Source organism: Scatophagus argus, chromosome 7, assembly GCF_020382885.2.
Source record: "Scatophagus argus isolate fScaArg1 chromosome 7, fScaArg1.pri, whole genome shotgun sequence".
Lineage (NCBI taxonomy): Eukaryota > Metazoa > Chordata > Actinopteri > Scatophagidae > Scatophagus > Scatophagus argus.
The window spans coordinates 12,160,191-12,265,482 of NC_058499.1; the positions used below are offsets into that span (position 1 = coordinate 12,160,191).

The following is a 105,292-nucleotide window of genomic DNA, read 5'->3' on the forward strand; positions in this document are numbered from 1 at the left end:
TGCACCTTCTCCGTGTTTAGTCTCGACCCTGGGGGACAGTCAGCAAACCTGTCTCGGACTTGTCCGAAAGGTCTGAAGTAGCACATCATTAATGTACTGCGTCCTTAAACCGTTCACTGCTTTATAAACCAAGAGCAGAATTTTAAAAGCAACTGGTTGACACACAGGAAGCCAGTGTAGAGATCTGAGAACTGGACTGATGTGATCCACTCTTGTGGTCTGAGGCAGCTACAGCCGTGTGACCTTTCGGAGAGACCTGTAACAACACCATGACAGCAGCTGAGCCTGGCCTGAAGATCAACACGTGGACAGGTGTTCCTCGGTCCTGATGAGATGATAATCATTTTTTTAAAAAAAAACCAATCATAATAACTCTTGATATATTTTTAGATGATAGTTGGCTGATTTTGCAATTGTCACCGATGCCAAAAGTGTTTTGGACCAATTTATATTCAACACTGAAGCAGTATATCAACATAATAACATCTGACAAATATACTTGTTACCATTTTTTATGTGTGATGACAATATCAATAAAAACCACAACATGCTGACTGAAACCAAATTACGTTTTATTATTATTTTCAGGTAAAAATGTCCAAACATTGCGACTGTGCTCACTAATTAACCGTTTTGGGAGCCTCTATGCAGCGTGTGGCCGCTCTTGAGACAAATTTTGCCTGTTTGCATTCAGGCCTGACGTCACTGTTGGAGGTGCACACACACACATCTTATCACCCACTTTGACACACAGTGACATTTTGACCATTCTGTGTGCGAAAAAAAATACTTTTTAAATTTAAGTGAACAGCATGAAATAAGAGATGACTTTTCTTTGTAGAACAACAATCTGACAGAATATATCGAAAGGTCGCCCTCTACGTTTCATAAAAAAAGAAACTGTCACACCTGCACGCAGCCAATTAATGTGTGACTGACTCGATGTCCGTCACGGCAGCAGAGAGTCGAGGAGCTTTGCTTTAGTATGTGTGGACACGTCGCTTTCACGCAGTGCATATTGTATGTGCTGTGAATTTGAAGACTTATCAGAGAAGTTTGCTTTGAAAGGTTTAAACGAGTCAATAATGACTTTGTACCAAAGCTTGAGTCCCTCTGCAGTTCTGAATAAGCCAAATCTGAGCTTTTTTCTTTTCAAAACTCCCACAAAGGGAGACATTTATCAAGACACCATTTCCTTGTTATCAGATACAACAAAACACAGTCTGCTTGACTGGAAGGAATCACACCGTTTCTTAAAACTATGTCTCTCAGTGGGATGAAATAAAAAATGAATTCCTTTTAAACAATACATAATAAATGCTAACTTTATTCAAAATTGTACAATTTGGCCTGTGCACTGAAGCAGCCATAGAAATTGTCGCTCACGAAAACAATATGTGATAGCTGAAATAACATGCTTTGGAAAATGAGCAAACGTGTGTGTTTGTCTCTTTCTGTCTCTGTCTGTCTGTCTCTGTGTGTGGTTGTCAGGTGGTTGTAAAGTCTAATAATAGCACAAAGGCACTCTTCAACAAGACAAAAAAAAAGCCCATGTATGACAACAGCAAAAGTATCAGCAGCATCTGCCTCGGTTACTCTCTGATAAGCACCCCACTCCTGATCCTCGTCACACCAAAGGCTCACAGAATGCAACTGCGACTGTCTGAGAACGTGTTTCTTCATTGAAAGTCAAGACACAGAAAAAAAAAAAAGCTAACAACCAGCCTCGAAATAGAAGCTGCTATGTACCAGGAGTTTTCTCTTTCAGTCAAGAGGCGTCAATTAGCCTAATGGGTGCTTTAGTAGGACGAACCGTTACTCAAAAACTGTGGCAGAAAAAAAAAATAGAGCAATAATTCCTCAGGAGAGAGTTATGCCTTCTTCATGTTGTTGAGGGAAATGCTGCCAGTGAATATTAATATTCAACCTGCAGACAATTCGATTTGAATGCTTGGTTTTTCGACAATACGATCACAAACTGCTGCAGATGAGAAGAGAGATATGAGATTTTACAATATAAGTTAAGTAAGCGTGACGTCACATCAGTTTATATTTACACAGAATATGCAGTTTTAATAATCTAATCTAATTCAATAATAATCTGTCTTGTCATTATGCACACTCTCAAGGCTGCAGCTGCACTTTTCACTTTATGTTAATTAACCGCTCATCTGTGTCTGTGAAACACAATTGTGTAGCTAATGTATGCATGAAATTTGAAAACAGACACTTTACATTTGCTTTGACTAGTAAATGCTTGAACAAACCACGTGATGACCCAGTCGTCTGTTGCCCTGTAGTTATCAAATAGATAATAATAAACTATGTGGGTTTATAGGCAGCTGTAAAATCAGACAAGCAAGGGCTTCTTTGCAGAGCTAACATAAAACAAAGTCCTCACAGATAATGATGATGATGATGATGACGATGAACAAATGTGCAATCTGTACTTGCTTTAATGACGGCATACTGTTAAAAAAAACAAACAGATTTTATATGCATTCATTTTTCTTTTAGTTATTTAAGAATTCAACCATGTGACTTCAATGTTCTCACACACTGTAGTTAATTACAGCGTCCAGTGCAGCTAATGTAGCTGTTATAATTAAAAAAAGGCCACTGGGCACAAACACTTTGTAACCTGCAGATAATGAAAATGTTAACATGTGTTTACACAGTGCTTAATCACTAGTTAATTAAGCAGCACTTTGCGAACTTTAATCCAAATCGTTGCTCTCAGTGAATTTGGTCTTTGCTGCATTTAGGTGCTAGAGGAGTGGCAAACATTTTAGCAGGAAATTGCAATACGCCCCGCTAACTTTTTTAGGATAAACACAGGCTCTCAAAATTAAAGAATCAAAGACACAACACAGCTGGTGGTAGGAAGAGCAATTCAAAGACATATGGTCTGATGCGTTTATTTTTCCAATGTCAGCAGTCCTTCCATTTTGCATAAGAAAATAAAAGTGGAATTTCCCTGAGCAATGCAAAAAAATAAATAAATAAATAAATAAAAGGAATTGGAAATGTAAGCTTCAAACATTTTTTTTTGTAAATGAGAGCAGCGTCCAAAATCTATTACTTAGAGGGAATGTCTCACCCCAAAATGAAAAAAAACCAAATCACTTTACTTTATACCTTTACTTTCATGACAGCCTTCCTTCCAACTACTGAAGTTAACTGCTCCAAAAGCATTAAGCCTCTCAAAACTTCAATATTTCATTGAAGTGGTTTTAGCTGCAGGGTGTAGGAAGTATTTAGATCCTTGATGTAAGTAAAAATATGTTTATATGTTAGTATTTTAATAAATATTCTATGATAAGGTAAAATCCAGCATTCGAAATCCTAGGCCCACAAAATACGTACTTATAGTCCAGTAAAACGTAACTCTGTGACGAAATCTCAGGGTTCATGAGATGATCATTTCATTGTATTTGATGTTTTGGCTTTTCCCTAATCGTTGCTGTTTGCTGAAATATTTGATAGCTTCGCCTCTCCGGATCTTGAAGTTGTCTGTTAAGTTTAGATGTGTAACACAGTAGGGACAGGTGAGAGGGCGGAGTCAACAGGTGAGTGACATCAAGGAACCGGGAAACACACGAGGACCGGAACTGCTAAGACATAAAAGGTAAGTAAACACAATAAAACAGGAAACAGACAAAGTAAAATGACAGAATGTTTTAAGATTTAGGAACAATCTTTGCACCTACACATAAACGTGATGCTATAAAAAGTACTCTCAAATGTAGAGGAATAGAAGCAAAAAAAACTACCCCAAAATACAAATACTCTAATGAAGTACAAGCACCATAAAAACTGATGATCCGGACTATTAAAAGATGCCCCCATTAGTTTCAGCGGGTGTCTGATCATTCGCTGACGGAGCTTCACTGCAGCTTTGACCTGTATTTTATTTATGTGGGCTACCTCACAGAGGCAAATCTGCACCCCCCAACCCCTCCCCGTGTTGGGTCGGGAGTGGCGCTGGACTGCCTCATCCACCTGTCTAACGCCGCCGTCTTAATGAGCCAACAACACCTGAGTGAGAGCGAGTGGCTGCCGCTGCTGCTGCTGCTGCCGCCGGTGAACACGGAGAGCTGTGTCCCTGCGCCTTTAAGGCTGCATGTGGTCTACAGCTCAGTGCTCCCATGGCAGGCTCTGTAGGTGCACGCTTTCAAAGTTTGACTGGGGAATAGAGGTAACAGTGGAGACGGCAGCAAGCCAGCGTCGCCCCGCCGGGAAACAAGAAGACACAAGGCAATCAGCATCATCTGAGGGCGCCGGAGGAGAGGAGGGGACGCAGGGGGGGGAGAAGAGCGGCAGCGGCGGAGAAGGACAGCAGCTTGTGTCCGGCGTTAAGAACAATGGGGAGAAATGACTGAGCGGATTTTCGATTTGTAGAGATGGAAAACACAAGAAGGTTAATGTAACACTGTGTTTGGTGGAAGCAGCGAGTCCGGGCTGCTCACCCTCTCAACCATGCCGCTTGTGTTCCGCACGCTGTTGTTCGCCTTTGTAACGCTGCTGGTTGTGGTTTTGATCATAGATGATATTGCAGAAGTGGAGGAAGAAACTGCGTAAGTAGCCCACTGTCATCTATCAATGCATGGTGTGTGTGTGTGTGTGTGTGTGTGGTAGCCCCACATTGTTTTCTTGTCCAGCAGGTTTGTTTATTTATTTATTTATTTATTTATTTGTGTATTGTCCATACAGGATTGAATCTAATGAGTGTTGGCAGTGAAGGGAAAGAATACACGAGTGAAATTTGAAAATGAATTGAAGTTTGTTGAGTTAAACGCGGAGTGTGTGTGTGGCTTGTTTCTACGTTTGTAACACTTGGGTGCAGCAGTAGCAGCTGTTCCGACAGCAGCCTGCCTGGGTCTCCAAGGATTAGGCTATTTGTCTTGCAGCAGTCTGCATGCGGGATAGGATACGTTTACACTATAAGAGAGAGTGGAGTGTGTGTGTGTGTGTGTGTGGAAGTGAAAGAGAGGAAGAGAGACAGACAGATAGGAGTGGAGGAGAGGAGGGGGCAACAGATTGGAAACAAAAGAGGCCCTCCTCTTTTTTTTTTTCTTTGCTTTTTCATTTTTACACTTTGAAATGTTGAACAGTGCAGCAGCAGCAGCAATCCTCCGAGTCATACACACACACATGCCCTACTTGCATTTGGAAAAAAAACCAAAATATACATTCTTAATTTGGGACATGAAAAATACTTCTGTCACATGTAAAACCAACCAGACCCCAGCAGTGCAACATCCTCCTCACCTCTCACCATTATCATCACGGCTATAAAGATGCCGTGTTACCTGAAGCAAAAAATTACTTTTATTTATTTATTTATTTTGGTTTTCTGCGAAGCATTTGGATTCTCACATTTCCCTTTCAGCAAGAACATTTTGTTTTTGAATGCAATTACCCAGCTGTGTCTCACATCATAACGAGGTCATATTGGTTTGTGATTCGCCATGGGAGAAGAACCAGAACCAACTGCACTTATGCATAAATACAGCTTAATACAATTATATAATTAAAGCCACCAGCATTGTAAAATGAGTGCAAATGGCCCACCTGTCTGTCAGAGCAGCACTCTGCTGTTTCAGTGTCTAACTCCTTCATTTACACAGCTGCCGCCAGCTTATCACGATTTTATCAGATGTGACCAAGGTCACAATTGTAAAACAGACTGATTCTCAAAAATCTGAATACATATGCAGTGTGTTTACTGTAAATGCATCTTAGCTGGCGTCCCACGAAAAAAAAAAGCCCTCTTTTGAGTATAATGGGGCTCCATTAAGACTACATTTCTCCTCATTACATCAGCAAATGGGCCCACTGTGGACTGCTCTAAAAATACCACGACGTGCCTCTCACCTTCACTCTGTCTTAAAAGACAGATGTACAGTATGCCTGGTATTCAATACTCTGGGTGCATTATATGTTATATGATTGCAGGCAGGATTCAAAATGTCCATCCATTACCACCCAAGATATCAGGCTGCAGTATGTGATTCGTAATTCAATCAAAATCTTTCTTTCCTAGAAATAATGGACATTCAAAGAAGATGAACTTGCACCGACTCATCCCTAAACCGCACAGGTTTGAAATCCAATTATCTACACACACACACACACACACGTACTACATATGCATATAGTTCGGTCTTTCTATATTTTCAGTTGGCATTGGTCAATTCAGTTCTTTTGCAGCCTTGAACGCAGTGAGTCATTCGCAGTGAGTGTCTCATTACTTTTTGCAGCAAGAAGGCAGCTGCTATAAATACCCATCAAACTGGTGGTGTCTCTGTCATAAAAAAAACATCTGCCATAAGAATAAAGCTGAAATTAAATTTAGAATCGAATGCTGTATCTCAAATAACATCACTTTATTGCATTCAAATGATTCCAAGCCTCATTAAAGCCATAAATCAAGGGGAGACTGTTTTGTTTATATCCACAGTGGAGGAGGAAATATTCAGATCCTCTACTAAAGAAAAAGTAGCAGTGCCTCTGTGTAAAATAAATAAATAAATAAAAATCCTCCATTTAGAGTATATGTCCAACATTATAGGTGCTAAAAAGTATTTGAAGTATCAGAGGTGCCAATTATGCAGAAAATGGCCTAGTATCTAGCTTTCATAGCTGGTTGAGGTGGAACTAATTTTAATTATAATACCAATACATTAATTGCTAACAATGCCTTATATTTTATGCTTAGGTCGATATTGACTTTACCTTTATGTATAAAATCTTCCTGTAAAATGTAATTAGAGTAAAAGTATGAAGTATAAGTAAACAGTAAAACTTTTGTTACTTGAAGAACTTGAAGAACTACCCAATGTTTGTATTTGAATCAATGTAATTAATTCTCAAATCTCCACAAGTTCACACAATACACGGACCACACAACCACATTTCTCTTTGTTATTAATCAGCACTTTAAAGATCAAGATAGTGTCTGAGTCAGTAACATGATTTCAAATTTTCCATCTAGAGAAGCACATGTGGACCCGACTGTTTCGGCAAGATCGAGCAAAGACTTAAGTCTTCCCAGTCCGAGCTATAATAACACCAAGCTCTCGTCAAACAGATGGACCTTCAACAAGACCCTCTCCAACCTCATCAGGCACGCTTTTCCCTGTACACACTTATCTCATCCTTTTCACACCCGTCCAGCAGAGTCTTTCATAACTAATGTACATTTTCCTTTTTTTTTTATTTTTGCAGGAAAAATATTCTAAGATTTCTTGATCCAGAGAGAGACATCTCTATTCTGAAGGGCACACTGAAACCAGGAGATATCATCCATTATGTTTTTGATCGCCACAGCACCACAAACATCTCAGAGAATCTCTACCGTCTTCTGCCAACCGTGTCCCCCATGAAAAACCAACATCACAGGCGCTGTGCCATTGTGGGAAATTCTGGGATCCTGCTCAATAGCAGCTGTGGACCCGAGATTGACTCTCACGACTTTGTTATCAGGTATTTTTTTTTTCTTCCCACAGAGACGACACAACTGATTTCAGTGCTGTAAGTTTCCCACTTAAAATAAATCATAAAACATGCAAGTTAAAGTGGACCATTATTTAAATGGCTTAGCACATTAGTTTCAGTTTTTGGGTTTATCTCACTTTACTGACAGTGTAATTCATTCACTTTCTTGAGTTCTCAGTTTTAATTTTGGTTCAGAGTCGGTGCTCACACAGCTGGAAATATATTAATTGCACTTTTGAAAAAGCTGTCAAGGCTTTTTTTTTAATAGTTTGAGGCTAGAAACGAGCTGGCAGACTGAGAGCAATTAAATGCATGATTATACATTAAATTGACATTTCGAAAAGGTTTTGCATCCAGCAGAAACATATTGTGTTTGTCACAGAAATGCCGACACTCTCAGGGGTTCTCGCTCTCATTTACCGCAGACTTTTGTTTGTGAAGAAATCAGCCGGCTCTGGTTTGTGTTTGGGTGTAAGCAAAGGAGTCGCTGAGTGGGTTATTTATCACTATTCATACCTGTCATTGGGGAGGGAAATAAATCTGTCTAGGGTTATATTGGAAAAGTATTCTGGTTGTTGATTCTTTTTTGCAGCTAGGAACAACCTAACAAAACATGCACCAAATGGGAAGATTTCTAACTGTGGGAAACATCCTGTCATAAATCAGTGATTGTAATGTTGCCATATAATTGGAGCAGGAAGTAGCTGTCTCTGCCAGCACCTCATTGAGCTAACTGATCAATAGCTGAATGGGCCTCAAAATCTGTGCATGTCCCCTTTTTATTCCACAATTGATTATGTTGTTGTTGTTGTTTTTTTTTTTTTAAATGCAGCAATGTTGTGCCGATGAGGAAGAGGTCATGATTTCTAAACTCTGGCAGCATGATAATGCCAGAGCATGGCCGTAATGGTCGGCTGAAGGCAGACAACAGGGAATGTGGCATTTGGAGAGGCTGAGGAATTTGCTCTGACGTTCACATATCGGATAGGGAGATAATGTCTCTGCTAAATATAGTTCCCTGCCCTGCACTTTCTGCAAAATAGGTTGACAGTGTTTGAGGTACTCGTTACAGATGATTTCAGCTCAGTGTTGAGATAATATAATGGTTTCCTAAAGCGTGTACATTAGGTGTGATAGTATATCAACAGCAGCCATTCAGATGTAAAAGAACACGCAGTCCCCGTCCAGTGAAAACCATGCCCTGGCAAACTGTGAGTCACTATTTTTCAGATAAATTGAAGAATGATTTTTTTTTTTTTTTTGCTTGTTTGATTTACTTCAGACTGAATGAACCTCTAAAGAAGATTGACCAGATTATTTGAAAAATGAATTGTCACCAAACAAAAGTTTTGGAGATGCAAAGTCTTTTGTTGCGTCTGTCCCTTCTTATTTGAAATGAGTTGCAGGCAACACATTCAGAATAAGCATATATTTACAAGATCAAATGAAGATGGGGATGTAAAACATTAAATATGTTGTCCTTGTACTGTTTTCAGTTTAGTATATAGCAAAGGGAGATTAGCAAATTATCACGTTCAGTTTCATTTTGGTTTTCAAAACGAGCACTATTTCTTTTAAAGAAAAGATGTGCTTTACCATGAAAATAATTACCAGCTTTGGTGTTTTCTGGCATTTATTTAGAGGCCAGCGTTAAGATTAATTAACAAAATGCAATACTCTGCTTTTCTGCTGGATTTCACTTGTACTTCTGCTCTATTTAACTCCTGGTAAAAATCTCTGCAGGGAAATGGTTTGAGTAGCTTGAGGACATAGACAGATGGGTGATAAATTGAAGGAAAAGTGTCTTAGCCAAATGTCCATGACCTGGCAGAACGGTTTCAATGTTCGTATGCGTGCTGTATAGTCCAGTTCACACTTTGCCGTAATTAGGCAGTCAAACGTCTTCATTAAATTTTGTTAAAAGGACTGGTTTAACTTTTTTATGTCTTTAGTTTGAGCTCACTTGTGAGTCTGGTGACTGAAGACCACAGCATGTGAAGTGCATATGATTCTCATCATTTCATATTCATCAAACAGTTTGATGTCCTCTCATGTCCTACACAGAAGCGTTTGCATTGATGTTTCTCCACTGATTTATTCATATTTTTCCTTTAATTGTCACAGACTTAACAAAACAAATGAAGGAAGAGGCTCCTCTCCTTGGTGTGCTCCCAGCTGGGAAAAAAATGTCTTTTGCAGTCACATAAAGGCACAGATTTTCTTCTTACACAAGATTAAATCATAAGGAAAATCCACTACATATGGAAACATTTCAGGCTCTGCCTTCCTCAGATGTGTGTGTGCATTTGTGTTTGTGTTTAAAAAGGAAATGGAAGAAGAAAGAATGAGAAGAATGAGATGTCATTGCATAATAAATCACATAATCTGAAGAGGGAGGAAACAATTTGTTTTAGAATCAGGAGTGTTCACAACATGATGGACCTGTGACTTCCGAAGAGCTCCCTTTTTCTTGTGAAACTTTTAAGAAATCTGATTTCAGTGACATACTCAACATTTGCTTTTTTTTTTTGGAGTAAAATCTGTGTTATATTAGAGCTTTGCAGTCTGTACAGCACGCCAACATCCTCTTTTCAGATCCCCCCCAAAAAAACCCTCAACCGGCAAAGAATTCAGAACAAAAGACAAAGAAATCAGATGATGAAAACAGAACAAATACAAAACAAAATATTTCCCTATAGGACAAAAACATTCACACTTGAAACTGAGTGAAAATGTTCCTGTTCTGTGCCCATCCTCAGGTGTAATCTGGCACCAGTGGAGGAATACCATCAGGACGTAGGCCAGCGTACCAACTTGGTGACTATGAACCCTTCAGTGGTGCAGCGGGCTTTCCAAGACCTGGTCAGCGAAGAGTGGAGGAATCGCTTCTTGCACCGGCTCCAAAGCCTCAGCGGCAGCGTTCTGTGGATCCCGGCCTTCATGGCCAAGGGGGGAGAGGAGCGGGTGGAGTGGGCCCTTCGTCTCATCCTGCTGCACACTGTGGATGTGCGCACCGCCTTTCCCTCACTGCGGCTACTACACGCCGTCAGAGGGTAAGATGCAGCTCAGGCTTGCAGCTGCTGCTCTGGGTGCGCTGCATCTCATAAGAACACCTGTGAGCGGGATAATCGAGGGGTTGTTAAACTCTAATCTGCAGCCCAGGTGGCTATTTTTAAAAGTTAAAGCTGATCACCAGTGGCTGTCAGTGTGAGAATGCTACTCTAGTCTCTCTCCAGTCGGGGTGCACCTTCAGTGGTCTCAACCAAACTGTGGGAGTGGGAAAATTGTCTTTGTGTGTTAGTCTGTCCATTTAATTATTATCCCTTTTTTTTATTTGTCTATATCTGGTTGATATAGGATCAATTGTTGTCTCTCTAAGGTGTTCCATAAGTGGGAAATCAATATGGAGAGCATCAGAACTAACTGAATTGCTTTTCCCAGATCTAATGATTGTACTTGTTCCCCAGTGTTTTGTTTGTTTATTTATCTTCCCCAGCTTTCATACATGTGCGCATGTGTGTGTACATGCATATATGTACACATATATACATACAATAATAGTGGTCCAAAATCATGCAAACTGCCCCACCAAATAGGAAGCATAAGTCTTTCACAAACTCAAAAACACTGCAAGTAGGAAGCAGGAGCCAGGAGTTAATTAGTTCAACACAGACTGAAAACACTCTAACACCTCTAATCACAGTGTATCTTTGTTTAATCTACTCACAAGCAGAGGTGTAACAATATCGAGAGTCTCCAGCCATGTTAGCAGCTTGTTGAGGTTGCACTCATGCACAGCTGTCCTTTGAGCTAAATGCTAACGTCAGCATGCTAACATGCTCACGGTGACTATGGCATCCTTATGTTCAGCAGCTGTGCACACATACACATGCTCGTCATTTCAGTTCGGTGTGTTAGCATGAAAACATTTGCGAGTCAGTGCTGACAGCAAAGTGCAGCTGAGGTTGATGGAAATAACATTATTATGAGGAATATGAATGTCTGCCAGAACTACCATTACAACCCATCCAAAAGTTGTTGAGACATTTCATTCAAATGCACAAGTGTCAACCTTACAAACAGAGGAAAGGTCTCACCAAACAGTTGTATGACCAAAATGGTGATTTTTAGAGGAATGCTGTTTGTCAGATACAGCTTCAGGCATTTATAAAATCCGTCCCTGCAATAATTTTTTGCTGCCCTTGCCTCTCCCTCTCATCACAGCAGACTCTGCTCCAGATTTTTCCTGCATTGTTAGAAGCCTAACAGCCACCACTGGTCAGTGACCAAATTATGGCATTTTGTATGCTCCAACTAACACTGGGTATTGTGAAGCGATAGAACTGGACCATTTTGTTAACAGTCTTGAAGATCAGTATTTGACAAGAGAAAATAATTAGTCTGATATTTTCTTGAAGATGAAATGCATGCCTTTATCCTCTTTGTAGTGGTGTCTGATAAACAATCCTGCTGAACTTGTCCTTTTCTCTAAATCTTTAATCCCCATCAGATGCAGTAAAGGACAAAGGGTCTGCTCATATTCCCTGCAACCAAATGCCACATCAGAACATTTCACTGATAATTAGACCACCTTCTTTGCTTGTTAAAATGCTTATCACCTACTGTAGTGTTGGCTCGGGCTCTGCCCGCTGTTTGCCCTTCATGGCAGATGAACTGCTTTAAATAGTACAACCTCTGCATCTCAACACGACCTTCCACACTAACCACAGAGTGCACAGCCAAAGGAGGCACCAGTAGCCTTGAGGCTGGAGAAATGGGCTAGTGACTGGGAAGGAAAATGAAGTTTGGGCAAGTGAACATCTGACCACCTGGCACTGAACCTTCTCCTGAGGGCAGCATGGTATATCACTGTCAAAGGAGCTCCTGGTCAGCTAGAAAAGAAGAAAACTGCAGCTGTGCAGAGACGCACAGTTCGTGCTGTGTGTTGTTAAGTCTGCCACTGTTAAAAGGAAGAAAGAAAACCACGTAGATGCTCAGTAAACACAGGACTATTAATATAATTTAGCACTGAGCCTTTCAGAGTTAAGAAAGATACACCAAATATGCAGCAAATGCTCTGCGTGTTGAGTTAAATCCATTTTTCATTATTCAGTTTTCATTATTTCAAGAGTTTCTTTGTCTTGAACTAGACCAATAACAATTGTTCCCTTTGCAGACGGCAGCACCGGTATAAGGAAAATGGCACAAGCCAGTTTGTTTTGAATTGGAAATGTGTGGAAATTGGTTTGGTGTGTTAAGAATAGGGCTGCAAGTGTCAGAAAATAGAGAAAAATACAGTCTCCTAGAGCTGAAATGGCATCTTCAGATTGCATATTTTTGCCATTGAGTAGTACAAAACCTGAAAATGTTCATTTTTGCAATGATAAAAAACAGAGAAAAGCACCAAATCCTCACATTTAAGAAAGTACGAGCAGAGAATATTTGGTGTCTTTCATCAATTCAGCAACCAGCTGCTTCAAAATGAGTTTCAGGCTGTTAGACTACTAGTTTGTTAAAGAAGGCGAGTTTTTGCAGTTCGTTCACGGAGAAAATGGGAAAGGGGAAAAGGGTCACTATCTGATTATCTGCGAGCAAACAGTTCTTGATGACGTAATTTAGGCGTCTACAACAGAGTAAATATAATCTGTGGAGCTCATTTTTACTTGTGTGACTTTATGATTCATCTCCACTCTGTGTGCTCCAGCATGCTGTTTATCCAACTTAATATCAAAACCCAGAGAGAGAGAGAGAAAGGTCTCACTGAAGGAGATTAGAAAAGAACTAGAGCTTTAACATATTTTTCTTTTGCTGTATTTCTAGGCTTTGGAAGCAGCTAACCACACATATGTATGTCTTTGTCAACAGGTATTGGCTAACCAACAATGTCCACATCAAGCGTCCGACCACCGGTCTCCTCATGTATACGATGGCCACTCGCTTCTGTGAGGAGATCCATCTTTATGGGTTTTGGCCCTTCCCGCTCAACCCGCATGGCCAACCGGTCAAGTACCACTATTATGATACTCTAAAGTATGAGTACACATCCAGCTCAAGCCCTCACACCATGCCTTTGGAGTTCAGGACCTTGAGTGCATTGCACAGACAGGGGGCGCTCCGGCTCCACACTGGGATCTGTGATGCAGAGAGGAGACCACAGAAGGAGCTCCAGCGCAAATAATCTTCCTGGAAAGCACTTTTTTGACCAAGGAGACATTGTACAAAAGGTTTACTGGTTATCTTACTTTTATGAAACTAGAATGAACTTATTTTCACTAATTGGAATGACCTTTTTTCTATTTCAAGCTCTTTTAGTGACTTGTTTCACTGGTTTCCTTTACCTTTTAATGAGATTTCTACAGAAACCTTTAAAATAATGAGACCCTTTTTGTTCAGCTGGTGTAACCCAACTGTTAATGGAAATCATGTCATGTCCAGCTGCTGGCCCCTTATTTTCCTTAAACAGCCAACTTTAAGCTGTCAAGGTCAGGTTTCCAGTAAGTTATGGATTAAGGGTACAGAACGCATGTTTATGTTTTTTAAATTAATCATGGGATGGCATAAATGAATGCTCCCGGTTCATTGTATGATAGGGCTCATTTAATAGTGAGTAGCTTAGCCAGCATGTCAACAGCGCAAAGAGCTGTTGAATTAATGGCTGTTGTGAGTCACTGGTTGGGCCACAAGATGGAAGCACTTAATAATCAGGGAGAGTGATGTTAAAAGAAACAACTACTGTTCAAACATTAGATTTTAATATGATGAACCCTTTTGATTGTTAGACATTAAGGTAATACTCAAACTTGTGGTTAGATAGACAAGATTGTATGCTTTTGTAGCTTCTTATAAAGCACATCAGCTGGTGTTCATAGTCAAACAGGTAGAAATTCAAGTAGTCCAGGCAGACCAGAACTGCCATGTGCTAACATTCGGTTACCTTGAGAGCCAAATGAAGGAGTGGAAGCATGTTGAAATGTATTCATCTTCAGGGAGGTTAATAAAGGAGTGTACCAGCTGTTCACATAAGAATGTTTACACAGACTCTGCAGACAGTAAACTCACTTTGTTAACTTTTCTCAAGGAGCACCAGCCCTGTTTCTGCACTGCAAATGTTGGTGGTGGGAGGTCAGGGAGTAGTTGTGTTGTGGTAGTAAGAAAAGCTTTGCTTTGTATTTTTAATGAATGTATTGGTGATATTCTCAGAAACGTGAGGAATAGGCCCCATAATGTGCTTTAAATGAATCCAGTTAGCAATAGTTTAGATGAAGCTGATCATTTGAATGCCTTTATTCACTTGAGAGAATGTACTCGCATAGTGTGTTTGGGTTTGTGTTCAGCCAGTATAGGCAGATACAGATATTTGTGGATTTGATTGAAGCTGCCAGTATTTTGTGCCTATAATCAATAAATTTGATTATTTAAACTGGACTATTTGCATACCCAGAAATAAAAAGGGCTTTATCCAGGTTATACTTAGCAGGATGAGAATAATGAAGATGATTGTTTCATAGGGTCGCTTCTGAAACCCATTGGAGACTGGTTAAGCCATGGAAGAAACTCAATATTAGTTAAGACCAACACTAGATTTATTTGTTAAACAAACATGTTTGATTCTAGTTTGAACTATATTTGTGCAGCTCGGTAAAAGACTTGAAGTTCAATTCAAAACTTTTGTTTTGTTTTGACTCTGGGCTTTGTGACAAACATTTTGGGTATTTCTCAACAAAATGCCACTTTCAATAAAAATTGACCAAAGTATTTGAAATATTCAAAGAGCTCTGCAGCTAAACAAGTAGCTTCTCATGGGCTTCCAGGCATTTTGTCCATAAAAGTGTTGTTTTGACAGGATGCGCCTGTTGACTTACATCTAGGCCTAAGCTGCCAGTTAAGAGTAAACAGGAGAATTGTACCAGAGACGTCAGCAGTCCAAAGCAATGAAAGGTTTATTTGTGAAAGCTTGTCTGAGCTTGGCAAAAATAGAAACATTCTGTGACCAAAACAATTAAGTTTATTAACCCAGAATCTGCGCTTTGCTCCAATTAGAAAACGTTCGACTGACATGTAGTTTCTCTTCTGCTGTGAAACTGAGTGGGATTGTGCTGTATAGTTTTACCATACATTTTTATCATTATACTGTATGTAAACATGTTTAACAGCAAACAAATGTTAGCTTTTGCATGTTTGTCTTCTTGTCACACACAACCTGAGTATATTTACATTTTTTTTGTATTTAAAATATTCAGTAGCCTTTGACTCAAGGACACTTAAATTGTGAAGTTGACAAAGTGAATGTACTTTTCTGTGGTATAAAATACACACACACACACACACACACACACAAAAGACCAGAATGGAAAAAAACACTTCAAGCCTGTCCCTTAAAATGATTTAACACTTCAAAGGAAGGAATTTTATTTCAGTACTGTATTTATACAAATGGAAACTGAGGAAACAGCAGTGGGTACACATAACATGTCTGTCAGAAACCCAGCAGGGGCTCATTTTCAATAAATCTCTCAAACAGTTTGAACATGAAACTTTTTTTTTTTTTGGTTTAAATGTGGGATTTGGCTGATTAACTAGCGTTCAAATAGCTACCACAGTGTCTTTGATTCATTTTACAAGAGGAACTTTTTGCAGCAGATGATTCAGTTCTATTAAAAGGCCAGAATTAGCATCTTTAAACAAGTAGGCTTTTTCCACAATCTGGCACGCAACTAAAGATAAAAGAAGAGGGGAAGGGGACAACTGTGCTCGGGTGACGTACCCACCTGAGACCAACTGAGCAGACGCACACAAGTGGATCTGCTCAAATGAAGAGTGAAAACACACAAAACAGCAGTCTGCTTCAGAAACAAACACACGGTTGAAAGTTTGATTCACATAGGATTAAATATACAATTCAGAAACATCATCAGACATTAACACACACACTCTTGCAGACTAATAACAAATGTATCCAGTCTTCTACCAATGTTAACTTTTTAAACAAAGGGATACATGGTGTTCTTTCTCCTGGAAAGAAAAGATTGACCATTGCACACTTTTTTTCCTTCTATTAACTAGAGATGGAGGTCATTTGGAAATAGCTGCATCTGTAGACCATGTTGTACTACCAAATGACAGTTCAGATTAAAAGAGAAGGTCACTGACAACATCTACACTGACTCTTTTTTCACTACAGTGTGATGTATTTAAATGAAAGATATTTTTAAAAAAACTAACAAAGCAGTTATGATTTTCATTGTTTTTAATAGTAATTTAATATGTATCGAAGGGGCCAAAGGAATTTGTCAGTGTTTAATAAAACAATGCATGTTAAACTCAAGTGTCAAAACATTTCCATCAACAGTGAGAACCAGCGTTGACTTTACCGAGGCAAGAAAACACTGGGCCATTGTTTGGTACTGGTTTGTCTCTCTGCAAGCACCGCATTTAAAACACTGCATTGAATACATGTTCGATGAAAATGGCTTACATGATTGTTTTATGAAACTGTTTCACGAAACATTGCTCGATTTTTTTTTTTTTAATCAAATTCTAACTGGCACAGAGAAGCGGCTCTTCAGGGGGAAAAAAGCCTTTCCAGGTTAGACATTACAAGAGTCAGTGAGCCATTAATGGAAATAACTGTGGGAGCTGAACGAGCTGTTCATCTGTTATCTCAAACGAGATGCCGGAGTTGAAGATTTTTTTTTTTAGTGGAGTAATTAAGTCTTTCAAAGGTGACATTATTTAGAAAATAAGATGTTAGGTGTATGAAACGCAATCTCAAAACCTATTTTAGACATCGTTTAGTGGTTACTTAAATAAATGCAGTCATCACAATTAAACACACCTGATCACAGCAGATTGCAGTATTCACATTCATAGCAAATGCGTGTATCCCACGAACACTTCATAAATACATCCTAACGATAGTTGAGCTTTTGGTCAAATTTGAGCCTTGAAAACTCTAAACTTAGCTGAGATAGCGGCAAAATAGGAATGTCTGAAAGAACACATGGTAAAAAAATATACGCTCACTCCATATACAATGGCAGAAAACCTTCAGTATATATGCACAATAATGCAGTTAGTAGATAGAAATATATTTGTTATGAAAGTTAAAAAATATTACCTACTGTCACCAGAGTCTTCAGAGTGTGCAAATTTTAGATTTTTGGATAAAGTATTCTCTGCACAATATTTGTTGTATATTAACATTTTTATGTATTAATTATGGTCAACTGTAACCAGAAAATATTTATTTAAAGATTACATATTTACTCAAATTGCAAAATATGGTTAATCCTGTATTTTAGTATGGGTATTATCCATCATATTATATTTCAAAGCAGGTGTTGGTTCTTACTAGAAACTACTCAATCCAATATCAAGTATAAAGATTTTGTAAATGACAAAAATAGCCATAAAATGTGAATTAAAAAAAAAAAAAAAACGTGTTACGAAGATGACTCAACTTTAAGTCAGTACAGCTTGATTTCTGCATGACTTTAAAGGAGATGCCACAACATGAATCATCCTGATCCTTAATAAGAAAGAACTAAGTTATTTGGACCACATTATAGAAGTTTCCAGGAAAGCAGCAAGCAGTGGTATCTACGCAGCTCCAGTCGGTCAAACACAGATAAGAGTCATGCACAAGCAGCATACGAAGTTGCTGATTCGGTAAGACTTGGAAACACAAACATACAAAAAAAAAACAAAAAAAAAAACAATCACTTGAGTTGTCTTGGGCAAAACAGGAGTCATCAAATATCGATATCCATGCTGGGATTCACCTGCAAAAAAGTGAGAACGAGGAAATATGCTCAGAGTCCCGTCTGACTTGGAAGTCAAGAATGTCAGGTAAACAGGACATCATATCTTCCTTTGAGGAAGCAGTTGTGTGTTAAAGAACAATAGAAAGGACGGAAGGGTGAAACCTAAAGTTAACATCCCATGAACAAAATGGTGCTTTTCTTCAAGAGGAGCAAGCAGTAGTCCAGATCAATGCCTGTTTTAAAGGCCGTTATTGGACACAATTGTTAGTATTCTGTGTGTGGTTTTATACTGCATCTCACTGCTACAAAATAAATGTCACAATGAGCTTCACTTTGGCACATCAGGGTTAAAACATTTCCTGACCGTAAAGGTGACAAGTCAGATAAGCATAGGCATCGAGAAAAAGCTAAAATCAGTAAGACCAAGAACACTACGTTGGATTAAGCGTTTCCTTTTAAATTTGTTTGATAGCCCTTACAAAAAACACATTTCTTTAGTAACGTATAGATACATTTCTGTGAAAATAAAGGCCGTAGTGTACAGTCTAGATTAAAATGCCCTCATCATGCTTCACAATGGACAATTTCTCCACTGTTACAGCATCCTAACTGTATTAAATATGGAATCAGAGGCCTAATGTCTCTCATATGCGCAGAAATATGTTATTAGGCCTGCAGTCTTATTTTGGCGTGGATGGAAGAAAAAGAAACATTTTTTTCTGGTTTTAAAACAACAGAGACAACTGTTCCAAGAAGTTCTCACTGATCAAGTAATTTAAAACAGCACAAACCTGTACTTGACATCAAAGAGAGTTGAGTCATCGTCATCATCGTTCTCCTCATTAAGCGGGGCCATCTCCACGCGCTCTGCAGGTGTTGTTATAATGTCATATTTCCGTGTTTTTTTTTCTGATTCGCCTCCCAGATCTGTGCGAATGAGAAGAGTACAAGAAATAAAATCACACCAGTTAGGCTGACTGACTAGGCAGCCATAAACCTATCTTGCTTTATTTTCTGATGGTAAAAATTTGAGTTCTCACAATTATATAAATGCTCAAACTTGCTGTTAGTACAGTCCATCAGTCTAATGTTTTCCCTCAGAATACTGCTGAGTGCTAATCATTTGACCAAATGCCATCAACCAATATGTCAAACATTCTCCGGCTACAACTTTGAAATGTTAAGATTTGGCTGTTTTTCTGCTTCAAATCATTGTAAAGCCACCACATTGGCATCTGGCAACACGTGATAGGTCTTCCTCACTGTTTCCTGATGTTTTATAGTGAAAATGATCCATTGTCTCAGTGGATCTTAACGCTTAACAGCTGTATAAACATGAAAAATAACCTTAACTGCAAATGAAATAAATTCAGCGTGATGAATGCAAAGATGCAGGTAATGATCCGAAGTTTAAAAGTAATTTTGATTCACCGGTTACAGGCACATTAGATAGACTAGGCCTACATAAAACAGGTTGCTTTCTCAAGTGTCTCCACACTTCAACTCCCTGCAGGAACGTTTTCAATAGGCCCAGTCCTTTCCTCTGAGCCTAACACAACCACATGATCCTAATAAACTCATTCACCAGGAAAAACTCCTGGGATTCACATCTATCATAATATGATTTCATTGTACGGCAGGTTATTATAGGCCTTACAACCTGTAAAGACAAAGAGTTGGATCAACCTGCCTACCTGACCACTTTGATGACCAGGCATGTGATGAGAGCAGCTGTTAACACGCAGATGAAAATAACAATGTTTTTCAGAGTTGGGAGATGCGTCATTAGAGATGAAATGCGGGATCCAACGGCAGCATCTGTCACATTATTTCTCAGTTCATCTTCGCTGGTGATGGATGATGATGTTGAATTCAGCTGCGTCGTGGCTGAAGAAAGAGTTTGTGGCATGCAGCTCACCCGCCAAAGTGCCGCAATAATAAAAGTTAATGCCAGATTGTATGTCACCATGGTGCTGAAATGCCGGGTGAATGCAAACAGGATTGTTTTTTTTCCGTAGTTTCTCCAAAGTAGATGAAATGCGACAGCAGCTGTCACATTATACAGGAGCAGATCGGCTTATCAATGTCAGATTTTGCTATTAACACAATACAAAAAAATGTGAGACGCAATTATCCATCTCTCTGTCCGTCCAAGATTTTCCTAATTGTGGACTACTTGGTCGTTACTTGCGATTTGCTTCCAAAACGTGTTTCCCTTCAGGTCAGTAATAGCAATTCCTTCCTGATTGCATTAGTACTTCGTGTAGAGATGAGGATTATCCGCCTCCGGAAGGGCTCTGCATGCTAGCCCGCTGTTCCTGCAGCTGAAGAGCAGTATTATGTGGACTCGTGCTGCCTTCAAGGCACCCTCGTACTTCCTGCAACTTACAGATTTGCTGTCACCAAAAAAGGGAGTTTAGCAACCGCAGTTCAAAGAAATGATAAGCAAAGCTATCTCTTTTAGTGGCCTTTGTTTGCTGACTCTTTGAATAATAACTCTTCAGTTACTATACAGTCCATAAGCCCCGTCTTCTCAAGTTCTCACAGGACTTTTAAAAATAAAATATATGTATTAATGTAGAATTAAAAGTATCCTTTTCCATTTATTCATGGAAATGTATTGATTCTATTCATCTACTTACACATTTATTTCTTAGTATATTTATTTTAATGCATTTTTTCTTTGTTTACTTGTTTTTCTGATTAATTATATTAATCAGGAGGAAACATGTTTTAAGTGTTCATAATTTAAATTAAAACGAAAAATTTCTCATCACAAAATGTTAAAAAATTAATATATAATGCTGATGATGCCATGCAGTCTAACTGGAATTCTACACTAAATAGTAACATCTTTTTCCACTTCGCTTTACAAGTTGCTGGCAGTTAGGAATTTCCGACAGGCATTTAAGGCAGCATTTCTTTGTTTACCAATGGGACACAGTTAACACAATTTTACAAGGACATCAGACTCCTGTGACGACGGCAGGTTCCACAATAAGTCAGAGGAGAAGGTGATACGCAGTCAGTTGATTGTTGCAATTAAAAATCTATAGAATAAAGCAAACACAAAGTCAATCTCTGTCTTGGTCTCAGTCACATATTTTTGTTAAACTTTGGATTTGCAGCCTGCACAGTCCTAATGAAAAATTGGAGCAACACTTATATTTACCACCAAAAAAAAAACCCTCTGAGGGCTTGTAATTAAAAACTACTTTAGACTTATCAGATTCTGAGAGTGTGCAAACGTGCAGGGGATTTGTTTAGCTTAAAACAAAGGCAAGACAGCCTGTTTAGATTCTTATTTCTGTATGCCTGCTACTGGGAGTGATGGCCATCCATACTGCACTCCAGCATGCCAGAGCCATCTGATTTAATCAGAGACCACCAGATGGCAGCACAAAATAACAACGGAGCCTGCATTTTTTTTTCAATGTTTAGGTCAAAATTAAAAAGAGACTGGTTTGATCCACAGCATTACTCAATTAACAAAACATAGCTGACACTTATTTCTATTTAAATAGGTCAGCTATAGTGAGATTTCATATTAGATTCTAAGTGAGGAACACCAACACACACACACACACAAAATCATGTACGGTAGTCAAAGTTGACCATAAATTGATTCAGCACTTCATGATCTTGCATGGAGATTTGTTGCTCATTGAGAAGATTTTCTTTTCTTTTCTTTTTTTTTATATCTGTGAAGCATGATTTGGTTAGTACAAGAAGAGATAAGCTGAAGGGGGTTGTCGCATTCTGAGAGGCTGGCCTGAACTTTGCACAGAGAAAACAGTTCAGTGTGACCACAGTGATCGAGTTACATTCTTTTAAACCGGTCTAAAAAGCAGTTTGGTTTCTATGCTCCTGCTTCAGTTCAGTGACTAATAACCACGTGAGAAAAACTGAGTTTAATATAGCCTGAAAATACAGCCGTGAGGTTAATTTTAAAGCTTGGCTCTAACAGAATGTTTGTTGAACAACATGATTAGCATTTAAAATTATTTGTCTTGCGAACTGAAAAACAAACACAAGAACATAGCGTACCGGTTCTTATTTGCCTGATATCAGACTAATTTGTCAGCTTGTTACACTCTGTGGAGAGACTGGATTCAAACATCTGGACCCATAATACAGCACTGAATGCATTCCTGTTTATTGTTTTTGCATTGTGTGTCGGCACAACAGTTTGAGTACTTTTCTCAAATGGTTTCATTTCCGCCTTCCCACTCGTGACAGACATGTTTTATGTTAAATCCCTGCTGCAGGTTGCTGTGAGTGCACCGTGTGCTTACATCACAGCATGTGGTACCGACTATTGTAAACATGAAGCCCACATACAAACTCACCCTGACGAGGCCTACTAACTGAAGCCTGCACTTTTATACAAAGCAGCAGTCTGTATGTGATATTAATGTGTATATCTTTAAACTACAAAAAAAAATACTCCAATTGTTACATTTGATAGTTACCACATAGAAAAAACAGGTTTAACTACACCATATTTTCTCTCTTTTTTTTTACTTGCACAAATAGCAATAATTTGCTCATCTTATTTAACAACCTACCTTAACTGAAATGTTTGTTCTGCACCATCACCGTTAATGAAGGTACATTTCTAATTCTCAATCTCCAATGTCACAATTTTCAATTGCAACACTAAAGTGATTTATAAACATACCAATAAAAGCAAAAACTGCTTCATGATCTTAATAGATTTGGTGGGTAAACACTCTCCTATGCAAACCCATCCAACCAGTCAGTCAGTATAAAATCTGCTTTTGCTTCACTTAGAGAGTGGAGATACAATGCACTTGCAGGGCACTCCTGTTGCTAGGCTGAAGATCTTTTTAAAGAAATCTTCCACTGCAGAGAGCATGCGCTGTCATGTCAAGCATCTCATTGGTCCGTGATGGGGGTGGAGTGCATACCACAGACTCCATATACTGTCCAACAAAGGTTGCACTGACTCTGAAGCAAAGTTTGCCAAGTTTGGTTATTTCCATTGGACTTCTAAATTTATTTGTTCAAACTGTTTGGTTAAAACAAATAAAATGGTTATTCTAATTTATTTTTTCCATTTTGCCACAGGCAGAGCACACTTCTGTCAAACATCAGAAATGTGATTCATGGTCAGTTACACTTACTCAGAAGAGCGTTAATGAAGCCACAGTCCAGACACTTTCAGAAGATTTAGTATGTTTGTATTATAAAAACTACTAAGGTAGTCAACATCGAAGCAAGGAACTAAGCCTGATGTCCAAACTATGTTATACATAAACCAGGGAATAAGCATGTTATTGATCATTTACTACAAAATGCACTACCTTTCAAGGTTCTCCTGAAGAACCAGGTTCAAGGAAGGCCTGTCTGGCCCAGAGAAGCTGCCAAACAGCAAACACTATGTTCCAACATGGCTGATGAGCATGGCAGCAGGCAAAATGGACCAGAAGTGTGCATATATATCTATCTCTATTTATATATATGTTTTATATATATATACATATGTGTAGAGATAGATAGATATAGATAGATATAGACATACATGTCAGATTCTAGCTTCACCGCTTTACTTGATTGGTTTACTGCTGTCGTGGCTATATGTAGCTATTCCTGTATACAAAGAAAAAAAAAACATAAAATTTGGTTCTTTAATGCTACCTTACATCAAAACGTTTAAACTGTACTACTGTGAGGTTCCGGTCAGGTAAAAAGTGTATGGCGGTTTTCAGGTTCAGGGTGCTAAACGCTAGCTAGATGGGGCTGGAGAGGAAGTGGAGTTTGGCTTACGTTGAGAGGAAAGTGGGCAGAGCCGTTGAAGGATATCAGCTCAGGCAGAGGCAGAGAGGAGGACACACACAACAGAGGAGCAAGCCGTCGAGGACAGAGGAGAGGAAGGACGGAACGATGCGGCCGAAAGATCCACCAAAACGACGAAAATCGCCTGAAAATGCGACACTGGCCTGGGCAGATGCCGGCGGATAGACACGGCTTGGAAAATGGGTAAGAACTTACGAGTAATCCAACATTAATAGCAGTAAAATTCGAATCAGAGGTGTAAGGCAATATGGTGGAAAGAACGACAGTTAGACGCAGTGTTGCAAAAATGGCCATGGTGGGTTGCGAGCGAAGAAAAAAGATAACGACTGTAAGAGTGTAAATTGTATATATTTGTGCTTTAGTTGATGGAATTTGAATGTTTGCTAGCTCTGTATCGAGTTAACTTAGTTAATATTTGGACAAGTACATTTGTTGTCGCCCTGTTAGGACTTAATTCAACCTACGCATTTAAAATTTGCTTTGTCCTTGAAAGGGCAAATGCCCTTGTGTGAATTTGCTCGACAAAACTCAAAATTTAGCTAATGTTTCGTTTTTTAAATGTTGTATTGAGAATGATTGACATCAACTCAACAAGCCCAAGCAGTTTTTTTCGTTTATTTTCAGCATAGTTGTATTTTTGAGGTTTTTCACCGAATCTTAAATCAAAAATATATTTAAAAATCTAGAATTTTTCACATTATCTTCCCACAGACTGTTCAGATATGGTTTATAACAAGATTTAAGTAACTGTGAGATGCTTAATACTTGGTATTTAAAAATAGTTTAATTAAATTGTGACAAGTTGTCAAAATACTCTAAATATGACAGTTTAACGTAATTTGTACATTACAGACACTACACACTAACTATACTTGATTTGTTTGTCAAATTAAGGTTCTATATGATATTAAGGCTTAGATATACTTCGAAATACAAAATAGGGTGTTGGCTTTTAACCCTTTGAGTTACTGAATGGATAAGTAATTTAAATGTGTACATTCATTTTGTTTTTCCATCTTGAATTACACCTGCAAAACACGTAAAAGGTTTTTACATTAGAAACCTTCACTTCAAGTATGTGAATTTAAGAAAACTCAAAAATCCTGTATTAAAATTAAATAAAGAAATAAATTAAGCTTAATATCATGGTCTTATAGACAATGTTGTGGATTTATTCACATAAGAAGCCAAATACTCCACATTGTAAAACATAAGATATACTATCTTTATGATGAGTATTTTTGTATCTGAGGCTATATATATAAAATCCAGAGGATTAGTACCACCCTGCACATAACAAAATGTCCTCTCAAAGCTATTCTCAATGGGACGTCAGTCTTGAAGACAAATTTAGTTGTATTTTGAGCCTCCAATGTGCGGAAATAAGAAACGTTTTCCCTGACTAAATTGGAAGAAACTTATTTATGATTTTCGTAATATGGTAATGAGATCTCAAACTTAATCGAAAATAACCTTAAAAATATCTTAAAACACAAATAGCCTCGTTATGCCTGTTGTTTATGCCAGTGTTCCTTGCAATTTAAAATAACTAGTATGTTTTGTATTTTACAGGGATTCCCTTGATGTTTGATAAATTGCGTAAAAGAAGAAAGGACGTCATGTGACCCATGCAAAATGGTATGTTTTTAACCCCTCGAGGCTTTTAAGTGTCTATTACAGCCGTGCTAGCATCTTTGTCTTTACCGCTACATACATGTAACCAGTAGGGTGTGCTGTTGTCACATTTCCTCTCTGAATCTTTATTTTTCTTCTTTAAGGCTTGACATGTAGCTGCCACGGAGTCATGAATTGAAGAATTTGAGTGATCCACAGAGCAAAGCGGATTTGTAAGTATAATTTTTAAGGCAGATTAAATATCTATAGAGAATTCCTTGCATCTTATCAATGCATTGAACTCTTCAAATATGTCACATTTTATTGACTGTTTTTACTGACCACAAACATAAAAATGAAACGAATAAATGGCAAAATTAGATTTTCTTTTAAAAAAAAATTATGTAACCGTTAATGTTAGGAAATGTCATATTATAGTATACGTCATGACAGTTTCGATCGAAAGTGTTCATGTCAGTCAGTCATTCAGTCGTGTCTGACAATATGTCAGTTCCACCATCTAGTGTATGATGTGTTGTGGACGTATGTGTGCATACGCCAGTTCAAAGATATGTGAATAAATACCAGACTCTCAAAACTAATTATCTAAATAATTTTAATTCCTATACATTTTGGAGTGTTTTGAGTATTCTGATATATCATTGATAGTTAAACATACTGCTGAAATGTAATTAAAATATTGGGATTTAAATAAAAATTTGTTGATGTGTTTTCATAGCAGTGTACATTTATTTAAAAATAACTTTCAGATTTTTACTATGTTTGTGATGGTCTTTCAACTAGCTAGCTAACCTTTGAAGCACTTACAATTGTCACTAATTGTTCTGTTCTATCAGAATGTCTCATATAATAAAAGCACCTGACAATTCGCAAATCATCACATCACATTCTTTAACAGCCATATTTTAAACACTGACATTTCACAACAGTAACTCGTGCTTAGGTGAGGAGCGAGTTTGGTGTTTTCACCATCCCAAAACGTACATCAGATCATGCTCCAGTTCCCGCAATTTGAAAAGTGATGATTCCAGCTTGTTCGAGTAGATATACGCCATTATTCGTTGTGGCTTTTAGCAGTGCGCCATTTGAAAGGCTTTGGTGAATCAGAGTACGACTCGTTCTGCGACAGAAAATATTAAGCACGTAATACAAACATATAGACACTGGGTTGCATTGAACATGGTTTTTTGCTCTGAAATTGTAGACACACTGAATCTGTTGACCAGCGTCAGCTCAACTTTCACTCCTCTTTAGAAAAAGTTAATGACTTGGCTGCCATGTTGAAAATGGACGACCCATAATGAAGCACTGTCCAACTTGCACATCGCCCATCAGTCGCGTTTCCTGGTGGTTCTGTGCGGTCCGATACTTTCTTGCCAGATTCTGTGCGTCTGTGCCACGTCCGCTAGTAGATTGCCAATCTGTGGAAACATTCCCAAATTTGATTACATTATTGGATTAGATTTTGCCAAGTTTACAAGTTAGCAAATTTAGTGACATTTTGCAATGTCAATAGTACAAGAACTGTTGACTAATTTGGCTATGCATTTGCATTTTAAGAAAGCAGTTATAAACATGGTCTGTAGGGGGCATGAGGACAATCAAATTAATTTGATGAACATTTATGTTTTCTCTTGTAGTTAAGTATTAGGTGCCTTGTGGTGTATTTGGTTTGCATTGATCATTATTTCTGAATGGCACTACCACTCGCCACTTTGTGACACCTTGAAGAAACTGTCAGACAATCCCAAAATATTGGACAATTGAAAGTCAGTGTGTGATCAGTGCTTGCCATTGTTGGCAACTGTTACTCTATTTGCAGCTAAAAGAATGAAATGACATGAAAAATAATTTTGTAACAGAATATGAATAAACAACGGAAATGTGAGGAAATGTCAGAACAGACGCTGGTACATGTCATCAAAATCAACAAACATTTTAGTTTATTTATGCTATGACATGGAATTTCTGGAACAGTAACAGTAAACATTAACTACCACTACTTGTAAACAATATGTATAACTAACAATGTGACCATTTTGTATTTTCAGAATATTTATACTAATTCACAGTTCATGGTTAATGGATAAGAAAAATTCTAGGATTGTCAATTAAAGACGAATCATTGGGCACAGACACTTAGATCAGATAAAACCAATAAAGCATCTGAGTCTGAACAGAGAGAAGAACATTTTGACTACCCCCTTCTAATGAATCAGCTATCAAACAAACCAAAGTCCTTAACACCAAAAAGTATGAGACTTGAAATCGTCAAACATCAATGCAAAACCGTACAGTTAACAATATGAGCTGTTTCGCTGGATGATACAAATTTGGTAGATTTTTAAAGTAGTGTTAAAAATAGTTTCACCTAATTGATGACTCTGAAAACCCTGAAATGCAAGAATTCCTCGATTGAACACATGAGTGCACTACACACCAGAAAAACTATAAACCCTAAACAGTGATGTTTGTTGGTTCACCTCCACACAGTGTTTTTTCCTCCATTGAAAAAAAGACATGAGGATAAGTTGTAATTGTTGTGATTAAAAACATTTAATCAGCTGGAATTTGTCAGGTTCCACTAGTGGAAACAATGGTTTCTTTGCAGTATTTGGCCTCCTATACACTATAAAATCCTTATTGAACGTTTTGGGGCACACAGTCTTAAATTAACACGCACAGTAGTTGGCTGAAAATAAGAGTTGTTAGTAACAGTTGCAGTATTGAAAGTCAAAATGTAGTCAAACATGAAGAAATACATGTAGTTTAGGCTTAAGGGTTCTGTTAAAATAGGGTTTTGAAAGAACAGCTAGCTTAGGCTTTACATTGGCTTGTCCTTAAATCAACTTCCAGCAAAAGCATTTGCTTCATAGAACATAAGCACTTGTTTGTTATTTCTGAAACTTGGAGAACTTTCTTGCAGAAAGAGTGTATTGTTAAAATAGTTTTTGTCAGTCACAAATTAAAATCTTGACAACCCAAATGCTTCAAACTAGTTAAAGCCAGCCAAATTGAGTGGTCTGTTGCTTAACTGATTCTGTGTGGATCTGATGTATGTTATTATGGGTATCATTCATATTTCCTTCTCTCATTCGCAGGGGAGACCTGCACTGGTGTGAAGATTTCCTGCACTTGAGGAGAAAGAAGACAACTCTGTAAGTTTATCTTGTTGGAGTGTTTATTCACGTTTACCGAGCTCATTACCACAATAAATAGGAAATTGTATTTTGTAGACATTACATGTTATGTATATGATATCCACCTCAGAGAGGTTGAGGATACTATTTTAAGCAGACCCTATCCCACATTTAGCTGGGATATTTATTGCTGCCATTCATTGTTAATTCTAAAGGCTAGCAAAAGACCTAGATATTAGCACATAGAATGGATAAATAAAGCACACCTGTTGTGAAGGTAGTACATGCATTTTTATCATGTGGCTATTTTCATTATTGATAATAATTCTAGCAATTTATACTGTGGCTTTATGTGGGTACTGTTTGTCGCCTTTGGTTGGTACGTTACAAAAAAGGCCACATTTCTCCAAGAGTTGCTATATTGTCCATTTTTGCTAGACTCTTATTGGTTTTTGGCTTTCAAGTTGAAAATATGTTAAAGCATGACCAATATCATGTCACACTTAGTTTTATTTTAGTGTCGTATTTCAATATTTTAAGAGCTTTCTGATTTTGAACAAAACTTGTATGAAAATTGTCATTGTTAGAAGGGTTGCTTTAAAATTTTTTGGATGCTATTACGTTGTCAATCTGTTGGCCAGTCTTGCCTTTGCTTTGATGACTGGTAATCATTTTGTCAGTTTAGTCGAGGGATCTTAATTTGCATACAGCATTGTTTGCTGTCATGCCAATGTTATGTTGGTTTGATTGTAATTTGTTTTAACATCACTGTCGTTCCGTAAAAAAGTTAATGCAGAACGCGTTTTAGGCTAACAGTGCGCTCATTGTACCCCTGGTGGTCAGTTGATGAATTTATTTGCAAATCATTGGAGCCTTAACTCAACTTCATTTTACTGATTACTTCATGTTCACCAAACAAAATATCAATTCAGAGCCATGTAAAAATTTAACAGAACTTACATTATCAATACAGCTTATTGCACTTATTGACAATACACTCAATACTAAGAATTTCCATGCGGGAACTTCAGCTAGATTTCTGAATTTATTTTTTGTGACACATAAAACGTATTGAATGTCTTACTGGAATTAAATATCCCAAACTTTCGTTGTAAAACAGCCTTCTAACAGCTTTGGTCCTAAATTGAATAACGGTTAAGGTGCTGGACTGTGGATCTTCAATTTGTAACTTGCGTATTATGCATTATGTCGGTGTGACTTTCAGATACAGTTTATGAGCGAAGCAACTGGATAAAATATTTAACGGTTGTGTATTCTTAAAACCGCTTACATGTAGATTAACACATCCACTTGCACAGACATTGCTAGCAAATGCAACTGAAAGCTAGCAATATATGTGACTAAACTGTTTTAGTCTAGTTTCGCATGCCGTCTTTAACTACTGGAGAGTGAATCATTACTTATTTCAGTTGCACTGTGGGCTTACAACTTTTCCTTCTTTTTTTATCCTATCAAGACCCCATTCAACTGGATTTTGCTGAAGTGGAGACAGCGTTGTTTAACGTGAAGATTGCAAGTGATTTGGCAGTTAGCCAAATTTTGACAAGATGAAACTGTTTTCTGACTGGACTTTGACGTTTGGATTTTTATTTTTATTTTTTACGTCAACATGGACACTGGAACATCGTTGCTGGCTGTATAGCGGACTTGTTGAAAAATGACATTGTTATTTTGGGGAAACAAAATCCGTCTTTGTACATTTGACATTCAAATGCTGTTTTTAAATAAAGTGTATGTCTTCGTATTTTTCCTGCCTTTGTTTTATTAGCTTACTAAATTAGAAAATCACAAGAGCACATTTGCCGCTTAAAATCATTAGCTTGGCAGTTGTTTTTAAGCTAATCCATACTATTAATGAAATTCGGTTTGCAGTGACTTTGTGTGACTTACCAAGGTTTGCCCACTTAATTTAAAAGTTAGCTTAGTACTTAAGCTTTGTACTGTGTTGCTAAATTTCCTGAAGTAATGCTCTGTTTTGGGTGTTGCTATACAGGGCAAGACATCAGTCCCTTGGTGAGATAAAGGGAAAATGGTTGATGAAATGCACACTTGTGCATTATTAAATCGTAGTTTAATTTCACACACTATACACACTATAACACTCCTTGTTGTCAGACACATTGAAAATAGTTGAGGTTCTGGTCTGAACAGAAATGGTTTCCAAAGGCTCTCTAAAATGGCTCCTGGTTGTCCTTCTTCCTGTCTGAGCAGGAAGTGATGCAATTGGTGCAAAAGTATTAAACACTTTTACAGCCTCATAGTATTCTAACATTTTATGAAGTGGGAAGAAAGGTTTCAACCTAAAGCTTGTGTGCAGGGGCTGAAAATATATGTAAGTTTTTGCAAAAACAAATTTTAAACATAATAAAAGGGGTGGGACTTAAACATCACCTGAGTGTGGTGTAAATGGAAATAACGTCAATCAAAGGCAAAGCTTTCAGAGCTAGGAAGGAGCTCTAGATGGCGGCTGAGCCTTGGGAAGGGTGCCATGGGCTTTCGTTTGACCGTTTCTCTTGCCTGTATTTCGACCGAAACCGCTTGATTTAGATTACAAATCAAGGCATTCGATTATATTAGCGATGTTTAAACGGGAATTTAAGCGTTTTGTGTAGTTTTTGTGCTGATTTTTCGAACCGAGCGAGCCGTCTGTGCTGGGGAGTGCTTGTCGTTGTTTTCCATACTGGGCTCAGGCAGCCATGGCGCGCCTCCATTTTTAGTGTGCTGCTCGCGTCTGTCGCTCTGAGTCTGACAGTAGATGAAGACCTGTAAGGCCTACAAGCTTTTTGAAACAAGACTCTTTCTTGTAATTTATTGTTAAGTTATTATTTTTTTTACAGTATTGTTGTTTTTATTCGAGTCAGATAAAATGCTGTAATAGAGCGAACGTGAATCTAAATTTCATTTACAGGGTTACTACCTTTCTTCACGTTGAATTGGTCTGTTTACATTGTCTAGTGCCTAATTTACTGATTTTTCTCATCCTTAAATCTTCTTTTTTTAATCCTTCATCTGATGACGCAGTTACAATTAATTGCATGCGGCTAGATCCGTGGACTATATTGAAAGACATAAGTTGGACATTTAACCTAATGTATTGGCACCTGTCATTTTTTGAGTCTATATTTACATTAGCGATGTATAAAATTATCCTCAAATCTGTCGATTTAATGCCTTTTCCTTGACTCGTGTCGCACCGCCTGGATTTTAACTGCCACCTGAGCAAAAGCAGTCTTGTGGGACTTCTATCATAGTTCATGCTTCCTCCAACTTTTTGACAGTAAATACCAGGACAAAAGAACACCAAATCAAAGACTTTAAGGATTCTACGATGATGAAGAATAAAAGTAAAAAACAAGAGGATGAAGGATCGACTCAAAGCAATGCATCAAGGTATGATCATTCTACTTTTTCACCTTTTCATGTCTGCCTTGATTGTTTACCTTGTCAAGCATGGTTGATCACCTGTGTATACATTTGCGACGTGATTTTGGAGAAATGCACCGCTGTCACGAATGACCTTGCTATTGTTTAATAGCCACACCCTGATTTTCCTACCAATTCTTGCACTCAATACTGAGGTTGCAGGCCTGTGTTAAGAGTTCATTGCCCACAAGATGTATGTGGTAGATCACAAGAAAAGTTATTTGTCCTGTATTATGCTGCACATGATTTGATAACAAATGTTTGATGTCCCATCGCTATAAAGTAATATGACCTTGTCTAAGTAGTTGGTACTGCATTGCACCATTTTATCACCGTTGTTGTTTGGCTTTTATTTATTTCAGAAACAGTGTGTTGCTTGGGTGTTCCTTGAGGTCAGTAATATGTCCAGTTTTTTTTTTTTTTTAAAGGAAGGTTATGTATATAACATTTTGTCGTTCGTTCTTTGACCTGAATATAATTAGCATGTAGCTACAACTTTCATTTTTATATCATTCTGTAATCTTTTATCTCGACCTGTCCAAACAGTTTTGACCACTTTAAAGAGTTTCTGGAAATTCAACATTTCTCATGCTTACTTATTTATGTTCATTAAAGCCCTACATCCCATAAAGATCTTAGTATATTATAAATATTTTTGTTTTCAGATGGATAGTAAAACCTAAACAACTTCACTTCTTTCTAATTATTATGACAGTTATGTCAGTTTTCACCTGATTATGTCACATACTCCTTTAACCTTCAATATTATATTTGCTTTCAGGAGAAAGTTGCTCTTACTTTCTATTTGAGGCCTTATTGCAATGGACACTTTCGGTTCAAATATTTATTGGACTCAGAGTTATTGAATGATTGCTTTTACTTGCCAAGGTATTTTATCAATTGCTAGCCTGTCATGCATTCATACATTTATTGTTATTTTTAGCTGTTCATTTTTAACAAGTTTAAAACACCCTTCTTGTATTGGTTAATATCTGCTATATGGAGTATATGCACTGAAGCATCTGTTTTGAACATGTCAGATGATTGTGAATGCTCTAACAAAACAATGTTCTTGTCTATTTAAATGTATCTTTGTGTGTTACTTGTCGGGTAGATTTTATTTAAAGGTTTGTGGTCAAGAGTTTTGACCCTAATGATATATTTTTACATTACTGTCTGCTTTTCTTTACTTTAAAGACATATATATGGTGAATGGGTAAGTGTGTATCATTGTCAGGTGTCTAAACCTTCCAATATCACAATAAGTGCAAATTTGCACCATTCTATTTTGATCAATAAAGATGGTTTCAAAAACTAATATCAGGTCATTTGCATGGTGTCAGAACAATGCAGAAATTCAGTAACAACACAAGTGGCTTGCTATTATTTTAAACCAAGATGTTTGTATTTATTGTTCAAATACTATGGCCTAACATGCATTCTTAGTTTTAGAACAGTTGTTATGTTTTCACAACAAACCTGATCTCCATAGGCTGTTGTATTTTTAGATTGAGACAGACAAATTTGGATGCTATATGCATGTTATCACCCTCAGCATTTTACTGACTGTACACTGCAGCAGGTTACATCACACTTGTAGTTTTTCTGTGTGATCTTGTGGCAGCCATTTTAGTATTTTCAGCTGTGAGTGAAATATCTTCCCTGCTACTGATGATAGCCTAACTTTTTAATACAGATGGATGAGCACTGTGGACACGCAGAGCAGCAGAATAGACAACATAAAATCTGGTGATTTTGTTTAACATTCTGTCTCAATAAAGTAGTGTTTACATGGTCTGCCAAGTCACAAAATGGCCCTTGCTTTGTGTGCCCAGCTTGCTCACTTAGCTGTATTAAAACTCAGCTCAGAACTACATGGAGGAGGAACAGGAAGAGTTCAGACCTTGGAAAGCCTGCACACTGTGCTTCTATAGGCTAGACTTCTGCTTAGCAACACGCAAGCCAATAACAATTCGAGATTATTTTTGTCCCACCTACTTTTGACCTCGCTTAAAGCGGAAGGAGCCATGCACATCCGTGTTTAGTCATTGGACCTGCTCCGTATACACAGTGTGAAAACTGACGTGTTTATATGGTTTCATATGCTTTCATTTAGATTGTAATAATTCATTTCCAGATAATGGGAAACAATGGAACAGTATTCATCTTATTGTCATAGTTTTATAATAGTTTTATAATTTTTTAAAATAGTTTTATATTTAACTCAGAGACAGTAGTAAAATAATACAGATCATTTTAAAATTCAAAATAGGAGTGTTGTTCTTAAAACGCCCCATATATAAAATAATAATTTATCCCTTAATGCTGATTTTAATGCTGATTTCTTAAAAATGCCAAACCTTTGTGTCGGAAAGCAATCCATGTAAGGCAGTGATTCCTAGAGATTTTCTCTGAATGGGTGTGGAGCCACCGTGTGCCCAGACCAGGTAGTGCATGTAGAGAAAGATCACTATTCCAGCCTAGATACTTGGTATATTAATACATTTGGAGCAATTTTAAATTTAATTGCATCAGGTTATAGCCCTTCATACACCCCATCTTGTTTTCAGAGGGGTCCCCAAAATATCAAAAGCTCCTTGTGTGCAGTGCTTGTGAATTATGTGGCATTTTTTCCTAAATACATTTTTCTAGGACTTGTACCGGGAGACTTGAACACATTGATTTCTTGTGAAATATGTAATATGCTCACCTCTTCACGCATTTAAATCCTTCAAGTGAAACGACTAAAATTTTATAAAAACTACATACGAAGAAGAGATACATGTACATCTATACGATTGTGTTCAATGTCATATTCCCTTATTATATTGTTGTATATGTCATAAATCATTACAGGTTAGCTGGGAGGAAAGATTTAAGTATTTACTTAGTTACAGCTCTCTTTTTTTTTTTTTTTTTTTTTTTTAGTGTTGAAAGCTGATCTTTGGCTTTTCAAAATTCCCGTAAGAGGATTTGAATGCCCCAGAGAGAACGAGATTATCATAAGACTGTTAGCTGAGTAAGGAACATGCTGCATGATGTAATGAGGTTTCTGTTTCCACTCGACTGACACAACTTGCTGATGCTATCAAGCTCCCTCAGTTTCACCATGTCCTAGTGCGAGTGTGTGCACTTTTGAGTTTAACTTTTAAGCTGCTGCCACTGTCGTCTCACATTTTTGCCATGTTGTTGGGTGTACAGCATTATCTTAGCAAAAATGTTTCTAATGCAAATTCAAAAGAATGAACATGTTCTTGTTCCTGTAGCAATTCAGCTTCAGAAGAATCCAACCGCTCTGCTTCGGAGTCGGGAAGTCAGTCAGAGAGCGAGCGTGGCAGTGAGAGGAGGAGATCGCACAACTCCGAGTCAAACAGCTCCTCAGAGTCAGAGAGTCACTCAGAGTCAGAGAGCGAGTCTGCTGAGTCCAAATCACAGCAAACCACAGCAGAAGTCAAAGACAAGCCAGTTAGAAAGAAGGAGCGTCTGGCAGATGTCAAGAAGGTAAAGGTCACTGAGCTTTAAAGAGGAACTCATGTCTTCTGTGACTACTCACTCTTTCTAAAGCAGATTAAGGTTTCTGTTCTCTTACAATGAAGATTGAGTTAACTTAGTTTCTGTAATCAGGCACTTCATGTGATTATGTAGGTTTGACATGCAACACAATTGTAGTTACAGCTGAAGCAAGTTTTACTTTAGCCATATTGTTTCTTTACCCATCTAAGACTAGTCCGTTCACATTGAAAAAAGTAAAAAAAAATGTAGTATTACACACAGTTTTTCACTTTTAAATGTGTGATATGCATGGAAATGGAGGCACTTCTCAGCTAGCAAATTGCAGGGGTCTCGATAAAAATGCTCTTAGATTTAGATTTCATTATAAATTATATACTTTTATGCTTTGTCCTTTGTTTATTTCTGATGGTGTATTTACACCGATTCAATAATAATAATATAAGTGGTTATAAGTGGTTATCTGCTTTAGTGATCAATCAAAATTGATTGTAAGTCCCTGTTATAAATGAGGGCCCAGGTGGTGGTAAGAGGCACAGAAACATCAACGAAAACAAAAAATAAACAATAAATCTTTAAAAAAAAAACATGCGTTGGCTTTCCAAAGTTTTTGTTTAACCTTCAGTGGAACATATACTCCATAATTTGTTGTTAAATCCAAAATGTTAGGGTATGTTCATTCTAACAACAAAAGAGTGAAATCGAGCATATGAAACCTGAAAACAGCATTCTGCCGGGACGGAGAGGAGCCGCTGCACGTGCATGCGCCAGCATATACAGTAGCCCATTAGAGTAAAAGCAGTTAGTAGAATAATCAAAGGGGACAGAAAACATGTCTTGAATTCCTATTTATAATTTCTCAACTGTGAATATCCTTTTCTGTGTTATAGCTGTAAACTGAATATCTTTGGGTGTGGGACAAAGATATGTCTTATGATGAAGTTTACCTTGGAAAGCAGATGAAGATACGTTGAAAATAGTTGTTCGATGCAGCCTAATGGAGCATACTTTTGAAATTAGAATGTGTTATAAAATTGATACAGAAAACAGTGATACAGAAAATGAGTGGCTCACTGATGGCAGTTGGTCTTTGTTTACAGATGTGGGACGAACATCCAGATGTGTATGGGGTCAGGAGGTCAAATCGCAGTAGGCAGGAGCCAGCTCGTTTAAACATTGGAGCTGGGGTAAGCAGATGTGAATGAAAGCTCGAAGACAGACTAATAAACACTCAAGACTAATGCTTACAAGCATAGCCTGGCTTTGCACAAATAGTGTATCTTCATTGGCATCAGCTCATCAAAACAAGCTGCTTGTGCCATCTAGTGGATGTTTTAAAGAAGTGCTGCCACATTTGTCTGCTTTGCTTTACAGGGTAGCAGCGACTCTGAGAGTGAAAGTCCCAAGAGGAAAACATCACGAGCAAAGAAAAAGGAGTAAGTATGAAGACTGTGAACAAATTGTTATTGTTTTATTACTGTTATGACATTTATTCATAATTAATTTAAGAGCACAGCACCATATTCTTTTGAGTCTGCCTTGTTGAGACATTATGCTGACCTCTTTTGTTACTGAGATTTTTGTTGTTTGTGGATCCATGCAGTAGTTTTGCACAGTTCATGTCTGTTTTTGTCACTGTGTTGTCGGTCTGTGTTCATACTGTGATTTTTATCATTTTAAGCTTGTTTATAACTGGGTATCTGTTTGCTCCAAATGGGCTCAGTTTAGTTTCAGTCAGCCAGGTGATGTTAAACATTTACATCAAATTTGATTGGTCAGATCAGTGACTTATCCATGATCAAATTGGGTTGTGGTGAACACCCTGTGGCCAGCATTTCATGAAATTTAAATTGGTCATCGCAGTGGTGGGCCTTGAGGGTGAACTTGTGGCATTTCTTTGTTGTAAGAAATATCTGGAAAGATGATGACTCAAATGATGACGAGGAGGAAGAGGAGGAGGCTTCCGACATTACAGACAGTGAGCAGGAAGAGAAAAAAGTTAGATCCAGACGACTTGCTGCTAGAAGGTAAGAGCGTAGTGAAGCTTGGCCATCAGACAGCTACCCACTGGTCAAATCATTCCATATTGTGTGAGCAGTTGTTTGATTACTCTTTTTTCTTTTACTTTTGGTGTGAAGTATATGTAGACCGGATAAACAGTCTGCAGTTCTAAAAATCCAGCATAAAATAGATCTAAAACATCCACAGTATAAAATTTAATTTATGACATATATTTTTCCGTAGTAAAAAAAAAAAAAAATATGGCTAACACGGCCATTTGCTGCAGTTTGTCAATCGGCCAGAGGATCACTCTTGACAATAATTACAGAGGCTGGTTCCTTAAAGCTAAGTTGTTTGTGCGTTTCTGTGCTTAACTCTGCATTTTACAGACCTCAGACCAAATCAACAGCCAAAAAGCAGCTCTCTCAAAAAGGAAGGAAATCCAGGAAACAGGACTCCTCTGCCGAAGAAGATGAAGACGAGGACGATGAAGATGAGGACGATGATGATGAGGAAGACACTCCTAAGAGACAGACTCGAAGAAGGGGTGCAACAAAAGTCAAAAGGTGCATTTCTGCACCCAGAGATTTTGAATTCTTGTTGTTAGATTCATTTAGACTCCAGTATGTCTAACACTACAAGAGGTGTTAAAATGTTGCTTTGCTGAGGCTGTAATACTGATACATCGCCTGTGTCCACTTCATCCTTACACCCTGTTCTGGTGCGTTACAGTTATAAAGAGGACCAACATGACTTTGAAACCGACTCTGATGACCTGATTGAAATGACAGGGGACGCAGGCGAGGAGCAGCAGGATGATGACAGTGAAACCATTGAGAGGGTTGTGGACACCAGGACAGGCAAAAAAGGAGGTGATGCATTTTCACTTGTGTCACTTCTTATGAAGATATTTGCCACGTGTATAGAGTTTAAAAGTCTTTAATTCTCCTGCACTTCTAGCCACTGGGGCTTCCACTACTGTGTATGCCGTGGAGGAAAATGGGGACCCGAGTGAAGGGTTTGACCCTGAGACTGATGAAGGGGAGGTTCAGTATCTGATTAAGTGGAAGGGCTGGTCCTACATCCACAACACGTGGGAGAGCATGGACTCTCTGACGCAGCAAAAGGTCAAGGGACTAAAGAAACTGGACAACTATAAAAAGAAGCAAGAAGAGCTAAATTCATGGTGAAAGTCTTTGTCTTTACATTAACTTTTTCCAAATTGACACATTTCCAGCATTTTCATGGTTTATTGTGTTATTATTTGTAGGTTGAGAAAGGCATCCCCTGAGGATGTAGAATTTCACAACTGCCAACAAGAGCTCACTGCTGACTTGAGCAAGCAGTTTCAGTTTGTGGAGCGCGTTATTGGTACGAATTCATTATCAAATGTAGTTGCTATCGTATGGTAGTGCCGCAGGTGATTTATTTATACATACAACTCCATGTTGCACTTGTACTAAAAGGAATTTTGTTATTATCAGCAACAAGAACAGGAAAGACCCCAGGATCCTCTGACTTTCCCAGTAAGTTTCTTTTCAGTGTCTTTGCCAGTGGTTTCATGTGCAGTACGTTTCCATCCGTTATTTAGTTCCCTGATAATATGCCTGCTTTTTAAACAGCTCATAGTCATAAGACACCGTGCTCCAACGAGCCAGAGTACCTGTGCAAGTGGATGGGCTTGCCCTATTCAGAGTGCAGCTGGGAAGATGGAGCCTTGGTTAGAAAGAAGTTTCAGCACTGCATTGACAGCTTCATGAGCCGAAACTCCAGTAAAACTGTCCCTTCTAAAGACTGCAAGGTACGAGTTAAGTCAAAATGGATTTTTGAATCAGTTCTCCTTGGTATTATTGGATAAACATTTAAAATGCTTTCCTCCTCGTAATCATAGAAATTTGTTCTGAACTGTCATTTCAGGTGTTAAAGCAAAGACCAAGGTTTGTTGCTCTGAAGAAACAACCATCATATATTGGAGATGAGAACCTTCAGCTGAGAGATTACCAGCTGGATGGGTTGAACTGGTTGGCTCATTCCTGGTGCAGGTACTGTCTAAATAAATATAGTAATTTGTCATGGATTTGATGGCTACAATGAATGAATGACAAAAAATTATGGAAAATGTGTGAAACTTTTTCTTATTCTCCATCCCCAGGTGCAACAGTGTTATCCTAGCCGACGAGATGGGGCTTGGAAAAACCATCCAGACAATCTCTTTCCTGTCTTGCCTGTTTCACCAGCATCAGCTGTACGGACCCTTCCTCCTGGTGGTGCCTCTGTCCACGCTCACCTCCTGGCAGAGGGAGTTTGACACCTGGGCCCCGGACATGAACGTGGTTGTCTACCTGGGTGATGTTATGAGCAGGAAAACGGTAGGTTGAATCTGCAGAAGTTTTCCCTCTTTGAGTGGCGGCATCTCCAGACTGGTTACTTAAACATATGTTGTTGCTTCTGTTTGGTGTAGATCCGTGACTATGAGTGGGTGAACCATCAAACCAAAAGAATCCGTTTCAATGCACTGTTAACCACTTACGAAATTCTACTTAAAGACAAGGTATGTACAGTGATCAGTGCTTCTTTATGAGAAGTTATATTTTTATTTCATTGTGTGGGTGTGCATGAAGAGATTCAATCACTTTGGTTTACAAGGACTTGACCCTTGTCTCCAGGGGGTGCTTGGGAACATCAACTGGGCCTTCCTGGGTGTGGATGAGGCTCACAGGCTGAAGAATGACGACTCCCTGCTGTATAAAACATTAATGGAGTTCAGGTCCAACCACAGGCTCCTCATTACTGGCACTCCACTGCAGAACTCCCTCAAAGAACTCTGGTCACTGCTGCACTTCCTCATGCCTGACAAGTACGTCCTGGTTTAGACGTTAAATGTGATGTGATGCAGAAGTAGGGACAATACCATCAGCTGAAATCCCAGCCAGAGAGGAGTGACATTTGTTATCTCTGTTGTACACTGCAGGTTTGATTCCTGGGAGGATTTTGAGGATGAACATGGGAAAGGAAGGGATAATGGTTATCAGAGTCTTCACAAAGTCCTAGAGCCCTTCCTGCTGCGGCGTGTCAAGAAAGACGTGGAAAAATCTCTCCCTGCCAAAGTGGAACAGATCCTCCGAGTTGACATGACTGCACAGCAGAAACAGTTTTACAAGTACGGTTTTATTTCTGTCTTCTGTCTGGTAGCCTTTTGTTACATTGTGCCTTTCACGCAAATCTCTTGTCCCGGTAGCTGTGTTCTTGCTTTCCATTACCATAATTTGTTCCTCAATTTTTCCAGGTGGATTTTAACAAGGAATTACAAAGCCCTTGCCAAAGGCACCCGAGGCAGCTCTTCTGGCTTCTTGAACATTGTTATGGAGCTCAAAAAATGCTGCAACCACAGTTTCCTTATTAAACAGCCTGAAGATGGAGAAACTGAAACGCAAGAGGAACAACTGCAGGTATGTCTGCGCATCAACCACCTTTAGCTCCCAGCAACACCTGAGGATATCTGTGCTCCACAAAGGAGACTAGTTGTGACATAACAAAGGTGAAAACATGATCGGTGGTGCTTATTTTTTTCCTGAATTCTGGTGTTCACAACTTAGCCATTATACATTTTAGGGTGTAGTGAGGGGCAGTGGGAAGCTGGTGCTGCTGGACAAGCTGCTGACCAGGCTCAGAGAAAGAGGCAACCGAGTCCTGATCTTCTCCCAGATGGTCAGGATGTTGGATATCCTGGCTGAGTACCTCACTAAAAGACGCTACCCATTCCAGGTAAGATTTGCACCTTTTCACAGCCACTCTCTGCCTTTCATTACAGCACTGGACCCCAGTTCACATACAAATTCATTTGAGTTTGTAGTCACTCAAAGATAGACAAGGCTGTACAGTATGATTTGGAGAAACATCATGCACACAATTTTCTGCTTGTTAAGCTTCCATGGATATAAGGGACGCTTGTCTTTTAGCTTTCCGCTTAAAGAAGTGTTTGTTGGAAGGTAAAGGATTTTGAGCACCTTTTAAAAGTTATTTGCAGAAAAATGTTCATTTTTTTTTTTTTACATAAAACCAAATGCATATCCTGCTGTCATTCTGTCAGTGTTCATGATAATTGCACTTCCATCTGGGTCCATTGACATTTTCTATGCTGCATTTTCAGTATCTTCAGAAATCATCTAGACAGAGAGTTTATGGAGGCACCCTTAAGTTTTTCTGCGTTGTTTTCATTGGTGTATACAGCGCCATCGCAGTATCGGGTGGCTTTTGGGGGGTGGTTGCACTGGGTGGGTTTAACACTAAATGTGGATCGAATGTCAGTTTGTGTTGCACACATAGTCCGCCAGGCTGAGAGTTCATGTGGTTATTTATATCAAGTTATTTTCTGCTGAACACCAACCTAACTCCTGCAGGTCACTTGACTCGGGTTGTTTTTGCTGACTTACTCTTTGGTGTGGACTGTTGTGATCAGTCTGAGCATATAGACTAAGGGGTGCTACGGCATGTAAAGCAAAGTGATGCCAAGGTTATAGCGGATAGCTGCCCAGGAAATCTTCAAAGGTTAAAATCTGTTTGCTTGTCTCCTCTTCAGCGACTGGATGGTTCCATAAAGGGAGAAATCCGAAAGCAGGCACTTGACCACTTCAATGCAGATGGCTCAGAGGTCTGTGTACTAATGACTTAATGCTACTAAACTACAAGTTAAAATACACATTTTGGGATAATATGTGTTTTGTTTGACAGCAGTAGCAGTAAAAGATATATTTGATAAATGATGCAAAATGGATCAAATATATATAATTACTTATACTACGTACTTAGAAATTCTGAGATTGTTTTAAATTGGAGTCACTTCCCTTTTATATTCTTATTCTCTTTAATGCAATACATATTTAGAAGGGTTGTTGTGTGTATTGTTCTGTGAGATCTGTACTAACAACATTGCGTGTTTTCTAGGACTTCTGCTTCCTGTTGTCCACCCGAGCAGGAGGTTTAGGAATCAACTTGGCCTCAGCAGACACTGTAGTCATCTTCGACTCTGATTGGAACCCTCAAAACGACCTGCAGGCACAAGCCAGAGCTCACCGAATCGGCCAGAAGAAACAGGTAATCCAGAGTAAAACTGATGACTTCATCTCCCGAAGAATTGACAAGACAATTGTATAATAATTAAGAGTTCTCCATCCCATCATAGGTGAATATTTATCGACTGGTCACCAAAGGAACAGTGGAGGAGGACATCATTGAGAGGGCAAAGAAGAAGATGGTTTTGGACCATCTCGTCATTCAGAGAATGGACACCACTGGTCGAACTGTATTGGACAGCAACTCAAGAAACACTAAGTAAGATGTCAGAAATGAGCAATGGATTTCTTATTATTTATTTAATATTGACATACTGTAGATTTTTGTGTGTTTAACATTGCTGCTTTTTCTTTTTTTTTTTTGTTCCAGTTCAAACCCATTCAATAAAGAAGAACTAACTGCCATCCTCAAGTTTGGTGCAGAGGAGCTTTTCAAAGAGGCAGAAGGAGAAGAATCTGAACCGCAGGTATTACAACAATTACCTGATCTGCATTAAAAATACTTGTCTCACATATTTATCAAAAATTAAACCAGCATTTCCTGGTTTCTGTAGGAGATGGATATAGATGAGATCTTGAGGTTGGCTGAAACGAGAGAAAGTGACCTGGGTTCAAGTGCTACAGATGAACTTCTATCTCAGTTTAAGGTACCTGCAAGTTGTTACTGGTTTCTTTTGTCATGGTATTGTACTGATCTTAAACTGTGTCATGTCAGTATTAAGCCTGCATCTCTTTCAACTCCTAATTCTTTCTTTCTTCTGTCTGCATGTTGCTGCAGGTGGCCAATTTCTCCAGCATGGAAGAGAGTACTCCAGAGTTTGATGGGAAGCCCGTGCGAGAATGGGATGACATCATCCCTGAAGAGCAGCGACGTAAAATTGAGGAGGAGGAGAAGCAACGGGAGATGGAGGACATCTTCATGCTGCCCAGAAGCAGGAGCTCTAACAAGAGGGTAAGAATAGAGGAGGGGAAAAAGTGGTTTGCCCATCTTCATCTCCATTTGAATCAGATCATAAGCTGTTGCTTTGGTTCTTTCAGGCGCAGGCCAACGACAGTGACAGTGACGTGGGCTCCAAGCTGAAGCACCGCTCCTCAGGCTCTGAAAGCGAGACTGATGACAGTGATGACGACAAGAAGCCAAAGAAGAGAGGCAGACCGAGAGCCCGCAAAAACAACGTGGAGGGTTTCACTGATACAGAGATACGCAGGTATTTGGTCATCGTGTGTTTTGTGTTTTTAGCTGTCAAAATGAAAATGTATTAATATATGTTGTCATTAACAGATTCATTAAGGCATACAAGAAATTTGGATCACCACTTGAAAGGTAAGTCATTATTAATTGATTTTAATAATGAATATATGCTTCCATGATGTGGTAGAATAAGTATGAGCGTTTAAATTCTCTGACAAACCATGCAGTCAAATGCTCTTTTCTGTATCCAGGCTGGAGGCCATCGCCCGAGACTCTGAGCTGGTTGACAAATCCATAGCAGATCTGAAGAGACTTGGTGAATTGATTCACACTAGTTGTGTGACTGCAGTGCAGGAGCACGAGGAACAGCTTAAAGAGAACCCAGTTGAAGGTATTTTTGTTTTTTATATGTATTGACTTCTTTGAAATTAAAGCATTTTCCAGGGTCCAAAAATGATTCATGTCACTCTTCCAGCCAAAGGTCCTGGGAAACGGCGAGGAATTAACATCAAGATCTCAGGAGTGCAGGTCAACGCCAAGTCAATCATCCAGCACGAGGAAGAGTTTGAGCCTCTGCACAAAGCAGTGCCTGCTAACCCTGCAGAGCGAAATAAGTACGATACCACTGCAGACATTAGAAGGCGCACGGACCTTGTGGGTCACTGTTGCAGGTTCAATAAGACTGTTCTCTTTGTGTCACAGGTTCAAGCTGACATGCAGGGTCAAGATAGCCCACTTTGATGTAGAGTGGGATCTGCAGGATGACGTTCAACTCTTGCTTGGTATTTACGAACACGGCTTTGGCAACTGGGATCTTATCAAGACAGATCCTGACCTGAAGCTTGCTGATAAGGCAAATATCTGATTTCAATACATTTATTTAATGAACCTGGACTAAAACCAGGCTGTTCAGATCTTGTAAAAGCTTTGAAGGCTGTAAGTAAGTAAGTAAAGTACTTTAAAGCCAGGAGTCTAACATTTACTTGCCTCCGCACAGATTCTCCCAGACGATCCAAGCAAGAAGCCTCAGGCCAAGCAGTTGCAGGCAAGAGCGGAGTATCTCCTTAAGCTGCTGAAAAAAGAACAAGACAGCGCAGACCTGTCTAAAACGGGGGAGGAGGTATGCTGCTATTAATCACTGAGTAACTCTTTCATTCTGTTTTCACCACATGAAGTTTGCCTTTGATCTGCACAAAGCAACTTACCGCCCGCACAGCTCACCCGTCTCTTCCTGTTAAGGTCAAAGTGAAGAAAAGGAAGCCTCGGGTGAAAAAGGAGAACAAAATTCTCAAGGATGAGCAAGGCAATGACATCTCCTCCCCTCGCCTGTCGGACAACCCATCGGAGGAGGGTGAGGTCAAGGTCAGTCAGAAGATCACCTCTGTAGGGTATAAGTTATCCTGCTGTGTTGAGGTTTTTTGCTGCCCACAGTACACGTGATGTATGTATTTTCATGTGGGGTCTTGTAGGTTCTCCTCCTTAAAGTCACTACAATTAGGAACTGTGGTTTTTATTTTCTTCATGTGCAAGTGTTAGTTGACAAATTTAATTTTGTGAGCCTGCAAACACGACTGCAAACCTTGTCCTCAACGCTGCTCTGGTTGATAAAGTTAAAGAGGAGAATATAGACACAGTTATTGAAAGTGTATTACATGCACACATCACTTGTTAGTGTGGTTTATTTCCATCTCATATTGCAGTGGTGCTACAACAGTCTTTGGATGATTTAAAAAACAGACTATGAATCAAGCCCCGCAAAGTAGGAGGCTACAGAGTAAACACTGCAAAGCCTGAACAAAGAGTTGTGATTCAGTTTTAGGTTTTAGATAAATAAACAGAGTACAGAATTGTAGTAATGGCATAATTTGATTGGTGCACGTTACAGTGTCCTCTCTTGCTGTATAATCTCTGCTATATTGTTTAACACACATTGTCTTGTGTTTGAGCAGGATGATGGAGCTGAGAAATCCCCTGCCAAGAAGAGACAAAAGAAAAAGGATAACAAAGAGAACAAAGAAAAACAGGGAACTCCTAAAAAGGAGAAGGAAGGGGACAAAGACAAAAAGGGTACCAAGCCCAGAAAAGAAAAGGTATTTCAGCAAAGTATTAATGGTGTGATTTTATTATTAGTATTACTATTATTAACTAAAAAAGCATAAAAAAATCATTGTAGCATTAAAATGCAACATGCAGCTGAAAGAACATAGCTAGACTGTCACAGCTTTTGTCTGTCAGTTGGCATCCTGTGAATAATCTCTTCAATGTGTGAATAGTGGGTGTGGATTAATTGCATTGGTGTCTGTTTTTTTTTTGTCTTTTCAGGCTAAAGGAGCCAAAGGAAAGAAGACTCAAGGTCCAGTCCACATCACCGCTGGGTCAGAGCCCGTCCCCATTGAAGGAAAGGAGGACGATGAGCTCGACCAGGAGACTTTCAGTATTGTGAGTTGCTTGCTTAATTCTTGTGCAAAGATAAAGCCAGTCGAATTTAATAAATAACATGTCAGAGTTGTCTGCAGGCAGTTTATTACAATGATTTGTGGATTTGTGTGTAGTGTAAGGAGCGCATGAGGCCAGTGAAAAAGGCCCTGAAGCAGCTGGATAAACCAGATGAGGGTCTTTCTGACCAGGAGCAACTCCAGCACACTCGCACATGCCTACTGAAGATTGGAGACCGAATCACAGAGTGCCTTAAAGCCTACAGTGACCCTGAGCATGTCAAAATATGGCGAAGGTAAGAGGACCGTTATCACCGTTGTGAAATGTATCATGATTCTCACCCATTCAGCTCCACTAATGAATATTTTGTGCTTTCTTTGGCAGAAATCTCTGGATATTTGTGTCCAAGTTTACAGAGTTTGGAGCAAGGAAGCTTCACAAGCTTTACAAAATGGCACAGAAGAAGCGATCACATGAGGAAGAGGCAAGTTTTTCCTGTTGCTTATTGCTAATACTCTGGTTTGTCAAGTGTAAGGAAGTGAACACGATCAAACATGAAAAAAATGTCCTGTCATATTTCCAGAAGGAGCAGAAGAAGAAGGAGGATCCTGCAGGGAGGGTCAAGCCTTTCAGACCAGAGCCATCTGGTTCCAGTCGAGACTCCACGGGTACTCAGCCATCGTCCAAATCTGCATCTCACTCGACTCAGCCAGGCTCCCACGGACACCACAGAGAACCGTACAACTCGGCAAATAAGCGGCACTTTAGCAACGATGGTACGTGCAGATAGGTATTTTAGTTTAATGTGCAGGAAACGCTGTTCAAAGTGACCATTAATGAGCTTTAGGTCTTGTTGACAAGACATTCAAGCTGCTTGTAGGCAGATCTTTTATTCCCAGAGGACAGTGCCAGACTTGCCGTTTCACCTTTTTCAGTCTTTGTGCTAACTTAACCGTGTCCTGGCTGTAGCTTCATATTTACCAATACAGACATACAAGTGATATCAATTTAAATCTCATCAGCAAAAATGTTTTTCTGAAATACTTAAGTATTCCTTTAATTGAACTGACTTATTAAAATAAAGCAGAGCTGTGATTATGCTTCTGTAAGTAATGCAACATTTGGTTAATATGGACTTTGATATGTTTCTTTGCAGACAGGGGAGACTGGCAGAGGGACCGTAAATACATGTATGCAGGTAACAGCAACCAGTCATGGCAGGGAGACCGGCATCATGCCTATGACGCACATCGTTACAAGGATCACTATGCTGATCGACGTTCACATGGAGACCCGTACCGCAGCTCAGGCAGTTACCATAACAACAGCTCCCCTCGCAAAAGGTCGTATGACCAGTACAGCAATGACCGGGACCACAGGGGTCACAGACCCTATTACGACAGGTGAGTTACTCAAATCTGATTGTTTGTTTTAGCTCTTTGTTTGTTATATCTGAGGTCATAAGACTGGTTTAAAAAATGCTTTAAATTATATTTCAGGCACCCAGACCCCAAAAGAAGACGTGGTGATGAATTCCACTCCAGCTACCACCAGGGGAGAGAAGGCCCTCTTCAGGACTTCAGGAGGATGCCAGAGCATAGGCCAGCAGGTCCACCTGGGTCAGATCACTATAGCAGGCCCTTCCATGCTGACAAACCACCTCCACTGCTGGACCCTCGCTCCCCACAGGCTCAGAAGTCTCCCCAGGACTCCCGCTCTCCGCTCGAGCGGCCCATAGAGCAGAATGCCATGGCAGATCCGAACTGGAACAATAGGTAAACATAAAGTACGCCAGTGCTGGCTAAGAAACCGATCTGGGTGTTTTGTCCAGGGTCAAAGCCACATGCTGCTGATGGACAATTCTGGACTTGCCAATCATAAGCTCGCAGTTGGAAAGGGAATCAACCTGTACCCTCTTTACCAGCAAAACTGTTTTGCTCTTTTTCCCAAGTGACTGTGGCCGTGAACAATTTGTGCCCTGAAGAAATGAAGTTTGTTTCCTCCTGTCACCCTAACGGTGACAAAAAACTAAACAAACTTCTGTATTTAAATGAATTGACTCGATCAGTCAACCATGACTAAGACTGAGTGGAACACTGATGGATGCTTAGTCCCATGGACTATTACCTAAGGAGAATTTAGGATACATGAATTGATGACTGATCTCAATCCTAAAAGTGCCTGAAGGTTTTGGCCTTTTTGAACGATAAATGTATGGGATTATTCCCAGAGAACGCATGACATGGACATTATGTTTTTGTGTTTAGCTTTAAATCTTGCAAATGATGTCATTTAGAAGATTTCAGTGCAAAAGAATGTGTAATGTGTTTTCATCTGCACCTTTCAAAATGTTTAACTCGTAGCTGAGCTGAATCATGGAGTATCACCATGTGGGCTGAATGGTACCGTGATGGGGAAGGCCTAAGTCTTTTGAAATTTGAATGACCAATGAAATCAGGATGTTTCCTCTAAGCACTCAACAACAACAACAACAAAATAAGTTAGAAAAGGTTTTAGCAAACTCATATTTCTCACATGTATAAATAATCATTCTTTCTATAATTGTGTAACTCTATAAATCATTGCAATCCTCTCGCTTTGTTCACTTTAACCACTTTCCTTTTAGTAGGCCCAATGAAAATGAAGCTTTCTAAGCAGTATTTATTGCAACAACTTGTGCAAAGTTCATAACACTATGACTTAAGAACTATCCTTTATTTTTGCCTTTCAGTATTATGCTGGTTAAGAATGGTACTTCAATGTAGTTTCAGTAATTCACCCGTCTTTCCACCTACTGTATGTAAGTACTCAAATATGTCTGAAAATACTATGTGATTAGGAAAATATTTTCTGTTTTAAATGTGTGGGTTGGCAGTGTATCTGATTCACAGACATTGTGCTGGTAGGTTGTTCAAGGCTTATCATGAAGTTGCTGACAACATTTCATTGTGTTTATTACCGTTGGTCACTCTCTTTCTGTGCCAAATCTGGTCCTGCTCTTGCCATCAGTTGTATTGTTTTGTTTTTGTTTCCGTTTTAACGATTCTCCATTTGTGCCTTATTTATGTATGTATTATCATACTGTATATTGGTATGTGGACAGAGCGGGGTCTAACACAGGCAAGATGGGTAGTATTAGTCACATTTTAAGGAAATTGCTCATAATTACTAAACATTAATTGGGTGAGAACAGGTGAAGGGACCATGCATTCTGGTAATCATCATGTGGTTTCCAAAAGAAAACACTGAAATACCGAAATCACGTCTTTCATCCAGGGCACTTACCCAACCTGTTGCAGTGAGCAGCCAGCACATCTTTTCTTCCACTTAAGAAAGCTACAGTTCCTGTATCATATGTTCTTTAAGAAAGTCTAAATAATTTATATTTGTGACAAAACCACTCTTGAAAGAAATGTGCTGTACATATGTTTGGACATATGTAATAAACTTTGTTACACAATCAGAGTTTGTATTTTTTCATTTTCTTCATGATAAATCTATGTCATAATCCTGTCATCTTATGATACTCCACGGCATACATATGAATTTTAATTTGTTAAATTATTATTATTATTATTTTTTTTCTCTGCTTGACTTGACAGCAAAGAGAGACAGGAAAGGCAGGGGGCGCTATGCAGCAAAGGGCTGGATCCAGATTCAAACCTGTGGTAAGGATCCTTCCTTGATATGTGGTACACACTGAACCAGGTGGTCTTCTGAGTCAGTAGTGACCAGAAGGGGCAGCATTTCATTGTTGACTCCTGTACAACAATCAAATGCTCACATTAGTGTGATTCTTCCTGGTGTTCACATTTCCTAATCCATATTGAATATCAAAAAAAGTTGAATGTCAAATACAAGAATCCAGGTAAGTTTTTGAAAAATTACATACATAGAATACAAACATAGAATTTAGGAGATTATAAAATAAGTTTGCCAACAAGCCCTGAGTTTTCCACTATAGAAAAACAAAAACATGTTAAAGGGCCTCCACAGATGTTTCTCACAAAATTTATAATTTTTATATTTTCAACCACTTTATACAAAACTTATGTGTAGACAAATAGCTTACAAAAAGCTTTCAAGTTTTAATTTTTATCAATTTTTTGAGGGGCTTTTTCTTACTTTTAAGTCCAAGATTATGATCATTCTTGAGATGTTTTACCAAAAAACATCTGCGCCCCTTCATTTTACTGTCTCCTCTTTACAGTAGGGGGCAGTCAAACACCATAAACTGTGTAGAAAACACACATGGCAATTTCAAAAACTGAGACAAGGGAACACGTCATTAACAAGACATTTTCTTTTATTCAATAAATAATTTACATTATAAACAGCTGGCATGTGTCACAACATTTGCTTTTACATACAAACACGGTTTGATTTTTCTGGTATTTTCCATTCAGCTATTGTTTTTCTTTTCTTTTTAATCTTTTGAACCGGTACAAGTCTGACAGAATTTCAAACCAAGTAAGAGCTAAATGAAAAAGAAAACATAAAGTGCTTTAAACTCAAAAACATGAACACCCAAGAACATGTTCCTACATTCGTTTCTAGATAAATTGGACTGAATTTAGAGTATTTATTTGATCTCGGACAGAGAACAATTTCCACAAAGATTATGAGTATAATGTCAAGAAGATTTTGTTCTCTGGTGTTCATGTTTTTGCAAAAATCCCTTTTCAAAAAAAAAAAAAAAAAAAAAAATCACATTCACCAAAACATCAGATGTACAAATATGAGTGATAAGTTCAAAACACAACTGGTATTATATAAATTTAAACTCACACAACGTATGTACAATCTCACATTAAACGTGTAGAACCATATACTGGAAAATCTGCAAATACAAATTACATCTATCAACACAAGATTCAACATTACAATCATTTGTTTCTAAGATTTTTTTTTTTGTTGTTGCACCAATACATGTTCCAAATAGCAGTAGTAAGGCCTGCCAAATACTTCAGTGTAAAGGATAAATGACTGTAAAACTGTGCCCAAGTAGTAACAGTATCTACAAGGAGGACTTGCACATTATCAGATACTGCAGCTGAGAGACAAAGTTCAAATGGAAACCTCTTGTAGTGAGGAGTGTGATCATGAAACGCAAGAAAAGCAAAAGTGAGGCTGCAAAAGCAAGAGACACATGCTGCTTTTATAGTGTGTCAATGTAATTTTTCTGCAAACCGCAAATTCACCAAACACAAGTTACAATTAAGAATCCCCCTATCGTGAACCGTTTAAGGCTGAAGGATGAAAATTCAGTTGTTGGGGAAATGTTGGCACAAGGGCTTGTTCTTTGGCAATGACTTAAGCCATGAAATCACGTCTACAGACATATGCTTATCATTTACACACTAAGCCACAGTCAGGTCAGCACACTGGTAGTCTATAAAATGCCACACTGACTTGCGGTGACGTCTTTACAGCTAGTACTAACAGTATCTACACCACTGCTGGCGACGACTGAGGCTTGAAATGGAGAGTTAAATTCACAAAATGCTATCGAAGAGGTTTCGCATTTTGATTGGTCGTGATCTAAATTCTGTAAACGCTCTTGAGTGCCCTTAACTAAGGTTGTTCTCTTGCTTTCTTGTCAGCTACATTCACATTACAGACTTAAAATACAAACACTGTCTGATCAAACAATGGCATGAAAGGCTGGTTGACACTGAAAACGACATACATGAAAAGAGATTATTTTTCTATAGCTTCCCATTTGGGATTTGCTACTTGGCTGATGGAGTCCATTATAACTGTAGACTGTAGAGCGCCTCGTCTTTTTTTTATTTCTGAGATTTTGGGTGCAACATGTAGACATGGGAAAGATTTTTCCCACTGGAGGTTTGTTATCTCATTTCTGGGAACTCCTGCACCCACAAACACACAAAATTAACCACAGACGTTGAATTCTGCACACATATTGTACTAATGCACACAAACGCACACACACACACACAGACACACGCAAAACCTAACAATATGACCCATTAATCTCCACAGCAGACAACTGGAGACGCTGCTCTGACATCCTTTTGGCTGAGTGCTTCCTCCAAAAAGGCTCAGGCTTTTCCAAAGCTGGAAACTAATCAAACATAGAGCTGCTTCTGGCCTTAGGTTAACAAAAGCCCCTGTCAGGTCCCCTCACTTCACCACATGAGCCACAGAGAGCTTCACTGACTTGGCACCAATGAGGGGATCAGGGGAGGGAGGATCAGCAAACTCCTCTTTCTGCAAAAGATCATCTTGTCCGGCTTCCCATAGGCATGCAGCCCTGGTGAGAATGTGGGATTTAATCCCAGGTGGATATCCTGAGCTCTGGAGTAGCTGGGCTCTCTCACCGCTGCTCTCTTCAAAGACCAGTCCTATGAACCAACTAAATACATGTGATGATAGGTAGGAGCACGGTGAAACTCGCCTTGTCGTTAGACTGAAGTCAAGACATGACAATGACTAAAATGAGACTCAGAACTGGGAAGACCCCACAGGCGAGTCGCCGTTCACATCACGGAACCAGAGCAAAGACGGCAGCCAACGACACAGCGACAATACTCACTCACTGACAGATACACTATGAGGATACTGTTGTAAAGGGCCTATAGATGAACTGTGCAGCACTCCATCCACAATAAGACAGCAAGCAGGTTGAGGAGAAAGAGTTCAAAAACATCTTTGCCCCTCTGCGCAGCACTGCTCATAAAAGCATCCTTTTCAAAGATGTGGTATCTCTTGCTGTTTGAGTGGAGCATTTTTACATCCTCAAAGGCGTAGTAGGCTGCCATGGTGAAGTTTATGTCTCCAGAGGAGAGGAGATCAAACACACAGGACTGAAAGTACAGGTCCTCCACCGGGAGTCGCTCTTTGCACTTGGCCTTGGCAGACTGATAGGTAAAGCCATGCGCCCCGGTGCCACTCCTGGTCCTGCCTGCACTGTGGGCCTCGGCTGCTTGAGCCCTGAAGTTCCTGAAGTCGATGCGCTGGTTGGCAGGACAGCCGTGAAGACACAGGTACAAGTCCTGGTTATCACCTTCCTCCACGGAGTTCACAACTTCCTCTGGCATCCGCACAGCAAAGGTCAGGTAGCGGCCTACCTGCCGGACCACTATGGTTGTTCCAATGTACCTGGCCTGAATCTCCACATGTTGCCCAGGAACCTTCTCCACCACGCGCAGAGTGTTCGCTCCATGTCGGTCCCCTCCATTCTTGGAGCCATCTGCAAATGCAGCTGGCAACTCGTCTGTCTCTGCATGGTACATCTTCTGGTCCACACATTCCTGGAAATTCTTAAAGATGATTGTCAGCTGCAATAAGAGAGAGAGAGAGAAAAAAAGAGAAATCTTATGAATGTTCAGCCTGAGTGAGTCACATACGTTTGCCTTTAAGGTTCTCACAAATGCAAGTCTGCTGTCGTGAGTTGTAGTGTTTATCTGGTCATGTGCAGAATCCTCTGAAACTTCATATTTAAAAAGGGAAGCGCTTATGCTTTTGCATTAAGAGCAAGTTTGCGCACCAAGTGCCATCTACCCCACCGCCCCACCTAAGTGTCACATTTCAGCACAAGCTCAACATAGGGGAGGCCAAGGTAAATGCCCTCAAAAAACACGAGTCTCGGCCATGTAAAATCAGGCCTCAGTTTGCAGACACAAAGACAATCCATTCATAGCGCTGAAAAACCTGCCTGTGAACCCCAGAACTATGCTCCAGGGAGTGGCGTTGGGCCAGGACAGAGCGATATACTCTGCAGCTAATTAAGTGAGACTGGTCAGGACTCTGCAAGCTTGGTTTCATCAGGACACCAATGAGCCATTGTCAGAGAGGCGATACCAGGACAGCCCAGGGACTCTTGATGTCTGCTTGCTCGAGACACAGGACACAAGGGACACTACAGAACACTCTGTTAGTTTGACAATCCATCTGTGGCTCTAGTTCTGTCTCCTCCTCCCCTTGGCCAACGTTTCCCACCTAAATTAACTTCTGTTTTTGTCCTGGTTGATTTCTTAAGCTTTTAATGAAAACAAACAAAAGAAAAATACCTCCATTATCCCTCCCTCAGAATGAAGATGGAAATAACCAGACAGTTTTATTTGCTCTAGCAAGAGCAATGTACCAAAGACAGAGCTCAGCTAATGCAGATCTTTTACCAGAGGAGCCTTGTTTACACAGGTGGAATTGGCTGCTGCCTTGTTTTCCCTTTGTCCAGAATAAAGATCTTAAAAAAGCTGTCTCATTTGCTTCCAAGAACAGCAACATAAAAATGTCATTACTTTAAAAGCTAAGAAACACTCACAAATACTTAATAGAGCATCATTAAGAAATCTTGATAGCAGAAAATTACACTTTCTACCAATGTGATTAAGGACAAAGTCCTCTTATACCCCAGCCTAGACAGTTCAGTTATGATGCTCTGCAAAGGGCCGAGGTTCACAATCACTGCTGTCAAAACTTTGCTGGACCAGCTCTAAGTGAATTTGCCAACTACAAATATTCCTGTTTTTTGACCTCAAGCTGTACTGAAAACCAATTCAAGGACAGCTATCCGAAGTATGCTATGCACCACTGAGCAAAACAAGAATGCTCTGCTGTTACAGCTGTGAAAGGAAACAGCTCATAATGTAGAGACAGTATCAGACGATGAATAGAAATGAATTAGAAGTGTTAAGTGTGGACTATGCTCGAAGTAGGTCAAACATCAGCCTGAGCTCTCCACTGTGAAAAGTGAATATGGAGCCTCATGTTACATCTGACACAACACTGCTGTTATCACACTAACATATTTATAAAGCTTCTCAAGGTCTTTTCTGGACTTGAGCTGGGTTTGGCTTCTTCATATGGCATTATGGAATTCATCCAAACACTAACCAGAGTCCACGGTCTGACAGAAAATCATCCCACAGCAACACTCACAATCAGGCCACATGAAAGAAGAGAAGTGCACAGAAAAATATGAACAGCAAAATGATGCCGCACTTATCTTAATTACAGATTCATCCGTTGATTATAGTTTTAATTATTTAGCCTGGAAATGCAGTCTTGCAGTAGCTTTTGTTTTCTGATCAATGATTAATTAATTATTGCAAGCATTGCTGAATAATTTTATGTCAATTGTAGAGATGAAACTGTTAATCAGTTAATTAATTGGTTGACCGGCAGAAAATTATGTCAAGTTGTTTTCAAAATTGATTAATGGTTTATGTCATATTTCCTTGTTTGGCTTCTTAAATGTGTGAATTTCCTGTTTTTTTTTTATTTTAATTTGATATTAACCTTGATTTTTCTGGGCTTAGGACTATTGGTCGACCAAAACAAGACACATGAAGATGGCATCATGGACTAAAAAGTAACTAATTTATCAATGGAGAAAATAATCAGCAGATTATTAGTTGCAACCCTAGTTGACTAACTATATGACTAATAGAGTTATTATTGTAAGTAAAGCATATTAACATGCACAGAGAAAGGATGCTCACCTTGCTTGTAGCGGTGGCCAAAGAACCTGGCACGACAGGAGTGTTGGTCACCTGGACAGACAGGTATTTATTGTGGATGAGTGGCCAGGCTCCTTCCACCTTACACGTCTGGAAGTCGTCACCAAAGGTCCGGAGATGCGGGTCTCCAAAGAAGCCACAGTGGGTGTAGTTAGGCGGTGCTGTGTTACGTGGAAGACTGCGCTCATAGTGGCACACTTCTGGGCCATCGGACCGTTCCTGGCTGTCAGGAGGGAGCGGAGGGGGTGGAGGAGGAAGTGGGGTACGTGCACGTGGTTGGGATGTTGGCCCTTCTTTAGAGCAGTTGTGCTGGCTCATTAGATCTTCTATGCCATGCTGGGCGGAGTGGTACGCCAAGTCACCTCTGCAGGTACGCGCGGTCCGACGTACACAGCTGTTGTATGCTCGTAGCGCCGTGCAAAACTCCTCCTCCGGTCCAGAGTTTGAGGTGGAGGCCCAAAATTCGGAGTTACACCTGAGGATCTTGCACTGCAGACTCACTGTCATGGAGGAACAAGATATGGTTTGAACAAAAGAAGCAAACCAGTGGCCACCACGTCATGTAGAAACCTGATACAGACTCAGCAAATGCTGTAAAAATACTTTGGCTGTTATTGATGATAATTCAAACTGCAGATGTACAAAATACTGAATCAAAAAACATGAATAGTCAAAATATGTTACGACTAATCCGAAATGCTACAGCTAAGACAGCCACTGATGATAGGCTACAGTGCCCCATTTTCCCTGCATACTATGCACAGTATAATAATAACAAAATAAGAATTCATATAATTTTCCCCATACCTCGTTTTATCTACTATCTAGTTGGGGTCTGCTCTGCCTAACGCTAGAGCAATGGAATAGAAAGGGAAAACAATGTTGTGTGGTGCTGCTGTGTTTTGTTTCAGCAGCATGGGGAAAAAAAATAAAAAGACAAATAACATCTATACATGTCTTTGGCATGAAACCCTGTATTTCTGAGCTAACCTCTTTAGGAAAAGTAAAAAAGAAGGTCTGAACCTCCCTCAGGTAAACCTGGATATAAGATAACTTTGCTATTGTAAAAAAGTGTAGGCCTACTTCCATTTCACACCCAGTGGCTGTTGGTTTATGTTCAAGTAAAAATGCCTTTTGGGATCCTAATCTACACCTTTGATGATAATAAATGCTGCTTGGCCACAGACTGTTGTCTCCAGCTTTATTGCCACATCCGGCAAACTCTTAACACAAATGCTCTTCAAACATTTCTCAGGATGCCCTGTTGCGACACCATGTTTGACTAGTATTACCCTTGACTAATAAAGCATTTATCTGAAAAGGCTGTGAGAAGTTTCACCTAGTGTCTTGAGGGGAGGAAACCATATCAACACTTTGAAGTCACACTTAAAACAATATCCCTCCTGAAAGCTTCGCCACAGCTCTCTCCAACCCCCATATCACCTCTCCATTTACCACCCAACTGATAGATGGCAATAAACTAATCTTGATCTCAACTATCAGTGCATTATCACCCTGTTGTTGGATGGTAAGTTACTTAAGAGGGGAAACTGATAAGGGTTTGCCAAACGTGCAAGGTGAGCTGAATGAGGTGCCCCACTGCAAAAAGTGATCCACTGCAATCCTCCTACAGCCAAATGGCAATAGTACTAAGTCAATTTAAGGATATCACTGCAATTCAAATGCAAAGTCTGGGTATTTATTATAACATTAGGTCGCTATTATACTTACATATATTTATGGGAAATCCTGTTGACTGGAACTTTTGAAAAATCTTAAAAAGCAGTTATGATGGGCTTTAAAATATTTACAACAGTCACATTCAAACCATAATATAACTACCATAATCTAATATTTCAGGGGCAGCAATTAAATGGCTTCCAATGCAATTCCTTGCTTGACCAACAACTAAATATAAAGCTGAAAAAAACAAACAAACAAACAAACAAAAACTATTGGGAACTTAAGTGTAATAAAGGCAAGCCCCATCCCCCAAACAAAACAAGGGTTGAGGGCTGCAGTAGCTCGCAAGAACTCATCTCACTTTGTCTTTTTCAAATACGGTAAAGTCATATAAAGACAGTAGTTAAGCTAGTCAAATTTTGCGATGTAACGGCAAGGCTGTCCATTTTCATGCTTGCTGCTGTAATATTTTCCAAATCTTTCAACCTTTCCCAGACGTCTGCACAAACACTCCGCCTTAAATCTGTATAAATCTACCAGATTATATTCGTTTTTGTATTGAGTTCGATGAGATTCCAACTCACTTGCTACGGCAAATTATAAAGATTTATGTATTTTCAACACAATTTGTAGATTTAAACAAAAACTGCGTTTCTTTTAGAGGCGGGGAGTAATTCTAATTTAATTATAATATCATTAAAATATTTCGGCTGATAAATAGAGACCGAAACTGGCAACTTTGCAGCCCAAGATGATATAAGAGTTCAGTTGACGCTAAATACTGATGAGGCAACTACGTTATGAGATACTAAGTTCAACATCGGGGTATCGCTTACCACCGTATCGGTGTACAACATAACAAAGGGTAGCTGCTTTAAAACTGATTTAAAAAAGTAAATTAGAAGCATCTTACCGGCGGGGAAGAGCGACAGAAACACGGCGAGGACTCTGCACACGTCAAGCGCCGACGGTCTTCCTCTTTTCCCCATAACCATCCATCCAGCTCGGGCTCGCACTTCACTCCTCTCCCTGGTCAAACCGGATTAAGGCAGGATAAAGAAGAGTTAGAGCCACCGAGTCCTCGTTGACAAAACACAGAAAGTCCATAAAAGAGGCCTGGAGTGGGTCGCGTCTTCTCATCACTGTGTTATCTGGTAAGGAAATGTTATTTTTTTTACCCTCCTCGGTACGAGAGTTAACTCCACGGATACAGCCGAGTTAGCTAGCTAACAGTGCGGGACAAACGGGCTTAAAGCAGCCCGACAACCTCTCTTCCTTTTAGGGAGTGTCGAGAAGGTGCAGCCTCTGAGGGGCCAGCGGCAACACTGAACCAATCACGGCTGCCTGTCCTGCCCTTAAAACCCCCTCTCAGAGTTTCAAATTACATCTCAATGTGCAGATTTGTTCGACGGCGACCGAGTCTTAACGACCCACAAAAGTGCTAGTTGGTCCACGACGCCAGAAAAGAAAGTTCACACAATAACCTCACTGTGGAGGGAAAATCTCAAAAGGAAAACAGTGTCATACCTCCGCGGAGCGTGTGTTAATACAGAGGAAAGAGGAGAAAGACCAGCAACATAAACAAACACCACAGAATTGTAAATTATCTTTTCTTCTTCTTCATATCATCACTCACTGCATTTTGTAAACCTGCTGTGTCATATCTTGGCCTACATCTCCTACAATGGCCTTGTTTACAGGCCATGTGAAGCCCTACAACCCCACACACCCACTGATAGCACATTTAGTACAAATTCACTCTGTGCAGTTAGATAAATATGTATAACTTTATTTTATATGCTAGTGGAGATGGCAATGTGATGGATTAATGTGTACAAAAAGATGCACAAGACACCAAGAATGTACCCATTTGATGAAATGGTGGAGCCATAAAATCGTGGAGCACTGGGTCTGAATATTTCAACCTGTGTAAATATATACAAACGGAACAAGCCTTTACACAATATATATAAATAGAACTGCAACTAACAATTATTTTCATTATCACTTAATCCCCTCATTACTTTCTTGATTACTTATTTTTTTTTCTGTAAAATATCAGAGCATGGTGATAATTGTTCATCACAGGTTCTGCAAGCTGACACAACCACACTGTTTGTTTATCCAGCCAGCTGTCAAAAGATATTTCATAGATCCATTTGCTACATGGCAGAGAAAGCATCAAATCCTGCCATTCATCAATGTGGAACTAGTGAATATTTGACGTTTGTTTTTTGAAAAACACCTGTTAAAAAAACAGCTATCAAAGTCATTTTATGTTGACTGACAAATCGATTGATCCCCTAATCAGCTCCATGTATGATCCTGTCAGACATGCTGTCAGCTCTTTAAGGGGGGATATATTTTTTAAAAAAATGGGGAAACTGGATTTTAAATGGTTAAAAGTGTCAGTGCCTAACTTATTAAATCAAAATGAACATCACAGGGTGGAGGCAAAGAAAACACACAAATACAATGCAGAATCAGTGTTTTGAAAACCCACTTTGTGTAATATACACGAGATTATATAACATAATCTCATCCTCGGGTTGTTAATTGACCCAAATTCCGATAAGAAACACTGAAAACCTGAGCTGTGTGTTATCTTAATGACACCTACAGCGCTGGACACAAATATTGATCAGCAAACAACGGGCTCGTTAAACGTGAGGGCTCGCTCTAGTTTAAACCAACCAACGGTCCACGAGGTAATAAAAATCAAAAGTTAAGTACATGCTCATAGATTAACACACCAGCAATGAGATATGGAGCACAAGGGGCGCTTTGGCTTTTGGTTGATAAGTACATGTTCCTGGTAATACTTCTGTACTTAAGCAGAACTATGCAGGACTTAAACTTGTAATAGAGTATTGTTTGTATGGCGGTTCAAAGGATTTCAATACATTTCCACTACTGATAAGAAGAGCAGGCAGTGATACTGTCCTCTAAGGCATATATATGCCACCTCCTTTGATTATCTCTTACTGCTACTGTTACTGCTGTCTTTTGCTGCCATTTAAACCAAAATACAACCAGACAGATGGCTGCATAGTCAGGTCGAGGCTGGCTGTGCAGTATTTTTCCATAGCGCAGTGAACGTCTTTGTGATTGCTGTCCCTCTCAGGGATGATGGATACGTTCGTGTACAATGAGGTCTGAGCCTACACATGTTTTCAACAAGGGTGGCCCTATGTGGACTGATTTCCAGCTCTAATATACCAGGCATTCACATGTGAAATGAATGACTGCAGCTGAAAGGTATAAGCCACTGGGTGATATGTTTTGATGAACTGTGGAACATTTTGTCTTTTTAGCTGTGACACTGAATGTAGAAGGAAACCTCTAACGCCATGAGGGCAACGCCGCAGATATTTTCGAGTGCGACTGATGTCGACTGTTGGTTAGAAAAAGCTCAAAGTCCTTGTTTGTGTACATCATATCTGAAAAATAGAAAGTAGATGTTATGGATTGTTTACTCTTCACCTGTTGCAGTGACACAGGTGCACCATGTTTGTACATTATTCACTATCAAGATAGTTAGCCTATTAACATCTTTAGACGCATTTAGACGCAATCTGCTCCTGCTCATACTTTTAGTCAATTAATTACTTGTAATTGTTTTGACTGACTAAGAAATCTTCAGCCAATAACTCATCATGATTGTCACAATAAAGATTTGGTCTTTAGCAACAGGTATACTGTATTAGTGTGTGACTGCAACATGACAGTGATACTGGAGAAACTAATTCTTTGGCAGATTTTTCATATCAATGGATAATGACTTATTTAACCTATTCCTTATTCTGAATCAGAAATATCTTAACACGCTAATTAGCTTTAGTCAATTAATAGATTAGTCCATCAGCATAATCAGTTAAGTCATTTATTAAGCAGAAATGCCAACTAATTGCAGAAATTCACTTTTCTTCTCAGTTTTCTACCTGTGTATTGTCTCTGTAATTAATATCTCAGGGTCTTTTGGGCTGATTGAGCGCAAAAGGAGCAATTTGAAGACATCAGAGTTTTATTTTTGGCTATTTGTGACATCTTCTAGACTTGATGATTAATTGATAGAGAAAACAATCATTAGCTGCAGCTCTAACCACAAAGGCTCATTTCTCACTTTGCTTACATCACCAGTCAAAATTAGTGCCTCTTCTCTTTAATAGCCATTTTTCTCCCCATCAAGCGTTTGCTATCAGTCATATTTTGGCTTCTGGATAACACTTGTAGTGATTAAAAAACAGATTTTTTGCTTTTGATTGATCGGCGTTCTGGGTTTGACATCTCCATGTGGCCAAGTAAAATAACAAACCACCTTTATGTTAAGAAATATCTCCACAGACGGCATCAGACACATAATGTGCTCCAGGTGCAGTAACAGGTAAAGGTGACTTCATATAGCAATAAAACATCTCTGTAAATCCAGTAGGTAGAGTCCAATCACGTTTTATGGTGCGCTGCTTTAAACCCCTGATAGTAACCTGTCACCTGTCAAACACGTCATAAAAGGATTGACAAGAGACACAGTCTGACATTTTCATATCCCAAATATGGTCTCTTTTGTTGGTAATATGGTCTCTTTTGTTAAGCGTCACAGTGTGTGCCTACATTTTCTCCTGTCTTGGAGCCCACAGCGGACTGATCGTGTTTTCCAACAGATGGCGCTTGTTATGAGCTCCGATATGAAACCTCAAATCATGACACAAACGCACATGGCATTATGAGGACAACCAAACCTGTCATTAAATCTGAGCTTTAAAGACAGCTCGGTTACTGGTCTTATTGCAGCTGTCAAGCAATTTGGGATTTTGGAAAAGGTGAAAATCTGCAGCCGGCAGGCGCGTTTGTCCTGTTGCACAGTTCTGGAGAAGATCTCATGTGATTTATTAAGCAGCTTCAGCGGTGTATCTGCTATGATGCCAGTACGATGAGTAAAATACTGCTGCACGGTGTTACTCTCTGCCCTTTAGTATTTATAAAGGCACGACTCAAGTAGGCCTATTTTTTTATTATTATTAATATCAGTTGCATTTGCAAATTTCTTGTGTGCCACCAGCAAATGGATCAAGTTCTTAGTGCTGCAGAAATCCACATTGAGCCTAATTCAAAAACCCGGTAAGCAAAGAACAACAAAAAAAAAAACCTAGAAGACACCTTTGTGGAATAAACTCACATTATGTTGGTTAAAATTCAAAATAAATCTCCAACTGTACAAACCGACCTTGGCGACTGCATGAGCTCTCCGCGACTCTGGAGTCCCGCAGGAACCCGGAGGACAGCGAACAGGAGCAAGAGGAAGCAGACTCCTAAAAAATGCCCCCCCTCTCCTCCACCTCCTCCTCCCCACCCCCCCTTTCAAACAGCTCGTCCTGTGTTGTCACAATAATCCGAAATCAAACGCACCCAGCGGCTTTCTGAGTGTAAGATCCGCCGATCTGCACATGATGTCCACCGATCTGCGTCTCAGTGAAATCAAAGTGGGATTCATTTAAACAACCGCTTCTCGCACCCGGCGGGGACTCTGATCTATTCAGCCATTGCTTAACTCACTTGACTATCAAGTCGATCGGAAAGGACGCATTATGGTAGTTTAAGTCCAGTAATTGCCCTCATCCGAGCGGTGAATCCAAATTGTTAGTTATGGTCGAAGTCGGGGAGAAAAAAAAAGCCCTGAGGGCAAAGCCGCTGCTGCTGCTGCTGCTGCCGCTGCGTACGGCCCGATCCGCTGTCTGGATGTTGTGAAATGGCTAGTTAGAAAGTGTGAGAGAGACAATGATCTGCTCTGCATGACGCCTCTGGGAGCCCCACATCTCAGCTGAGAGCCCACTCTTTCCCCCCCCCCCCCTCCAACTTCTCTCAGACGCTCAGGGAGACAGGAGTCCTCAGACTGTTTCGCAGCTGCACTGAAAAGCAAGCCAAAAACACTGAGTTGTGCAGTGTTATTTTCTGTTAAAGCAAGTGAAACTAAACCTATATACTGGCAAATGTCATTCCTGCCTTATTTCAGAAACTGCTGTCCATGTAGGATTTAAGTTGTTGAACGGTTGACAAGAGAAATAAGAGTTTAAATCCGAATTACTGCATGTACACATTGCTTTATTAATTTTGTGACAATTTCCAACCAACAGCCCCGTTGTTGCCACATGTGCACCCTCACCAGATAACCTTTAGCAGTCCCTCATCTATGCAAATCACAGTTTGGAAAAAGACAAATCCATAATAATCAGGATTTAATGGAGGATCAGATGGACAAACACTTAACAGCCAGGAAAGGGGAGGAGGAGGAGGAGGAGGAGAAGGAGGAGGGGGGGTGGGGTCTGCTCAAAGGCAGAGAGGACTGCATGGAGGCTGCACCTGTGTTTTAGGATCAGACTGCATGCAGGAAAATACCACCACAACCCCCCACCCCCTTTCCTCTTCACCCTTTGCAGCCTTCCCACTCTTTGCAGCATATCTTCTCTCTGCTCTGGTTTCCCTCTGATCAGGAAAATCCAGCACACAGGGGAGGGCATAGACTTAGCAGTATCTGAGCGAAGCAGCAAAATGACCAGTTCAGTGTTCCTACTGTGTGCCAGAATGACATGCACGATCCGGCACGAGCACCGAGCTGATAAAACCTTCAGCGACAAGCTTGTGACTTCACCACACTGATGCAGAAGATGTTATTTGCATGTGGCTATCAGACCAGAACTGTCAGATGACATCATCCCTTTGTGCATCCAGCAAGAAACTGACCCCTGTAATCCACTCGTTTACTATCACAGCCCAGACCTGCCCTCTCCAGATGGCCGCTGAGAGGCAGCATATTTTACATTGATGTAACATAAGAACATGAAAGAGTGACACCCCGGTGTGAGAAGAATGGTTTTAGAGGTGCCGGATGCCGGCCCCATCTCAAACACAGCTGGTGTACGCTGCCTTGCTGAGATATTATGGCGAGTTAGCACAACAGCTCTACTTTACATATCACTGGATTAATAAAACACTGGGTCACAGTTAAGTTTCTGCTTCATTTTACGGGACAAATCAGTGAAAGTCGGCCATGTAACTATAATAACCCAAATGCAAATGGCAGATGCATTCAGTAATGGCTGCCCTCGAGACTCTCTGTGATTTACCTTTAGGAGCCTGTGATTTAGTCTTTTATAAAAATCAGTTAGGCACAGCCTGCCCCAGCAAAGAAAACAGAAATGATCGAGAGAGAACCTGATGGAAAACCTGCCAGAGAGCAGACCAATGTAAAAAAGATTACAAGCTACTTGATCCTGGCAGAAACATTTATTTTTCAAACATTGTGATCTAAAAAGAATATATATATATAAATACCTGGAAAAGGCTTAGCCTACTGATTGATTTACTCAAACTTCTCTGACAGAGTTGTAGAAAATGTCTGTGTGATAAATCAGAAACCACATACTGTAAGTTTAACAAAAGCAATTCCTGCTTCACTTTCTGGTGATTTCCTTGGATCATCACATGCTGTACTTCCCTACTGCAGGTCAAAAGTTCACTGTTGTCTTCTTGTTAAAGGACACTGTCAGACGCTGATTGTCACTTTACCTGAATCCTGATGACACACTCATTTTCAGTACCTGCTTGTTTTTTGTTCTCCATCAAAGCTTTTTATTTTGATTGAGATCAGTTCAGGTTATCAGCTTTTTATGTTTATGTAGGAGCAGATAAGGTGTTTGCCTCTGGGCAGACACATTCATAAGAAATGTCTCTTTAACAACTGACCACATGTTGGGAGTGGATGAGCTTATGAAAGACTTAAAGGGAACAGCGATTGCAATATTTCTGAGTCAGATGTAGATTAATAAGTATGGTGTGTATTTACTGACCTTCCAGTTGCCTTTTGAATTCCTGCAGCATAGCAAATGCTTTTTATTCCTGAGGTGTCACACTACGCTTTGCTTTGGGCGCCACAGAGAGTTTTGACAGGGGCTGCTCGAGATATACAGACACATCCTCATCGTGATCACTGAAAGACATATTTCTCTGTTAACTATACGCCATTTAAAAAAAAAATATTAGGGAAGGGCTTGATTAAAAATTCATAAAGTTAACCTGTCATCAAGCTTAAGTGATCAGTCGATTAATTGATCACGGCGGTTGTTTTCCCTGGTTTTCCCTAATCACATTGTTATTTTTCTCTACTTTCCAGCATTTACCAAACAATGACTCAGACAAATTAATTGCTGTTTGCAGTTTTAATTATCTGTCATCTCTTTTGATTTTTGAAATTGATTACTTTGCTGCAATTTTGCCAGATTTATGAGGTTAACACATTTTTTGAATTGAAAAATACATACAGGATCTGGTAGTGTACAATATATTCTGAGCACATATCTACTTACGTAACTGTGCCTTATAATACTGTAGCCGTCACACTGCTCTGGGTGTGATTTGAGTATGACAGGATTGCTAACAACTGTGGCTAATGTTAATTTCTATCTGCTCCTTCAAATGACACACGACTGTTATTGTCTTCTGCACGCATCATAAACCCTGTGATCAGTGTGAAATAATATCCATTTTTGTATAAGCCACACTTTTATACTTTAGACGCAAATGCTATCCCTCTGTATGGACTATTGTGTCGCCGGCATGGCGTTTTGAACTGACACACATCACGTAGACATGACATGACTGTGTTTAGTGTTAAAAATGACCTTCTATTGTTGCCAAAGGTTGTTTACTATTAAATGAGAAATAATTTTATGCAGTTAACCGATGAGAGTTCCTTGGTGTTTAGTGATTCATACAAATAGACTAAGATGTCTGTTGCATGTACAAGACTGACATTTAAAAAGGGAGGTGATTCATTCAGCAGCACCATCTTTGGTAATAAGGTGTGAGCATGAATTCAAAAAATTCTATTAAGAGGTGATATGTGGAGCTCAGACACTGTGGGGAATTACTGCCACAGTCAGTAACAATATGAATGCGGGAAGCTTGCAAATGGTCCTGTTGGTGCACACAGAGGAATGGGCTTGAATATACAAACCCTCATTACAGATTCCCCTTTCTCGTTTTAAGCAGAGAAAGTGAGCTTCTTCTTTTTCCCCCCTCAGTCTTTTTCTTCCTTTTTAAATCTAAGACTGCAGTCCTAGAGAGAATTATGCACACTGTTTAATTCTAGACATGGACAGAACTGGACAGAGTGTGTACAGACTGCAAGACAAATAATTATCTCCGCTGCTTAACACAACTGATCTCAATGGAAGACACAACACATCAAGTTAAATTTTAGGGGCGAATATTAGCGAACGAATAACCGTTTTAGACCGTGAATGATCATCACAATTTTGCACCTGACAGGGTTTAAAAAACCCACATGTTGGTGAGCAGCCATGACTCCATTAGCATGCAAGATGCCATAAATGAATGCAAGAAGACTGAGGCTTATCTCAATAAAACAGCTGCCTTTTTAATTTCCTGCTTCTGAAATTCTGTGCAAAAGTGAAGGGCTATCTAAATACTCGGTTTATGAATAGAAAATTAGATAAGGTTTTTCATAGCGTGTTGTGAAATGCCTTTCCAGCAATTTAATTTACAGTAATTCAGGAAGAAATCTGTCTCAAAAATAATAAGCGATTTTAGCATTATGCCTTTGTTTGTCTTTACTGTCACAAAAACAATTATTGTTATTATTTTTTGTTCAGGATTTTACACAGACAATGGAAGTAGGTGCACTGATTTTGACTCCCAATAAACCAAAATAAATTCTGAAATTGCAAGAATCATATTTATTGTTCAGACTACATGGATTAATATAATAGTGTTTGAGCTAACGCTTCACTGTCACTGCTGTATTAAGAGCACTTAGCTGAAATAGTGTATCTCTGTGCTGCAAAGATACAGCATGCGACAGCTCTGTACCCTAAATATCCTCCTATCAGAACCAATATTTTCCCTCCATTTGAACTCTGGTTATCCTTAACCTGTGTAAAGTAAATACAGAGCGATGGCAACAAAATGTCCACTTTTATCAAGCTGAATGCTGCCAATGTGTGTGTGTCGGAAAATAAGCAACCAGTTTGAATTTGTTACAGCTGCTTTTGTGCCTTGGCCCCTTGTGTTTGGTTGTTGAACTTTACTTATGTTCTGCAGTGCTGTCCTGTATGCACAGCTGCAGGGGCTACGTCCTGCCCTTCCTTTTGTCCCATCTTGCCACAATAGCTGCAGCGCAAAGCTCAAGTTTTTGCAGGTGCAAGGAAATTAGCTGCAGCCCAAAATCACTTTGCAGTTTTCATGTTCTGCTGATGGTGAGAAACAGGAATTGAGCTGATTTTCTTAAAGCTGCACAAGGAATTTGATGCATGTGGTGTTTGCTGCTGCCTCCCACAAACACGTTTAACAGTTATCATATGAGTCAACCTACATTTTGCTTTTACAACACATCACAAGACTGAAATCCAACAAGATACAACCTAAAATTAATTCCAAACAGTCCAGCAAATAAATCTTGAGCATTATGTCACAGTTGGCTTGCAAGTTTTTCACTGTTCACCCTCTAGCTCTCTTTTATTAGCTTGACCACACACATTGACTTTAAAGTTCCTCACTCAGGATAACTGCTCCTACAAATCCCCCAACTCGATCCATTTCAGGTTTTAATACTCCAAATCAGTGGCAGACTCAGGTTGTCCGAGGGGCAGAAGCGGAAAAACGAGGGAGAACAAAAAGAAAAAGAAAAAGGACATCGGCTGTATTCCCCAATGTAAAGAAAGTCGTGATCCATTTTTGGCATAACAGTTACAAACCCTTATAAAAACTGAAGATGAAAATTGTTTTATAATGTGATTCCAAAGTTCTACGCTACACCTCTGAAATAAAAACACACATCAACTGTTAATCATTTAGAGGCATGTGGAGGCCAACTAACTTTCCAACATGTAGGGCATTTTATCCACTGGAAGGGCGGCTAAATGGGGCATTTTCTCATGTTTTCTCCATTGGAATGGTACCCTATACAGTACCCAATCAGGACATCTGACCATTACTGTGTGTTTGGAGTCATTCCTTCCAATATCTGTGCAGGATTGTACATTTCATTTGCACTGTAAATTGGCAGCCCTATTTACGTTTTGAACCATTATCTCGACTAAGTTGCTTGATAAAATTTTAGAGCAGTCTGTCCTACATCAGTAATTTTGTCCTTAGCCGGTGGAAGGAAATAAATTTGCAATTCTAAGGCATGTGAAATGTTTATAGTCTCCTCAAAACTGTTGAACGGTGGAATTCAGTGGCAACTTAAAGAACAGATTAATTTAAAAATCATTAAGACGTTTGCATTGGCCATTGAGGAGATATTTCCTAGTAGATGCTCACAAACATTTGGAAATGCTTCATGCATTGTTACTGAAGACAGCAAGGCCCTGACTACTATATGTCATCCTTGTTCATACCCCGGTGCTGCCTCGTAGTCTTCTTCATCTTTGTGAAGTATGCTGTTGTTCATTAATGAGCTGTTGAAATGTCAGCGCTTTGGGTCCAGATTAATTGAAGAGACCATGAACGTCTAATTACAGGAAAAAGACTTACAGACACCCCCAGCCTTCTGAGACAGTGGACGTTTCCCCTGGGCCAAATGATGCTGTTATTGATTGTTATATGTAAAGCGATACTGTAATTTCTCTGTCTCGCCTGTTGCAATAGAAGCAGGTTAATTGGATCAGACCCTAAAAAGGAGAAAAAAACGTTGGTGCTGAACAAGCTATAAAGGTTTGATTTGCTATGTAGTTGCCTTAGCTCGAGGATCGTGCTTAATATGTATTGAGGTTAATTAACAGCGAGTTGAATGAATGGGCTTTGGAGCTCCACACTCTTGCCCTGCCCTCGTGGCTCATAGAGTCCTGAAACTGAGAGGTGATGTGTTTGGTCAGGTGTTTGCTGAACAGTGGAATGACAACGGAGGCTGTTGATGTTTTACTGACAGCGCTTAGTGGCGAGCACCTCACACAGTGTGACTCTCCTGAAAAGTTGTGAAACAGGAGGAGACTCGAGCCCCCCTCAGGAAAAAAATCCCAATGCCAGAGCCAAAATAACATCAGTGAGTCAGAGTTGCCTCCAGGCCATGTTGACTTATCTCCTCTGTCTCAACACGCAGGTTGGTCCTCTCACCAGTAACTTTAATTAAAGCTGGAGTAGGAGTCACTGCATATTTAATCTCGTCGTAATATATCTGTAGAGCTGTTCCATTTCTAAAGTCTTCCAGTTTGTCCAAATCATGCAAAGAATTATAAGATTTAAATTCATGCGCCTATTAAAAACTGCATTCTGATAAGGACCCACCATTGTGCAGTACAATGATGGTACAGTACCTGAGTATATTAGCTAATTATCTGCAGCCTCTCCTTGTCATGTGGCAGTTGAGTTACATTTAGAAGTAAAAAGTAAAAAGTGAATGGTGGTTTTCATGATTAATATTAGAAAAGTCTGGTTCAGCCTGTGTGCCTCTACTTGCCCGTGTATTGTCTACATTTCCTCTCATTTCTGCCAGTCAAAGCAAAACCAAGGAGGAAACATACCTCTGGCTGACGAAAATTCAATGATATGACAAATGACATATTAGGTAAAATAGGTTACCTTTTATGAGGAGCTATCACGTGTCCTGGCAGACATTTAGTGTAACTGTCAGGGCATGTAAATCACCTTAACGTTTGGCTGGAAAAAGAGAGAAGAAAGCAGAAGAATCTCAATGAAAAGCACTTTAATACCCACTTTAAATCAGTTGTTCAGAAGGGTGTGATAGGCTGTAGTGTGTACAACACTGGTATAGATATACACAGTCAAACAAAAAGCACAGTGCTGCTGTTAAACAACGTGCACTGTTGTGGATCTATGCAACTACTAAGACACTGAGCTGCCAAATTACCTCTGAGCATAGTAAAATAGTCCAAACAGGCATGTAGGTACAGTACTTGAGAATATCCATGACAGGAAAGGGGGTTATCACAGGCCATGCACCATCGGTTGAAGGTAGACTATTTGAATAAACCAACGCAACCATATAAAATGGTGTTTATGTCATTAGCAGGAAAAACGTGTCCAATTAAATGTTTAAATTAAATTTTGGGTTTTTTTTAAGATCAAGTTTGCAGATTCCAAAATCCTGATCAAGGACATAAAATTTACTCTGAAGCCAAAACCGACTGGTCTTTGCCCGTGGGAGAGCCCAAGGCTGTGCTGCTGCCTCTTGTTAATCGGCTGGAGGCACCCAGCTGTCCACTTAGTACAGGGCTATTATGTACAGCCCCCTCATAGGAGCTGGAGCTGCCATTTCAACTTTACTGAGGGTGTGAGGAGCCAGGGAGAGTGTGAAAATTAGCTCTTTGTACTTCTGAGCTCCACATGCACAGGCAAGGAAGTTGTTTTCTGTGCACTAGCCGAACAAGAACACGTAAACAAACTTCCTTTTCATTTCTGAATGCAATTAAATATCTTCGCCCTTTGAGTCAGTAGCAAGATGGGGAGATATCGCATTAATAATCTTTATGCTGAGCAGAAGATAGATCTAAAGTTTATGTGTTTTCGAGGGTGGCTGGGGGTTTCCACATGGCACAAACCGAACAAACTAGCAGCAGAGAAGTGAGGAGACCTTAAGGTCCTGCGTTGGTGACAGATTAGAGTACATTCCTACAAAGGAGGAAAATACTTGGCCTTTCTGTTTGCATTTAATATCAAACCACACCTGGATGAGCTCAAGGGCCAGTCCAAGTATAACTGGTTTCCACAGCCTCAGGGCCCCTTTCAATCTGACAAAACCACTGCTGTGAAAAATACTGGATTCCTCATTCGTTTTAATGAGGCCAATGGGTTGGCATAACTGGGCTTCATGTTGAAGGAAGCCTCAGGCAATAAACACAAGATCGCACAGCTAAAAAGTTGATTCTGGCTCAGCTTTTTTTGTGGAGCAATGCAGTGTCATCCTGCAATGCACAACACTGACCAGTCAAATACCAGCACACCAGGTAATACCTCATGGTGGAAATGTCTGCTTCTGTGATTAACTTTATTTATACATTTTGACCTCTAAAGACTATAAACCACTATGCAGTTTCTTAGCCTTTAATAAACCTTTAATCTTGACTTGTGGGTTCAGATTTCTGCTTTCGCCCGTATCCTGCAGCAGCAAGCCAAGACCAGTGCACCACCTTGAGTTGTTTTTTTGCAACCAAAGTTTCACTAAAGAGGAATTGAGCATTCAGCCTCAAAGGTAGTTGTAAGTAGCCTACAGAACTCATCTGAGGATTGACTTTTAATGCTGCTTTCATACAATATCAGCAGAATGATAGGACCCGGAAAACGCTCTGTAATTGCAACTCCAGCTTGTGCTATTAACTTCACTTGCACCGCTGCACAATTGGAGCAAGTTTGTTAACAGTTGAAACCAGATGTAAACAAATGCAAGCAAAACCTCCTGTCAGAAGCAGTCAGATTTGTCCGGGTTTGTTGGCACATCGGTAATTTCTTTATTTAAGTGGGAAATGCTGTTGTTTATTTCCACTGCTCCTATTGTAAGAATTACAGTTTGGATGCTGGCATCTTTTCTTTTTGCTATTCAGGTGCTTGTAAGTCTGAACAATATGACATAAATGCAGCAGAAGCTCTCTAAAATATGATGTTCAAGTCTCTCTGAAGAATGGTGATGCTGGTCATGGCAAAGCAGTTGGTCCATGTTACTTTGAAGTTGTAATCAGCCTGTACTGGACAAACATCAAACAGGCAGTGGTAGCATTATAAAATGCAGAATTTAACTGCACAACAGCTGCTAGCATAGACAACAAGGGCAGCAATGCCTGTAATTTGTTATCAATGTTCAGTTAACCAGTGGTAGTGAAGGTTTCAGTAACAAGTTAGAGGTATGACAAATCCAGAAAGGATTCATGGCTGATTACACTCAATCAGGAAGCTAATGTGGGTGTCTGCGTCATTGTTTCCAAAAATTTCATTATCTGCCCATCCAGACTAAAATACAACCCTGAAGTTTTCAAGCTGAAATGGGGTTAGCAACATTTCTGAATGGGTCCATTTTATGGGTTCTAAAATGCCGCAGTAGTGCGGAAGCAAGACATAAACGTAGCAAAAGCTAGATGACTTAAAACAAAAACAAACAAAATGTCAGGAGTCCAGATACCCCATTTAAGCCATTTAAAGGTCCACAGGAGAGCATGGACAGGACAACCACACATTAAATTAACCGCTTTCGGACTGCAGAAAAATCAAAGTGCTGTCTCTGGCAGAGGTTTTTAGCTCATATGCATCAAATGTGCAGAACGGACGTGTTGTAAATCTGTTGAATGTGAGAAATAATAAGAGATTCCAGGCAGAGCTGAAGCCCAAATTTGTTGTATGACACTAAAAAGGAACTACAGCTTCCTGCTTCATCTGCGGTAGAAGAAGGGGGACAAGTCTTTTCAGAAAGTAGAATGACTCCTTTGTCTCAGAACAGAGGATGCATGGTGTTTTCGGTGACTTTTCCAGATGGCTGACACATGCTCATTTGCTTTCCAGCTGCTATCAGTCTCTTTTTTCACAGTAAGGTGATCTGCACTTGTGATCCCAGCTGTATCTTTGCAGCAAATTCCAGCGCATCAGCAGTCAAACACTCAGCATCTCTGGTCTAAGACCCAACTTTGCCCCATTTGGAAAACACTACTATACCCCATACACAAGAGAATAAAACAAGGTGTGTGGTAGACAGATGTAAATGACACAAAAATAGACAAAGATGAAACAAAATGAAAGACATTTAAGTAGTTTTTACCTGTAGTCTCTTTGAATATAGTCTACATTAGAGAGTGTTTCTGACACATTGGCTATAACATCAGTAAGTGGAGAACTGGAAAGAACTTGGAATAGGTCCATGCAGCTTACGCAAAGGAAATCTGAAATCATTCTGCCATTTTAGATAAGAAACTCAATTTCTGTCACATCCCAGAGTCAAGAATTCTGCCTCTTAAAACCCAGAGAATCTGCCCATACTTGTCCTATGTTGCATTTGAAGAGTATTTATCGACCATATCGACTGCTTTTCCAAGCAGATTTAAGGAAGTCGTAGTAAGAAAGTTTTTCAAGAATCAAGACTCCAGTTTTTCCATCAGTTATTTCTTTTTTTCTGTATAAAACGCTTTTTAAAAATGTTCACCTATGAACAACACAGATCCAATACAATTATATACACCCACAGGACTTCTATTATTCTAATGTTGGTATTTTATTCTCTCTGGCTTTCTCACCCTGTCTCTCAGAATCTGTCTTTGTTTTGCATGTGCCCTCACATACCTTTCCCACAATATTTTTCTATTCATTTGCCATGTCCTTTTTGCACCTGCAAATCCTCTGTCACAATGCAGTAGGCTGACAAAGAACTGAAGCCTTGGTGTTATAGAGGCAACTGTCAGCAAATGTAGTTTTACCAGAATGGAGGGTCGAAAAACACTTCTAAGGCATCCAATTGGAGCTACACAGGCAAACGGCTCAAATAAAACCGGGCAGAGAAGACACAGACAGACAGAGAAGGCATGAAGGGTTTATGGAAAGGGAGCTGGAGGATCTAGAGTTGAGCATAGACAGGCCTCACAGCAATCTACAGCGCTGCTGACATCCTTGCAGCTGGAATCTTCCTTTTATCAACACCAACTGAAAGCAAAGCAAATATGTCTAAAACAATGCATTATTTGATGTGGGCATTAAAGACAGGGATGGTAATTTTAGGAGCATTTTGGTTATATTTATTGAAAATCTTTAACATCCTGACAGCAGTCGATAAATAAAATGCCCTGACAAAAAAGTGGCTTTCACAGGCCTGTCACAGGCCCATCCAATTAATGCATTTGATCTGAATAAAATGACTGGACAGGCAGTACCCTTATTGTCCATGACTGGAGTCTTCCACAAAACTAGTGGGATATATTGCTAAAGCTGTTAGCATAGTCACACAAGAATGACAGATAAATGCCAGAATTTGTGAATGAGACCCGAGGCACTTAGATACAGTTAGCTTTTAAAACTGTGGTGGAGATAGTCTTCAGTTCGATACACACAGATTTACTCTGGGGTGAATGTCTGTCATGTATCCAACTTAAAAGTAGCTTTACTGCAGTGCCCTAACAGCTCTGAGCTGAAGAACAAGTATCACCGCAACAGCAACAACAGACTTGTTCAGTCATTTGCACAAAGCACACCCCCCACACAGTACACACCAGTAACCCCCTGAATGAGTGCTGTAGCAGCAACACACTGTCGTTCAGCGGCTAACCAGTTAGCACAGAATACACATGCACAGTAGTGAGTAGTAACTGCTGGGTTGGGTAGCCTTGTCAGACTGAGGTACATTTATAATTTATTGTTTTGCTTGTGTTTATATGATTGTGGCAATTAACAGAGTTGTTTTCTTTAAATATATACACTATATAGACAAAATATTGGGACACCTGACAATTACACCAACAGGGACCTAAATGACATTGTATTCTAAATGCACAGACAGCTTTGCAGCTATAACAGCTTCCACTCTTCTGGGAAGGCTTTTCACAAGATTTTGGAGTGTTTCCGTAGAGTCTTTGTCAGGTCAGGCACTCATGTTGGACAAAAAAGCCTGGCTTGCAAACCCTGTGCGCTGGGTGCACCCAAACTGTTACCACAAAGTTGGAAGCATAACATTGGCCAAAATGTCTTGGTATGCTGAAACAGTAAGATTTCCCTATAAAGAGGTGTGTCTGGATACTTTTGTATATATAGCTTATATTAGACTAAAAAAAATAAGAGAACCTGTTAAATGTGGCAAATCACCCCTCTCTATTGCCAGCTATGCATGCAGTTGATATTCTCATGTCTAAATATAGAGACTGATAAATGGTCAAATAGAGAATGATGCATAGAGAAAGCAAAAATCAAGAATCGACCACCATTTAAAAGATGATTGGATCATGGGAAAAGAACATTTAGTCGGTTCAACCCATTTAAGCCATTTCTACAGTATCTTTCTAACTACAACATGCTTCAGAGGCCATTAATCCTTTCCTGCTGCTCTGAGTCCAGCGCTCTGCACCTCTGGGTTGTGACATCAGAGTGAAACACTAATTGGACTTGATGGCTCGTGCTGTTCTTTGGTCGAAAAGCATTTAGAAACGACTGGACTCTTTTGTGCTGTGATGTGAGCTCAGTGATAAAACCCTTTACTTGTCAGGCTAGTTAAATTATTTCACTACAGTCTACTTTGTTTTGTAATAACACTCCGGATTATCGGTTTAACTGTTTTTGCCTCGTGGCGACTCGCTAATTCCATGTACTGTAGTTGGATTTCACTTTCTAAACTCTGATATCATCGGCTGCTGCTGATACTTTCACTGCTCCACCTGGGACAATCCTGTGTCATATTCTCAGGAATTTAGTAGCCATTTCAAAAGTGAGCGTACGTGAGAAAACGGAAGCAGCAATTTTGAATGTGTGTCTCTGTGGCTGCAGTGTATCTGCTCTCCTAATCTTTGACACAAAGCCTGGATGAGCCGCACTTTATGTGTGTTAGAATGGCAGGCTTAAGAAACAGGCCCCAGCATGCACGGCTCCCCGCGCAGCAGCAATTGCCATGTTAACATGGTGGAAACTTATCTGACACTGAGAATATCTACAGAGATACGGCGGAATAACGCTGGCGGGGTTGAGAACACATCCATACGTACACAGAAACATATGCCAAATACACACCATCTTTTTACTGGACGTTTTGCTTGTCTCTGTGCTTGATAGAAAACAACAGAAAAAGAGGCATTTCTAATAAGTGGATGTGGATATGTTTGTTCCTGCTTGAAACTGAGTTAGTGGTTTAGTCTTACTGGCAGGTTAGAAAAACAGAGATATTCTGTAAATTCAAGTACTGTACTTAAGCATAGCTGTTAGGTATCTGTACTTGCACACGAGTATTTCCTCTCTACATATTTCCTGACTACGCTGCGTAGATTAATATAGTTTTTACGCCACAATATTTATCAGACAATAGTTACTTAAAGATAAAGATTTTATGTTACATAGAAATTGTGAAAATGTATAAGTACTCTGATCTTTTACTGTACTACAGTATAGAAACACTCAAGTCCTGCATTCAAAATCTTTCTCTTTAAAGAAAATCCACTACTGCTCCTTATTTGTGACCCCTTACAAGAAAAGCAGTGTCTGCTGTTGTTGAGTCACATTTCTAAGTTTCCAATGTTTCACAAAAAATACAATGATGACTCTAAAAAAATAACTAATACACATTAGTATAGCAGAACTTTATTCCTCGTTACACCCCCAGATTTGTTTTGTGACTCACTGGCCTGAGTTGGACGAAAAAACAAACTATATATAAAGTACTTAAAATAAGCTCCGCCTTGACCAGCTAGACTTGCTTCTTATGTCAGTATTAACTCTAACTCTAACTCTAGTAATACATAATAGCAAGTAGCAAGAACACAAAATATGAGCTTACTTTTTTTTAATCAATCTGGCCATTCAATGCAAACATTTACATTATAAAGATAAATAAACTTGTAACTGAAATCCAGCGTATCTGGTCGCATATAATACAATGTGTGAAGTAACTGTGAATTAACATGCCTAAACTGATGATCACAGTGACTTAGTCATTTGTTCATACAACAGGAATTTATGATATATTCTGCATTCATTCATACATTATGATGGTTAAGCATATGATCTGTATCATACTGAAACAATAATAATAAAGTGTTGCCCAAAAATACACAATAATGTTTAATGTTCAACAAGAAAGTAGCTTGAGATTTTGTTCTTCAAAGTGAGTCTAATATGTACATCCACAGCTTCTGTTCTAACCTAAGATTCACTTTAATCACTTATCTAACATTATTTGACATCATTTGCAGGAACAGATAAAAAATTAAAATGTATTCCGATACACAAGAGACCTGGAGACTAAAAACCATGAGGGGAAAATTTCAAAATATTTCCTCTATGTTCAGTTCAGTCTACTGGGGGAAAAATAAACAAAAGAAAAAAGAACAACCGTCCCCTCATACCATTCATGAATTTCCATTTCAGGTAATGCAAGACTTTTATGTAAACTATCCTAAACTAAGGATGTGTTGTTGTGGAGCATGACACATTTAGACGCTGTCATTTTCATTAACACTGTCATGTTTCTCCAGAGCTCCCAAAGGCAAACTCATTTTGGCAGGCTGGCGTTGGATCAGACCAACCACCTGTCATCTTATTTCTGCACATGGCCTCTTCTGTCAAACACTCCCTCACATTCCTCCCCGTGCCCCACACAGCACCTGCGATTGGCTCGCCAATTGCCATCACAGCTGTCAGGCTCACCCTCAGCGTTAATTAAAGTGATAGACCTCCCAATAAGCTGTTGAGTCCAACGGCTTTTATAGCCGAACCTGTTACAGCAAAAACGTAATGTGCGAGGAAACCAAATATTGAAGAAAATGATGTGATGCATTTAGATGGAACTCCACTTAATGACTTCATTGTGTTCTCAGTGGACCTAATGCACTGAGGTGAACACTGTAGAGCTGAAGTGTAAAATTAAGAGCTGAAGCAATTAGCTGATCAGTCACTTGATCTACAGACCCAGCTTTGTTTATCAATCAGTCATTTCAGCTATTTATCAAATTGAAATGCCAAATGCTCACAGATTTCTTAAGTTATCAGTAAAGTATCATCTAGTTGGGAAAAAGTCAGCTGAATAATTGATAACAGTGAAGCCCTGGTAGAAAGTGTACTTTGTGGAAGGAGAAAAGTCATGTCACACTTTCCTTTTGTAGCTTAAATAACATTAGTCCAGATGCTGAAGCTCGAATAGTACAGACACAAATCAGACGCAGCAGACCAAATGAAACACAAATGTGCAATGTCCCTTCACAATTGGATTTGAGTCCACTTCGTCTCCGGGGACTTCTTGTTCCCAGAAAGCCGTACTATTCAGCACAATGAGACAGTGTCAGTTAGAATGCATTGATCCAATTCATCCAGGAACTAACACGCATTTGGAAGTAAACGCAAACACATTTTTTTTGTTGATCATTTTCAGAATTATTTGCTACTTGATATAATCTCATTAAGAGAGATCAGGATGCAAAATAAAGTTTTATGGGGTGAATTTGTCAAAATATTTCTTAAATTAAGGAGTATTAAACTGTTTTCAGAAAATAAAAATAGCTGCATTACTAATTTCTAACATCAGCAACATTAATATGTAAAGTCTGTGGGTGGTTATGCAACAGGGTTACTGAAAGTCTCTCTCTCTGCCATCACTGAATAAGCTTGAAAGGTGTCATCAGTGTTAAGTCTTTTAAGTTGGGTACAGCACAAAATTGAGAAAATGCCAGCAGGATGAAAAAGAGTCTGGCAAATAGAGAGCCCAGATAGAGTTTGTATCCAAAGCCTGCCTCCTACAGCTGTCCATATCTGTGCATTAGTGCACATTATGGATGGTTTTTCAGCAGTGTTATTGGATTCGCCTCATTATGCCGCACCAGCAATGCCTCTGCAAATTTCTTTCTTTGATCCATTTCTTAGTGCTGATTCTATACTGAAAATACAGTTGGGGTGTCAGCAGAAAATACTTATTTTCTTTCTTAGTGTGTGTGCAGCTTCTCTAGCCAGAGAACTATGGACTCTAACAATTGTTCAATTGTTCATGAAAATGTGTGCAAATCAGATGCAGAGAGGCTGAATGTAAGGTTGCATAAGAGATTTACATAATAAAATATATTCTGTACCACAGGAATTGAAAAAATCCTATAAATTATTATTATTTTTTTTAAATTAGATGACAAATTAACCCAATAACCCCTGAATGCAATGCATTATTCATGTATGTGACAGAAAGCCAATTTGATGTTGAGTTTAAAGGACTTTTTGATTTTTTTTTTCCCTTCTGTGCCCCTTTTTTTGTGATTCAACTCCGACAGCGACCGACTTTGATGTTTTCAGAAACTTTAAATGAGAGCGAAGTTGAATGAAGCGGCTGGGTATCACTGCGTGACTGACTTTTCTTTTCATTTACAAACACCAGTAGCTAAGCAGATCCTCAGCTTTGGATAAAGCATCTGATCTGTGGCCTCAAAACACTGTCAGGCCTCTAACATATTTACTAGATAGGATTGTTAGAATTATTATCTTGATATGACAAAAACAGAAACAACAGAGAGGGGGGAGGGGAACTTTAAATCGCAACTTTCAATCAAATTAGCCAGTAATGCAGCCTTATTTTTCCTGAATGGCAGGAGTGTTTTGTTCAGCTGACAGAGGACGAAGCCTGTTGCTGAAGGAGTTCCTGAAAAAACGTCCGGTTTTTCAAATGCCCCCATTCAGGCCAAAGGAAGGGATTTTTCCCAAGCCCAGTGTTCTCACACTTGTGCTTGCATCTCAAATAAACCTCCTATGGATTCCTAACTTCACAGAATGGCAGTGGGGGGAGGGGAGTCAGGGCTGGATGGAGTTGGGGAGGGTGGAGTGCTGTGTGCCAGAAAGAGCGTTTTATAGAGATGCTGATTTCTTATTCACTGGCCCTCTGTAAGAACAGAAACTCAGAGGAATGCACATTGAAAGCTACGATTCTCATTCAGAGGCCATAATGCATCCATCGTATATGAGCTGAAAAAAAGAGTTTTCCTGGTGGGAAAATAGTGACCCCCCGAACCCGGTGAAAAGATAGCTGCTGTGCGGGGGGTTCGTGCTGCATCGAGGTGCATTGTGGAGCGAGCGCTGCCACTGCTTCTCACCTGCACTGAAAGAGAGCGAAAGCCCTCTCTAGGTGTTTACACCAAACCCTCTTCTACCTTCCCAGTGGAGCAAAGGAATAACAACATAAGTCCTGGCTGAAAGTGCGGAAATGCGCTGTTGCTAGATCTTAATCAGGCCTTTCACAGGGAGGCGTATCATTCTGTGTTCACACTTATTTTGCTGATATGTTCCCTTTCATCCTCTTTTTCTGGAGGGTTTTGCGGTAGATTACAATGAAGACATTATGAAGCATGAAGAATGTCATGACAAAGAGCTGTCACAGCTGATAAGCATCATAAAAACATCAACCAAATCCAAGATGGAGCATACAGGCTGAGCAAACACAATAAGCAGATAAGAGTTTTTAAATGTGCTGAGTGTTTCTAACAGCCATTTCTACAACATCTCAAGCAACTGACAGCCTAGTGGCTTAAAAAATGCTCAAGCCTAAAAGTAAAGTTTCAGTCAGTAAATTAAATATGAGAATCACTGTTGATATTTTGGACCACTGCAGGCACAGTGATGCTGTAAAATTCAGATAGGACCAGCAGAATGCATAAATAAGAGCCAGTTGAATCTATATCCTGGCAGAGCTGCTTGGATATGCATTTATTTTCTTATATTCCCTGACTTCAAGCCAGCGTTATGCACGACTCGTGCCACGTTTGGAAGAATTAGAGATTATCCGCTGTTGCAGCTGACAGTACCGCTAAACAGATGTTGAACTGGAGACAGATTCCCTCAGTAGAGTGAAGCCAAAAATACCAACTGGATTCGCAAACTTCACTGATGGACACATGACACTTTGGTTTGATGTGTGTGTGTGTGTGTTTGAGAAAGACAAAGAGTGAAAATACAGAGCACATGTTTTACATACGAACAAAGCACCTAAACAACAAGGCCGGACTCATCCCGTAGTCTGGCTGAAGAGCAATGACAGCTCATTGGCAGTTGCACAGAGAATTAGTTTCCTGGGAGATATTAGTATTTGCGGTGAGTTGTGCATGGCGGTCACATTAGAGAGATGCTCTTTATATGAAACCTCTGAAGAACCTCAGTTCAATGGGTCCTTAGTCTGGGGAATGCTTTGTAGACAGCCAAAGGTCAGGGCTTTTCTTCCGCCCCCTCCTCTTAGACTGTGTAGTTTTGTTTCAGGCCATATGGTACATTTGCACTTAGAAGAACACACGCTGTTAACGTGTTAAATGCTTTTAATGCACACACACATACATTTATTTCTATAATGCAATTTCCCATATATTAATCAAATATAATCCAGAAGGAAGACTGATACAGACAGCTAAAGCAGCGCTTCTCTACCGTGAACAAACATGTATGTAGCGCCATGGACCGCTTGGCTTCTATGGCTGCTGGGACTCCACAAGCAAGTCCAGGAGATGGAGCACACCTGATAGGTGAGCATAAGGATTTCACAGCGGGCAACACTGGCATAATGATGGGTCTTCTCTACATAAGTATTGCAGGATCTCTGTGTAAAAAGAGAACAAGTGGTCCTATATTTCTGACACAAGCTCCACAAGGTTGCGAGTCAGTGCTGCAATGCTTGACACTGATGCTGAAGCTCTTAACAAAAATGCATCCTCTCACATATTGTTATTCTGAATATGGTTAGTGAACAAGTTTTGTGTCAAACAGTGGAGCAATATTCATTGGGTTTGGGATGTCCAAGTTGATCTGGTTTACACAATAACTGAAAGAACATTTCTGACAAACAAAACTGACCACCAGACTCTTTGAACAGGAAGATAACCGATGATTAATTCCTGATTTATGTATTTCCATTTTTGTGGCAATAACATTATAACTTAAGGTTACCAGTAGCTGTGATATTGTTTTTGTGAGTTCCAGCGTTTAGCTATAGGATAACATAAATCTTCTAATCAGAAAGGAAATCAGGCTTGGAAATGTTTTGGCTGAAAAACTAAGAAAAGTGTGATTCTGTTATAGTTTGTTGACTATGTGGGTGGTCTTGCACCGTAAACACTTGTTGCAGGGGACCACAAGTGTTTTTGGTATGTTTTGAACAGTCCAGCTGTCTTTGGCTCGCTGTTAGACATTGATTTAACCATATGACTTCAGTCACTGACTGATTTTATTTTTCCCATTGTTGTTGTTCTTTGTGCACTTTAATTCATTATACCATCTAAGTTAAGAGACTGTGGCATGTTACGTCTGCCAGTTGTTGTGAAAAAAAAATGTCATCTCTTTTTAAGAAAGATACTGTTTCGACCAAGACCAGCGTAGATTTAACTGAAATTCTTGAATACAAAGGTTTTGAGATGTAACCTCATTTGGTTAAGTTTCTGTATTCAGAGTAAGCAAGTAAAGGCAGGGTTTTCTCCTCAAAGGCAGATTTAGAGGTAACTGGAACAAATAAAAACAAAAGGGCTTATAGAAATAATGTTTTTGCCAATTAGATGTGAGCAGCTGAGCTTTTCATGTGGCAGCAGAGTTTGATATGGACACACTGGGTGCTTGTTCAGATCGAGAGGCCTGCGTTATTTATGGACGACCAATTCATCAATTCAGAGACAACCTCAGAGAATTAAAGTATTTAGAGTCCCAGAGTTACGTGCCAGAGAGCTGCTAATAATTTCAGTGCACATGGCAGTGCTTGGCAACTGAGTCCCCAAAACACAGAGTAGAAAATAAGCCCCCTGGGCGGTCTCAGACCTCTAATTGGGCTCTCACCAGTGACAGCCTTGACTAATATTGAGCTCTGGTCAGATACAAATAGAGAGCAAAGAAAAAGTTTATTATTCTTAGACACTGAGGAGAATGAAAGGTAGCCTCAATGGTACCTCAATGGTCCGTTCTCAGCAGAGACGCATGGCTGATGTTCAAACAGTGCTCATTGTTGAGATATTCAGGTGCTGTGGGTGCTGTGGGCGCACTGCTTCGTTATCTAATAAACTCAGAACAAGATGATAATAAAGCCAATATGTCTTTATTTGAAAATTCAAGATTCAAGATCAAACAAAAATTGATATTGATTATGTACCTTCAGTTCTTGGATTAGAGTTGCAGAAGAGTTTGGAGAATTTTTTTTTCTTGTCTAATGTGACATCATGTCAAGAGAGGCAACAATAGAGTTTAAAACTGGGAAGACTTTGGATTACAGGTCCATAAGAATGTATGAAGTAATTTCACACAAGCCAAGAAGTAATTATGTGGTATTATGACCTCATTATTCAGTTTATCGTGATGCTATGATGTAATTATGTAAAACTCAGGGTTTCACAAATTGTTTGTGTCAGAGGTTTTGAGGTTTGCACACCTGAAGACATTCTCAAAGCTGTGTCTAAACATAACATTAACCTTTAGTGCACCGGTGATTTTTTTTTTTTTTTTTTTACATATGGTGTCTTACAACCTCAGCTGACTGATCTCCTAAAGGAAAATGATTAAATCATTACAAGGTACTTAATTATTCACACCTAATTCCCAAAAGTTTACCAAAGTTAATTCTTATAATTACCTATTTCATGTCACCTTATCTTGTATATTTACAAGGTGGCTCTTTCCATAAACGATTGTGGTACAAATAATACACACAATGGAGCAATGTTGGTATGTATTTCTTCAATGAATAACTTGTAGTTGTTTGTATTGACATGAGAGAGTAGCACTATTCTGAGAGCGTGAGTACTGCAGATATTTTGGGGACACTGTGGATAATTAACCAAGTTTTGTCCCTGTCAGCCACTGTAGTTCAAAGTCAAAAACTGAAGTGGAAACTTTTCATATTTATTTTTCTACCCTCAAAACCTTGTAGCTCAAGCCTGTGAAACCACACTGAGAGAGAACTTTATGATGAACAGTATCTACATCTACATAACAGGAAAGATTTGTGGAACAATTCTGGGAATTGTTGAAAATCATTCTGGGACATGAAGGAAACTAACTGAATAGGCAGGCTGAAGGAAACAAAACACAAAACCACAGTTTTGTTTTTCCTTGAACCAGCTTGTTTTCTCGGTGTACGATGATGGTCAGCCCTACACAGATGCAGGTGATTCCCCTGTTGGCACTGTTCAGTTTGATGAGGTAGAACAGAGGAGAGCACAACAGATGATCTAATGCGATACCTGTCAGTAGGGAGTGCAGGGAATCCCGCTGTGGAGCAACTGAGCGCGCTCAGACCTCCTACATTTGTTTGCAGTGGTGAAGTCATGAGCAAAGGGTGTTTGTGTTTGTGCTATGGGACGCTAACAGGCGGTCAAAAGGAAAGAGAAAGAGAAACAAAACACTTGTTATTTGACCATGACGATCAAAGTTCAGTTTAATTTAAGACTACTTATGAAGGTATTAAATTAAGAATACTTGTTTATATTCATTATTTAGGAATGCGGGTCTCTATTTGTATTTAGTTGTCTCTCAGGCTTAAAATCTGTGTCTCTGTGCTGGAAAAACGTTATGTTACGTGTTTTTATACAATCAGAATTTGCCAATGTAATCTAAATCATATTCTGACAGTTGGGTTGTTTGTTTATGTTTTATTTTGGCAGAGAGATCACTCTGTCAGTGAAATTTAATTAAAACCACCCCCACATAGCCCTGATAAAGCAGATTAGTTGAGTTTCTTAATCGTTAAACGTGATTCATTCACGTTCTCAGACTTTTTAGGTTTCTTTTCTGACTTTGACACTGATCGCTGTCTATTCAGTTAGGTCAGTAGGAAAACAGATTTTAAACAAAGTTTTAAAGTTTGTGGTAAAATGTTCTCACCTCAAAGTTTATTTAGTTTGCTTTTCACAAGCTTTTGAGAATGTGATCGCACTTGGAAACTAGAAAACTGAAAGCTGACTTTTGACTAGAACATTTAGAATGTTGTGTTTTTAAGATTAACAAGCTCAAGTTTTCAAGCATTTTGGAGGTTTATGTGAAAATGTATTACTCTAAAGGTCATAACAATTTTGATTTTATCTGATCCAGACTTTGTAGCTGCAAATACACTAAAATTGCCTGAAATATCTAATCAGTATTTTATCCTGCATTTTAGAGTCAGTAATGTGGGAGTGGAAGGAGAGACATGATTCCAGGGAGGATGATGAACTCTTAAACTGACAGGAAATTATGCTTGAAACCGTAAAAGATCCAATTTTGTTCAACACTTCTCAACATGGCGCCCATGGATTTCATCGTAGGTCCTCCTCTGTGAACTTGTTTTTGTAATTTTCTTGTAAATAACCAACAGCACACAGATGTACACTAAATGCAGATCAGTGATATGATAACAGCACACAGCTGCAAGACATAACACAAACTGCCGGTTGCTTTCACTTTGAAAGGCATTGATAAAAATTACACTGTCTTTCCAACTAAGAAAGTGATACAACCGTTTGCCTGCGATTCATCATGCTAACTTGTTGTGATAGACGCTGGTTTAACTGGCTGGGTGAGATTACAGAGAGATGTGAAAAATTATCTAATCAAACAAGGTACTGACAGCTTCATATAATGCTTGGTTCTCGGAACTGTTACATACCTGACATTACTCCCCATGAGTCCCCACACAGTTTATTTTTTAAACCGCCTGCTCACTCTGCTTGTGTCAGTCTCAAGAGTTGATGGATGAAACAAAGGCAGGCGATGAGGTGGCAGTCCAGAGGCGCAGGCCTCAGGTGTGAACAGGTGTGGAGGTTCACTGCCATGCTGGAATGGGAGCAGTTCCAGGTGCACAGCTGCAGGGTGTGGCTCACAATCATATATAAACCCAACCTCTCAGCCTATGTTGAAATACTGAGTCTCTAGGAAGGAGGGGGAGGCGGACTGGGTGGAGTTTCTGTGTAAATTTAATCTCACATTGCCATAACTTTGAACAAGCAACTTTGATGAAGAAAAGAGACTGTGTGGAGTGTTGGAGGGTGACAGAGGGGGGGAATTGTGAGAAAAGGAGGGGAAGCATGTTTTTTTGTTTTATTTTAAATTGTACGCTGAGAGTTTGGCACTCTGTGTGTTTCTATGCGTGTTTCTATGTGTGTAGGCGTGAGTGATCTGTGTATATTTAAGAAACAGTAGGGCCATAAGCAAACAGAATGACAAAGAATGACGTTTGAGACGTTACATGTCTGGGAGCTAAATGCTCGGCAGTCTAGTCTCCTGGGAAACTATTGTTCTTATCAATCCGTGATTAAACAGCTTTGGTAATTTGCAATCATGCTGTAACACATCCTGGAGAATTTCTGTTTAAAGAACATGTCTGTATTGAACTTCTCTAAGCCCTGGACGGCATCAATCTCAGCCTCAGTACAGATTAGGTTGGAGACAAACTCTCTGTCTGCAGGGTACACGATCTTTAAGTCTTTTCTATCAAAGGTCAGAGCAGCCGAGTGAAGGAGATCATCGGGGCGTTGCGTGGCTGGTAAATTCAAAAAAAGAAATGGGTCAGTGGCTGCTGTGAATGTTCTCGCTTGTGTCACAAATACAAGCCCACACATGCTGTCAGGAGACACATATCTATGGGGACAGTGATGCAGGGAAGCCATCACAGATTGGGCGTGTGGATCTGGAGCATGCCATTCTGCAGCTTTAATCCCCCATTTTTCTCGTACAATGTAGTCCCACCAGCTCCAATAACTGCCATACAGCATGCCAGACGAGCAGCCTGACCTTTCCTGTCCTTGGAATAGTTGATGCTGTGTAATATATTCTGCAGTTGATTCCTTTTCTGGTCCTATGAATTTTAAAAACTTTTTTTTTCCCCCCCTTGACAGAAACACTGTGTCTCTGCACTGCAGGATATTATTCCACCGATTACCTTTCAGAACTCCAATGGCCACATGTCCTGCGGAGAAACAAATCTGCGAGACACAGTCAAAGATGAAAACAGTGGAGGGAATGTCAATTTCCTCCAATCGACTCAGAGGAGGGTTTTTTTCCTGCAGGTGAAGAATAGGCTGATGTCAAATCTGAGATTCAACCGGCTAAAACGTGCTGAAGACAATCTGTGATGAGTGATAATGGCCGAGGTGGGAATCAAAATAAAAATGTGCTGAATTTGCAACCAGACAGCTGTTTTAAAATTGATGTCAACTTTTTTTTTAATTCTCCCACAATCCCATGATAGGAATGCATTTGTCAGTCGCAGCTGCCATTGAGATTCCTCTCCATATCAAATGAGCTGACAAAAAGTCAAAGGATGCCAAGAGTGTCCATCAGAATCCATTAGTGGTCTGTTACTAATTACCAGTGACTCCCGGGTTGATTAAAAGAAATCACCAAGCGGCAGCACACACCATTATGCTAATGAAAACTCATTTGGAGAGGCAGCGTGGGTGGGGGGTGGGGTGCAAGTATTTGGATGACTTCGCTGTGCAGCAAGTCTGACTGGAGTAAAAGGCTTCTTGGACAGCATATCATTACAGAACTGGAGGAGAAGGAAGATGATGATGATGATGACAACGACGATGATGATTATTGGGATTGTGATGATTGCAGAATGTTAATCGTGTTTAGCTTGTCCAAAGACTACACTGATGGACTTATTCCCTCAATGACTTTTGTTTCCTCCGAGCTTCTCATTAGCATATATATTCTTTGCCTGCACCTTCCCTGTGGCACAAACTACCTAATAACTCCCTGGGACATGAAGATAAGAGATGTTTGGTGTGTTTTATTTATAACTGATTTTCTCAAATAATTAGAAAACCTTCGAGGGAAATTGCGAGGCACCAAAACCAAGCACACCATGCAGCTGGTTGATGTCAGAAAAAACTGTGCTGCACACGATTTATTTATTGCTTAGGCAATGTAAAAGTCAGTATTCCATCAATAACCTTCATATCATCATTAAACCAACCACCACCAGCTCTCTGTGAGCCACATTGGGCATAAAATTGGCTCAACCCTCTCAAAAAACTTGACCAGCCTCTACAATAAAAATTAATGAAAAGAATAACTCACGGTGTTTCATTATGTTTGGTACACGGGTTCAGTATACAACTTCTTTAAAGGCCTTGAAATTTTTTTTCTTCATCATCTTCTCTCTATGGTTGCAAGGTCCAAAAGAAACACACAGCTTCCTGCCAAAATTTGGAACAGTTTTGTTTATTTCACATGAGAGAAATCTGTATTAAGTGTTTTTGGCTTTTCTGAGCGGTCTGAAGTGGACGGAGAAGAGTTGGAAAAAACTGATGTTCAGCTTGTCCTAACCAGAAAAGCAGCCATATAGAGGCTATAGGTCGAATGTACGTGGCTGCAGGCTGTAGTGTCCGATGAGCTTCAACGTTGAATGTTTCCCACCTGCTGTGGTTTGAATTGTTTAACTGTCGAATTTAATCCTACCCAACATGGTTTCATTGGTTTAACTGTGAAATTTTAAAGTGGTTAGACATAATTTTCACTGATTTAGGCTTGGTTTTGGCAGCAGGTTAACCAACACAGTTCCATCCATCCATTTTCTATACCGCTTATCCGTCAGGGTCGCGGGGGAGCTGGAGCCTATCCCAGCTGACTACGGGCGAGAGGCGGGGTACACCCTGGACTGGTCGCCAGTCAATCGCAGGGCACCAACACAGTTTATAAAATAAAAAGGACTGACTAGTGTATGCTACTTAACTAAAAAGGTCAAGGGCAGTTGCTCCAATATGTGCCAGTGAGAACAAAACAGGTTGTGCCTCATTTTTTTTTGCTGTCAAATTACATGTTTATACTGAAGTTAATGTAGAGCTGAATATAGGCTGTTATTCACACTGTTAACCAGCTTGATAATGATCAATAATTAGACGTATCTGACTGAAATAAAGATTGGCTCATACTAGTTCACTTGGCCAATGACTATTTCACCATCAAACTAATTCTAATTCTAGTAGTGCATTAATAACTAGCACCTCAGCTGGTTAATGTGTGAAGTAAAACAGTTAAAAATGTAAATTATAGCCCATGTTCAGGTCATAACATGAGTCTAATTTGACTATAACAAAAGTATACGAGACAAAAATATAGTGTGACAATTACACGCTCACAGCTAGCATCCAGAGTCCACAGTCAGTGTTTAACCCTGCACAAATTCAACAGTTAATCCATTCAAACCGTGGAGGTTGGGATTAAACTTTCAACCCAGCACCAATCTGCAGGCTGCAGCCAGGTACTCCTCTTGTAGGTTTTCTCTGCAGGTAGGACCTATTGTAATATATTATTAAGATACAAAATCGCACTGATCCCAAGTTTATTATTATGTATATTATGATAATTCAGAATCCTATCTACATACTTGACAAACATATACATTTACTTATATTTTAAATTAATATCTATCTAAAACACAAGTATAATGTAGCATAAAAGTGCCTCAAAACTCAAAGTACAGTATATAAGTAAATACCTTCCCTCAGTGTAAGTCATGTGACTGGTAAACTGAATAAGTTTTTCATTGTTTCATCCAAAAACATAACTTTCTTTTATTATTTTTGACATTCAGCAAGAAATCCAGTGGATTTTGTAGCAACTGCTTTAATCCCCTGCTTCCTTCGTTTGATGAAAAATAGCCTGGGGCTTTCCAGAGGTTCATCCTTGTGCAGTTCAGCTCCAGATCCACCATCCAGGCCCTGAGCACCTGTTAAAGGCCGCTTCTGTACTGCATCTAATAAATAGCTCCAACTCTTGATCCCCTTGCACGGCGTCGAGGCCACTTTTCATCCCTCACATCTGTGATTTCCCTGAGCATTTCCAAAAATCCCCTTGGCAGTTCAGTGATCTCTCTCAGCTGTTAGCATACCCTTGGGCCAGGGCAGCCTTGCTATGTGCTCCAGCTGCAGGCTTTTGCTATGGTCATGGGGCCCCTCTGAAGGGCACTATTGTCCATTCATGGGGTTCACTGTGTGAGAGGTCAGATGAGGGAGAGACTGCGCTGGGGCCTGGCAGGAAATGAAGGTGGAGTGGCAGTTTGGGCAATAGTGTGGGGCTGGAGCCTGAATAAATAAAATAGTTCAAATAAGCACAGAATAAGTTGAGTCACTATTATATACTGTGAATGTGTATATAAAAGCTATTAGGATTGATGGATTAAAAATGTATATAGGAATTAATTTGTGCTTGAACAAAAACTTTCTTTAAAAATTCTATTCAGTTGGTGTACGAGTAAGAAGCTCGACTACACTGTGACCGAGAACCCAGAACGCCTGGCAGATGTGCAGATAAATCTTCATTTCTCACCCAGTTAAGCAATTCAGTCGGCTTCAGGGACGGCACTGCTTCAAGCCAAAGGCACCTTTCAGGATCCAGAGAAAGTGCAGAACAAATTGGAGAACAAACAGTCACACTGGGTCATTCACATCATCCTTTATCTGAAAAGCCAAGAGCCTCAGGAGGTGGGCTGCCCGCACCCAACAATGAACAATAACACACATGTTGTGATACTTTGCTGACATTTTTGAAAATGGCATGTCTCACATAAATCTTTTATAAGCCCTCCATCCAGAGGCAGCTAAAATTGTTTTACAGGGGACAAAGTTGTCATGAATGACAAGTTAAAAGGCTTTCTGTTGAGACTGCAACCAGCCTCAATGAGAGCACAGGACACTTTCCAAATGTCTTTGGTTGGGCTGTAAAAAAAAGATGTTTTCCCAAGCTTTTTTTGTTTTGAGGAGTTAGCCTCTTTTTTCCAGTGACTTTAATCAATCCTGCATTCGTATACTACTGGAGAGGTTTTTAGTGTTTTAGCCAATTATTCATTATTTTACGATGTCCATTTTGACTTTGCCAAGTACTTACAGGTATCCTTATAGCTTGGTCCTAAGGCGTTAAATTGGCTGAGGTTGGTGGAAAACTGTCCTGTACAGCTGGCCTGTCATATCAGGGAAGAAATTGGCTATTGCAAAAATAAATAAGACCAATTTGTGATTCGTTCGTGTGTTTATTTTCTCGTCTAGGTGACGCCTTTTGACTGCAGAACATTCAGATGAAGACTGAGAGATTCAGATGGATTACCTGATGTTACAATCTTCCACAGCGAATTTCTTTCTGCCTCAATTCAGGTATTTAAATAAAATCATGTGCCAAGTTACTATAGAGCAAACAGACAGCAGGAACAAGAGACCAAAACCTACACAGTTTTACAGGTTGCCAGGTCAGTAAACTCATACAGGATTTGCATAGCACCATTACAATACTTCTATGATATTCAGCAGAAATACATCAGATAGCACATATGCAAAATGTCTTGAATAAAACCCATGTAATTATCAGATTGTTTCAGTTTGCCTCACACTCTCACTGAATTCACCCTCCAGAAAGTAAAGCCTTCTATGCTAAAAAGCTTAAGTGTAGAGATACATTGGACTTTCATGAAGTAAGATGAATAGGAGGATTTTCACCTCAGAACGGAGATGCCGATGTCTCTATGCATAATACAGCTAATTATTTCTGTACAAGCGGCTCCTTTTCAGTGGGCAAACAAAAGCTGGAGTTTAAAAAAAAGGAGAGAAATCCCTCCATTAGGGGGAAAAAACTCTGAGGAGGCTTGAGGGAATTTTTCAAAGCCCTTACAAAGCTTAACGAGAGGCGAAAATGAGAAAGACACAATTGCTTTCAGACAATGCACTCTTGCTATGTCTATTTTCTTACGGTACCAAACAAGGTTGCATATTTTCAGCCACGGATAATGAGCTACCCATGGCTCTCCTCTCTGAAAAGAGAAACATAGACCACATACACGGAGGTAATGCTTCAAAATATTTCTTTGTTTTCTATTTTCCATCTTCTGAACAGTGAAGGGAAAAGAGCAATAATTAAGATTCAGACAATAACAGTTAGAAGTGATGATCCAGATCTCGCTCTATGCTCTGAGGTACGTAGGCGGGGATGGCGCAGACACAGGGTGTTGTGGGATTATGGGCCCAAAGGGTGTCTGAACGGCAGACCAACTGACCTTTCGCTACACTGCGCTGGCAACTGGTAATCAGGGGCAATTATAAAGGCCTCTTGGCCGCAAATCACCTAATCCTGTTGTGGGAGCGAGAGCCAAATGTAATTACGGCACTCTGGTACACTGACCCCGCGCCTAGTGAAACTAAGCCCAGAAGCCAACCAGAGTGATCCAAACTGCCAACTTTAGTTCGGTCGTGGGCAGACAACCAAAGTGTTCTCATTTGGTCAGAAAGGGAGAACCACCTGTTTACTGCAGGCTCTGCTTCTCAGTTCCCCCGACATCACGCTAATCAGCGTTTTGCATAATGTGAGGACATGTGTGACATGGATGGCACCTCATATTGATCCAAATCCAGATCCATCCAATTGTAATTACTTTGTGTATAAGCAGGAAACATTTTTGTTTCTTCTCTTTATTGCCGTTTTTAGAGAGATTTAACATTATGTGCTTTTTCTGATTCTTTTTTTGTCCTGTGTGAAAGACCCAGTCTCTTACATTTGCAGAGACCAAAAAGCAATTAATTTTAATGCAATGCAAAGCCTTTGTAGAGTTCAACTTTAGTGAACGTTAACATGATAATTTGTGCCCTTAACTAATTGCAAACAGTTTTGACAGCACTGACCTTTGCAAGAATAGAGAATTCAAAATTCAGGACACTAGCTGGGCTGTATCATCCAATTTTGCTCCACAGAAGAGGCTTAAGTTTCAGTCATTCAGTTGGTAGTACAAATACAGGACATCAAATGAAGAATCACATGTTTTAAAATTCAAAGGGATGAGGCTAACAATATTCTGTATTTTCCTCTGAATCATGAAAGCACTGGAGCTAGAAGTTGCTTCACAAATACATTTAAATTCACTTAAATGCACAAGAGTTTCAGGCTGGAGCTTGCAGATCGTTTCAGGAACAAGAACCAGAGTAAAACAGCCTTCTTTTGCCAACCTCTGATCAGATAGAAGGCACTTTAAACTGAAGCCATTCATCCTTATTTATTTATACTCACTATAAATAAGAACTTTGCTGGCCAAGTATGTTGACACATACAAGAAATTTGACTCTAGTTCTCAGTAGCTCTCAATATACTCGCACACAGAGAACACATTTACAGAAGCATATATAAACAGACATTCAGCTTGCAAAGACAACAAGCAAACTTAAAAACATAGTTCTAACATAGTGTGCAGGAAAGTGACAGTGACCAGAAAAATGCTGTATTAAAGTGGAATAATCCTTGAAGCTGCAGTGAATTAAGTGACTCTACAGTCTGCTCATCAGTATGTGAGTCAGGCTGCAGAGAGTCAGCCTAGAAGTCAGATGGCCAACTCCATTACCAGCCTCCCACCAATCCAGCTTCAACAACAGATTGATCACTGAGCGCAACGAACTCTGACAATTAATAATGGCTGCAGTTTCCTCACTGACTTCCTCCCACACACTGCAAGTTTCTTTAGAAACACACTGCAGTGACACTTAACTGCAACTTCACACCAGCTTTTTACTGGGAGATTGAGGTTCAGTACATTTATCTTTATTTTCGCTACAGCAAGTTAGTCGATAATCAGTGTTCCGCTCTGTTTTGCGTGTTCACACGTATTTACATGAAGAAAATGAACCTAATAATTAATCAATTTATATTTTGTCAGAAATATATGCATTTCCTATAATCAGGTCTAATTAAAAGGTTCAGTTTGGGTCAGGATCAGTCCACAGCAACACCAGCAGCTACAGGGGCACCTTGTCGAATTAGATTAGAACTAATTCCAACATCACACTTAACACCTTTTATTTAATGCACCTTTGACTTAACAACATCATTTATTTCACACACCATTGATTTTACCTCACAATATAATCAAGTGATGGATGTCTTTGGCCTTCCACCCGGAGCGACCTGATATCCTGCATCACTATAGCCGAAGCAAACACTGGTAAATGGTTTTTTGGAATCTCTTATATATATTATGCAGATTGATCATCATTCTGCAAGTGAAAAGTGCTTGCGGTGTTTTTAATAGATTGTCACTGGACATTTTCCTTGTGGAGCACTGAAAAGACTTTTCTTGACGTTTCATTCTCTCAAAAATTATCTAAAAAAAAAAAAAAACAACAGGCTTTCAGACACACCAGCAATAGAAAAACAATATGAAGAAATGACAAAGTAGTAACAAGAATTCAGACATCCAATTCCATATCCTTGTTTGTTGGTTGTCTTTAATTGTCATCTGTGACAGAATCACACTGAGCTCATCTCTCTTGGAGCGACATAAATAATTCCGGCCTGTCACTTAAAATAATGCTTGGGTATTTAATGTCAGTCAAACTGTGATAATTTATACGCTATATTCAATACCCTACTCACAGAATAGATGCACCCACCCACAATTCATTTACCTGTTCTATAGCCTGACTCCTAAATGAAATAGAAATGGCAATCAATCATTATGCAGCAGGCTGAGAGCCTCTGGGGACAGACAGGCAGAGTCTTTGAAAAGTGAAATAGATCAGGCAGCAAAGTACAGAGAGAAAGAATCAGCCGGGCAATTGAGTTTTAGCTGGTAGTGCTGCAATCAGACAGATGCAAGAAAGACAACTTCACCCGAGGGTTTCAAATGAGTTTAAAACTTTTTAAGCTGACTGTGGTCATAAGTTGTGTTTAGAATAAGTTGCATATAACAGTTCAGAGGAAATGTTAGTATACAGGACAATATTTTCTTTAAATATGTGAAAACCGTTGATAATAGAACGGAAAAATTGCATACTTTGGGCCAAAGCTCAATAAATAAAGTGCATCCCGTCTCTCGCAATGATCCTAATGGCAGGACACTTTGCATGTTTTTTGAATATGATCAACATTGCTTCCATACCCAATATGTTTTAATTAGTTATTTGATACTACAAAAAGAGAGTGAGACATCATGATTGACAGCAACTGAGTCAGCTGTCTGTATGGATGGGAACTTAACGTCATGACTACCACCCAATCACTGCACAGACTCTGGCTCCAAATGATGTCACCAGAGCAAGATAGCAGCGCTCATCAGCATCATCCTTGTTCTTGTATGTTAATGAGACATCCATAGAAAAACACTTTTCACACACAAGTAGTCACGTGACCCACTGTTTTTATTTAACTATTACTTGTAGTCCCTGCAATGATCAACATGTAATTGTCTAAAAAATAAAGATCTTGTCTCACCGAGCATCTCGGCGGCACAATTTCCAGTTTCCTGTGTAACAACCACAACATCTGTTTGCCCCATTTAAAGAAACTGAGTGTAATTCTTTTTAGAGCATCAGATGAGATTATCAAAGCACGTCTAGACAGAAAATTAGACAACACAGCTCACGGTGTGACACAACAAAGAGTTAAACCTTCTTTCAGACTGCAGCTTCTCCCGTTTCCAGCAAAGGTCTTTGAGGGGTAAAATAATGAGGGATGAAGATGCAACGGATGCATCTAGCATTACAGAGAAGTGCTCCCCTGAGTGAGCGAGCAGGAGAGGAACCAGGACATGTACAAGTACAGGCAGAGGGCAAATCCCTGCCCCTGAATGCAGACTGATGACTGCAGGAAAAACTGATGAGGCATTCAGACATATGCATTCATCAGAGAATTAAAAGACATCAGAAAGTCCCAATGTCAGAAACTGACAAATTCAAACATTTGTAACTATGTTTTATTTACTGTCCAAAAAAAGGTATAATTGATTTTTGATTTTCCACACACACACTTACTTAAATTACCTCTGTCATTTTCCTGAGGTAAATGATTAAAGGATCAGTATTTGTTTGCTCTTCAGATTTATTACTCTCAGTGGAAAGTCATCTAGATGTCACAGAACAACACTGTTTTTATGCAGCATATACTGTACACACAGTGTATTTTGTATGTGACTTCCCACAATATAATCAGGTGAACTAATATCATTACACCTCAGGGAAATCGGAGACTTTTTGTTCTCGCTGTCTCTGTAAGAGGATTTCGAATAAACTCCTCTGAATGGGAACGCGGAGGTTATCAGATGACTGCAGTGATTCTCCTGCAACAGTTTCCAGTCAGCTGACTTCTAATGAGTTTTCTGCAAAAAAACAATTAGATATCAGCCATGCACGACATAAGAAACTTGGCATCATGCCACATCGACCACATCGTGCAGCAATTCGTAGTAGTTGCAGTTCGCATAAATGTCATTTTGTTGTTTCACGCTGGCAAATAATGGAGCATTTTATCAGACATTCTGCTGCATTTTTGAATCCAGGTCACCAAGCAGTTCAGCTAATGACTGTCATCTATGAGATTAAAGGTCTAGGCCAGTTTGACGCTGAAATATGTCACAAATCTTGCAAACGTGAAAGTTGGAAACCAAATGTGCTTTTTTCATTTGCCAACCCCCACCTGTTGTTTTCTTGTTTTTCTTTTGTTCCTCCTCTTGGTTTATTTTATTTTGGTCACACTGCGATGCTCTTTTGAAGCTGATATCAGTCAGAAATTTAGATGATATCTACTTCTCCCTTGCTGTTTTTTATCAGCCATGCTGAGAGTCTAAAAGGCTCAGGAATATTTGTGCTGCCTCAGAAGCTTGTTTCTAAAACAGACAAGCGCGATCATCAGAGAAGGAGCATTTACGAAACTTGCTCACAACCTGGCAGCATTTTTGCAATTACAGTACCAGCATGGTGTTTTCAGCTGGCAGTCAGATGTGCCTCTTAATATCATTCTTAAAAGACAAATTTGGCAGGAAATTTACGGATTGAGATGAAATATTGATAGCGTCTAGCTGCCGCACCTATGAAGGTCAGGACTTTTTCTTTATTGCGGTAGTACAAAGGCAGCTATCTTGGTGAAGACTTTGTCACTCTGAGCCAAATCAATATTCTTTGACATTTGTAGTAAGGTGCAGGGCAGCAGGGGTGAGACTGAAGCAGAGCGTGTACAAAGGATGGGCTTTGGAAAGGGCTGACAGAACCCAGTGTGACCATTAGCTTTGTGAGAGACCCTACGGTGCTTGAAAAGTGGGAGGTTGGCCAGGCACTGCGGGCTTCTCATTTGGGAGACACGACAGGAGACCCAGATGAATAACTCAGCCAGGGATCAGAGGATAATGGTAGGTTTCAGTCTGCAATGCAGAATTCAACGGGCACAAACAAAACAAGGCTTAGTGATGCATTTGAATTGGGGGCAAATAACCATATTTTCCGCACCACACTCCCCTGGCTCAGATCTATCCAAGAAGATCCTGTGTAGACTGTCAAATATCCGTGTTGTTTGTGCTGTAAAATCAGCACTCAGGGTAATGAATTCATGCTTTCTTTTCAAGCGAAATTCATCAGTCGTGGAAATGATGTCTGTGAATGACACATTCATTGAGGCTTATACAGTAAAAGTCACACTGACAGAAAAACAAAAGCAGATTAGATGAATAGAGCCAAGAACAATCCACTTTTTGTGGCTTTGTATATTAAGATTATTGTTTTACCTTTTGTGTTAAATAATGGGTTTTTTTGCTCTGTTTGTGCTATAGTAGAGGCAGAGCCTTGGTGCTTATCTTTTCTCCCAGCAGAATATTGACAGGTTGACATTTAAAATTCATTGAAAACACTGAATGGCTGATGCGTGTGGCAACAATAGACGAAACTGCTGTTTGCTGCAATAAAATCTGGAATAATTAGATGGCATAAGATAAGAAGACAAATTACAATATTTTTATGGAGGTAACAATTGTACAATTTAAAATGGTTAAATGTGCTTGCTTGCATTTAGGACAAAGGTCAGTTTCATCAAATTCAGCAAGATGATGCAATGAAGCGATATTTGAAAATATCTTTGTTCTCGGTGAGACAGAGTGCACCTCAGAAAAGGACATTTTCTGTCTGTACCTGCTGTATCTAACTCAAGTGAGGGGACAGCAAAAGTGACTCATGGGTCAGAATATTGATTTCAGCTGAACAGGGTTTCATCACTGTTGTCATGCACGACGCGTCCCTGAGCCGACTCTCACTCTGACTCTGCTGTCCCCGGGGACTGCCCTCTAACAGGTATTATGAAATAATGAGGGATTTGAGCTGGAGGATCAATAATTGAACTGTTTTTTTCTTTTGTTCTGCCATCTGATTGCAAAACGTTGCTGTACTACACCGATGCTGCAGTTAGTTTGTTCCTCCAACTGTAAATCTGACCACACGGCGGCGGCAGGGCAGCATCACATCTGATGATTACAATCCAGGTATTACATGCTGTTTCAGGTTCTATCCTTTTTCTATTTATTTACCAACACATGAAAAGATTAAATCTAAACAGATATTTATATCACTTCGCAGAAGTTAGCCTATTTGTTTTCAACTGGATCCAATTCTTTGAGTGCAAGACTGTTGAGGCTACAATATTTCACTCTCGCCAGTGAAACCCAGGAGATAATCAATATGACATGCCAAACAATAGAACACAATGATTTGAGTTTAATACCCCTGGCTCGAGAATCACTAATGTTCTTGTTGCAGAAAATCGATCTCCTCCACATCGGAGCAGCTCCAACTGAAACGCGCAGAGCAGCGAGCAATGAAAGCACATCAAACACACGTGGAGCCAACAGTGTGCTACATGTACAGTGTGACGTCAGCATGCAACCACTACACACACACACACACACACACATTGTGTTGTTTGGCATCTTTCTGGTCATGCTGTGAAAGTATATATAGTATATATAGATGTATATATACTGTACACTCACAATTGTTCTGATAAGTTACTGCATATATAACACACATAGACACATATGTATAGACATGACCAAAAACTGTTTTATCTGTTGTTTTTAGCTGTGCTAGTAGCATAACTGCTATGTCTCATCATCACCAAACTTTAATTTGTTCAATGCTTTCTGAGCAAATATCTGCCAAAATGACCTTCTGTTGCCGTAGTTAGCAAATATTAGCATGCTAAGACACTTAACACAGACAGAGAACATAGTGAACTGTTCATATTGCTAAATATTAAAGTCTGCAGGCTATAAAGCATGTTAGCATAATGATATTAGCATTAGCTTAAAGCTCTGCTGTGCCCCAGTAAAGTCTTGAAGAGCCGCTAGCTTGAAGAGCTTGTTATGCTAAATCTGAACAACCATTTGTTTGTTTTGTTGTTTTAAGTATTATTTAAAAACCTGCAAAAATAATTAAAGCTAAAATTGCCCTTAAACATTACATTTATTGCATCACTTTTTGCAGTGTAACAATGTTTGGCCTCCCTAGTAACATTTTCACTTGTCAGTGTTTGCATTGTGGATTCTTCTTCACCTGACAGATTTGTTTACATTAATAATGCCACAGAGAGGTTGATACTGTACTTTGGCTGACAGACAAAGAAAATGTTCAGGCTGCTGCGTGTGTCGTCTCAGGATCTGGGCTGAATTTCACATTCTCTCAGATGAATACATACAATATCGTACTGTGCTACATTGCAGAGTTGGGATAAACTTGTGAAATAATCGGGAGAGGTTTGCTCAGCGAGCGTAGAGGCCAACGTGTAATTAATTAACCATGTCCCAGAGGCAGAAAATGACAGCCACATTTTCAGGCTTCTATTACAGGGTGTTGAGTTGCAGGCCTCGGGGGGGGTGCCACATCTCAGGAATCTCTCCCCTTCAAATCAGATACATGATAAATATTCAATGACACATGGGCTTATGGGTAACAACGGGCTCCGTTTCCCTGAACTTGATGGAAGAGCGGATGACGGAGCAACGTAATACAGATCCTCAAACCAAAGAGTGTGAGTCTGCATCAGCACCCCCTCGGGATTCACCCTCTGATCTCCAAAACCGTAGACGCCAGTGTCGGTAAATGATCCTTGCAGCACACTCCTCTCCTTACAGGTAAAAGCACGCTGCAGGACCAAACCAAACTCTCACATACACACACACACACACACACAGAGGAGAGTGTGATCTCAGGAAAGCAAACCACAGTTTAATGTTTTGGTATCTTCGGTATATCTTTTTTGCTTTATTTGCCTGCCTCTCTTGCCTCTCAGTAAGAGGTTAATGTTCGTTGTGTTTGCTGTTACGGTTTGCTTTTACTGAAGTCACTCTCACTCTGACAGCGTGATCAATAGAGCAGATTACTTCACACTGTCAGCTATCACCTTTCTCTCAGTGCTGGGTAAATGAGCTTAACACAGCAGCGGTGGCGAGTGCAAGCTGATTGCAAGAGTGTCAGCGTAAAATTATAGATGGTGTTTTGGGTAAATAAGTCACAGTGTAAACCTTTTTAAAAACAAAAATATCCAATTAAATTAAATCTTGAAACAGTCTGTTTCAATCTACTTTACTATAGTGATGCTGTGAAGCTGATTAAGTGTAAATCATTGCCTCACATCAACATATTGAACAAAGAGATATGTAAATGAGGCAGAGGATGGGCAAACTGTGCTCTCAGGCTGTGACCTTAATTAATTCATCAGACTCGACTACTTGACCAGCAGTCAGGATACTCATCACACTGTCCTGCAGCTCTGAAAGGACACAAAACCAGCTTTTATTGCAAAGATCACAAGGCTCCGTGCCTCTGCAGTACATGCAGGACATACGTTTTTCTCAAGGGATGAATATATTTTCTCCAAATAAGTATTATATAAATGCAGTTTCAAAGAGACAGGGTTCAGACATAAAACCTTGATAAAAGTACAAAATAATAAATAGAGCTGTGATCTGATAAGGATGCCCTATGTACCATGAAACGGATTTTCATATCGGTGCTGCTGCTGCACAGCCCTGTGCACAGGTAGTGCTTTTTCACTGTTGTTTCTACTCCCTGATTAGCATTTGCAGACAGCTGAGGTACATTACGCACAAACTCAATTTAGTTTTCAATCTTCCAGAGACTGATTGCTGAAACACAACAGAGGAGATATGATGAAGGGAAATAGTATTTGTAATGAAATGACTCTGCATAGTCCTGAAAGTTAATTAGTGCGGTATGATTCGATTGGCCGTCTGGCACTGCTGTGTAGCTCACAAAGCTCAGGTAATCATGAGTAGAGGACATTAACTGTTGAGCCAAAGGTTCAGGCGTTAGAAACTCGACAGAAACACTGTTGTTCACACGTTAAGAGTCCTGGTATTCATGCAGCATGTTTTAATCCTATTAAAATAGATCGCTTACATGCTGTATAACACCAGGTCAGTAGAGATTCATATAATTTCACTGGCTCTGAACAAGAAAGATTCCCCTAACGATACTTAAAGTGGTATTAATTTTACTTTATGGATTGGCTTAGAGACAGCAATAAGGTCTATACTGTGTCTCTGGTAAGACATCTGACAGAGGGAAACGGGTTACGGTGAATACTTCATAGGCTTTGGGTGCATATTCCCACACATCTACAACCTGTTTTTCCTGATGGAAATGGTATGTTTTGTGTAGCAAGAACACAGCAATTTACAGAAATGTGACATTGAAATTTTTCAGAAGAGTAGTCTAGTTTGAGACTAGTTTGAGTTAAACTGTGGTTCCATGTGTTGTCTTTCAGTTGTTTTTGTATTTAGGTTGAAATAAATGTCATAGGTGACATTCACTTCCATGGCAATCGATGAGTGGCTATGGCAGCCGAGTGACAGACGATCACAGAGGGCAGAATGAGTATCAGTAACCAAACTGGCAGAATAAACCAACAAGAAACTGGGATTTGAATTCATTACACACTGATTAGTTGGCCTCATATTCGAACTGCAGCCAATCAAACAGCAGAGGATTATACAGAAAGTCTGAACCATCACTCATCTGCCCTCACATCATTAGTGAGAAATAAACTCACTTGCAGTGGAGCTTGTCAGCTTAGCTGTGACCTAATTAATACCAGGGAGCAGTGCCTTGGAGAGTACTGTTGCAGCACTTAACCATGTTAATGAGTTCAGCCCCTTCAGCTGAACTGGTGGTGGCTTCATTGCAGTCACACAAATTTGATTTAATTTATGAAATTATTATGGCTTAAAGGATTCAATATCTGCATCAACAGTTGCGACTGCAGGGGGAAACACCTTACCTTAAGAGTGTAACAGTAGAAGCAGAAGAATGTGAACACTGTGGCTGAAACGGAAGCTGCCACTAACAGATAATCACATGAGGTGTCATTCATTGTGTCTTTCATGTGTGCGATGGTGGTGAGTTTGACACTGAGGGCTGAACAACACAGATTTCACTGAGAGGCACTGCTGAGAAATACATCCCTACACCTTTGCTGCATTTTTATATTAAAGTTTTTTTTTGTATAATATGTATGCAGACACTTTTTACCTAAATGGTTGTTAAACAATGGACTGTAATCAGTAATATGTGCTGAATTGTGCTGTAAAACAAGACAAATGACAGTTGATTCAGTAACTCCTCCATAACCTATAACTAATGCTTTAAACAAACCTCTTCTTTACAGGGCGTCTATTTTTTAATCAGAGAAACTCCGAATTTTATGATTTTATTTAAGAGCACTTGGTGCAGTTTCTGTCACTGGGGGTCTCTATAGAAACAAAAGACCTAAGCAGTGTTATCGCGACAGACAGCCAAATGAAACACACCATTACCTCGAATAAAAGAAAATTAGATTCATCCATCCATCCATTTTCTATACCGCTTATCCGTCAGGGTTGCAGGCGGGATGGAGCCTATCCCACCCTGGACTGGTCGCCAGTCAATCGCAGGGCCAACACACAAAGACAGACAACCACACACTCTCACACTCACACCTAGGGGCAAAGTAGAGTAGCCAATTAACCTAATGTGCATGTTTTTGGAATTGTGGAAGGAAGCCGGAGTATCCGGAGAAAACCCACGCAGGCACAGGGAGAACATGCAAACTCCACATAGAAGGAACCTGGAACCCTCTTCCTATGAGGCAACAGTGCTAACCACTGCACTAACCACATCCTAGAGAATTAGATTTTTTTTAAAATTACATGAAAATTCAATCACAACAAATATGATTCAATTGCCAACAATTTCCAGCTGGAGAAAAAAAAAGGTGAAAATCAAACTAAAAGCTATTTAAAATTCAAATTATCATCATATTTACAATGGAGAAAAGTCTCTCAGTGAGATTAAGTTATTATTTCTGTGGAACTCTGACCAGCGTGATGAAGGAGATGTGCTAGATGGTGCTCAGGTGCCCTCAGAGACTGGGCGAGCTGCCTTTCCCATTACATTCACTGAAGCATCAAATGGATCTCAGCGAGCGATAAAACGGTCCCTCGGTCGGGTGAATGTAGATGGACTGAAACATCAGCAGTGTTTTTCATCAACACTGTTTTCTGTGCTTGCATACACAACAAGGCATCTCTTTTAATCTATTTCAAGTGCCCTCCATTCTGTGCTTGACTTTTAAGAGCGGGTCCGGCAGTCAGGAACACAGAGTTGACTATTATGTGCTGCTCTGCTTCAGCAGGCAGCGTTAGATGCAGCCAGAGAGCCACTCGACAGGAAAAGGCAGCCGAATGTATGTCTGAATGTTTATGGCTAATGTCGTTTGAAAGTAACAGCATATGTGAGACAAAATGACAGAAAATGACTGCCACCCTGAAGTACAGCAGAGGATGAAAAGACGGACAGTCACAAGCTATCATCTGTGGGAGAAAAGTGTGCTCAAATAATTGTTAATCAAGCCTACAGCCTGACATGTTTATATCACAGTGTGACAGGCAGGGGAAAGTGGGAAGAAAAGCTGCTGATATCGGTGTCAAAAGATTAAGTGATTCGAGGCATTTATTCATGATTTGTTGGAATATTTCTTTTGCCGCATAAATCACAGAAACGTTTTATGATTAATGACCATGCTAGAGAAAATAAAGATGCTCTGAATGATGCTTATCACAAATGACAGTCTTATGTATGTAAAATATCACTACTGCAAGCCAGCAGTTTGGTAGCACCTGCCACAACAGCTTGACAGAGGACTACTCCAAATTTTTGAATGGTCTTTCATGCTTTCAGGTCCTAAAAAGTCCTCCGTGTTAACAGATGTTGTTTCATGTGAAGGAGTTGCACAAAACAAACAAACAAAAAAAACAGTAAAACAAATGTGGCATGGTTCAACCAGACTGACAATTGAAAAGGCAGAAAGCGACAAAGACAGTTAAATAAGAGCAGAAGAACTCACCAGTCACTGGTAGAAGAAATAGCAAATAAGAAACTGCAAATAAAAGATTTTGTTTTTGACTTATCATGGCTAAAATATAGATAAAACTGTATATCAGTAGAAGAGGTGATTCCAAACTTTTGCACATTAGTGTATGTCAGTTATATAAGGCTAAATGGTATTTGTGCTCATACATGATAATATATATATAGCTTACTGTCAACGGACTAGAGTTTTGAAATTGTTATCTCCATCAGAGGCCTTGTTAGGATCTTGAAATGTTGGGGGCATAGCCCAGCCAAGAGATCTTCAGATTTTCGCCCAATAACTGCACCCTTTTCAGATGGATTTATGCGAGACACTGTGCTCTACCAAAAAGTTGCGTTCCAGTCAGATGCATATAGGTTGTAAATAAAGAGTGCAATCTGAGGTCCCATTTGTTCTTTTTTTTATTTTCGGTAGCTGGAGTAAAACCCTAAGAGAAAATAAGAATGTTGTCGTTGATGGTGGTGTCTCATCTCACATGTCTTTCGCACTCCTCGTGTCCTTAGCTCTCTCCCCCTGTTCGCTCCTCGTCTCTCCTGCCCTGCTCATAATGAGATGCAGTCAGTGTGTGCCAGTCAGAATCTCACCAAACCTCTAATTTTCTCGCTGTGATGATTACGGCGCAAACACATATTAGAACGTTCATCGATTTATTTAATAAAAGAAAGGCAAAAAGCAAACTATCAATGCGCTGTTCCATCATCTAAATAGTCATCACTGCTCATTATTCCATATAGGCTGACAGTCACACCACACAGCAGCTCTGTTGAATATCTGCTCTTGCCAT

The 105,292-nt window shown here is 39.6% G+C and overlaps 4 protein-coding genes and 1 long non-coding RNA gene across 8 annotated transcripts; 3 read left to right on the forward strand and 2 right to left on the reverse strand.

Moving 5' to 3' along the window:
* Positions 1–4,069: 4,069 nt before the first annotated feature.
* st8sia2 (ST8 alpha-N-acetyl-neuraminide alpha-2,8-sialyltransferase 2) lies at positions 4,070–15,174 on the forward strand. The gene is made up of 6 exons (XM_046394929.1): positions 4,070–4,577; positions 6,047–6,103; positions 6,998–7,129; positions 7,231–7,488; positions 10,260–10,553; positions 13,366–15,174. The coding sequence occupies exons 1-6, from the start codon at positions 4,480–4,482 to the stop codon at positions 13,676–13,678; spliced, it is 1,152 nt and encodes a 383-aa protein (XP_046250885.1). The 5' UTR covers positions 4,070–4,479; the 3' UTR covers positions 13,679–15,174.
* A 3,103-nt stretch (positions 15,175–18,277) lies between these two features.
* On the reverse strand, positions 18,278–20,827 carry fam174b (family with sequence similarity 174 member B). The gene is given in 4 exon segments (XM_046393996.1): positions 18,278–18,281; positions 19,055–19,167; positions 19,169–19,190; positions 19,958–20,827. Coding segments are annotated over 4 exon segments (414 nt in total). The 5' UTR covers positions 20,233–20,827.
* A 3,046-nt stretch (positions 20,828–23,873) lies between these two features.
* Positions 23,874–49,976, forward strand: chd2 (chromodomain helicase DNA binding protein 2). 3 transcript variants are annotated; one of them, XM_046394925.1, is made up of 44 exons: positions 23,883–24,266; positions 25,656–25,721; positions 25,862–25,930; positions 28,820–28,876; positions 30,336–31,211; positions 32,158–32,269; positions 32,665–32,694; positions 35,569–35,803; positions 36,913–36,999; positions 37,187–37,248; positions 37,720–37,839; positions 38,203–38,379; positions 38,546–38,685; positions 38,774–38,999; positions 39,084–39,184; positions 39,298–39,339; positions 39,436–39,614; positions 39,731–39,855; positions 39,966–40,182; positions 40,275–40,364; positions 40,480–40,670; positions 40,785–40,973; positions 41,100–41,262; positions 41,426–41,578; positions 42,393–42,464; positions 42,758–42,907; positions 42,996–43,144; positions 43,256–43,352; positions 43,440–43,532; positions 43,664–43,837; positions 43,924–44,093; positions 44,168–44,209; positions 44,329–44,468; positions 44,553–44,691; positions 44,780–44,930; positions 45,075–45,197; positions 45,317–45,439; positions 46,027–46,167; positions 46,400–46,516; positions 46,630–46,808; positions 46,898–46,997; positions 47,097–47,289; positions 47,670–47,916; positions 48,013–49,976. In XM_046394925.1, exons 6-44 carry the CDS (start codon positions 32,208–32,210, stop codon positions 48,290–48,292), a joined length of 5,469 nt encoding a protein of 1,822 aa, XP_046250881.1. In that variant the 5' UTR covers positions 23,883–24,266; positions 25,656–25,721; positions 25,862–25,930; positions 28,820–28,876; positions 30,336–31,211; positions 32,158–32,207; the 3' UTR covers positions 48,293–49,976. The 3 variants fall into 3 exon arrangements, with proteins under 3 accessions (XP_046250884.1, XP_046250881.1, XP_046250883.1); XM_046394927.1 differs by lacking the exon at positions 32,665–32,694 and having other exon boundaries at positions 23,885–24,266; XM_046394928.1 differs by lacking the exon at positions 37,720–37,839 and having other exon boundaries at positions 23,874–24,266; positions 30,336–32,269.
* An 825-nt stretch (positions 49,977–50,801) lies between these two features.
* On the reverse strand, positions 50,802–63,001 carry rgma (repulsive guidance molecule BMP co-receptor a). Of its 2 annotated transcripts, none has more exons than XM_046394143.1 (4): positions 62,909–63,001; positions 58,598–58,713; positions 55,984–56,501; positions 50,802–53,817 (listed from the first exon to the last, which is right to left on the reverse strand). In XM_046394143.1, the coding sequence occupies exons 1-4, from the start codon at positions 62,920–62,922 to the stop codon at positions 53,113–53,115; spliced, it is 1,353 nt and encodes a 450-aa protein (XP_046250099.1). In that variant the 5' UTR covers positions 62,923–63,001; the 3' UTR covers positions 50,802–53,112. The 2 variants fall into 2 exon arrangements, with proteins under 2 accessions (XP_046250099.1, XP_046250100.1); XM_046394144.1 differs by lacking the exon at positions 62,909–63,001 and adding an exon at positions 58,863–59,346.
* Positions 58,006–99,451, forward strand: LOC124061857. Its single transcript, XR_006843819.1, has 4 exons — positions 58,006–58,838; positions 91,341–91,445; positions 98,487–98,563; positions 98,838–99,451. It is a non-coding gene; the product is annotated as an uncharacterized LOC124061857 (long non-coding RNA).
* The last annotated feature ends 5,841 nt before the right edge of the window (positions 99,452–105,292 follow it).

Excerpts from the sequence above, each read along its gene's own strand:
- st8sia2 (XM_046394929.1), top strand. The coding sequence starts at position 4,480 with ATGCCGCTTGTGTTCCGCACGCTGTTGTTCGCCTTTGTAACGCTGCTG. Across the intron at positions 4,578-6,046 it reads GAAGTGGAGGAAGAAACTGC|AAATAATGGACATTCAAAGA; the intron begins GTAAGTAGCCCA and ends TTTCTTTCCTAG. Across the intron at positions 10,554-13,365 it reads CTACTACACGCCGTCAGAGG|GTATTGGCTAACCAACAATG; the intron begins GTAAGATGCAGC and ends CTTTGTCAACAG.
- chd2 (XM_046394925.1), top strand. The coding sequence starts at position 32,208 with ATGATGAAGAATAAAAGTAAAAAACAAGAGGATGAAGGATCGACTCAA. Across the intron at positions 39,185-39,297 it reads GTTTGTGGAGCGCGTTATTG|CAACAAGAACAGGAAAGACC; the intron begins GTACGAATTCAT and ends TGTTATTATCAG. Across the intron at positions 46,998-47,096 it reads AGCGATCACATGAGGAAGAG|AAGGAGCAGAAGAAGAAGGA; the intron begins GCAAGTTTTTCC and ends TCATATTTCCAG.
- rgma (XM_046394143.1), bottom strand. Across the intron at positions 56,502-58,597 it reads TCTGTCGCTCTTCCCCGCCG|TGAGTCTGCAGTGCAAGATC; the intron begins GTAAGATGCTTC and ends CCTCCATGACAG. Across the intron at positions 53,818-55,983 it reads TGGCCACCGCTACAAGCAAG|CTGACAATCATCTTTAAGAA; the intron begins GTGAGCATCCTT and ends CTCTTATTGCAG.